We start from the raw sequence: 144,179 nt of genomic DNA, 5'->3' as shown, positions 1-144,179 counted from the left end.
TGAGGCTTGCTCTGCTGCTGTGAACTCGAGAGGCCTCAGCAGCTTTTTCCACTGCCCATTTTCATATAAATAATTCGTTTTTCGATTGTCCTTGAACAGCAAAAGAACTGAATGGTTTTTGGGATTGATTTAATATTAAATGTTCAATCTTGGTGCTCCATGTAAAGCAAGCATTTGAAATGCAATAGGTCTCGCATTTAAGCGAGTTTGAGCTATTGACTTTGTAAATGACAATGCATTTTTATTTATATTTTGGTTTTTTAAACATAAATAAAAGGCATAGTCATTTACAATGCTAATAGCTTAAATTCGCGCAAATGGGAGACCTATTGCATTGTGAATGCTTGTTTCCTTCTGGCACTCTGAGCGCCGCAGAAGGGAAGTAAAACTACAGGTCCCAGAATGCACATGTGTGAGGCAACTATAGAGCTCTAAGTATCTGCTTGATGCCTGCCCACTAAGTCTAGTTAAGCATATTAGTTGCACAGAGAGCCAGTGACAGCACTGTCCACCTTTGGAGCTGAAATCATCTATAACAATTACTCAGTGAGAATTATCATGGCATACTCATCCTCCTGTGTAACCTTTGACCCACAGTGTGTCCGCCTTCCATGACATCTGGCACTGCAAGTGAGAGACCAACTTCCCCTCTCTATTAATTTTTGAACTTCCAAAGACTTTTATTTTGCAGTCATATTTAAGTATTATGTCCCTTGTGGTTCACGCTGAGTCATGGATTAGGAGCATGTGGTCCCAGACCAGTTATCTGATCTGCATAAATAAGCTTTGCCTGAGGCTTTTTGTCCGTAATTTAAAAAGAGAGAAGTCTGACAATACCATCTGCATGTATGTATTAAGCGGGTATATCGCTCCTTGGTTCGGGGCCTGTCCTTTCACCAAAAACACACGATGTAGCATGCAGCCTTTCAATAAAAGAGACAAAAATAAACACACCCAGCCAGCAGTGGTCTGCAGTAGTTCATTTATAGCTGGCAGAATATTTTCAAAGAGCAGAGCAGTGAGTGCTTAATTTGTAACAACATAAGTGCCAGGGCTCTCATCAGGCGTTCACTGCAGCTTGCACCACACATTGCCCTCGCCACGCTGCCAATTTTAGTAACAACACAGCTACTAACCATCACACTACTGCAAGCGCGATAATTTGAACTATTTCAGGCCCCCAAGGCTGTAAAAATGGCTTGGCTGGCAGGTACGCCTGGCTGGTCTGGCTTGTCTGCGTACCGACCAATCACAATGCTGCCAGTGCAGCCTTGAGATTGGCTTAGGGGAGGGAGGCTTCCTGTTCTGTTCCTGTTCCTGTTCCTGTTGCAGGAGAGCTGATCAGGAGCAGAGACGACGCGAGACCTGGGAAGGTAAGTTTATTTTATTTTTAAATTACGCCCCCGCGTGCGAACACCTACGTGACCCCCCACTCGCACATCAGGCCGGCCGCGATTGGATGTTGCATGCAAATTCAAGGGGCCTCACATCTTTCCTTTCGCTCGGGGCCCCAGAAGTTCTAGGACCGGCCCTAAATTAACCCATCCCATGCTTTGGATGGTTTGGAGCTGCCCTCACCCATGGAGGGCTTGTGTGGAGGACGACTCCAAGCTGTCCTCGCACACAAGAAAGGAAATCCTTCTGGTGTTCACACCAGATTGATTTCCTGTTTTTTTTTTTGCCTTGGGAGCTTGGAAAGACCTTCTCCAGCAGCCCGAGGCATTTTTCAATGTAATAATGGTTGGCGTGCATGGCGTGCTGATGCTATTACATTGAAAGTGAAAAAAAGCCAATCAGCTAGTTTCACTTTCACTGCTGCAGTGCTCCGGGGCATATCTCAGCCCCTGAGCACCTGAAGTACATGGTAGGAGTATCACTGGAAAGGGAAGATTCTCCTCTTTCCAATGGTACCTTTTCCTAGTGGATTCATGCTCGGGGATCGACACAGGAGGCGAATCCCCAAGCAATGATCCACTCCACTAGCCACCAGAGAGGTATCTTTAGGTGAGGGGAGTGACCCCTTAGGCAAGGGTTGCTTCTCATTTTTGAGGTTTTATTTTGGCCATTGCCCCCCACCCCCCAGTGTACAGATCGCCCATGTTTTAGGCCAATTTAGCTACCACAGATGTTTTATTTTAGCTAGTGAGGAGAGGCTCCTTGGGCAAGGGCCACTCCCATTTATTGGGGCAGTATTTTTGCCATTTTGTGCACCCCGGTGGCAGATCTGCCATTTTTTAGGCAAATCTGCCCCTAAGGGGTGCAGAAACCCCCTAGCCACCAGGGATTTTTATTTTAGATGTTGGAGAGTGGCCCCAAAATTGGGGGCAGTATTTTGGCTGTTTTCTGACCCACTGTGTGCAGATCAGGCATATTGTTAGTCTGATCTGCCCCCAATGATGGCAAAAAGTTACTAGACACCAGTGATAGATTATTTTAAATGTTGGGGAGCTGCCCCTTGGGCATGGGTCACTCCCCATAATCAGGGCATCATTTTGGCTGCTGTCAGCTCCCTCAGGGGGCAGAGCAACCATATTTTAGGCTGGGGGGCAGAAAACCAGTAGGCACCAGGGATACGTTATTTTAGATGCCAGGTAGCAGCCACTTGGGCAAGGACTGCACACATTATTGGGGGAAGTGTTTTGCCCATTTTCTGCACCTCCCCCCTTTGGGCAGGTCACACATTTTCTAGTCCAATCTGCCCTCGGGGGGGGCAGAAAACCACTAGGCACCAGGGAATAAGTATCTGTGTGTTTGAACTGAAGTTTGACTGGTGGTTTGCATGTACTGGCACTTGCCCCAATGGTGTGTGTAGACTAGAACTTGGCTGGCGGTGTGTGTGGAATGGCGTTTGGCTGCCAGTTTGTATGTGTGTTGTGACCAGCAGCAAGTCATTACACACACACGCTGCCACCAATGTGCCAGTCCACAGACTTGACAAACTTTCAGGCGGTGTGATTGTTGTGTCTGAACTGGCATTTGGCTGGTGGTGTGTTGGTGTCTGATAACCAATATGTGTATTGACTTTCTTGAGGTGTGTTTGTCTGTTGTCTGAGGTTTGGGTATATGATGGTGTGATTGATGTGCTAGTCCTGTTGGCGTATGAAGTGAAGGATCTTTGAATGGTGCTGTTTGCAAATGTAAAGAGTTCTTTGTGTTTGGTCAGCAGCTGGCAGTGTGAATGGTTTCCTGTGTCTGATGCATGAAAGGCATGTGATTGGACTTTAAAGTGGTTGGGGCCTTGACGTGACTTTACAGCTCATGAGCAGTAGTCAGTGTTTTTTTAGTCTGATGTTAAAATTATTTTAAATTATTTTTGCAGATTTTTTCATAATGCCATTGGTGAATGAAAATTGTTTTATGAACCATTTACTTACCCTCGTGCCAAATCTAAACAGTATTCCTGTGATTGACTAGAGGATGTATGTGAAAATATGATTTGGTGCTTTTAGCTCAGTGCATACTCTCTCCGTAGTAAACACCATCCGTCCTTTTTTGGGGGGGTTTGGGGGAGTTTTATATAGCGCAAACTTGACCCGAAGGTCTTGGGTATAAAAGCGATTCACACGAGCACCAGTTGCATTACATAAGGACACATTCATTTTTGTTAGGTACAGGGAGATTAAGTGATTTGCCCAGAATCACAGGATGTTGCAAGACCTTGCCGAGACTGGAACCCGGTTCCCCGGATTTGTGGTCGACCGCCCTGGCCGTTAGGCCTTATCCTTTTTCCTGATATGATGATGAGGAAAGTGAGGACTTGGTTACACTCTTTTGCCCACTCATCAGTTCAGCAAGTTGTGTCATCATCTAAGACAAATATCACAAAAACATTGAACCAACTATGCAAAATATGACAAAAATTATTTGGCCCAATATGAGGAGAATAGTAGCGAGCACAAGGAACAAAGAACTTCTGTCAATCTGTCTACAGTAAAAGAAAATGCAATCACACTTTCTAGCAAAGATGATTGACCTAAAATTCATCGGAAGTGTCTAAGATTTCTGTAGTGTTATTACACAAGTGACCATCATATCATCGAATGACCCTAACGTCAGTTGAACTTGTTGTCTGCCTAGTCATCAGGACAAGAAGATAAGCCAGTTGCTTCTCTCTTCAAAAATAGTAGTCTTCTGAACAAGCACTTGTTTGGTAATTTTAGTGGCAATTCAATTTATTAATCTTCACAAGGAGCTCAAATTGTATAGGGTTATGATTGTAAATGATTCTGATATGTTCCATTTGCAAATTGGATAACTGTAGGTAAAGTTACGCCTGTTCTTATTACTGCACAAAAGAATGGATAGGTGCCCAGATATATAACTCCAGCATTTTACAGATTATTAAGGATGAAGCTAAATAAATTATATTTTTTATAAAGCCTTGTGTCTCATTTTAAGGTAATGCTTTACGTCTACTCTGGGTGGCAGATAATTTAGAGGAAGTAAACATTTTAATCATATACTCTATACCTGAACCACCTAGAATAACTGCTGCATGGTCATAATTATATGATAAATGGATTGTTGACAGTGGCAAAGATAATATTGTGTGGGGTATTCAGAAAAAAAATATCCTTGAGTTTTTGTAAGGTACATTAGAAGCAAGTTAGTTGCTAACCATGAGATCATATTTTTGTTGCGCATCAGCCAAACTGTGTGTTGCCACCAAATGAAGCATATGAGCTCAAGTTCTTCTCTTTCAGCTAGAACATTTGAGATTTGAATGTGCCTAGCATGGTATTCATTATTCAGTTAAGTTCCCCAGTCAAAATTAGAGGTTGCGCTCAACCAGCTAGTTCAACTATTAGATTAGTGAATAATGAAGGATCGTTAACATAAGTGGCATAGATGGAACAACATAGATTGACCTAAGATGACATTATTCTTGGGGGGTTCCTAGTTGTAAAATAGTCCACCCCATTACTTCAGGTTTCAATTTCATCAGAGCTAATTCTTTGCTAAAAAAACAGCTACAACCACCACTCATTTGGATGTTTGTGCCAATAAGAATTTCAAAGAGCGGGCCTGCACACCAGTGATAATACAGTTTAATCCTAACTTAAAATAAATTTCTCCTAACTTAAACCTATTTTGTGCGTGCATTCACGTGAAGGGATGTAGCCCTACGTCCCCACTGACATGAAGATAAGAACACTAAGCTGTGGAAAACCACAACCTACGTGAAGCACAGCTAAAGACAAAAATGTGAAATAATTGTGTTTTTTACACTCACACTGGGGTGTGGTATTAGGATTCAGTTTGCACGTGTCTCAGACATTGTTACTGCGTGTTTCATTTGGCATAATAATTCACGATGGTAATACCAGTAGCACGCTCTGTAAAGTGTCTCACAATACATTTTCTCACATCTCTTCCTTTTTTCGAGTTTACCAATTTTTTACGAGTGCAAATCCTATTAGCACATTTTCATTTTGGCATTATGATCAATTTGTTTCTTATCAGACATTCATTTTTGTGTTGTAGCTCTGCACCTAGGACATCAAGAGACAAACCATTGACTAACATCGATTATTTTGCATCCCCTGATGAAGGGTTTAGCATTAACCCGAAATGCATTGGGATTTAGTTTCATTTGTATTTTGTAAATAGGCAATACATTGCTTTAAGCTGTTTTGAGTTATCCAATGAATGATGGTAATGGTTTACTGAAACATTATTTGAATTTTTAGGAGTGCAATTGATTTTGGTTTGAGCTTTTTCAAATAGTGTTTTGAATTAAAAATGATTCTTGTTTATTTCATACAGAAATATAAGTGTTCTGATTCTGTTTTTTAAAGTCTGTTTACATTAAGAGAGGCATTTTTGTCTTTAGCTGTGCTTCACGTAGGTTGTGGTTTTCCACAGCCTAGTGTGCCAATAAGAAGACATAGAAGCTCGTTTAGAGCCTGCAAGATGGCCCACTGGCGCAGAAGGATGCTCACTGCCTTCAGACCACCGCCAAGGCAGCGCTTACTCTGAAGGCAGAAGAGTTGGATGAGGGGGTGCCATTTTGTTTTGGCGTGCTTGCAATCTTATTTTTGTTTTTTCATATTAAACTTCAAAAGGGAGAATTTTGTGTTGAAAAGTGAAAAACAATGACCCTGACATACAGGGATCACGTATTTCCCTGTGTGAGACCACTATGCTTCACAAAATGGTCACTGGCAGGGAAATTTAGTAAGGAAGGGGTTTACCTAAATACGGAGTGATGCCCGTTACTATCACCAGGTGATCCTGTGGAATACAGGTCAACAGGTCACCAAATCAAGGGTTTCAATTGATGAAGCTAGAGAAGACTCAGATGGTGGAAACTCCTAGGTTCTCCCAGGTCTAAATGAGACTGGAGAACCAACAATTTATAGCAATTCGCCAATCCCTCAAACTCTAAATAATGTCCATAATTCATAAAGCCTGCTGAGCTGAAAATGTTAACAAAAAAGATTTGCCTACCCTTCATGTACTTTCAAAGTTTTGCAGTTACTGAAGCAACAATGGTAAACACGTTTCTTCTGTTTATCATAGACATTTATTTGTCATTCCATTCATGCTTTTCATTTTTTTAAAACATATATGCATGTGGAAAAAGAGAGAGTTGCCTTTTCACCTTCCACTCACATACCACAAATAATAAATTGTGTCCATAAAAAACAAGTGATTTTATACAGTGAAAAATTTTTTTGTTAAACAATATGTGACTTATATACAGTGACAAAAAAAGTGTTGATACTTGTCAAAACAAATATGCAAGATGATGATTCCAATCGTGCATATAGCGCTTTTATAACATTAATACATTGTGAACAATAAAGTTTTTTTTAAACAAAATGAAAAGACCAGTTTGTCTATTTGAAACAAGCATAAATCTGTGCGCCTTGTTTTACTACTAGGCTTGTGCCGACACGTTTCGAGTCCGGACAATGAATCGCCAAACTCTCATCAGGGCTTTATTGTTCTGATCTAAAAAATGAAATGTTTTGACAACATTAGAAATGGACCTATCTCTATTTGTGAATAATGCACTGTCTACCGTGATGTCAGAAGGGGTACCTGAATGAGTGGTTTCGTCTTTCAATGTATCTCATAGATTTTTAGGAGCGTTGTGGCCATCCAACAAGAACCTGCAGGAGGACATATTTAAAACATTCTCAGTGTCTCGCTTTATTTTTGGGGACTGGTACTTGTCATGCATACAAGGGAGGAGTACATACCTACAGAGGGTGGGAGTCAGTTAATGCTCCTGAACCTTCGTGAAATCACGATGTAGGTCAAAAAATTGGGGACTTTCTTGAGTGTTTCTGAAATTCAAAACATTTAGGTTTTCAGGTTACATGCTCATATCCAAAGAAAACGCATCAGAGATAAAGCGGAGGGACTACATATCCCACAATCCTTAGGGAAGACATTAGGTCACATGATTGATCACATGACAGTATAGAAACACCAACTTGAGCAAACAATGGTGAAGGAGAAATGGCGTTTGGCAGGAGAGACTGATTATCAGGAAAACGAGCGCATAATTGCGGTGAGTTTTTCAAACATAACACACACAATTAGGAAATGAGCAATGGAACCTTTTACTCAAAATATCGTGCTTATTTTATTGCAGACAGACAGCAATTGAAGCACAATCTATCTGCACAGCAGGGTGTATTTATGCGACCCCCAGCGATACTATGAGGCACTAAAGACTCATTCAGGTACCATTACGTCTTACTCCCATTTTGTGGCGCATTCACAACAATGACTAAGGAATGGGCATGTAACCTGAAAACTTAAATGTTTTGAATTTCAGAAACACTCATGAAAGTCCCCAATTTTTTGACCTACATCGTGATTTCACGAAGGTTCAGGAGCATTAACTGACTTCCACCCTCTGTAGGTATGTACTCCTCCCTTGTATGCATGACAAGTACCAGTCCCCAAAAATAAAGCGAGACACTGAGAATGTTTTAAATATGTCCTCCTGCAGGTTCTTGTTGGATGGCCACAACGCTCCTAAAAATCTATGAGATACATTGAAAGACGAAACCACTCATTCAGGTACCCCTTCTGACATCACGGTAGACAGTGCATTATTCACAAATAGAGATAGGTCCATTTCTAATGTTGTCAAAACATTTAATTTTTTAGATCAGAACAATAAAGCCCTGATGAGAGTTTGGCGATTCATTGTCCGGACTCGAAACGCGTCGGCACAAGCCTAGTAGTAAAACAAGGCGCACAGATTTATGCTTGTTTCAAATAGACAAACTGGTCTTTTCATTTTGTTTAAAAAAAACTTTATTGTTCACAATGTATTAATGTTATAAAAGCGCTATATGCACGATTGGAATCATCATCTTGCATATTTGTTTTGACAAGTATCAACACTTTTTTTGTCACTGTATATAAGTCACATATTGTTTAACAAAAAAAATTTTCACTGTATAAAATCACTTGTTTTTATGGACACAATTTATTATTTGTGGTATGTGAGTGGAAGGTGAAAAGACAACTCTCTCTTTTTCCACATGCATATATGTTTTAAAAAAATGAAAAGCATGAATGGAATGACAAATAAATGTCTATGATAAACAGAAGAAACGTGTTTACCATTGTTGCTTCAGTAACTGCAAAACTTTGAAAGTACATGAAGGGTAGGCAACTCTTTTTTGTTTCAATTTCAATTGGCCCAGCTAACCCTTCTGTCCCATGGGCTCAACTCCCCCCTTGTTTCTAGAGCTGAAAATGTTGGCACATTCCCCAAAGTTTATGTGTGTGTCCTGTAAGTATTCTTTATCTGGCTTTAAGCCATGCACTTCATGGAAAATGTTCTGCTGTTTTCTTCTTAAGTTTGGGCCTTGTACCAAGGCCCAAACCAGGCTACTAGATTTTTTCGACTAATCATTATTTAATTTTAAAGCTGTCACGTTTACTTTAATACAGAGTTTCCATATGTTATTAAATGCCCACCTTGTGTATCTCACAGCCGGCCAAATGTCATTCTCCCCATCCACTCTCCCCTCCCACCCACCAGGGCGACTGACTCCGGAACTAGGGGGCTCACGGTTCGATCCCCGGCACCCGCCGCAGATCAGCCCAGCACCATGTGACTCTAGGCAATAGCTTGCCTAATCTTCCCGACGGCCCCCAGCGCCTTGACATCTTCGGGTAATTGTTTGCGCTTTACAAATACTGGACATTTATATTTACATTTCCACGACAATCCCTCTTTTTTGGGAAATACACTGTATAGAGCTTTCCCATGGATTAAGGAGCTAAGTAAGTTTATTATTCCGGGCCCTTTATTTATAGTTAATGATATAGTATTAATTGGTTTGGAAATAATACGTATATATCTGACAAGCTGTTACAAGAAAATGTCTACAGGTCAACCGTTGGACTTGGCCATTTCTGCAGGGTGATCCCCAAACCTTTTGCCTTTACCCTCCTGTTTTCTGCACCTGTTTTAGTTGGCTTTTAAAACTCTGTGCACTTTACCACTGCTAACCAGTGCAAAAATGCCTCTGCTTGCTTCTTAAAATGTGGTAAAATTGGCTTATACCCAACTGGCATATTTAATTTGCTTGTAAATCCCTAGTAAAGTGGCAATGTCTGAGACAAGGTCCTGTAAATGAAATGCTACTAGTGAGCCTATAACACTGATTGTGCCACATACTTAAGTAGCACTTTAAACATGTCTCAGGCCTATCATTGCAGCCTGTGTGCGCAGTTTTAAACTGCCACTTCGATCTGGCAAAATAAACCTTTTGCAGGCCAAACCTTCCCTTTTTAAATATGTAAGTCACCCTAGGGTAGGCCCTAGACAGCCTAAAGGGTAGTGTGCAGTGTATATAAAAGGTAGGACATGTCCTGATGGTGAAAGTCTCTCAAGTTCGTTTTTCACTCTTCCATAGACTACCGTTGGAGTTAGCTTAGCGTATGTTATATGTGTGATTTCCAAATGGGAATAGGATATCAGTTCATGTTTGGTATCTCTGGAATCAGAATTTAAAATCCTAAGTGATGGTGAAGTCGGATTTTAAATTGTAATTCTGAAAAGGTCACTTTTATAAAGTTGGCATTTTCCTGCCTTAGCCGTTTAGGGTTTGCAATCTGTACCTGGGTCACATGGCTGGGTGTAGCCGACAGTAGAGCTTTGTGTATTCCTACTACACAGCCACACACAATAGGGAGGGCAGCTGTGTCTGGGTGGGCCATCTCTGGAAGGATGGGAGAGAGGAGCTGGGCACAGCCGCACTTACACTTGAATAGGCTGTGTCCTCCCTTCACACACAGTGCTGCACCATGACCTCTTCAGCCTGGAAAAGCACCTCAAGGTCACCCCCCCTCATGACAAAGGGAGCGTCACTGAATGTCTCAGTCCTGGGCACTTCAGTTCTAAGCCCTGAAGTGCCCAGGGCCAAGTGTCAATCACTGAACCCTTGGGGTGGGGTCAGCAGCTCTCACTGACCCCTTGCCACTCTGTGACGTGTAGGGACGGCTGCCTGTAGTGTCTTGCTTCACAATAACGACGCTAAACTAGATCAGTGTCTACAACTATTTATTCACGTCTATGCAGGTCCCTGTCCCTACGCTAACTGCCCCTCCTGTCTGTCCTTGCTCCTCCCGTTCCTGTTCCTCCCTGAACTCCACCCGCTGCTCCACCCCTTGACAGGGCCGGACTGGGAACCGAAACCGGCCCTGGCAAAGTGCTCGGCCGGCCCCCCCTCCCTAGGTTGGGGGTGAGGGGGTGCGACCGCGCACTTTGCCAGGGCCGATTTTGTTACAGGGCCGTTTTAACGACCCTGAAACAAAAACGGCCCCCACCCATGCGGCCGACCGGGGGATTGCCCGGTGCCCTCAACGGCCAGTCCGGGCCTGCCCCTTGACCACTAGACTGCTGTGCACACTATTACATCTCCCCCTTTCTTAACAAAATGAGATTAACTTCAAGCATGTTCATGGTTCCTCAATCAGCCGCACAGGTCTGCGGACAGTCTATTTGGGCCACAGGGATACGTCTCTATGTATGAACTCAGATTCAGTCCGTTCTTCAGACATCAGTGGTGTCGAATCAGTGGTGGGCACGTCTTTTGGTTGATCTTTCTGTTGTCTTAACACGAGTATCCTTGACCGCGGGAGTGCACCTTTGAAAATGCGAGACATTGCATGTGAACCTCTCATTCTCAGATTCCGCAGTTGTCATGGTTCCTTCTTGCTGCGTGACTGCTAATGTCTCAGCTCGGTAGCGGTAGTCTGTCTTCCTGTGTGACACTTGTTTTTCCGAGCATCCGCTTGTAGTTTCGCTTCTTTTATCTTTTCGGTCAGGAGCAGTAATGTCCTTGTGTTCACAATCCTGCGTATCAGACAGTAAGGCATTGCCTGAACTAAGTGTCCTGGATCGGTTCTGGGACTCATTTGCTGACTCTGCTTGTCTTATCCGCTCCCACTCGCGTTTGAGACTGTTGAACTTTTTGACCAGACGGACATGTGCAAACTCTGCTCTCGTCTCCTTTTGTCTTCTTAATGATGATCTAACCTTATCAAGACACTTTGCCTTCCTGACAGAGTGATGAGATAGTCCTTTCCCAAACCAGTGGGTACCGTCCCATATGTCTGTTTTCCTTCTGCAAGCCCTTTGAGTCAACCTTGCAAACCCCAGCAGAGGTGACGGTGTACTACTCAGATCTGGATATAACTGTAGCTGACATGACATGTTGCCTCATGGGGTGATTGAATATTCTAAGTCATCGACATGAGATATGTTGTTTTGGACGGAAGGACCGTTCTCTGATTCTTTTGTGCAATCGGGTGATTGATGCCATGGGCGTTTTCGTAACCTTGGTCTTGTTGACCTGAGTGAGTGTACAGACCTGCCTTCTGAATCGGAGAAGTCTTTTGCTGATTCCTTTTGAGAACGGTCTTTGCTATCTTTGGGACATTCCGTGAGATGCAACTCTCGGAGTGTCTTCTGTGTCATTTCAGTGGAGAAATTGTTGATAACCACGCATTTATTTCTTTTGTTTGATCCCAGGGCATTTTGTCTCTGCCTCTCTCATGTGACGTTAATTGTCTCCTCTCAGTTTCCTCGTTATCATGAGCGTCTTGAATGCATTTGTCTACCCCTTTCCGGTGTTTGAGTGAATCGCCCCATCTTGTGTGGTTTGTTTCTTCTTCTTGCATGTTGGATGCACTAGTGTCTTTGCCAAGGGTGTGATGTATCCCACTACTTGATGTTTCTTCGGACTCGTCTATGAAGGTTGATGAACCGTGGGTTGCTCGGGTATGTTTGCATACCGGTTTCCAGGGTTGACAAGACTGGTCCGGTCTTTTGTAGTTTGTCTTTCTTTCATACTTGTTGAGCAGGCTGTCATTTGTCCCATTAGTGTGGTCCATCCCACTTGACGCTTCTTCAGAATAGTTTGTACCGTTTGTTGAATGACTCCTTGAGGTTGAATAACTCCCTGAGGTTAAATCAGGGAGGCTGTCATAATCCTGGAATATCCCGGTCTTTTGTTTGCCCTCCTCCACTGTCTTTTGTATTGTTGACTCAGGGTATTTCATGTCACTTTGTCTCTCCTGCTGTCTTATCTCTAGTCTGCCTTCGCCCTCCCTCTTTCTGGTTTTGTTTGTCTTTTGGGGTTTATTCACAGACGTGAGAGATATCTCCTTTCTTTTATCTTTGTTTCTTGCATTCGGGTGCATTTCTTTTGATACTTCTCTTGCTTTGAACCGCTCTCCAACTTCGGCCTTCTTGATGATTTCTTTTAGCGAGAACTGCCCTCGAAGGATCTTGCGCTTTGTGTTAGGGCTTGAACAGCCCTCGATTATCCGGAGTCGAATTGCTTCCTCATTTGTGAATGTGTTGAAATGGCAGCATTGTACCAGACTTTGCAACCTTGTAATGAAGTTTGGTAATGATTCTCCTGGTTCCTGCCGTGCTGCATTGAAGATGATGCGTTCATGATCTACGTCCTCCTTTGTGCTGAAATGGGCGCGTAGCGTCTCTTTGAGGTTTCCATATGTCTCTGTGTCTTTTGCTGAAAATGTTCTGATTAAGCCTCGGCCTTCATGGCCCACCAGCTGAAGTAGTAGTAGCAGACGTTTTACATCTCTTCGCTCACCGGTTGTTTCAAGAAAATCATCCAGTGATTCCAGCGACCTGTTCCATTGGGGACCCAAACTCTGACTGTCGGTCTGCGTCACTGGGGGTGGTACTTCAACGCAGGAATTGGACCGCTGTGTTGCTTTTCCCACCGCCATGAGGGTGGAAGAGTTTTAGTCTGTTACTGTCACAGGACTGTTTACTTTGCTTCCCGTCTTATTTGCTGACCCTCTTCGGCCGTGATCCTGTGTCTGGTCGTTTCTTTTTGATTTTGGGAAGGTTCACCGCTCCCGGCTGATTACTGTATTTTGTCCGCCCTTAGTACGACTGTCTCGGTATGCTTCGGTGAGTTAAGCTAGGATTTTCTGAGTTCGAAATGACCGCCACTCAGCTGCACCATGCGTGACTCGTGGCTCAGCGAATTCCCGCTTTCTTTAGTGTCACATGCTAGTTGCAGGTGGTTTGGGGCTCTTCCGCGATGATACGTGGCAAAGTTGACATCTTGTTCTTGCGTCTCTTTCAGGACTAGTGCAGGTTATCCAGTCACTTGGTTGATGAGAGAAGGCTTCCTTGATATTCATTTATTCATGCTTCTGGATCATTTATTTTCTTGGCTTCTTTTACCTTTAATTATTTATCTTCACGTGGTGCTGGATGTTTACTTTGGTACTTGCTTTGGCTCGTGCTTGTTACGTTCGGGATCTGCATTTGCTAGGTGCATTCAGGACTTGCACATGCTTGTGCTCGCTGACTTCGGGACTTGTATTCGTCCGGGCTTGTTTGCATTTGGAGTTTGCATTTGTCTGTGCTTGTTTGTGCTTGGAGCTTGCATTTGCTTATGCTGGTTTACGTCAAGACTTGCATTTGCTCGGGCTTGTTTATACTTGAAGCTTATATTTGCTTGTGCTTGTTTCCAGTGTATCTCTTGCACTCGCCAGTGCTCGTTGTGTCTATTGTCACTTTGTTTCCTTCACTTCGCGCTGTTTGTACTTGTGCTTGTTTGTATTCAGCGTAGTCTTCGCTTGTTTCTGGTATTTGCTTGGGCTCATTGTGCTGTAACTCTTGCATTTGCCAGCGCTTGTTGTGTTTCTCGATGTCTTTGCTAGTGCTTGATGCCCAAAAAAAGTCTGTCTGCCTGACCCTAAAATGGCCGCTCACTGTCTTTAGATAGGGAATGTCTATGGCCGCCTGACTTCAAGATGGCCGCCGCTCTGAGATCTCGTTTTCCGCGAGCTTTGGCTCTTTCTCTATTCTGCAGTAATTCGGCACCTATTCACAGCACTCACCAGGTGCAGGGGCCCTTCCTGGGCACAGAGGCCGCCACCATTCCCACAACTGCAGCGAATGGCACGGGGGTGACTGGGGTGAGCTCCCGATGTCACGTCCTCCCGTCCAATGACTCACGCTTCGGGGGTGAGTTCCTGATTCTTCTGCGCGCGATCGCGCTTGCTCAGCGCTCCACGCAGCTTTCCCAGCCACGGAGCTTCAGGACGCGCAATACCTCCGGCGGGTCAGTCTCCGCCGATCAGCGCTCCGTGCAGCTTTCCCAGCCACGGAGCTTCAGGACACGCAATACCTCCGGCGGCTCAGTCTCCGCCGCGACGCTCCCTCGGGTCGCAGCAGTCGCGATAGCAAATTCCCACTCGCGCCACCGGGGACAGGGTCATGCAGCTTCACGGGATCGGCGCCGAGTGCACTGTGCGCTCGATCCCATCCTCGTCGCCAGCTGTAGTGTCTTGCTTCACAATAACGACGCTAAACTAGAGCAGTGTCTACAACTATTTATTCACATCTGTGCAGGTCCCTGTCCCTACGCTAACTGCCCCTCCTGTCTGTCGTTGCTCCTCCCGTTCCTGTTCCTCCCTTAACTCCACCCGCTGCTCCACCCCTTGACCACTAGACTGCTGCACACACTATTACACTGCCTTCTCTCATTGGCTGACATGGGGTCAGCTAATGAGGGAAGGCAGCAATCCCAACCCATGATTGGATGACAGTGCATGAATAAACCAATGACCGAGTTCAATAAGACCTATAGGGGGAATAAGTGGTTCAGTGAGTGCAATGATGAATTGATGAATGGACATGTGAGTGAATGAGGGAGTACATTGATTTACGAATGGGTGGGTAGGGCAGGTAGGTGACTGGGTGCACGAATGGTTGGATGAGTGAAGGATGAGCAAGTGAATGAATGGATGAATGATCAGATGAGTGTGAGCTTGAACAATAATTAAGTGAATGGCTAAATACACTTTAAGCCTACCGCTACCATGGACAAGTGAATACCTAGGTATCAAGGTACATAATGACCTGACAGTGATATTCAGGTATAACCATAGGAGGGTAACAGATAAGCTGTCAGAGCAAGTCAACAACTGGATAAGGTTTCGATTGTCACTAGCTGTTTTGAAAACGGTTGTCTCCAAGGCTGCTCTATCTTTTCACGAATATACCAATTAACCCATCGCAAGAATTTAAGCAACTTGATGTCGGTAATGATACGGTTTGTTCGGGCCAATAATGGGAAGCCCTGTAGCTTCGATATGAAGCAGAATAAATGCCAGCCCCGGATCTAGATACTTTCTTTAATGCCCTCCAGGCATGCTTTGAATATTTCATTTTTTATATTTTTAAACATGCTCTGTTGAGAATATCTTATAAATAAATTTGAAGATATTAACAGGAATAATATATTATGTAAAAATATGACATGTTAGCCAGTCTGTTAATGTAAGTGTTTAGCAAACATATAAAGAGTTATAAACAGGGTCAACTAATAAAAGAGTGCCTGAAATATAATAATAATGTAGTAGGTCAATAAAGCATACCTGCTCCGCACGTCTGATACCATGAGCTGAGGGAGCTGCCTCGTGTAATGGTAGAAAAGGAGAAGGCATAGCCATGCCCCTTGAGCACTGACATCATGACCACACCGGGGACAGGGTGAACTCATTAAAATGTACAATGAAGGAATGGTAGAGCATAATGCACAAGCAAGGCTTAAAGACTCTCCGTTACTGGACATCTCTTGGAGTCCCCAGTCGCCAGAACCCACGGCTAAAGTAGCTTCTTAAAATGAGATTCATGAGGCTGGGTGACCTCTTTTAATGAAGGGATATTCAGAAGTCTGGAGCAGTGGAGGGAACCCTGGCCCCATTAGATGCATCCTTATGCTACAGAGTCCAAAATAAGCTGAGTGCATTTGGGGTGCTTCCCTGTAGAACCCCACACCACCTCAAATGCTCACAGCCACAATAGAAAAGACAGGCCAACAACATACAATAACCACACAATACAGAGGTGCTGTGGCAATGGTAATAGATGGGGGAGGCGCAGTCAGAAGAGCGTGGGATTCTCAATGGACCACATGTTTCTTTCATATACAGTCAATATCCCTAAAGAACAGACACAGACGTCTACATGTCAGATTCATTCAGTGCATCTAATACAATCCAAAGAGCTTACAAGAAGAAGGACTGTGCCCGGATGTGAGATGTGCTAGATTTTCGCCCTTCAGAGCAGATGTTCTGCATCTATCCTGGGAGTATCCCCCGGTTGCAGACTTAAAATATATAACCGATGTTGAATTGACTCCCTCACAGCCCTTATTAATTTATTTATTTGTTGATTTATCTAGTTATTTATTTATTTATTTGCTTATTTATTTACTTATTTAAGGTATTTATTGATCTGCTGGTACTGTCATATGGCCGAGCATCAGTGGGAGCTAAATCACAGGAAAAGGAAAAAGACATCAAAAGAATAAACCCCATCAAGAAACATACGTTTTCTATCTATTAGAACATAGGTATTGACGAACTAAAGGCAAACACCTCTCAATAAAAAAGATATTATTTTATCAAGAGCCAGGTGTCTCAATATTTTCTAAACTTTATTAAATAAGACTGATCGTGAAGAGAGGGTATCCCCATTCTTTACCTTAGCTACTTGATAATCAAAAGAATGGCCACCTTGAAATGCCTTGACTAGAGGCCTACCCATGTACAAGGAGTACCCTATGTTTACTTTAACGATCGGGAGGAAGGGCATAAGACAACACAATAAGTACTCCAGCTCAATGTGTTACTTCTATACTCGCACATCACCTCACGGTCTGCCTCAAACAATATATCAGATTCATTCATCTGCATTTATTTTAACATAATTTCTTCAATAGTTTATTGTTATTTAATAGATACTTCAATAGCAAAACTGTTCTTCCCAACAGTCATTACCCAAAATTGTACAATTATTAGCAATGATTGTCATTAAGACACATTAACATATTATCAAAAAACACAATGTAAAAAACAACCTTATTCCGAACTCCACTCATTCACACTCATACATATAACTGGTTAAAAAACACAATAGGCCCCGGGAATCATCAACAATCCAAAAGTACAGTGTTTGTCTGCTAAATCTATTCAGTAGTCAAAGAGATCCCCTCAACAGAATTGTGTTTTTAGGACTGTAAACAATGAAATAATTCAGTGTATTTCAAATTGAGAAATTGTTTTTGTATATGTTTTGTTGGATGCATTTTTGATTTATTAGATGTTGTTACCTTGGATGTTAATGCAATGTTCCATGTGAATTTGAAAAATAATGTGCTGATTGAGTAAGATTGTATATGTATTCTTTTACTGACATTTTCTGGAGCATAGTAGCATCTAAAAATATATGAACAATAGGTATAAATAAATGTACTTGACCAGATTTAATGTAATTGTTTATTTGGTCGCTGTGAAAATCATATTATAAGTAGTGCGAGAAGGAGGCATCTTTGTGTGTGTCTTGATACTATAAACGGTCCAGCCCTCTCTCACCCCCTCCAAGGACCTAACTCCTTTTGTGCGACTTTTAGAAAGTTGGAATGTTTTTCCGTAAGCCATTCGATGCCTTTTGCCTGTCTCTCAATATACATCTGGGGTGGGAGACAGCTGGGCTTTGTGCATTGCCCCTAGAGAGCCACACACAAAGGGTTCCGAGGTGTGACTGATGGGCCATCCACATCCTGATGGGTCATCCTGGGCAGGATAGGAGGCAGGAGCTGACACTTATACCCAAATAGGCTGTGTCCTGTTACCACACAAAGGAGTGCATACCCCCCCTCTAGGGAGTCAGGAGGCAGGGAAGTAACAATGTTCACTTCAAATGCATCTCTTTGAAGTCTCTCTCACTTCTAAAAAACAAAAGTGCATAAGTACTGAACCTCAGAGACCACCACTTCAGTACACTTCAGTACCTGTGGATACTCTGCCAGGAAGAACGACTGCTGTTGTGCTAAAATGACTTTCACTCTGGTGGACTAGTCCTCTGCTGGACTCCTGCTCTGCTGTGCTGACCTGCTGCCCTCCTTGCCTTGGAGTAAGAAGGACTGGACCTGCATCTCACCAAGTCAGAACCAGAGTAACTCCAAGGGCTTGCTGGCTTGCTTTCTGTTTTGAGGTTTCAGGGACATCAAAGACGTCCAACTCACCCTGCAAGTGCACCTGGACTCTGTCATCTGCTAATCTTGCCCTGAAAAGTGGTACCAACCCAGTCCTGGACCCTTGTAAGTAGGGATAAAGTGCTGCTCCAGCAAAAATCCATGCACTGAGGCTGTTGCGCGGTTCAAAACCAGCACATCTCCATCAACAGACATGCATCACCACGGCTGCGAGGATCGAGTACATCGCTTCACCGGCGCTGGGAAACCCTTGTTGGGTAGCTGTGCGCCATACAAATGTAAAAAATAAATAAATAAATAAAATTCACCGACTGTACGGCTCATCGCCTCCATTTTCAATGCATCTTCGACTTTGCATGCCTCAGAACCAACACATCGTCTTCTTCGTGTGGTTTGACGACGACGCATCACCTTCATCCTAAGGATCATTAGCGATGCATTGTCTCCACGGCTCCTCGCATCTTGTCCTCAACATTGACACAAATAAGGTACTTTGCAGTGGCCCAAGACTGGTCCCTGTATCTGACCCACACTCCATCGTGGTCTGCCTGAACACCTGGTCTAGCGCAACCAGATTTCCCAAGTTGGCGCTTTATGCTTTTAAGTACAACATTTTAGTTTGTTCTTTAAAAAGTCATAATTCTGGTTATACTTATTGGATTTTTGTAGTTTTATTCTTGCTTTGTTCATTACACTAAGCTCTAGTTTTCGAACCAGGTGTGGCATCTGTTTGTGTGGTGTTTTCACTGTTTTACTATTTGAAGTTTATCACAAATACTTTACACATTGCCACTAAAGTTAAGCCTCACTGTTCTGTGCCATGCTACTAGAGTGTAGGCACAGGTTAAATTAGGGCATGTTTCTGACTTACCCTGACTAATATTGCGATTCCTGCTTGGACAGGGTACATATATCAGCCAACCAGAAACCCAATTTTTAACACAGAGGGTAAAAGAAAACAGGGTCAATGGAAGGATAGATACAACATAATAGCAGGCATAGAAGACCCCTGCTCTCCAGACTGAGGGCCTGATTTAGATCTTAGCAGGCGGGTTACTCTGTCACAATGGGAGACAGATATATTCTGCCGAAATATAAATCCCAAAGGATATACTGGGATTTATATTTCGGTACGTAGGATATCCATCCCCATTGTGATCTAAATCAGACCCTAAATATTAACATCCACTTATCAAACCATTCATCCACCCTTACATCCATTCACCAGTCTATCCATCCAACTGAGTATTTAATTGTCAAGCTGCATTAGCTTTGATATTTCTATGATTAGGCTTGCTAAAGGAACTTTTGGGTCCATCTCCTACTTGCGTTCGCCCAAAGTTTGCACCCACACTTTCAACTCATAGCGTCACCCACATAAATTCGCCCATAACAACTCACATCATTCACCTCATTAAGCATTGTCACTCACATTCACCCAGAAATTTACATTAACCTAATCCCTCCCAGTAACTCACCAAGTCACATTCACTGGGCCGGCCATCCGTGCAGCCCTACACAAAAAAAGTTACTCTCTTTGCCTATGCATGCTACTATAGAGATCAAAGAGGAAAATCGTGTAGAGAATACTTCAGTTAAAACCCTGAGTTTTATTCTTACTTGAAAAACAATACGCTATGCTGGGAAGAAATTTTCTCATAACACAGAGTGTTGCTTTTTGGGACAGTATATCCATTGAAAAGTGGGAGGGAAGTATGTCCCAAAAGGCCGTTCTGCTGGTGAAGGTTCAAGCCTTCATTAAAGTGGAGGAAAGAAGTACGACCTTCGCAAATGGTTGCACTCATTCCCTCTGGAAAAAGGAAGCCGGGGCTCGTTGGAAATTAAACAGAGAGCATGAAGTAACACTGACATATTCTAGACACATTCTTACGAAGACTTCACTGGGAGTCTGGGAAAAAAATGAAACGAAATCATTTCGAAACATTCCAAAGTATATTGTGCACGATCCAGCCTTGGCACAGCTCCACATTTGTCGCCCTACTAAAGAATGGGAATGTTTTATTGAGGGTGTGTCTTTGCTCCACAAATAGCCGGTATATTAGGGGTATGGCAGCACAATGGCACAAGTAAGATGTCTATGTAACTTTACAAGACTTTTAAAAATACTCTGCTTGTTGCCTATACGTACGGGTTTTCTATTCATAATAGTGTTGTCCCTTCTTTCAATTAAGTTCTCTTTTAGACAGAACCATGTTTGATTCTGGCGTAAGAGCACTGCCTGGAACACTTTGTTAAGGTCAAAACGGGTTTAATAATCAGTGGACTCTTGGGATGCAGCATCGAGAAGACGCATACTCTATCAATAGATTTTCAGAGAAAGTGGAGTACATATGTTGGTGAATTTGGATTGACCACAAGTCGATTCAGGATACTCAATCGAGATACTGGGATAAAGTTGCAATCAACCGTTTATACATAATATAATTGTCAATCAAGTAGAGGGAATATATTAGCACTTTTCTCATTAAGGCACACTTCTTTTTACCTTTGATACCTTACTTAAGTTTAAATAATGTCACATATATTAGCATCAAAATAACTAGGTATGAGGATCATATATTTTGAAACAGCCAGAAACAGAAGTAGTCTAAGTAGTATAATGAAATGGAGGTAAAACATCTACAAGTTTTGGGATTGAGGTTTCAATGATTTGAAGCATGCGAAAAGGCAAACCTAACATCACAAATGAAAAATAATTTAGTAAGTGCTTTGAAGAAAAATGGGAGTAAAACAGAGTTTTGTAAAGGAAAGATGAGAGCCAGAAAATAAAACAAAAAGAAAAATAATCTGCGGATTGTCTGCTAGATGTGTGATCTTCCTCTCACTCTGATACAGAACACCAACTCCTGAGGATTTAGTCCTCTTCCCCACATAAAGTACACAAAGAGATCTCAGTATTAGGACTGATCCAGCTATGGGCTAAAACTAGTCCACCATCAACAACTCTGGGTGATACTTCCTACCAGGTTATCAGCTCTCACCCCATCTCTCTGCCCATGCCTTTGTATTCAGTCTCATCTTCTAGTGCCTTTATTTGTCAGTTCCATATAAAAGTTTGAAGTAATTTTATGTGGCCAAGGAGCTATCCCTGGACTGTGGCATCAGAAAATACAATTCCTCTATCCGTCATGGTCAGCTGTATTCTTCTGCTTTATGGTCTTCTCACTAGCTCTCAGCTCCCCATCTGGATACCCTTGGAGTTCCAATCCCCAGTAACTGCTATTCCGACTCCACCCAGCTTTATCTTCTATTTGGTACTCCTTCTGCCTCTGAACTCATCCCACTTAGCTTCTCATCGCTTGCTTCCAGTGCCGTAGCTGGGAGGGGCAGGCGGCAGTCCACTCTTTCTGGGATGGCGGAGGTGAGCAAGTCATCTGTCGACTACCACCATCCTGAGAACAAGTCGTCTGTCGACTGCCAGACTTTTCCTCTCAAAAAGTTAGAGCCGGCATTATGGACTGACTGGTGCACATGGCAGAACAATGTAACAATCGCTCACTTGTGAACCGGTAGCCAATGAAGGGAAATGAGGCAAGCAGACACAGAGGCTTTGTTGGGTAAATTAAAGATTATACAGACTGTCATATTTTGAATATTTAGCAAACATGTAAAAAGATTGTCAGCTTAGCCGACATGGCATGACCAACTATATTTAGTCAGTCATGTCACGTTATGCCATAATCAAGCTGACTGCTGATAAGTACATGGGTAATTGCCATGCAACACTGGATGAGTATCCAGTTGAAAATCCTGCCCAGGGGACGCAGGAGTATGAAGCAATTACCACGCACTGCATATACCTGATCTTTCATGGAGTTCAAGTTCAAGTTCAGAAATTTGTATAGCGCACTACTCACCCAGAGGGTCTCAAGGCGCTTGGGGGAGGGTGGGTGCAATTACTGATCGAATAGCCAGGTTTTTAGCTGCTTTCTAAAGGAGAGGTGGTTCTGTGTAAGGCGTAGGTGAGTGGGGAGAGAATTCCAGGTTTTGGCCGCTAAGTAGGAGAAAGATCTTCCTCCCATGGTGGATCTATTGATGCGCGGAATTGCCACGAGGGCTTGACTGGATGAACGTAGTTGGCGGGTGGGTGTGTAGAAGGACAGTCGTTTGTTGAGGCATTCGGGTCCTAGGTCGTAGAGGGCCTTGTGTGCGTGGGTGAGGAGACGGAACGTTACTCTCTTGTTGACTGGAAGCCAATGGAGATCTTTCAGGTGACCGGAAATGTGGGCTTGACGGGGGATGTCGAGTATGAGTCTGGCTGAGGCGTTTTGGATGCGTTGTAGTTTTTTCTGTAGTTTGGCTGTGGTTCCGGCGTAAAGGGTGTTTGCATAATCTAGTCGGCTAGTGACTAATGCGTGGGTGACTGTTTTTCTTGTTTCGGTGGGGATCCAGCAGAAGATTTTTTGAGCATGCGTAGGATGTTGAAGCATGATGATGTAACGGCGTTGACTTGTCTGGTCATCGAGAGGGAAGAGTCTAGGATGAAGCCCAGGTTCCGTGCGTGATCTGTAGGTATGGGTGCTGTACCTAAAGCCGGTGGCCACCAAGAGTTGTCCCAAGCCGAGGGGGATGATCCTAAGATGAGGACTTCCGTTTTGTCTGAGTTTAGTTTTAAGCGGCTGTTCTTCATCCATTTGGCTACTTCTTTCATTCCTTCGTGTAGATTGGTTTTGGCGGTGTTGGGGTCTTTGGTGAGGGAGAGGATTAGCTGGGTGTCGTCAGCGTATGAGATGATGTTGAGGTCGTGTTGGCGTGCGATGGTTGCGAGGGGACTCATGTACACGTTGAAGAGGGTTGGACTGAGTGATGATCCCTGTGGTACGCTGCAGATGACTTCGGTGGCCTCAGATTTGAATGGGGGGAGGCGGACTCTTTGTGTTCTTCCGGCGAGGAACGAGATGATCCAGTCCAAGGTTTTTCCTTGTATTCCGACGTTGTTGAGGCGTTGTATGAGGGTGTTATGACAGACTGTGTCGAAGGCGGCGGAGAGGTCAAGTAGGATGAGGGCAACTGATTCTCCGTTGTCCAGTAGCGTTCGGATGTCATCCGTAGCAGCGATGAGGGCGGTTTCGATGCTATGTTTGGCTCGAAAGCCGTTTTGTGAGGGGTCGAGTGAGTTGTTGGATTCAAGGAAGGCGGCGAGCTGGCTATTGACGGCTTTCTCGATGACTTTGGCCGGAAAGGGAAGGAGTGAGATGGGGCGGCAGTTCTTGAGTTCAGAGAGGTCCGCTGTGGGTTTCTTCAGCAGGGCGCTGAGTTCGGCATGTTTCCAGCTTTCTGGGAAGGTAGCGGAGTTGAGGGAGCAGTTGATGACATCGTGGAGGTGTGGTGCGATGATGGAGTTAGCTTTGTTGAAGATGTGGCGTGGGGTCAGTTGGTGAACCTGAGTGGATGGAGTTCATCAGACGGATGGTGTCTTCAGTAGTGATTGGGTTCCAGGCGCAGAGGTTGTGAGGGTGCTGTTTTGGATCGGAGGTGGGAGGAGTGGGTTGTTCTTCGGGTAGGTTTCCAAAGCTGTTATGAATGTCGATGATTTTGTTGTGGAAGAAAGAGGATAGAGAGTCGCAGAGGTCTTGGGAGGGAGTGATGTCGTTGGTGCCGGCGGTGGGGTTGGTAAATTCTTTGACGATGTTGAATAGTTCCTTGCTGTTTTGGGCGTTGTTGTCGAGTCGATCTTTGAATGCTGATTTCTTGGTGGATCTGATCAGTTGGTGGTGTTTGCGGGTGGCGTCCTTGAAGGTGGTCAGGTTGAGAGTGGTTGTGTTTTTTCTCCAGGTTTTCTCGAGGGTGCGGCATAACTTCTTGGATTTCTTAAGGTCATCGTTGAACCAGGGGGCCTTTTTGTTACCTTGTTTGATCTGGTGGTTTTTCAAGGGTGCTAGTTCGTCAGCGCTGTGGGTGATCCATTGTGTGAGTTCGGTGGCAGCTTGGTTTGGGTCCGATGAAATGGTGGGGGGGTTTTGGTTAAGCGATGTGAAGAGTTGGTCGGTGGTGATTTTGTTCCAGTTCCTTCGAGGAATAGGTTGTGGTGGGATGTGGGTCGTGGTCTTTTTGTAGCTGAAGTGAACGCATCTGTGGTCTGTCCAATGGAGAGCTGTGGTGTGATTGAAGGAGATGTGTTTGCTGGAGGTGAAGATAGGGTCAAGCGTGTGTCTGGCGAGGTGGGTGGGGGTGTCAACAAGTTGTTTGAGTCCGAGATTGGCCAGGTTGTCCAGAAGGGTGGTGGTGTTGTTGTCGTATTACTTTTCCAGGTGGAAGTTGAGGTCTCCCAGTAGAATGTAGTTCTCGGAGGGGAGGGCGTGTGGGCTGATGAAGTCAGTGATGTCTTCACTGAATTGTGTGCGGGGTCCTGGGGGTCTGTAGATGAGGGTGCCTCTAAGTGTGGTCATGGGGTTGGTGTGGATCTGGAAGTGAAGGTGTTCGGCGGTTGCGAGGTTGTCGTCGGAGCTGGTCATGATTCGGATGTTGTTCTTGTGGATGATGGCGATGCCTCCTCCTGTTTGGTTGGAGCGGTCCTTTCGGATGATCTTGTAGCCGTCCGGGATGGCTGTGGCGATGTCGGGCGCTCATGAGGCGTTCATCCAGGTTTCTGTAAGGAAGGCGACGTCCGGTGAAGTAGTGTCGAGTAGGTCCCAGAGTTCAGTGGCATGTTTGTGGATCGATCGGGTGTTCAGCAGGATACAATTCAGGTGGTTAGAGACGGAGTTTTGTTTGGAGGGGGAGGAGTTGGCATGGGTACAGATGCAGGCGAACTTGCAGGAGTGGCAGGCGAATGGTCCATGGGTGTGTCCTGGGGTAGCTACGCAGCATTGTGGGGAGCGTCCGGGGTTGAGAGCAAGGAGAGAAGCGGCGTCATATGTTAAGTGAGTGGAGTGGGTTTTGCGAGGGCCAGGGGGTCTGGCGCTGGGCGCGGTCCAGGCGCGGACGGGTGCAGACGGGCTTACCTTTGGCGCACCTTCGGCGCACATGGGGCGCGACCGCTGCGCGCCAACGCTGCGCGTAAATGCATCTGTCATATATGGATGGTGGAGGGGGCGGGGGCGAGGGAGGGTCAGCTGGGAGGCGGGATCGGGGAGGAGACACGGGCCAGGAGTGGACACAACAACAAGAAAATGGCTGCTGAAACTGAAAGCGAAACGGGGCACAGCCGAGGACCGGCAATGAATGAAATAGCAGGCTACGGCAATTTAATTCACAACAATGCAGCGCTAACGTGCAAAATACAGATCAGCAGGTACAATTTCAATTTTAAATAATCAAGGATACTCAGACACCAGGTGTCATTCCCAAACAGAATAACCTCTGTTTGATCTCCATTAGGCTTAAGGCAATGATCCTTCAACCAGTAAGCAACTGCCATAAGGTATCCTACCAGTTTACCTCGGGTTGTTTCACTATTGTCGGCTATGGACACAATTAACTGTGTATCAGTAGCATACAATGTCATTTCGAGCCCCAGGCTCCGAAATCTGTGATAAAGATGTCATATAGACTTGATTGAAGAGAGTTGGACTCAAGGAAAAGCCCTGGTGGACACCTCAGATGACAGACACAGGATTTGACCTGAAAGGTGGTAGATGGGTGGACTGAGAGCCGCTGGAAAGGAAGGAACTGAACCTCTTAAGAGTGGCTCTGTCCAATCTCATCCAGTTGTTCGGCATTGAGGGATAGAATCTGCAGAGAGACCTTGGAAGATGTGGGCAGCTGATTTGCCTTTCTCTACCGTGAGCATGATATCGAGAGTCACCACCATCAGTATTGTTTAAGTGCTGTTATTTGTTCAGAAGCCAATTTAAGATATGTCCAACAGTTTGACCTCTTCAAAATATTATATCAGGTGGATATTTATCAGGCTGTCAAGGACCAAATAGGAAAGGCGAGAAGGGAAATTGGTCGAACGTTGGCCATATTTCCAGTATCGGCTCCAGCTTTCTTTATCAATGGAAGCACAAAACAGGGTTTTTTTCCAATTCATAGGGTACTATGCTGTAATCAGAGAGCCATTAAAAAGTCTTGTTAAGTACAGACGCAGTAGGGAAGTGAAGCCATGTATATATATATACACATACACATATGCATACATACAACCATACATACATACATGCATACTATTAGAAATGGGGTTTCTGGTTGGCTAGGGTATGCACCTAAGCAGACCCCACCAAGCTAGTCAGGGTAAGTAAGTTACAGATGTAAGATAACCCCTGCTCATCCCCTTAGTAGCTTGGCACAGAGCAGTCAGGCTTATCCCAGAGGCAATGTGTAAAGTATGTGTACACACACACATACAATCGTACGGTGAAAACACCACAAAAGCACTCCACACCAGTTTAGAAAATAGCCAATATTTAACTGAATAAAACAAGAGCAGAATGACAAAAATCCAACATACACAAATCAAGATATCACTTGTTAAAGATTAAATCAAGTATAGCTCTTAAAAATGAAAAATAGCTCCAACCGGGACTATTTGGTTGCGGTCAACCTCGACAATTCCACAAAGTCATTACAACCTCAATGAGGCGAGGGCCGGTTAGGGAGTCGGGTAGACCACAGTACAATACCTTGGGAGTATTGTGAAAAACAAAGACGATGCAAAATGCAGGAGAGGTGAGGCGTTGCAGAATCCGGTACAGTGTGGGTTCCTTAATGTTGCAGGGGAGGAAAGGAGTTGGTTCCTTACTGCCGGGCAGTAGGGATGATGCTGGGTCGCATGTGTGGTGCCTCAGTTCCTTACTGTGGAGCAGCGTTGAAGAGGTGTCGACAGTCATGCCATGAGGATTCAGTTTCCTTGGCGTTGTTGTCGTACCAAGCCACAGGCATCTGAGAGGTGCCCCATGAAGTTCGATGGTGCCTTGCTCAAGACTTATGTAGTGGCTGAGTTTTGGAGGCACTGTGGCATTGTCAGAGCCTGCGGTGTAAGTCAGGTTGGTGCATTGTGCCAGACCACAGCTCCAGTGAAGGAAGCGGCACAGCATCAGAGATGTAGACAGGTGCCAGTTCTGAAGTCAATCAGTGTCTTTGCCTTTGTTTCTTTTTAGCAGCATCCCAAATTCACTTTAAAGGGCCCAGGAACTGGAATTGGCACCACTTGGCAAGTATGACTCCTCAGCAGAGGGGCCCAGGGGAAGGTGTTGATGGTCCTAGGACTTCTTAACAGGAGGCAAGCTAAGCTCAAGTACTTGGAGAACCTTGGAAGCAAGCTCTAAAAAGCAAAGTCCAGTCCTTTTACTCCCAGGACAGAAGACGCAAGCAGCAGGCCAACACAAAAAAGTAAACAGTCCCTCCTGACAGCTATCCAACTCTTTTTCATGGCAGAATGTCCTCATCCAGAAGTGTTATTAGTATATGTTGTCAGAGGTCCAGTACTTATACCCATTTCAGCCTTTGAAGTAGGCAAACCTCAAAGGAAAGTCTATGTAGTGCACAAGACCCTGCCTTTCCCTGCCTTGGCTCCAGACACACTACGGAGGGTGGAGACTTCTTTGTGTGAGGACAGGCCCAGCCCTATTCAGAAGTTAGTGTCAACTCCTCCCACCACTGTAGCTCAGAAAGGCCAATCAGCCTGGTGATGGGCATCAGAATATGCAGGGCACACCTCAGCTCCCTTTGTGTGACTATCTGGAGTGAATGCACAAACAGCCCAACTGTCATCCTGAGCAAGATGTGTATTCAGAGATAGGCAGAGGCACAGAATGGTTAAAGTAAGAAAATGTCAACTTTCTAAAAGTAATAAATCATGTAATGTAGCAGCTGCGGTGCACTCAATTTAGTGCTAATTTAATTATAACGAAGTACTCAAGAATGAATCACTATTTGTGTGCTCACTTTGAGGTGGTTCTACCCTGCCACCAATTCTGAAAGAAGAGTTAAACTAGGGCCTGACTGTCCTAGACAAAGTGTGCACTACCTGATGACACTCAACCTAGAGCGTGTTTCACATTATACAGCAATTTTAATACAATGTTAAAAGCTTCTGAAAAGTAATCAATGTAAACACAGATCAAAAAACCAATACGTCCAAAAAATCAAAAATGAAGTGTTGATTCCATCTAATGTGGTTCAATACTTCTTTTATTCAAAAGCACGATTCATGAATGATATACGGCTTCAGTGTACGTTGTGCTGTCTTAATAGACTTGAGGATAACAGTTCCCAATGCATTTCGGGTGTGTCATACACCCTTCTTCAGGGGAAATCTACAACAAACATATGCACAATGAATTAACAAATATGACATCTCGTCTAGAAATAATACTCATTAGCCTCTAAATATCCGGAAGGAATAAACCAAGTAAATGATAAGACCTGAAACAAAAGCTGGTTTTGGAGAGACCCAGTAACCGGTATAACCAACCATGTGGAGTTAATAGAGGAATCCTTCTTAGTGAATACAGAGAGAAAAGTAAAGAAAAAATTAACTACGCCACCTTTTCAGTGAACCTAATAACAGTCGTCGCTGGTATAGATAGTGTTAACTCATACAGAACTAGTTGTAATAGATGCCACTTATTTTTTGTGTTTACTAACTATAGTGAAATAGCCTATACCTTCACGCGTCTCGAAGTTTCAGCCGTAGCTCTCAGATTACTAGCAATATTGGAGTTGAACAAATGCTGTGCCTCTCAAAATAAAATCCTGTATAGGATCTAAAATGCAAAGGACCCATGGATGAGGTGTGTTTCATTAAATAATAAATAAGAAGAATTACCTGTCATCTGCTCAAACCTCACCTGCCATTCAGATAACAACTGTCTATAACAGACAGTGTTTCGATCCACAGCTACACGACCAAAGAGGAAACTCCTCTGCTCACCCTACCCAGAGATAAAGACAAAATAAATAATGCTCAGCATTGTGGTCATATGTCCCTTAATCCACGCTTATCCCCAGACACCACTATGGCCCTGATGAGGGCATCTCTCTTAACAGCCAGAGATTCGGCTTATCAGTGTTCGAGAGGTAATCAAGTAGGAATCAGTCCCTAGTCTTGCCTGCACAAAAAGAATGAAAGCAGTTTTTAAAAAACGGTTACCCCCAGCAAAATGCCGGCTCTAACTCTCGCGTATAATGGCTGACTTACTACGTGTGGATCGTGAAACGTCTGTAACCAAGCCTCTTACACCGCGCTCGCCAAAGTACGAGGGTGCCTGCTGCTCTGCTAATCTTTATACTGTCCCGCCATGAAACTCGCGGGTGACGTCAAAAGGAACTGCAAACTTAAAAACAGGACTCAGGCGTCTGTGAAGAGCAAAGTGACCTGGCGGCCATGTTGACCTGACTGTTCAAAGTGTAAAAACCTATGTGGCATCTAATTGGAATCAAACCTGAATAATAGTAAAAGGAAGGTTCTCAACATGTGAAACAGGAGCCCAGATATAGGTGTCCTATGGAATACGGTAGAGGTTATCAGAAGCGATCGAGTACACCAAATTAATGTTATCTCCCGCATAAGTAAAGTACCATGAACTCAAAACACTACTCGAAACACCACATATCCTCATATTACCTGTTCTAACATGAGAGTTAATACATACTGGTTAACCATTATTGCATTCCCCATAGTCTGGTACACAGTATATGGTTCTAAGAGTATGGCTACCTAAACACAAAAATTTGCACAATACAATTTCGAACTGCTTCCAATGAATGGTTGATAACTATCGCCTGTACACTAACAACCTGCTAGATATTGATGTACTAACATCCATAAACATATACAGCATTTGTGAAGTAGTGGCTGTTGGTAAAACCCTATCAATCATTCATAATCCTTTAACAATGTATGCATACAATAAACACAAGTTCTGATATACATTGAATTGCAAATCAAGTTCATCTCAAGTACAACAGTTATTACACAAGTACATTGTGTCGGTATAAGACCCCAAATCTAAATACATATTGCGCATACATGTAACAGTGCAGTTCTCTGGTTGCTGATGCTTCTAATTTTCATATGCAATAATGCATTGCTCGCTCTGTATTCACCAAGAAGGATTCCTCTATTAACTCCATTACCGGTTTCTTCCGGATATTTAGAGGCTAAAGAGTATTATTTCTAGATGAGATGTCATAGAGGTCGCTCCCTCGCTCTCTGCCTAACCTACCTACGCCTTGAGCCTTGCTGACCTCATCGCCTGCCTGCCCTGATACAGCGCTGCCTGCCCTGATACAGCGCTGCCTGCCCTGACACAGCGCTGCCTGCCCTGATACAGCACATAGCGCCTGGTATCGTTAGGATCTCATATTAATTATTAATCATTGGCCGTGCATAGCGGCGATTTTTAAAACAGCCTAAAAGTGTTTCTGTGTATTCTGTGCAACTTTACCTCTGCTCGCACTCCGGCTGTGCCCCGGTTTCGATTTCGGCCATTTGGTTGTGGTGTTTACTTGTGGCCCGTGTCTCCTCCCCGCTCCCGCCTCCCTGCCGACCCTCCCACCCACTGGTAGAGTAAACTCCCCGTCCTCTCTCTCTCTGTGACCGTCTGGACCTGCTCCATAGAGGTCGCTCCCTCGCTCTCTGCCTAACCTACCTACGCCTTGAGCCTTGCTGACCTCATCGCCTGCCTGCCCTGATACAGCGCTGCCTGCCCTGATACAGCGCTGCCTGCCCTGACACAGCGCTGCCTGCCCTGATACAGCGCCTGAACTGCACATAGCGCCTGGTATCGTTAGGATCTCATATTAATTATTAATCATTGGCCTTGCATAGCGGCGATTTTTAAAACAGCCTAAAAGTGTTTCTGTGTATTCTGTGCAACTTTACCTCTGCTCGCACTCCGGCTGTGCCCCGGTTTCGATTTCGGCCATTTGGTTGTGGTGTTTACTTGTGGCCCGTGTCTCCTCCCCGCTCCCGCCTCCCTGCCGACCCTCCCACGCTCCGCCCCCCTCCACTCTCCATTTATGACAGATGTACCAACGCGCAGCGTCCACGCGCTACGGCCACGCCGAAAGTGCGCCAAAGGTAAGCCCGTCTACGCCCGTCCGCGCCTGGACCGCGCCCAGTGCCAAACCCCCTGCTCCCCGCATCACCCACCCCTCCCGCTTTACATATGACGCCTCCACCCTCTTAGCACTTAACCCCGGCCGACTCCCTAACTGCGCCCAAGCAGCACCTGGACACACCCATGGACCCTTCACCTGCCACCCCTGTAAATTCACCTGCATCAAGTCCCACACCAAACCCACGAACACCAAACAGAGACCCGACACCAACCACCTTAAATGCATCCTTCTCAACACACGGTCGGTTCACAAACACGCCATCGACCTTTGGAATCTACTAGACACCTCTTCTCCGGACATCGCCTTCCTAACAGAAACCTGGATGAATGCCTCTTCTGCTCCAGACATCACCATAGCCATCCCGGACGGCTACAAGATCATCCGTAAGGACCGCCCCATCCAAACAGGAGGAGGCATCGCCATCGTCCACAAGAACACCATACGCGTCTCAATTAGCTCAGAAGACAACCTCGCGATCGCCGAACACCTTCACTTCCAAATCCACACCGACCCCAAGACCACACTCAGAGGCACCCTCCTCTACAGGCCACCAGGACCCCGTACAAAATTCAGCGACATCATCACTGACTTCATCACCCCACACGCCCTCCCCTCGGAAGAATAGATTCTACTGGGAGACCTCAATTTCCATCTGGAAAAGAGCAACGACAGCAACACTGCCACCCTTCTGGACAATCTCGCCAGTCTCGGACTCAAACAACTTGTCAACATCCCCACTCATCGCGCAGGACACACACTCGACCCTATCTTCACTTCCAGCAAGCACATCTCCTTCACTCACACCACACCCCTCCACTGGACGGACCACAGTTGCGTCCACTTCACCTACAACAAGACCACGATCCACAACCACCCTCAACCAACTTTGCGAAGAAATTGGAACAAAATCACCATCGACCAGATCTCCTCATCGCTTCTTCAAAAACCACCTGCCTATTCAACGAACCCTAACCAAGCCGCTATCAACCTCACACAATGGCTAACCCAAACCGCCGATAAACTAGCACCCCTGAAAAAACATCAAATCAAGCAAGGAAGCAAGAACGCCCCCTGGTTCAACGATGACCTCAAGAAATCTAAGAAGCTATGTCGCTCCCTTGAAAAAACTTGGAAAAAAGACCCAAACAATATCACCCAAACCGCCTTCAAAAACGCCACCCGCAAGCACCACCAACTAATCCGAACAGCCAAGAAATCAGCACTCAAAGACCGACTAGACAACAACACTCGCAACAGCAAGGAACTTTTCAACATCATCAAAGAATTCTCCAACCCCACCGCCAGCTCAAACGACATCACCCCATCTCAAGTCCTCTGCGACTCCCTCGCCTCATTCTTCCATGACAAAATCGCCGACATTCACAACAGCTTTGACAACCAACCTGTAAACCAGTTCACCTCACTCACCTCCAAACTTGTACCTCCTCCGAACTACCTTCTCGACTGGAACCTAATCACCACAGAAGGCACCATTCACCTGATGAACTCCATCCACTCAGGATCCCCGACAGACCCATGCCCCCATCACATCTTCAACAAAGCAAACTCCGTTATCGCACCCCATCTCCGAGACGTCATCAACTGCTCCTTCAACTCCGCCACATTCCCAGAAAGCTGGAAACACGCCGAACTCAGCGCCCTTCTGAAGAAACCTACAGCTGACCCCTCCGAACTCAAAAACTACCGCCCCATCTCGCTCCTCCCATTTCCTGCCAAAGTCATTGAGAAAGCCGTCAACAATCAACTCGCCGCCTTCCTCGAAACCAACAAATCACTCGACTCCTCACAGTCTGGCTTCCGAGCCAAACACAGCACCGAAACCGCCCTCATCGCAGCAACAGATGACATTCGAACACTTCTGGACAACGGAGACACAGTCGCCCTCATCCTCCTTGACCTCTCTGCAGCCTTCGACACAGTCTGCCATAGCACCCTGATACAACGCCTTAGAAACATCGGAATTCAAGGAAAAGCATTGGACTGGATCATCTCGTTCCTCGCTGGAAGAACTCAGAGAGTCCGCCTCCCCCCTTTCAAGTCAAAGGCCTCCGAAGTCATCTGCGGCGTCCCGCAAGGATCATCACTCAGCCCCACCCTCTTCAACGTCTACATGAGCCCCCTCGCAACCATCGCACGGAAACACAACCTCAACATCATCTCCTACGCTGATGACACTCAGCTGATCCTCTCACTCACCAAAGACCCAACCACCGCCAAAACCAACCTACATGAAGGGATGAAAGAAGTAGCCGAGTGGATGAAGCACAGCAGTCTGAAACTGAACTCGGACAAAACGGAAGTCCTCATCCTAGGTACTTCCCCTTCCGCATGGGACGACTCTTGGTGGCCAACGGCCCTAGGAACAGCCCCCATACCGACGGACCACGCACGGAACCTGGGCTTCATCCTGGACTCCTCACTCTCGATGACCAGACAAGTCAACGCCGTCTCATCATCATGCTTCAATATCCTACGCATGCTCAAAAAAACATTTCGATGGATCCCCACCGAAACAAGAAAAACGGTCACCCACGCTCTGATTACTAGCCGTCTAGACTACGGAAACACCCTTTACGCCGGTACCACCGCAAAAGTGCAGAAAAAACTCCAACGCATCCAAAATGCTTCAGCCAGACTCATACTAGACATCCCCCGCAAAGACCACATCTCCGGTCACCTGAAAGACCTGCACTGGCTCCCCGTCAACAAAAGGATAACTTTCCGTCTCCTCACCCACGCACACAAAGCCCTCTACGAACTCGGACCGGATTGCCTCAACACGCGCCTTTCCTTCTACACCCCCACCCGCCAGCTGCGTTCGTCCAACCAAGCCCTCGCTGCCATCCCACGCATCCACAAAGCCACCATGGGGGGAAGATCCTTCTCCTACTTAGCAGCCAAAACCTGGAATTCCCTTCCCACCCACCTCCGCCTCACTCAAAACCACCTAGCCTTCAGAAAACAGCTTAAAACCTGGATATTCGATAAGTAAACCCCCCCCCCCCTCCTCAAGCGCCTTGAGACCCTCTGGGTATGTAGTGCGCTATATAAATTGTGACTTGACTTGACTTGATTCATTGTGCATATGTTTGTTGTCTATTTGCTCTGAAGAAGGGTGTATGACACACCCGAAATGCATTGGGAACTGTTATCTTCAAGCCTAATAAGACAACACAACGTACCCTGAAGCTGTATATCATTCATGAATTGTGCTTTTGAATAAAATAAGCATTGAACCACATTGGATGGAATCAGCACTTCATTTTTAATTTTTTGGATGTATTGTTTTTTTGATCTGTGTTTGCATGGATTACTTTTCAGAAGCTTTTAACATTGTATTACAATTGCTGTATAATGTGAAAAACACTCTAGGTTGAGATTCATCAGGTAGTGCACATTTTATCTAGGACAGTCAGGCCCCAGTTTAACTCAACTTTCTAAAAGTTGCATTTTCAGTCCTGCAAATTGAAAATAAACTTCACTAAAATATGTATTTTTAAATTGGGAGTCCAGAGACACCAAACTCAAATTTTCTATCTGCTCCAAATTGGTAGATACACTTGGAAGATGTTACAAAGCAGTTCCAATGCTAACCTATCTGAGAGATAGGCCTTGCTGTAGTGAAAAACGAAATAGGTTTTTCACCCCAGGACATGTAAACACAACAATAGATGCTCTACTTTTTAAATACACTGAACCATGCCCATGGGGCTACATTGGGCCTATTTTGTGGGTGCCTCGCATGTAATAAAAGGGAAGGTTTGGGCCTGGCAATTGGGTGCACATGCCAGTTTAAAACTGCACACACAGCCACTGCAGTTGCAGGTTTGAGACATGTTTGCAAGGCTACTCATGTGTGTGACACAATCAGTGCTGCAGGACCACTAGTTGTGTTTGATTTGCAGGCCCTGGGCACACAGAGTACACTATAATGGGGACTTATTAGCAAATCAAACATCTCAATCATGTAGAAACCAATTACCATTAATTTTAGGGCGAGAGCATATGCACTTTAGCATCGACTAGCAGTGGTAAAGTGCTCAGAGTCCTAAAGCCAACAAAAAGAAGGTCAGAAAAATATAGGAGGAAGGTAAAAGGTTTGGGGAGAACCCTGCAAAATGGGCCAGATCCAACACATACATAGTGGTTTAGAAACTCTCCTGACTTTCAGAGCAGAGCTTGTTCGTAAAATTACTAGCACATTCATGTGGACCGCTAATCCTGTCTGCTTATAACCAGTGAGAGCCACGTCTTAAAATGAATGTAGTCCTCTATAAATGCACCAAATCTATACATACACTCATATGAGACATGGTAGATGGTCTGATGGCATATGTAAAGTTGTTGCAAGGGAAGAGAATATGAATGGGGTTGTAGATCACAAGACTGCATTACTACATTAAATAAATTGAAGTATTAGAGGGTTCTATAGATAAAATCATTGTGGATAACTGCAGATTTTATAGGATATGAGTGGGCATTTTAAAAGGGTTTGGTTGTGCTTGCTTGGTCTTCTAGGTGGAGTGTAGGAGCTAAATGCATCTCTGTGAAGGTGCGCCAAACACAGTAATAGTTCAAAAAGGATGTTGCAGTGAAATAAATATACTTGTGCGTGTGGAATATGAATGCAAAACTAGAATTGGGAGTCTTGATGGGTGTGTTTGGGCTATGATTGTTGTGAGGAGGAATTAATTATTGAGAATCAGAGTAGGATAGTCAGATTGAATTTATATTTGAGGAGCTTTGTAAGAGGGTGGGAATCCATGCAAGGATGTAGGTCTATGCTATTGGAGATTGAACGGGATAAGCAACATGAAATGTGTACATATAATCCTAGGCCTTACTATAGTGACTTGATGTGCAGGGTGCCAGGAATTATTTCGCCTTCCCCAGGGCTCAGGGTATTCCCGGAGCATCTTGCTCAACCTGCCCACATGCACAGTCTGCCTGAGAGGAAGCCCTTCGGATTGCTCTGCCAAGCAAAGGGCAGATGAACTGCTATCACCAAGTCAGAGAAGGCAGGTCCCACTAACATCCCTCTTCTACGGGTGACCATAGGGAAACCAGACATCAAGTTTTGCACACCACTCTTACATGAGTGTTTGACATGTGGCTAGCATGGGTGGAGGCAGGCATACCGGCATGGAGTTTTGGTGGAAGGAGACTGCAGCCTCTTTACAACAAAGATTACATAAATTTCCAAATGTATATAAACTGCGGACCCTGTATTCAAACAAAACCAGATTTGTATGAAATGGGTGCATAGGTTTGACTCCTTAAAGAATTAAAAGTTTCATTTATAGTGTTTTTCCAGAATTGCATTTTTTAATATGTATCATACAAATGAGCTAATTAAACGCATTAGTTGTTGTGAGTCCATCAACTGCATATTTAGGCCATCCTTAACAACATAATTTCAACAAAAGAGCGAACATGTCCCTCTAAAGATTGAAGCTCCATTCAGAACCTACACTCTTACAAACATTCCCCAGTTTCAAACTTCAGATCTTTTGGTGAATCAGGCCCTTTATCCGTTTTCCTCTCAGAGCCTTTTTGTGATGAATTCCTTATTCAAAAAAGAAACATTTGTTCAGTTCACGGGGATTCTTTCTGCGGGGTGAATAATTTTATATGTAAGACTCCCTGGTGATCAGAACCTCTTGGAGCTGCTGTTAATCAGCCTTTTTGACATGGTAACTTGAATCCCACTTCCCATGATGCTTTGTGGGTCTCCCTTCTTTCCCTTTGAACACCCCATGACTTATAAATGCCTTTCTTCCCCCTTATGTGTCTGAAGTTATCCTTCTATTAACTTTAATTGGAAAGGTGCTTTTTATTCTGCCAGAGGAGTCACCCACAGACCTCTTAACTCTCTAGATTTAAAGACATGAAGTAGCAAGAGTTAAATTTTTGATACCACCTCCAATTCCTCCTTTACCACCGTGTCACATTCCACTGTCCCCTCCCTACTGAGAAAAAATGTTGTGGTTGCAGATGCCAGATAACACTTGACCTCAAGACTGTTTTCAAAAATATGTTTTCCATGGATGCCCATGTGGAAGAAAGAGCCTCTGTGAAGAGAGCTCATGGATGGTACAATTAGCATAAATTAGTGTTTATCTGTTGAGAATTGCGGTCTCAGTTTATCTGCAAACACAATGCTGGAAAATACTTTGGTTCAATTCCAAAAATGTCATGAGTAATTGCAAATCGTTTGTGACCCAGCTATGAGACTGGGCTACTGTTTAAATCTCCAGAAACCTGCAGGGCACAACAACGTTACTATTTTAGCAATACTTTTTTGCTTTCTAATTCAACTTCAGAAAACATGATTTTCATTTGTAAGGCCTGCATTTCATTTAGAAAAGTCAAATTTGGTCAGCCCTAAAACATGTGGAAGTACATGCAGCATCGCATGTACGGTATTACAACTGGCTGTCCGACTATGTTGGTGGTAACCGGTAAACACATGATTTACCGCACCAGTCTAAATGAGTGTATTTTAAAACGACAGGTTATCAGGTTGGTGCTGATTTTATATATGCTCGTATGTATATATGTGTGAATAACATGTTTTTGTAACATGCTACACGAAGCCCAGGACTCAAAGACGGCTTACACTATGAGTTCACACTTCATGCAAGATTGGGACTTTAACAATGATGCTGAAAAAAGGTACAAATATTGAGTGTTTTTCTGAAGTTGAGGCAGAAAACTATGCAGTCTGAAGTAATCAATGATTTACAATATTTTTCAGGTGGTAATCTGGTGAGTACACCAGAGGTATGGCCTAGAGGTAAATGATACAATTTCTCCAGAATATTACAGGTCTGATTTATAAAGTTTATTTCCAAAACCAAGTCAGATTGTTTCTCCTGAGAAATGTGTAATTTACCTCTACGTGAGTTACGCTTAATTTTGCAAAGGTATAGAAAGTTCAGCAGGTGTAATACGAGCCGGCAACGTACACGTCTGTACTGTTTAGCCTAACATCCACCTTTGTACATTTGCAGGTAACTCTCATCGAAGTGGACAGAAAATCCCAGGCAACTGTTGTGAACACCGGCAGCCCATGTGTAACTAAACAAGACTTCACATAAAAGTCTACATGCATTTCATGGAAAGTAAGGTAGATCTGAAAGAACCAGGTCAAATGCTGCTGACAGAGTGGGAAGAGTACCAATTACCACAGCTATCACAGTGTTTATTGTAGGAACAAGATATATAATAGAGAAATATTACAACGTTGAAAGGAAATGGATTTCCTAACTCTAAAGAGGTGTATATTAGGCAATGCGTAAAACATGCGCACAGATGTTTAGTGTGTTCGACTGGTGAATATCACAGACATATGTCTGTTTCTTATGGTATATGGTATTCCGAAGATTTGCCTCTTGAGTAGAACAACTTTGTGGATAATCTAAAATAGTTGCAAAATGTACACCTGGTATAGATTAAAATTAGCTTCGGAATTCGGGCTCTCATAGCCTGATTCTCAAAGGTAAACTACACTTTTTACTAGCAGTAAATTTACGAGTTTCAGTAGTCACATGCTCAGAGTGAAAACTTTCCACAAAAGTGTAAGCTACATGCTTACACCACAAGAGTAATGGAATTGGCTTACTCTTGTGTATGTAAGTAATGTCCCTCCCGAAAACTCTTACTGACAGATTACATTTCGTAACTCTGTTCTAAAGTTTTGACAGTGTCAAGTCTAATGGAAGAAATAGAAACTGTACTAGTGTCACTGTGTCAATATTATACTCCAAAATAAATACTGAAAAAAAATATAATTTTGATGGGACATCAAATCAAAACTAATTAGTTATTTAAAGAGAGGTTTTTTTAGTTCTTGCTAAAAATCCTGCCTGTGTCATAAGCAGATATCTAGTCACCCCCATTTCTCGACACACAAAATTTGGTAGCCCCTCATGTGTACCCACTGCATACTGGGCCCAATTGCAATTGGACAGGACCGACCCCTGGCATAAGAGTACTAAGTATAGTCATAGTGGTGGTAATTCCTAGCACAATGTGGTGTGATGATGCACACGTCTAATACAAGGCTGGCCATACTATAATGGTGGTAGTTATTGGCATACCTCAAAGAAAGGGAGGTTCCCCTGTCATGTATACCAGGGAAGGGGATATTTAGTCGCAGAAAATTGGAAGTCCCTGTCGTAATTGTAGCAGACTAGGATCGCTGAAAGAAACTAGGGGGGGGGGGTTTCTCTGTAGGCTAGTAGGAATGTTACAAAACAAGCTTCATAGCTAAATAAAATCAAGTCACTAAAGTACACAAAAGTAAATGGCACTACTACCAAGATTATAAAAATTATGTGCAAAATTTATTTTTAGCCTCCCAAATGGGTTACATTCTAAAACATAATACAAAACATTTAAAATACCACCTAGAGTGGTAACACAGTATATAAAATACAGTCAAAGTATAAAAAAGTTGACGCGGCGTTTCGGTGCTAATCAGTCTTGACACCTTCATCAGGACATTGAGGACATTTGACTCCGTATCTGTATCTTGGATTGAGAGAGCTTTTCAATTGCTTTCCAACTTGATGTGAGCTTCTCGGATAGTATACACCGTTATTTTTAAAATTCTTGAAGATAGAACATAATGTTTTCTATCTGCACGGAGGAACCACCGTTGTCGATAGGAGTGGCTTCTTTTTAGACAGTTTTTTTTCTTTTGGGTAATCTTTCTTCGTGACCAGCTTTGTCTGAGTTGGATCTATAGGTACGGTTAATTAATCAATCTTCACCGACCATCCGGATATTTTTCGTAAGCAGGAATTTCGCTATCTTATAATTCGAAATCGGCCTCCCTGCTCCTCCGTGCTGTTCCCTTCATTCCGATAAGAAGTGAGGTAGTTATTGGCATACTGTGGAAACTGATGACATGATGGTACCCATTTTATGGCGAAATCCTGAATTAGCGATAATGGTGGTAATTCTTGGCACATTGTTGGCGTCCATTCATACATGCTATTAATTACATGCAACTAAAGGTGTGGATGGTGGGCTACAACAATGGTGGATGGTTGAGGTACAGGTATACTTTGCATAATACTCTCTTGATTGGTAGCTACACCTCAGCCTATGTAAACATGTATGTGAAAGTCCCATGTATGAGTGTTGAATAATTATCAGTTGTCTGAAGTGCACATTGAGGCGATATAGTATGTTTACATCCATGCTCTGTTATTAATTACCATACTTTTTGTGCCTTGTTGAGGATGAATAGTAGGCTTGTATACCTTAAGAATGTATGAGAAGTGACTTAGTTACTAATGATTGTAATTTAGAGAAGGCACATCCACCACTTCATTCGGGGTCAGGGAAATGATGTTTTTTCCGATGACAGACCCCCTCTTTATCTCATTTATAAGGAAACCCCTTCTGACAGACCCAGTAACGGCAGTGGAAGTTTTTCCTGATTGGCTCCAACATGTAAACTATGGCAGGCGGAAAAGATCATAAATATTTTGCATGCCCTGGAAAATTAATTCCGATTGTGTAGCAGACATTTGCTTTGTTTCTTTCATAGGTAACACCCCCAGATTCTCCCCCCCCCCCACACCCCTGCCAACCAGTTCATTGGAATTTCTTTTTCTCATAAAGAAGTGCCATCGGCCCGGCACACCACCATAGCATAGTAGGTGAGTTATCGCAGATTTTTCCCCCTAAGGCCATCACTGCCACAAGGCAAATTACACTTTGTAGAAAAAAGGCCTACCAACGTTAAATGTGGCGGCCCAGCTTGTAGTGTCTGGGAGGGAGGGGGGTTTGCCCCTGCCCCTCAAGTCATAAGGCCTGTCGTGCGCTAAATGCGGCCTTACGTTGCTGATTTTGGGAACAGGAGATAAGGGTTATAAATAAATCATTTGTTGTGCAATTCATCACAAAATCATGTGATTTTGGGCAAATCTTTTAATCTCCTAATGCCTCGAATAGTAAAAATGTGCAATTTCGTGTAAGCTGTGCAGTTCAAAGATGCGTAATGTCTCTAGTGCTGTCCCGATTGCCCATGAACACCAGACCCCATCGCATGCTTGGTTATGCAATCTGATCTCCGTCAGATTAACATGCTACTCTGATGCTTAGTTTGAGCACGTGGTGGCAGGCGGGTCCCACCAGCTCACATTATTAGGGATCAGCACTTACTGTTTCTCATCAGACTTAGACCTAGAGCTAGAGAGAGAGAAACACAAATATGGGAGAGAAGAAGGGAAAGACAGAAAAACAGAGACAAAGGGAGAAAGCAGGAATGAAAATTAACCTGCAAAAATGAGATAGTGGGCTAGCGAGTGTCAGATGGTGAATGAAAGAGGCATGAGGTGGAATCAAGACCAGGATTCTTTGCTATTTGGCACCCCACCATTCGATTATGTAGGCCACGGGTTGCAAAACTTTGGGCCACAGCACTATTTATTTGAGAAGTTAAGCGCTGTCAGACAGTGCTACAATAAAAATGTTCTGCTTAAAGAGCTCTGCTGCTCTTTAGAACAAAGTGGTACTGTTTCTAAAACCTAAAAAAAGTAATACAATACTGACTAGGAATTAAGTCACTGCAAACGCTAAGATAGTTTTATTTCATCCTGCAGCTGCTTGACTCCTTAACGGAAAGGAGAACCTTCAACAAATAATAGTCACATAAACAAATGCTCATTGTGCTACATCCTTTAATTAATGGTTATTGATTTGTTTATTTATTTATTTCTATTGAAATACATTAAAAGGCTTTTTACCGAAAAAATAGCCTTAGGCAGCTCCTACCCAATATAAACTAAGGGGCATATTCACAAGCCCCTATCGCCATCACACCACCACTTTCATTGACGTTGTGATGGCGATACGGGCCTCGCCTTATTCACAAGGCAGTGTTAAGCCACTTAACGTGGCTTAATGCTGCTTTGTTTATCAGACACCCTTTCACGCTGTATTTAGAGTGATAGGGGAGGGTAATGGATGTTGCGGTGGGCTTTCTACACCAACATCCATTGATCTTGATGCTGCCCCCTATTCACAAGGGCAGCGTAAATAGGAGGCTGCGCCAAAATTAAGACCTAGAAAAACCTGGTCTTAAACAGGCGAAACGAGGAGAAATGCTTTCTTTCTCCTTGTTTTTTAGGTCTCGCCTGAGCCAGCGCATGTGCTGCTCTGCGAGACATTTAGTAGGTGGGCTTTTAAAAGTGCTACCACAGGCTAACACCTCTCTCCGCTACTTCCTTGTGAATATCCCCCTAAGTACCCTCCTGGTAAGAACAATCACAATCCTGGGCCTAAGAAAGAGGACTCTGGGAACCTTAGTAGATGCCATCTTGAAAGAGAAAAAAGAGGAGGAAGGTCCAGTCTCTCTGGACCTTCACTACATTTTGCACCCTTTAGATGGGGCAAAATGTAGTGGCATTATTGTGCACTAGACAATCCTTGCGCATAGGCCAGACCTATTGGGGACTTCAACCTACCACTCTCAACAGTCCTCCTGGACGTGAGTATCCACACTCTCCCAACATGACTGGGCTGACACCCACACGTGACAACTCCTACACCGTTATCTACCCTCCCAACCTCAAAAGAACAGCCGCTAAATCCTTTAAACACTCCATCCTGAAAAGGCACCCTGAGACCCTAGCCTCTGACCATCGATCCACCGCGGACAAGGGCCCAATCATCAATGACCTTATCTTCTACTCCAGGAGTACGTCCGTCTGGCTCAACGCACTCCCTAACCTCCTCAACGTACATAATACCATGAACATTCCACACGGCACCAAGCTCATAATCGTACATTCCGCAAACCTGCGTGCTGACCTCACCAATACCCTATCCAAAAACGGCATCATACTGATCCAAGCTCCACCAAAAGACCTAAACAAATTTGCGGACCTCTTCCGTCTCCTTAAAAAACATGTACATGACCCCCCTTCATCCTCGCTCCCTCTGCGCCTTCCCCCTCCAAAACTCCAAGGGAACTTGCCCTCTCTCCAGCCACCCATGACAGGGCTCCCAACACAGACCGACAGAGCCCCCCTACTATGCATCCAGCGCCTACCAAAGCCGACGAGCACTTACCCCCTACCTCCATTCCACATTCCCATCCCTCTCCTACGGATTCTGACACCACCCCCTTGGTCCAACCCTCTAGACAGCCTAGAGCGTCTACATGCCCACCTACACAAGCCATCAGTAGCCTCCCTAAACCCTCTACCTCAAATCCACCCTACCGTGGGGATACTGGAACTCATGACTCTGGTCGTCTTAGCCACACTACTAAGCCTAATCCCTCTACCTCAAATCCACCTAACAGTGGGGAAACTGGAACTCATGACTCTGGTTGTCTTAGCCACACTACTAAGCCTACTGACACCCCCCCTTGGCCCAACCCTCTAAACATCATAGCCGGTCTACCAGGCCACCTACACAAGCCATCAGTAGCCTCTCTAAACCCTCTACTTTAAATTCTCCCTTCCGCGGGGATATTGGAACTCATGACTCTGGTCGTCTTAACCACACTACTAAGCCCACTGCACTCTCCACCAAGTCTGTTCCCTCACCGCCGACCCCCTGCCCGCAAGAGCACCCCTCTTTTAGGGATTTGGACACTCTCCACCGCAAAGCCACAGAATTAACCTTGAGCATCCACAAGTCCTTCACAGACCTCAAAAACCTCCTGCACCTCTCCGAGCTCACTCTCTAGAAGATCAGGCTCTCACAGAACTCTACCCCCCCCCCACATCCTACTCCAAGCCCCTTCTCCACCAATTCCCACTACCCCTGAGACACCTGCGCCCTCACAGGCAGCCCTGCTACCTCGCAGAGGAAGGAATACAGGCCCTCCTCCTATCCAACTACCTCATCGTAATGTTGGACAGGCAATCACAAAAAAGGGGGTGGCATTGCCTGCATCTACTGCTCCAACCTCCTTATCACTGAACTTCTGGCCGAACCTACTGATTCCTGCGAATATCTTGCCGTATCTGTCTGCAACAACACCTCCCTTCAGTGCAGACTGCACATCTTTTACCACCCCCAGGCAAGAATGACACCTTCACAGACTACCTCATGGAAATCATCACAGCCAAGGCCTCTCAGAACGCCAATGACATTTGTATTGGCCACTTCAACTTGCACTGGAACGACCCCAAGGACACGCAGTTCAACGTCATCAGAGACTTCCTGGCTGACCAAGCCCCTATCCAAGCCTGCACCCTCCCTACTCACTCAAAAGGGGCCATTCTAGACTGGATCATCTCCAAGGAATCTGCGGTCAAACTAATTTCCATAGATCCCTGTGACTGGTCTGACCACCACGCTATCACCTTCTGTCTTCCTGGCACTCACAAGACATGGATACCCCAACCGGTGGTCCCCAAAAGATGGATCGGGGACACCAAGAACCTGGATCACGAGAAATTGGTTGCCCGCTGTGCAACTGACCTCCCCCAATATCACCACGGTCAACAACCTCACTAAACATTATTCCACAACGATAGCCAATATAATCTATGACCTTGCCCCACTAAAACTGAAAAGAACACCGATCAAAGACAGGAACCCCTGGTTCAACGGATCCCTTAACAATGAGAGGAGGTCCGTCCGACAAACAGAACGGAACTGGATAAAGCACACTTCCGCAGACCATCTTAAACTTCTCCGTCTGGCCAGAAACGCCCACAACAAAAAAATCATCAATTCTAAAAAGAATTCTTCAGCGCTGAACTGGATAACGCTAATAATAGACCTTGCAAATTATTCGAGTTGGTCAAACACCAATCAAACAAACTTGCTAAATCATCCAAAGAAGCCCCTATTTCTACAATTCCATGCAAGCAATTCTCCTCTTTCTTCTCTGAAAAAATCTCTGCCCTAGGAAAGGAACTCATATCTGCTACCTATTCCCAACCTCTCCGGTTCTTCCTCCCCACTCAGCGCTGCCCTCCCAGACCTCCCCCAAAAACCAAACGTTATGGTCCAACTTCAAAGTCTATGATGAACACTTGATCTCAAAAACTCTTTCCTCCTTAAGCCCCAACAATCACTTCAACCACCCTCTCTCTCAAACTGCCTTGCCTCTGTTTCTCAGGCTATCATCCCTTCTTAGACGACTATAATCAACTCCTCTCTCCTACAGGGATCGATTCCTGACTCTCTCAAAGCCGGCCAGGTGGTCCCCATTCTAAAAAAAACACTTTAGATCCTGCCTCTCCTGACAATTACAGACCTATCTCTAACATCCCTCTCCTAGCTAAAGTGCTGGAAAAATATGTACAAAGAACAGTGAGCAACCCTTGAGGGCTTGGGTGATTAAGTGGAGAGGTGTAGGTGCCTTCAAGGGAGTTTGTTTTAACGACGATTGGTGTTTCAAACTGACTTAATAGGATAAGTTAATGATCCTGCCAGGAAATTAATTCATCAAAATCTGGTCGTTGATTATATAACCACAGCTTATCACAACACATACTCAATACATAAACAACAAACACAAAAGGTGTATAAGAAAAATAGAATTTATGAAGCAGTAAAAAGGTTATTGATTTCATGTACAGATATAGATAATTCAAAATTGATTAGGTCTGCAGGTACAAGGGAGATATGTTATTCAATGACTCTACAGATCCTAAAATCACCTATCCCAAATCTAAGTAAGTTAAACAGAGCAAGGATGAAGCGTTGGTCGACGTTTCGGTCTCCTAGATAACATTTTCTGAGACCATCTTCAGGACTGGTGTCAATTATATACTGTATTAACCATATGTAATCTCAATTCAGATGCTGGAAATCACGGAATTTTAATGCGACCACAAATATCATCTAAGGAAGGAGTAGTGCAGCTGCTCCTAATATCAGAGAAATCCAACACCGTGAATAATTCGGGTTGAATGGCAGCAATTGCAGAAACTGGACACCGGTAATCTATAGATCCGTATTAGACACGCGTTGATTAAAGAATGCGTCACGCTGGTGCCGGGATTAACGGAATAGGAATGAACATTTTAAGATCTCGATCCAAAAAGGTCGGGTGAGGTCATGGAAACCTTCCAGTTTGTGATGTAATTCTCAAGTATCTCTGTGTGGCAGGCAGTGAAAAACCAAGCAACTAACAGGAGGCAGAAGGCTAATACAGACATTCAAGTTTGGACCAAGGCTATCACAATGCTAAACTGCTCTCCTACCATTGTGGACTCTGCTAAATCCCTGGGAATTACCTTAGACGGCAACCTGAACATGCGGGGCCATATCAAGGCGATGGCCAAAACTGCCAGATTTCACCTGAACTACCTACGACACTTAAAACTTTTCCGCTATCCCCCTGATCTAAAATTGGCTATCCGGGCCTTAGTCATCTCTCGACTAGAATATGGTTGCTCCACCCTCGCAGGCCTACCCAAGATCTCTCTGGCACCCTTGAAAGCCTGCCTCAACGCCGTCGCCAGACTTCTAACTGGCTCTAAGAAGTTCGACCACGTCTCGCCCCATCTTAAAGCTCTGAACTGGCTTCCTCTTGAGGCCAGAATCCAATTCAACAATTCAAACTGGCTTGCATCACCCACAAGGCTCTCTATTCTAAGTCCCCTGGTTTTCTTGCACAGAAACTTGTGTTATCCTGAGGAATCAGAAACTCCCGGTCCGCCAGAGCCCTTTTGCTCCAACCTGCACGCTTCAAGAAAAAAAGAACATACAATCGGGCTTTCTCTGGGGCCGCCCCAAGAATATGGAACTCACTCCCACCCGCCATTAGAAGAATACCGTCTCTAGCTCACTTCAAAAAGGAGACCAAAACTTTCCTAATGGGCAAATTCCTCTCCTAAAGCTCACGCTACAATCACCCCCTCAACCTGACTTTACCTATCGTTTACTGCACTATTCCTTGGCTGCCTTCCCCGATGTTACCCACCCTGCACTTCTGAACAATCCTTCAGGGTGATGAGACTACTTTTCTAGTTTATTGCATCGTTTTTGCTCCTATCCCTTATAGTAGTCGGATATTGTGGCTGTTTGATTTACCATATACTATTCTATTTGTTTCCCTATCCCTGGGCTCTCCTCCCCCCTTTGTTCTGTATCCCACCTGATACTACTGTAAAGCGCTCTGATACCCTCACGGGTCTGGTTCGCGCTCTATAAAACACTAAAAAAACAACAACAAAAAACTACTTAATGTGAAGCAACATCTCTTCCTATACCAATAATTACAACTTCAAAAAATAAGTACTCGCGCAAAATTGTTTAGAAATGTAAAACATGTTATTGTTAAATTAAGATTGAGGGCCTTATTTAGAGTGTGACCGGTGCAAGATATCCCCTAAAAAGTGTCCGATGTCGCATCTGTCCTATGTAGAAAGGACAACTTCCTGCGTGCACTCTAGATAGGGAGAAAATAACACTTTACACTTTCTAGCAGATATCGCACACTAGTTAAACTGTAAATAAGGCCCTTAGTAATTTGAATTTGTGAAGAAATTAGGAATTTTATTTTCGATATATTGTGAAAATTGAGAATTAATCTAAACATGTTTTTGCAGTTCACACTGGATTCTAAATTAACAGTGTGCTAAAGAAGTTTTTTGTCCTTTGATGTCCTTTTCGTCACTTTCAATGGGACATCATAAATAATTAGGATGTCTAGCATATGCTACAAACCCATTGTTTGGGGAAACAGATGTTTATTGTTGTTATGGAATTGGTCTACAACTTCTCCATTTATGAATTCTATGTCTGATTCTAATCCTAATTAGGTATCGATTACAATCGACTTTACTAATGACTATACAGACTTGAATGTATTGTGAACAACAGACTTGTAATAATCAGAGGGAGCCAGAATGACCAAAATCTGGCTGTTTTAATACAATATTGGTATGTAAATTGCCCACCACATGAACATGGAACTGGTTAGATCATCACTGGATCTTTTTAATGTATGAGTGCCCAATGGATCTTTGAATTCACGTGTTTGGTTCTGTGCTCCTTTTCATAATAGTGCTTGTTATATTCTTTGTGTCTTTACATGTTAGATTTTGGATTCCAATATTTTGGTATTTATTTTGAATGTATACATACTTGGGTACACCACTATGAGTCTATTGTATACCTAAGTTTGGTATAAGAATTTGGCTTTCTTGACCTCATTAGTCATGTGTATGAATTAGGGATCTAATCGAAATAGCTACATTAGTGGTCATTTCATGAGGTTTTCTTGTGATTTGATGGATTGTGACTTGTTTTTGTTTATTTTATATTAGAATCTTGTAGGTACAGTCTTATGCTTTTATTGTGGTTTGCAACCCTGAAGAAGTTAGCTTGAAGGAAAAGCATTGACTGGGCTCTTTCTGGAATGGAAATAAAAAGGATTGATTGACAACTCTGAGACGCCTCATCTCTTTCTTTCTTCTTTTTTTGACACACGGACTTAATAGCTGTACTCTTCCAACATAGTGCTCCCTGATTTGCTGTCTATGTTTGTATTTCTGCATTGGCAGCCGTATCATTAGCAGCAGATACTGTTCAGGGTTGCGCCTATATGAAATAAGGCACAGAAGTGGATGTGCTGTAGTGTCGTTTGTCTTGCTGCTTTGTATATTGTTTGAATCTAAACATGCTTTACAGCCTGGAGGAAGAGGGGTGAATCCATGAATGTTGACTGTGGTTATGACAGTAACCATTGTGAAAGTCCTGTTGCTTTTTTCACAACGCATATAGCTGATTATACAAAAAGACTGTGTATATTTTTCTGTGCAAAAGTTGAGCAATCAAGAATTTTCAAGAAATCTGTAGATTAAATTGTGATAGAGAGAACTTTGTGATTTTATATTTTAAATTTTTTATATGATTATTTTGTATGGAAAATAACAATGTTTCAAACTTCTAATCAACGTTCGTCTAGACGTTATTGTTGCTTTATAAAGAGATGACACTCCCCACTGAAATCGACAAGTCTTTATTATTGATGTATGATTTTATTTATGTATTTATTTATGTATTCTGTTTATATAGCACTTATATCTCCTCATCATTATTTCAGGGCAATGTGAAAAGTGTTCCTCTTTTTTTGTGAGTAGGAGTCCAACTCATTGTGGGAGCATGATCACAAATTAGTAATTAATCAAAGACTAGGCTGAGTAGTTCCGCTTTTAGACGTTTGTTGGTCCATAGGCATTTTGGGTTCTGACCTCAAGGTTAGATTTACAGCATTAAAGAGCTATGCACCTGAATTCCTTGTGTTGTTTCTTGCATCAGCAAACAATAGAGCTTTTTGGATGGTGTCTTTACGTCTTCATCCCTCCAGTGTTTCAAGAACATTTTGGCTGCCTATTTCTGTAATCATAGCACCCTATTAGTAACTTTTTTGGGATGTCTAGTCGATTGCAGGGTAGTCAAGAAGTTGCACATTTATGCCTCAACCACAACATTGATCTGGAGTGAGAAACAAGCATTGCGTTGAACAGCAGTCCCAAAATAATCGTCCTCATTCTAGCGGAATTTTATCTCCTGATGTCTGTGGCCATTTAAAGGGGATGGAGGTTTGCAGTGTTCCACAAAACACACACATATCAGTTTTGGATCCATTCAAATAGGTCCATTTGTCAGCATTTAATGGCAAACGTGAAATAAGCAATCAGTGACATTGTTCCAGCTGTCCTGCTGACCTCCCACCAGTGCAGTGGATATATGTTTAAGTCAAACAACAGCGAAGAGAGTACACAACGCTGGGGTATATTATAGGACAGTTTCCAAAAAGATGCTGCAATGGACCCAAGTATCACTTATTGGCTCTGGTCATGAAGGAAGGAGTGGAACCAGTTCAGTGCTCCCTGTGAATTCCTCCCCACCCCCACACACCTGGAGTCCACTGAGTAGAAGGTTGTGATCACTTACAACATATGTAGCAAAGAGATAGACTAGTATAAGGACAGATTGCTTCCATCACAGTAAGGATGTATTTCTCTATTTGCCAATGTTGGTTTAGTGATTCTTGATGATCTGAAGACTGTCTGGTGGGTAAGTAAGGCAGTCTTATTCCATGTAAGCTTGTAATTGTTTTATTAACTGTACAGTAACGATTTTACTTAGATATAGCAGGTTGGAGATCAGGCAGATGTTGACTAGGATCTTTGGATCTGCTGTTGATAACTTTAGTAAAAGTGTGATGAAAGCCTGCTTGAGGATTTGGGGATCACACTTTTAAGAAGAGGATCATTAGGCACTGTTATGATGTTCAAGATAAGAGTTTAAAGTCTCCAGAAATTACCTTCAAGTCAGAGTGGTACATGTAAAACCAGGGTGATATAACATCAGTTCCAGGCCAGGAATTGGAAACCAGATTTTGAAGGTCAGACTCATTATATAATGTCAGGATGTCAATGCATTATGTTTGCATGCTGCTGACAGGAGTGCATTAGTGCATTTAGGAGTTCATCACAGCCGCCAAGGGTCCAGGGTGACTTTCTTAATTCCATTGTACTGTGTGGGAGATTACCATGTGCTTCAATATGAATAAGAAATGCAGTCTTCCATAGGCAAATACTGTACTATTTTTGTTGAATTATGGACTGGTGCTATCCACCTTAGGGTCTCTTGGGCTCCCACTCCACTATGTAGGATGTTACAGTGGATGTCAAGCTCTCTGAAAAATATGATTTTCTTAGCAAAAATCCAGACTTGGCAAACCAGGGTCATCATACCTGTACACTGTGTGTGTGTGTTTGTGCATGTGTTTGTGGTTCACATCATGTGCTGCACAATCATGGTGAGTAGGGTCATCAGTAGGCAAAATAAAGCTGCTTCCTAAAATAGGACAAATAAAACCGCTCTTTCTACAAACAAACATATCTATAGCTCAAACAGCAGGGTCATTTGGTTTGTGGTGAACACACTGTAGTGTAGCTCCTATTTTCCCAATAGGCTCTGCGCATTGGAATAGTACCTACAGCAGTAAAGGCCTAGGCCAGACGTTAACTAGGTCTACTACTGTCGATACTAGACTTAATTTTTGGGTTTGCCAGCTAAGCTCAGAGTTCGCTAGAAACTTTCTCGAATGTTCAAGGAAGGATTAACTCCCCTGATTAGACAAGAAGGGATTTAGTTTCTGACAACCATAGAACATGACAACTTTGCTCTCCCCTAATCAAGAGTCAATCTCAAGAGTCGTGTGAGCACAAGGCAATTATTTTACTCAGTCAGTACGTGCATTCTTAGTCTCATCAGAATGTAGAGAAAAGGAAGAGACGGGCGTGTTCAATAAAAGATGTTATTTATTGATCAGTCTCTTTTCTCGTACAAGAGAAATGGATCGATATTATTGCAATACTTATAGTTAAGTAAAGTGCATACATTAAAAGCAATAGTATAAAATAATACTGTAAAAACATTGATATGGTTTCTGAGCCATATGATGTTTAAAATGATTAAAATATATTTACATACACATATACATTTGACTAAACGTACTCAACTGGTGTTTCTAAATACGCCTACCCCGTGTACCTGACCTAAGTCTAATGCGTGGGCGGGAATAGAAAGTTACAGTTTAAGTTAAGTTTGTTTTTGCCAAGTGAATAACTAAAGAATTCTCTAGGAGGGGTTATTCAGTTCTGTACCTGGAATTTAGGATGAATGAGGAATGGTATCTCTTTCTCTGCTCTCGATATTCCAGGCTGCCTGCGAGGGCTGCCCGGAAGCGCCGGTGCTGGGTCTCTCGGCTTGAGATAGCAGCGCGTCTCTCAGCGCGTCAGGAAGGCGGGGCTGTTGCCTGCGGGGTCTGCTTCTGCTCTCTGCTTCGGCAAGTATGGCTGCTCCGTCTTGTCACCACGCGTGTGTTTGCATAGGGCAAGGTCGGCAATATTTATACCTTAAAGGTGCCGGGATTGACGTAAGGATGGACATAGGTACGTCAATAAAGATGTCATACGACTTGCTCGTTAGCACATTCTTTACTAAAGTTCTCTGTGAAATCAAAACAATGGCCGCACGGATTATCCAGGTTGTCATAGGTTTGATTTGTTATGAGAACGTCGTATGCCTTATCAGGGGCTGGAGGAATGTCGCTTGTCTAATTAGATCTCAAGCGTTATGACCTAATCAGATAACACGTTCCTGTGCCGTAGTGTGACTGCGTCAGATAACGGTATCTGCATCATGGGGGATTTCTTGCCTCATGGGCTGACTGTTAGTTAACTAGCTAGGTGGGTTAACCAGAATATGGTCAGGAATAGGGGGATCGATTCAGAACCTATAGAAATACACGACACCCACTCCACGCTAACTATGGTCATATCTACTAATCTATGCATAGTATAACATAGTACAACATACTATAGAGTATAGTGTATACCTTACCACCCCAAAATAAATAAATGCATTTTGAAATTTTCAAATATACTGAAAAATTGCAGTCATATATATAGTATGCACTTAAGCTATGAATTAAATGCAAAAGTAAACATGCATTGTTATGCATTATTGCTTTTTGGTATATGAGAAATACACATGAAATGGCTCTTAATATGGCTATACAGAAAAAAAGTCGAAACCATTTCATCACATAAAATATATTGTGAACATACCAGCGGGCAGCTAAAGTCTATATAAAGTCTATAAAGTATCTAAAAAAAATAGAAATCTTAGTTCTCTAGGAATAGTTTCTTACTTTAAGCAGAAGATCAGTGTCCCGGGGAAAAATATATAGAAAAATATTTTAAGGGCTTGCTGAAAAAAGTTGCTGTCCGTGAACTGGATTGTAATTGTTCATGTGACTTTATTTTTTAAGTTGAAGGCCGGATTCAGGGAACGCCGTGTGCGAGTTTACTCAAAAGTCTCTATTTCTGTTCCGGAGAGAACATCATATCATTCAGGCTTTCGAAAAAACTGTCAACAGCTTCATGGGAAAGTTCCACTAAGTCGGAAATAGGTGTAACCATGCATTCATGCGCATGATTGTCTGCATTGACATTCTGATTTGCATTGCTGACAGAAGGTCGTACCTGTTCGATGCTGCTTTCATCTTGAACTTCACTACTCTTCAATCGCAGTGGTGAAGATTCCAGGAATGCCGTCATCAGAATTGGCAGCCTTTGAGGGCAGCACAGTGCGTGAACCTTGGTAGGAACCAACAGTGTATCTGCATCCACCGGCGCATCCGATTGTAGCGTCAGACAGGTGTCTAACACGCATTCTTCTCCGCATAGCAGACACCTTAGTACAGGTAAAACACACCTTTGCCACATTGGTCGAAATGATAGAAACCAAGTCATGTTTAGGTCTCTAAGCCGGGAAAGTCCCAGGATTTTTGATATCCGGTCCCGGTATCCAATGGCTAGGATCGTTTCTTCCATTGTCGTGAGAGTTTGTTCTGTGACATGGGTTGCCATAACGAAAAATAAGGACTAGGAATAGGATTCCTGCAATTAGTCCCAGGATCAAGGGAAGTCCGCCAAAAATTGAATGGACGAAATCTGGAAAAATACCCAGTATGGCTTTGAATGGTGTTAATGCCATCGAAAATACTGTCTTAAATACCTTTGAGACCCCAGTGGTATCAGAAATATTTAAGATTTCGCTCAGGATTTCCGCGAAATGTACGGGGGAATTGGTTGATAATAATGTATGTATCTCTGCAGTCGTCCTTGCGACTTGTAGATCATACGTTTCTTTAGATGACGTGAGCCTTGTAGGTGTCTGAAGAAGCACTGTTTTCATTCTGCTTAAAGTGTCTATTCGAATAGAAGTAATTTTCAAACTGGGCCATGCCCTCGCCTCCCTGTCTGGAAAGGAGCTGGGGAACAAAGAACGTCCACAGCACTTGACCTTCGCCGTCGTAGTGACGAGATAAGGAGTCCCGGGCATAAGACTACAGCATCTGCGGTCTACAATAAGAATGTAACTCCCATTATAGAGTCTTTGAAAGAATGGTTCTATTTCAGTTGCAGGTGCGCCTTGCTGGTGACATGAAAGGTTGTATGAATTCCCTTCACAGGCTCCGTGCAAACTAATACCGTTACACAGAAGCGTGCCGCTTAGTGACATAGCACAATTGTTGCCACTAAGAAACACTTTCTGTCCTTTGTTACTGACACATGCATGTGAATAGGGCAGGTTCCAAGTTGTTTTAAGGTACCCCTTTCCCAATTTTTCGTACATGCCAGCCTGTATATATTTTTGGCAGTATTGAAACCTGAAGGTTGAGATTGGAATATTTATGATTCCGTGGATTATCCATTCACTGACAGGTCGTTCTGACATTGTCAACGGTAATCTTTCTAGTTTTTCAATGCTCAAGATTTTATAATCAGCACCCTTCTGCGCCATACCGATTTGTCTATCAGTAAGGTTAAAGATTTGGAATAGTGACGTTGTGTTGATTAAACGCCAAGGCACATAGCCTGAACGCAGATTTTGTAACGTCCAGCCAAGCTGTACAATAGAGCGCAATTGTGACTGACCATGTTGTAATAACAGTAAGTCTTGCGATAATATATCGATTGCTGAAGACACAATGCTGTCCAATGAAAATATTCTGGAGGACAGAGTCATTAACCCATTGTCCACTACAGAAAGTGATTTTTCCAAATTGATACGGTCAATTTCCCGTATTCTTTCTGCTGTCTCAATTTGAGTAACCTTCCAGGCCTCATTGTATGCTGCATATACAGAGGCTGCTATAAAACGCTTTTGACGCTGTTTGCGTGGTCCCATTATGAAATCACGCAAGTCAGCACCATCAGTAAGTAAAGTTAGGTGTTGCTTAATTTCAGGCAGTGTGGAAGTTTGTAGACATTGAAGGCATAATTTGCCCACACTGTAGGTTGTTATTATCCCTGGATGATGTCTTTGGGGATATCTAGGGTCTGGCCTGGTCATTTTGAAACCCTGTGTTTTATTCAGGAATCTATCTTGACAGTTATTTGTATCTGTGGGCCAGATCAACCATTGTTTCCAATCAGGATTTGTTCTGTTTTGGTTAAGTATATGGTTTATGTCTATTCCTTCATCTGTATCAGAGTTATTGCTAAACATTGTTGGCTTTGGAATAGACGGGTTATTTAAATCTTTGATTTTGGCTAAGCCAAGACAGGTGGTTTGTTGAACAGTGTCATTTAAAAATATCATTTGTTCTGGGATCATGCAGGCTCTAAACAAAGCTTCTAAACCCTGTACTTGCCATTCTTTTGTGCCCCAAACACTTTTCAAATCAACATTTTTGTCCCAATAATCGAATCCAAAAGTATTCATTTTTTCAAAGAATGAATCAGAATAAATCAATTTTGTGTTGGTTATCATGGTTTTGGTCCCTGTCTTGTTTGACAATTTGTAATAAAATGTTTCAGCATTACTAGTGTTAAAACCTTGAAAGTATGAATATTTGTCATAAACGGTTCTAGAGCTCCCTTTTGGAGGTGTAGCACAATGTTCCCATTGATTACAATTTAAAACATTTCTAGGTTGTGCAGATTTATGCAAGAAATGGTTACCATAGTGGTTATAGCAATACATACTATCATCATTTGTAGAACCTTGCAAATAATCATGTTTTGTAAATTTAGCAGACATTACTAAGTCAGACATCATATTGTTTATACTTTCAAAGTCCCAATCATCAGCAAATGAGTTTGGTTTCGCAAAGTCACTCAAAGAGATCTTAATTTGGTGTGGATATTTCAGGATCTCGACCGGACCATAAATTTCATAGTCAGTGTTGTCCCAGGCTACCCCACCAGGTATTGGAATTGCTGTGAAGTTGGTTGAAGAAAGTTCTGAAGAAAGTTCTCGTTTCTCGACGTGTGAAGATGTGTGTGGTTTGAGGACCAAGTTGATGTTCTGACTTGCTGTGTCCATTTTAGCATATTTTCCCTCAATGAAGCGTCCCAAAGTAAATACCATGATGAGCCAAAGTATGAGGATAAATGCACCAAAACCCACCCAAAATTCAATCCATGGAGAAATCAGATATGTTTCTTTTAGTTGTTTCAAAAGTTCCTTCACTTTGTCTTTAAAGGATTTCGATGATGGCTGTGTCTTTTGTTCGCTGAAGCCTTCAGAGGAATCATCGAAGTTGATGAAGTAACCGGATGCAGTTCTGTCAATTGTTCCAATTGGTTCAGGATTTTTGTTTTTTGCATTTTCACTTGGTACTTCAGTATAGATTGGTGTGTCTCTGCTAAATGTCTTTATTTGGGTTTTCAGAGGTCTAAGTTCTATTGCATTGTTGCATAGTCCTTGTTGTTCTTCTGTAGGCGTTTCGAAAGTGATGAGCCTCTTTGTTAGGACCTCTGTACTGGTAGCAAACCTTGGTGTTCTGCTACTTATTGGGAGTCCACTTGGCCTACTGTTTGTTATTGGCCACATGTTGTGGTTTTACCAGGTCGATTGATACAACTCGGTTCTCCTTTTTTCCAGCAAGTGGCGGTAGTACAACTGATCTTGTCCCGTTGACAGACAAGACAGGAACTGCTTTTCTGTAAGAAGGCCCAAATTCCTTCTTTACCGCGATCTTCTCCCTGACTAGATCCCCGACTTTTGGAATCCAGACAGGTCTTGCTGGGACAGGTGGTGATTCTTCAGTGGTTGTTGGCTGTTGTTTCAACTGTATGTTGCTCAGGTCTTTTCTTGTTTTGTTTAAGTCCTGCAAAATAGCCAAACGGTCTTTGACATCAAAGCTTTTTTCTATTACCACTGAAGTCTGACTATCAAGGTCAGAGATCAACATCCTAGTTCCGAATAATAATTCGTACGGACTGAATCCCTTCAGAGAATTTCTTGGCAAGTTATTTAGACTACGTTGGACACTTATTAGATGTTTGACCCACCCAGCTCCCGAACCTAATACCTTTGCCGTTATAGATTGCTTTATGTCACGGTTTTTTCTTTCAACAATTCCGTTCCCCTCAGGGTGAAATGGACAAGAGTACCGCAATTGCACGCCCATGCTGACCATGGCCTCCTTATAAGCCCGAGAGCTAAAAGCAGGACCATTGTCCGAATGCAGAATGCCAATTGCGTATGTGCCGATAAAGACCCGCAAATCTTTTATAACAGTTCTGGCGTCAGCCGTTCGCTGGGGCCACATCCATATGAATCTCGTGCATGAGTCCACTGCGACCAAGATATATTTATAGTTACCATCCCTTTGTAAGGGACCGCAGTGGTCTAGATAAACACAGGCTAATGGTTTATCCGAGATTAGAAGGGGCGTCTGTGCTGGACGTCTCACAGTTGATACTTTCATTTTTTGACATATTTCACATGCTAGAACATAGTTCCTTGTTTGTCTTCTCATCATTTGTGGCCACCAGTATCTCTGTTTTAATAATGATACTGTGGCTGAGACGCCAGCATGGGTAGAAGCAAGCCCTTCGTGTGCCGCTATTATTAGTCCTAACCTATGTTCCATGTTTGGAATTGCCCTATCCCCCACTCCAGGGATTTGAGCAAAAGGAACATTGTTTGCATCAGTTATGTATGAGTACTTTACTGGAAAGCCTTTAGGGAGTGGTTCTATCGAATCCTTTTCTGAAGCGCTGACAGCTTGTAATATTTCACTGTCTATTTTTGTTTTTGACCGGGTGACGGCAGCTACGGAAGCCGTTTGCACAGCTGCCTTCGCGGCCTCATCAGCCAATGAATTCCCTGCAACGTGAACGCCATCACGTTGATGACTCAGTGTATGTATCACGTGAGTCTTTGGTAGTTCTTTTTGTAAAAGAGCTACTTGTTCCCAGAGCATTTTGTGCTTGATTGTGCCACCTTTCGCATCCTTGAAACCATTTTGAAGCCAGATCTGCAAGTATTCATTGTAAGATTGAACGCAATAATACGAATCGCACACTATGAGTGTGGGGAATTCTCGATCCGTATTTTCAAGCGCCATCTTGAATGCTAGTAGTTCAGCTCGCTGAGCTGTACAATCTCCTAGAGATTGTGTTTTAGTTAGGGTTGGTTTAAATTTCCCTTCGTGCCAACGACCTTTAACAATCGCGCACGCAGCACTGTAAGCTTGTTTACCCCCTACTGCGGGTTGTGCTGATCCGTCTGTATATATTATACAGCCGTATTGGTCTAGAGGCAGAATTTCGGTTGGCAGAGGACATTCGAATTCATATTGTAGAAATTCTTGTGTTTTTAAGTAAGGATCAAATTCGTACACCACGTCTGTTGCAGCAAGAGAGTTAGCCCATTGTATCCATCTCGGATGGAGTGCTTTCGCATTTGGAATGCTTGCCTTTGTTACCGCCTCTAAGGCTGGTATTGGTGTCACGATTATTATTCGTTTACCTTGTGCCAGGGCTCGTTCTTTTGCTATAGCTGTCTGTGTTGCTGTAAGAATTTTTTCCGTTGGGCTAAATTTCATTTCAGCCTTAGTGTACAAGTGTGATTTGAATGCAATTGGTACCTTTTCTCCCTCATTAGAGGTCAGGTATGTGAATCCGCATCTCCCTGGGATGACACGGATCACAAGGTTGCGTGTATTATCACGGGTTTCTAATTTTGTTTTAATTAGCATGTCTGTTTGTAAGGATCTCAAAATTTCTGTGTGTGTTTGAGTCCAACTGGATCTTTTAAAGTCTGGTTTAATTAGATCGTAAAGGGGTTTGACCCTTTCTGCGTAATTTGCAATGTAAGTTCTTCCGAAATTTAGGAAGCCTAGAATTGACTGTAGGTTTTTTAGTGTTTTAGGAGCTTGGATTACGGCACATTTCTCTAGAAAATTGTCTGCCAGGCTTTTGCCTTCACTTGATAACTCATATCCTAAGAATAGGACTGTCAGATGGGCAATTCTGGATTTTTTGAAGTTGAATTTGTAACCCTCTGCAGCGAAACCAAGTATTATGGTGTTCACTCTTTTCAAGTGAGTTTCCAAGTCATCATCTGTTAAGTAAATGTCATCGACATAAGATAATGCTTCATCATCATATTGTTGTAGTAATTCTGTTACTCTCGCTGAGAATACCCCCGGGCTATTCTTGTACCCCTGGGCTAACCGACAGAATTGTTTTTGAGTGCCATTTACTGAGAAAGCTGTTAAATATCTGCTCTCTGTTGCTATGTTTTGACAAAAGAATCCGTTGGAGATGTCCAAGGTTGTTTTGTATTTTTTGCGCACTATGTTATTCATTAGTGCAGCACTGTGTGAGTTTTGCACTGCAAAAGTTTTGCAACATGTGTTAAGGTGTCGGTAATCCAAAACTAGACGATATGAATTGTCTGGTTTGGAGACCGGAAACAAAGGGTTGTTCATTTGTGAGGTGCAAGTTTCAATCACCCCCTGGTATTCTAGCTGATCTAGTATTTCATTTACTTGTTTTTTAGCTTCTTGCTTAATTGGGTACTGCCTTTGTGCAGTTGGTTGTGATTTTAACTGGATTTTGTGAGGAGGAGAATCCTCATCCCATCCTACATGATTTTTATATAAAGCAGGTGCTAAGGCCACTGCCCACTTTCTAGCAAGTGTGTATTTTTTATGAATCGGGATTTGATTCGAGAAGGCAGGCATAATTACTTCTTCGCCATGAGGGCACTCCCTGACAAACTCTGGTGGCCAGTCTTTTTCAGCTAGAAGTATGTCATAACCCTTTGAGAGGTTATCCCAAAATAGTCCCCTTATTTTCCTAGTCTTATCTCCCTCTATACGTAATGTTATCTCGTATATTTTGTGGGGCTTGCTAACTCTGGTATCTGCAGTTTCCACTTGAAGGTATTCATTCGTATCCACTGTCTCCAGATGATCCATAAGGACTTTGCGAGCTATGCTCACCTCTGCTGCGCTGTCTAGCATTGTCTGAGCCCATTCTCCGTTTTTCAGTTGTGTCCTCAGTATTCTCGGCATTGTTAACTACCTTGATAATGGCTACCTTCTTTTTTGGAAATTGTGATTTCTTTTTCAGTTGAGCAGGTTCCTTGTCTTTGGACTTGGCGTGCTCTTCTGATCGTCCTCTTCTTTCCGATTTCTGCGAGGAATTCTGAAAAGATTGAGAGGGACGTGTATCAATGTCTTGATATCTATCAGGTTTTTTAATATTATCCCTATTTCTAAGGTTATATCTATTCCCAGAGGGTTCACTCTGAGGTGACCTTTGTCTCGGGTTTGGAGATTTCTCTCTTCGCCTAGGAGACCTTCCTCTGGACTGGAATTTCTTTTCTTTTGGATTGGATTGTTTGTTCCCATCCCAGTTCTTTTTTGGTGAATTATTATTATTATTAAAAAACATTTTTTCTGGACTTGTAGTCAGTTGCGGTTTTACTGGTATTCCACCTAGACTATCTCTGCCTAGTTCTTCATAGGATTTTTCTATGATTCTGGCAATTTCAGCTGGTTGGTCTGCTATATCTGTCTCTTTTAACCTCTGGCGGATCGCCACGTTTGCTGCTTCACCCTTTATGTTGGCTAGTAATATAGCCGAGACCTGCTTGAAGTCTTTTAGTAATTTCATACCAAGAGTTAAAGCAGGTTCTGGACCGTATTCATCTTGAATTTGTTTTAGCACATCTGGTATTACCGAAATGGATGGAACACCGTGCGTTTTTGTGTAGGTGGAAGCAAAGACTGTACCCCAAGTGTCACAGTCCTCAATGTGTGGTGCGATTCCCATTGGGAGACATATAGTCAGAATCCTGTGTTTTTCCAGCGGGGTGGTGTCAGGAAACACCGCCTCTATTTGGGTAATTTTCTGTGCCAACCAGAATGGTATCTGTTCCCGTTTAGCTGGAACTTTACCTAGGCAGGATTGGATGTTCTGTGGTGTAATTTTATTTGTGTTCCCCTGGTGAGGGGTCAGCTGTGGAAGTTTAATCGCTGGCTGAATTGTTGAAGTCCGCATTACATACTGAACTAATTGTCTGTGAATTTTTAGTAGTTGTTTTAGCTGTATTAACAGCTCTGCTGCAGGCATTCTTTCGATGTCTGGATATGGTGTGTATCCGGCTAAGACCGGCCACGTTGCTCCTGGTCTTCCTAAAGGACCGAGCCTTGTAATGTGATTATTATGTTTTAGGGCGCCATCAAATAAGAGCAAATGCTCTTGGAATTTGAGTGGTACTTCCACCTCCTCGAAAGGAGTGTACTCATTAGGAGGTTCCTCTACTTTGTAATAGTGGAAGTACTTTGTTATAGTATTAGCTGCTGGAAAATGTATCCATGTATAGTATACCTCTGTCTGCCGATATTCGTGTGCCTCGATTACGAATATGACTGTGCCACCTCTAGGTGTCAGTCCATTTTCTATAAGTTTTAAGGTTATAGATCTCCTTTTGGCGACCGGAATGAGTATTATATCCGCGTCTGCTGCTTGCATGGTAGCATCAGCATCTGCTATTTCAGTAGCTAATCTAGTAACCTCTCGTTCTTCATCGCTGTCCATTTTGCTGACAGGATGGTATTATGTTTATTTGCAGATCAGGTTTCTTTATGGAAACAGAGATTAGATGCACAATATTCTGGAACTGTTTTATCCTTCAACGTTGACTAGACCAAGAACCATACATAGGAGTTCCCTCCTGCGAGGTTTTGGAGGATATAATAACCTTTCACCCACTCCAGACGTCTTTGGAGTATTTGGGAAAAGGGGTCTGAGTGAGAAAGCACGACTGAGCTACTCTAAATGTCTTACGTTAGTTTTATCGCCCTTTCCAAACGCGTTGGGCGCCATGTAGTGTAGCTCCTATTTTCCCAATAGGCTCTGCGCATTGGAATAGTACCTACAGCAGTAAAGGCCTAGGCCAGACGTTAACTAGGTCTACTACTGTCGATACTAGACTTAATTTTTGGGTTTGCCAGCTAAGCTCAGAGTTCGCTAGAAACTTTCTCGAATGTTCAAGGAAGGATTAACACCCTGATTAGACAAGAAGGGATTTAGTTTCTGACAACCATAGAACATAACAACTTTGCTCTCCCCTAATCAAGAGTCAATCTCAAGAGTCGTGTGAGCACAAGGCAATTATTTTACTCAGTCAGTACGTGCATTCTTAGTCTCATCAGAATGTAGAGAAAAGGAAGAGACGGGCGTGTTCAATAAAAGATGTTATTTATTGATCAGTCTCTTTTCTCGTACAAGAGAAATGGATCGATATTATTGCAATACTTATAGTTAAGTAAAGTGCATACATTAAAAGCAATAGTATAAAATAATACTGTAAAAACATTGATATGGTTTCTGAGCCATATGATGTTTAAAATGATTAAAATATATTTACATACACATATACATTTGACTAAACGTACTCAACTGGTGTTTCTAAATACGCCTACCCCGTGTACCTGACCTAAGTCTAATGCGTGGGCGGGAATAGAAAGTTACAGTTTAAGTTAAGTTTGTTTTTGCCAAGTGAATAACTAAAGAATTCTCTAGGAGGGGTTATTCAGTTCTGTACCTGGAATTTAGGATGAATGAGGAATGGTATCTCTTTCTCTGCTCTCGATATTCCAGGCTGCCTGCGAGGGCTGCCCGGAAGCGCCGGTGCTGGGTCTCTCGGCTTGAGATAGCAGCGCGTCTCTCAGCGCGTCAGGAAGGCGGGGCTGTTGCCTGCGGGGTCTGCTTCTGCTCTCTGCTTCGGCAAGTATGGCTGCTCCGTCTTGTCACCACGCGTGTGTTTGCATAGGGCAAGGTCGGCAATATTTATACCTTAAAGGTGCCGGGATTGACGTAAGGATGGACATAGGTACGTCAATAAAGATGTCATACGACTTGCTCGTTAGCACATTCTTTACTAAAGTTCTCTGTGAAATCAAAACAATGGCCGCACGGATTATCCAGGTTGTCATAGGTTTGATTTGTTATGAGAACGTCGTATGCCTTATCAGGGGCTGGAGGAATGTCGCTTGTCTAATTAGATCTCAAGCGTTATGACCTAATCAGATAACACGTTCCTGTGCCGTAGTGTGACTGCGTCAGATAACGGTATCTGCATCATGGGGGATTTCATGCCTCATGGGCTGACTGTTAGTTAACTAGCTAGGTGGGTTAACCAGAATATGGTCAGGAATAGGGGGATCGATTCAGAACCTATAGAAATACACGACAACACTTCAATTGCAGTATTACAGTGGGAACAAAGACCACTCTGTAATCCACCCACTGGTATCAAATGCTTGCTGCTTTTGTGGCAGAGTGATAATGGGTTTCTTGCAGGACCATGAAGGTGTTGTGTATCGATTTAGATTCCATATGAATTTCCTGATTGATTCATGCCCTTATATAGGTATATTTCACATTGCCCTTATATAGGCATAGAAATCCAGTGCTTATTTAGGCATAGTCCATTGCTACCAAAATACCGGCATGACTACTTCCATTCATTCAACTACGTCCCGACGAGTTCTTGGAAAACCAGACTCTTAAGCTTTAGGGACTTCCCCTTGCCTGGATATTGATTTCTCCAAGAACTCATTTATTATGCATGAACATCCATTCCTTAGGGGTTCATTCATACCGTTCATATGCCCACCTTTTACGTCGACACTGGCATTCCTAAACACCTTCAAGGTATAAATATACCTTCACTTGCTATGGCAAAGCACGGTGTGGTTCAGTGCAGTTCGACTACCTACTTGCACGACACAGCTCACCACAGCAAGTCCCGCAGGAAGTCATCTCCCAAGCTGACGCAATGACTAGACGCTGTCATCCTCCTGCCGAGAATCCAGCTCCAGTGTTTCTGACTCCCCAGCATCCGAAGCAGAAGCAAATACCTATTACAACTCATGACTGCCGGAAATATAGCCGTTGCCATCAAGGGACTAGTAGACCAATATGAAAACATTGATGGCTTCCTTAGCACGCCCATCAAAAAGTTAAACCCAAGAACTTCTTCATCTCTTCCAGATTTGTGTGAGTCCACCGCGTAGCTCTAGAATGGGGCTTAAGGCTGGCACTGTTGTCCCTCAAAAACTGTTTGGCATACAAATTAGTCTGCTCAACAATATCTTCCAAAAACACATCGTCCATAAACAACTGAAAAAAATGTATCGACAAAAAGTTTTCTGTATTCACTCTACACCCTGGAACACCAGTAAAGTCTGGCAATACCAGCTGCACCATGCCTGGGGCAACCCAGAGGTCAGCACTTTCAACAGGAAGCCTTGCAGCCCCAGGCTACAGCCCAGATGTCTCTTGCCGCACTATACCAATGGGAAGCCTTGCAGCCCCAGGCGGCCGCCCAGATGCCTCTTGCCGCACTATCAGTACATCAATGTCCTCCTCTAACACAGGCCCTTCATCCGCACTAAGAGTAGCTTCATCCGCACTGAAAGTAGCTTCATCATCCGATGATTCCATGTGGAGAGAAAACTCACTGCCTGAATCTTCCCCTCCCTCCTCTGCCTCTGATGCACAGTCAGTCTCTGAACCATGGTCAGAGGAAGGCTAAAAAAGCATACCAACAACCTGTTGGGCAGTAATCCTGCGGCTAGCCATGATCCTTACTAAGAAAGGAGACTGCACAAACAAGCCAATAACAACCAACACTGTGCAAAATATTTAAGGAAAAAAATGTGTGCCTTTGTCACAAAGATCTGTATACTCAAAAACTATAAGATTCACTTGCAAGAGACACCTACACTCACCAGCACCTACTCTGCAGAGAAACAGCAAAAACCAATGATATCCCACTAGAAAGAAAAAAACAAAACTAATTACTCACAAGACAACAAAATACACATTGAGCACAAATGCAAAAAGTTTTTGACACTCAAAAATCAGAATCCAAACATACTGCTATTATTACACCATTTGCAAAAAACACATCCATGACGACAAATGAAACTCATTTACATTGTACAAAAAAAAGTATCTTTCCAAACACATGCAACTACACTAACAGCAGAACCACCAGTAACAAAACCGCAACCAGGAACAGTCTAAAGAGCAAAAGTCTTGAACTAAAACAAAAAGGGAGAAATAAAGCATTACAATTCCAATTCACGAGAAATAAAACAATTAACATTATAACATGCTATGTCACTATCCAAATCGTCAATCGGCCAGATGGACCTTTAAATAGGGCTGAGAAAAATGGGGGGTGATCTTGCCCAAGAGATTGGGTGAGGTTGTCTGCCAGGCCAATCTGTCCCCCAGGTGGGGCAGAAAGCAGCAGACACAAATGTGCCCCCCTTGCAAAAGTAATAAATCCCTGGTGCCTAGTATGGTTTTCTGCCTCTCCCCTCCTGCCTAGAGCAGAAAAAACATTAACCAAATGTTACCCCCAGAAAGGGATGAAAAATGGGCCAATCTGCCCGGAATACACATATAAAATAATCTGCCCCTAGAACCAACCCTTGCACAAGGGGTTGCTTCCATTTAAAAGAAGTCCCTGGTGTCTAGTGGGGGTTTCTGCAGAAAGGCCAAAAAAGGGCCAATCTGCCCCCAGGGGGGCAGGATTCCCATAGTAAAAGAATTGGCCCCCTGGAAGTGACCCTTGCCCAAGGGGTCACTTCCATTACAATGTTATAATTATCCCTGGCTTTAGTGGGCTTCTCTGCCCCCTGGGGCCAGAAACGCCAACAAATTTGGGCGATCGGTCCCGGGGGGGCAGGGGTTAGAAAAGTCTTATAATACATTTGCTGCCTAAGGAAGCAGCCCTTGGCCAAGGGGTCGCTTCCCTAACTAACTAAAGAATCCCTGGTGGCTAGTGGGGGCATTCCTGCAGCATGATCGCGATGCTCTGCGTAATTTCCCAATTCATGCCCTTATATAGGTACATTTCACATTGCCCTTATATAGCCATAGAATCCCAGTCCTTATTTAGGCATTGTCCATGCTAACCAAATACAGGCATGGCTACTTACATCCGTTCATCTATGTCACAACGAGTTCCTGGAAAACCAGAGTCTTAAGCTTTTAGGACTTCCCCTTGCTTGGATATTGATTTCTCCAAGAACGCATTTAATATGCATGAACATCTATTCCTTAGGGGTTCATTCATGACGTTCATTTGCCCGACTTTTACGTCAATACTGGCATTCCTAACCACCTTCAAGGTGTAAATATACCTTCACTTGCTATGGCAAGGCTCAGTGCGGTTCGGCTACCTACTTGCACGACGTGGCTCGCCACAGCAAGTCCCGAAGGAAGTCATCTCCCGAACTGACGCACTGACCAGACGCTGTCATTCTCCATGCCGAGAATCCAGCTCCGGTGCATCTGACTCCCCTAGCGGGGTGTTAGAGAATGGAGTCTCGGGAAAGAGATACCAACCTCTCTCATTCTAAGGTATATATACGCGTCCTATTTGTGCAATAAACTAATCGTTTAAATCTTCAACGCGAGTGCGGCCGCTTCCCTCCCTGGTGGGGGAGGGGGGCTTTTGGAGCAGATATATATATATATATATATATATATATATATATATATATATATATATATATATATATATATATATATATATATATATATATATATATATATATATATATATATATATATATATGTATATATATATATGTATATATATATATATATATATATATATATATATATATATATATATATATATATATATATATATATATATAGAGAGAGAGAGAGAGAGAGAGAGAGAAAGAAACACAAAAAACAAGAAAAGGGGGCAGGGTAGAAACACTCTGAGCCCCTAGGCCTGCTCAGGGGGTCCCTCAAGGACCCCCAGGGCCCAAAAAAGCATTTTTTTTTAATTGGCCGAATTTGCGCTGGGTGCGCCAATCCGACAGAGAAAAATAAACAAATACGAAGTGCGGGCTCCAGCGCTTCATTGGATTGAATCTCGTGGATGGGCCAGGTCTCAGGGGCAGTGAAAAGAATGTGCGGGGGGCCCCAATCCCCCACACTGCCCCGTGGCTTGAATAAAGAGTTGCGGGGGCACGCAGCCCCCCGCAGCTCTGGGGACCACCACCCCCTGGGGCTCATTTTTAAATGTTCGGGGGGCCTCCAAGACCCCCCCAAGCCCTGGGGACCACCATCTCCCGGGGACTTTTATCAAATATTTGCAGGGCACATGGCACCCCCGCAGCCCTGGGGCCGTCACCCACGGGGCTTGTTTTTAAAAAAAAGAATAAACCTGTGTGGGGGGGCTCAAGCCCTCCACACGCCCCGGGGACCGCCACCTCCCCGGGGCAATAACATGCAAATTTGAGGGTCCTCTGCCCTGTGTCTTGATTAAAGAGTTGCGGGGGGCGCACAGCCCCCTAGAGCCCCGGGGACCACCACCTCCCTGGGGCTGTGCATTGGATGGGAGGGGCGCCGCACGGCCCCCCTCCTGGAGCCTGTGATGGCCCTGGGGACCGCCACCCCCCAGGGACAGCTCCTGCAGTGTACCAGGGTGCCCACCCCCGGGACACTGCCGTTTGCTATGGCAGGGTGGGAGCCTCGCAGCTCCGGCCCTGCCATAGTAAACTGTGGTTTGGATTTTGGAAGAGAGAGCAGGAAACCTGCTCTATCTTCAAAAATCCAAACCATATTGCTTTTCAACACGGGGAGCTGCATGTCAGCAGTTCCCCGTGTGGAAAAGCAATGTCGGCTCCCGCAGGAGGTGGGGAGCCGGCTGGGACCGTGGGGGCAATGGGGCTCCCCTCAAGGTCCCCAACGAGAGGTCAGGCCCTGGGAGATGGGGTCCCCGGGGCAAGAAGTGGCCCGGGAGGGCGGCCACGTGGCCCCCACCCCCCATGGGATTTTTTTTTTAAAACACGCAAAGGCCAGCCCCGGGTGATGGGCTCCCCGGGGCCATAAATGAGGAGGGGAACCACTCAGCCCCCCTCCAAATATATTAAAAAGAAAATAAACACTGGCCATGCCCCAGTGGATGGGGTCCCCGGGGCTGAATATGGGGTCAGGCCCTGGGGGATGGGGTTCCCAGGGCCCATAAAATAGGAAAGGAAGGGGGGCCCACACAGCTTCCCTTCTTAACAACAATAAAAAAAGGCCGGCATCGCCAAGGCCCGCCCCCTCCCAGTGACACTCAGCAAACTCGCCCTGTAGCACGTTTTAAGTTGGGGAATTAATTCCCCTTCAATACTAGGGGTCCCTGGGGGCCAACTAGCCCACCAGGGACCTCCAGTAAGCGCCACAGGGCTGTGTTGCAGAGAGGTGGTCCAGGCCATGCCCCTTTTTACACCTCTCTGCAACACAGCTCTCTGGTGTTTACTAGAGGTACCTGGTGGGCTAGTTGGACCCCAGGGACCCTCAGGATTCAAGGGGACTTTATACCTCAACTTAAAACGTGCCACAGAGTGCGTTTGTACAGTGGTGAAGGGAGGGGGCGGGTCCTGAGGTGATATGTGTGCAAACACGCCCTGTGGCACGTTTTAAGTTGGAGAAATAATACTCCTTCAATTCTGAGAGCCCCTGGGGGCCAACTAGCCCACCAGGTACCTCCAGTAAGCGCCACAGGCCTGCATTGCAGAGAGGTGGTCCACGCCATGCCCCTTTTTACACCTCTCTGCGACGCAGCTCTGTGGCGCTTACTGAAGGTACCTGGGGAGCTAGTTGGACCCCAGGGACCCTCAGGATTCAAGGGGACTTGATCCCCCAACTTAAAACATGCCACGGGGCACGTTTCCACAGTGGTGAAGGGAGGGGGTGGGACCTGAGGTGATATGTGTGCAAACACGCCCTGTGGCGCATTTTATGTTGGGTAATTAATTCCCCTTCAATCCTGAGGGCCCCTGGGGGCCAACTAGCCCACAAGGTACCTCCAGTAAGCGCCACAGGCCTGCGTTGCAGAAAGGTGGTCCAGGAAATGCCCCTTTTTACACTTCTCTGCAACGCAGCTCTGTGGCGCTTACTGGAGGTATCTGGACCCCAGGGACCCTCAGGTTTCAACAGGACTTTATCCCTCAAATTAAAACACACCTCTGGCGTGTTTGCACAGTGGTGAAGGGAGGGGGCGGGACCTGAGGTGACATGTGTTCAAACAAGCCCTGTGGCATGTTTTAAGTTGGGGAATTAACTCTCCTTTAATCCTGAGGGCCCCTGGGGGCCAACTAGGACTCCAGGTACCTTCAGTAAGCGGCACTGCGCTGCGTTGCAGAGAGGTGGTCCAGGCCACGCCCCTTTTTACACCTCTATGCAGTGCAGCTCTGTGACGCTTACTGGAGGTACCGGGTGGGCTAGTTGGACCCCAGCGACCCTCAGGATTCAAGGTGACTTAATCCCCCAACTTACAATGAGCCAGGGGGCGTGTGTGCAAAGTGCTGGAGAAAGGGAGTATGGCCTTTGTCTACCTCTCACCAATCCCACTGCGTGGGGCTTACTGGACGTAAAAGGTAGGCTAGTTGCCCCTAAAGGACCCCCAACAGTGAAGGGGACTTCAATCCCCATCCAAGAGCGTGCCAGGGAGTACGTTTGTAGAGTGGTGGGCAAAGTGGGCGTGGCCTGGTATGAGTACTTACCAGTGCTGCTGTGTGGGACTGACTGGAGGTAATAGTTTAGGAAGTTGGCCCCCAAGGATGTCCTTGGGTGCCAACTACCCCTCTTGTTACCTCCAGTAAATCTCACGCAGTGGGATTGCTAAGACGTCTTCAGAGGCCATGGCCCCTTTTCTCTACCACTGTGCAAATTTGCCTCATGGCAGACTACGGGATGGGGATGAAGTCCAATTTAGTCCTGGGGGAGTTCGGGGACCAGAGTCCCTCCTGGTTCCTCCTGTAAGTCCTACGCAGCGGAATTCCTGAGCATTGGTTGAACACCCAGCACCATTTTTCCACCACTCTGCAAATGCGACTACTAGTTAAAGTAGCATATTTCTGCACCTCTGACTTAAAGGCTGTTTTAATCCCCCTGCCCTATTATGTACTAGGCCCTTACAGAGGAGGTCATACTAATAACAGGGGTACGCCAACGCATAGTGTTCCCTAGTGTATGTAGGTGTTTTCACTGCAAACCTAAAATTGAGGGCTATAAGAAGGAGATCAGAAGGTCCAAGGCAGATTACTTTTCTTCCTTAATTTGAATTCCCTCTAATAGCTCCAGAATTTTTTTTAACATTTTGAACAGTCTTACTAGTCCTGACTGTTCTAAGAATGTGATATGTTATGTTATGTTATGTTATGTTATAAGCTGTTTTGTAACGCGCTCAATTACCACCGGAGTATCCTGGCGCGGTATACCGCTGGGGAACCCGTCCTGGCTTTCCCCGTGGGATGGTCCCTACTGGGAGTCCCCAAGGTGAAGCCAGGCATCTCCGGCGTTGATGGGGCCGTTGTGAGGATTAGGCAAGCTAATGCCCAGAGTTGGCGAGTGGGACCCCTGGTTAGAGTAGGCACCGAGGCGAGAATTATCGAGTCCGCTGACCCTGGTCCACAACCCTGCCGCGTCGGGAATTGAACCCTGGTCCCGGGCCGACTCCTGCTTCCTGGTCTGCTGCCTCTAACCAGTGAGCCACACCACTCCACTCCACCATATCCCCCTCTCAAGAACTCTGTGAGAACCTGGCAAGGTTCTTCCATGAGAAAACCAAATTGATTATTGAAGATCTGGAGAGGGGCCATCTGGCAGCAGGGGCTGTAGCCTCTGAGGCTATGAGCACTGACGCTCCCGTGGTGAGTGGTTCAAAGGGTGGGGGTACTAGCCCCGCTTGTTTGGCCGCTAACTATCTATCTGAGTTTGTGCCTCTAGCAGCTGAGGATTTCAGTAGGGTGGCACAGGGTATTTCCGCCGGTTCTCCTCTGGACCCGGTACCACATAAAATTTGGAAGAGTTTGAGGAAGAGCTGTTTCTAACTTTCTGCTTGATTTGTAACCAGTCTCTAGCTAGTGGAGTGGTTCCATCTCAGTGGAAACAAGCACTGGTGACACCTCTACTTAAGAAGCCTTCTCTTGATCCAGAGTGTTCTAAGAACTACAGGCCTATTTCCCTGTTGCCTAAGATTGTGGAACGCGTAGTTAGTAACACTCTTTCTAAGCACCTGGAGCAACATAACTTACTGGAGGAGGTACAGTTTGGATTTCGGCCATCCCACGGTACCGAGACGGCCTTGGTGACCGTTATGGATGAACTTCACAGACGGGCAGACAGGGGTCAGGCAGTGGTGCTGATCCTGCTTAACCTGTCTGTCGCCTTTGATACGGTCAACCATGAGATCCTGCTAAGAAGATTAAGCGAGGTGGGGGTGAGGGGCTGTGCCTTACGATGGTATCAGTCTTTTCTACAGGACAGACAGCAGGTGGTGTCCCTTCCTCCCTTTCAATCTGCCTTCTCCAACGTGTCGCATGGTGTGCCACGGGGCTCAGCAATTAGCCCTATTCTATTTAATATTTATCTGAAACCCCTGATTGCGGTCATCAAAGCATACAGTATTGACATCGTAAATTATGCTGATGACACACAGTTGATTCTCTCCTTTGAGGGAGAGGAGTCGACGTCAGTGGAAGTGTTTCACAATTGCCTTCGGGACACGGCCTGTTGGCTAAAGGACAACTCACTACAATTTAATGCAGGTAAGACTGAGGTGATTTTCTGTTCAGCGAACAGGATACCTCATGTCCCGCCCAGCAATTTTTGGCCCTCTGATGCTTCGACCGCAGTCCGGCCTGTTAAAACGGTCCGTAACCTGGGCATTATGTTTGATAAAAAACTTACTATGGAAGCCCAGGTTACAAAAACGGCTGCTTGTTGTTTTGTGATTATCAGATCTCTGCGGAAAGTCTTTCCTTTGCTGCCCCCTCAGGCGCGTGCGGTAGTGGCAAGTAGCACGATTCTCAGTAGGCTAGACTATTGTAATGCCCTGCTGCTTGACTCTGCGAAGTTCCTTTTGGACAGACTACAGAGGATCCAGTCAGCGGCGGCCAAGTCAGTTCTAGGGCTGCCCAGAAGGTCCTCTTCATCCACGGCCTTGGCAGAATTGCACTGGCTCCCTCTGAGAAAGAGAGTTCAGTTCAAGTCTCTCTGCCTTGTTTTTAAAGCCCTTCATGGGCTTGGTCCTGCGCTCATGCAGAAAAAATTTGAATGGTATGTCCCTATGAGAAGGCTCCACTCCTCATCAGCGTGACTGGTGAAGGTACCGAGGTTTATGAAAGTCAGATCAGGTGGCAGATCTTTTGGTGTGGCAGCGGTCAAACTTTGGAATGCACTCCCGTGGGAGATCAGACAAATTAGGGAGCTCCTCCCGTTTAGAAGGAGTTTGAAAACCCGGTTGTTTCCCAAGACACAGTTCGCCGGCCTATGCTTCCGACACATTCTTTTCCTGTATTATGAGGGGAAACATCCTTTACAACGCAACTTTTACCACGCAGTGCTTTTACGACGCAACTTTTACAACGCAAACCATTACAACGCATTGCGCTGGGGGGCGCTCTAGGATAGGGAATAGGTTTAATGTACTATCCAACACCTTCCCTACCATCCACGGGGACTGGAGTTGGAATAGTAAATTAAACTATTCACTATCCAGCGCCCAAAAGCACTATGCGTTGTAAAGGCATGCGTTGTAAAAACAGCGTTGTAAAGCATGCGATGTAAAAGCATGCGTTGTAATGTCATACATCCATTATGAGTTGCTTAGCGCCAGGATGCCTGCAAGGTGATAGCGCGCTCTATAAGTTAAATAAATAATAAATAATAATAAATTCTAAGTGCCTTTTAGTATAGCACTGACTCTAGGCCTGGTTAGTCAGAGTCAGTTACCACCAGTACCTGTCTAAAAAAGTTGTGGGCACAGGATGATTTTGCAACAATGCCTCTTTCTGCTCCTCTGTTGGTTCTTTCTGCACATGTCTTGCTTCTTCCTGCACTTTTCTTCGTCTTTGTGGACTTCTGTTGCTTCTTTCTGCTTTGCTTTTGCTTCTTTCTGTGCATTTTTTCTTCTTTCTTCACATGTCCTACCTCTATAGGCATAATTAGAAACTAGCATTTAAAAAAGCTTTGAAATTCACCTAAAAACACTAGGTTTCAGGCAAGTTATAGTTAGAAATTAACATTTAAAAAACCTTAGAAATTCACTTAAAAAACACGTTTTAGGGAAAGTTATAGTTAGTTGGACATTTCACTCGTACAAAACCAGAGAAATTCCCTCGTTATAGTTAGTTCAGCTACCTATAACTTGCGCCCCCGCAATGCACTGCTGATGATGTCACATATTTCATCATCATGATGTGGTCAGTGACATCACTGATGACATCATACATGTGATAATTTGATGCACCTTCTCACAACCTAATATAACATTTGAAACACCCACTCTAAATTACAGACAGCCATTCTCAAAACCATAGATACTCCAACACCAATAACTACATACCCACTCACTGATTCTTAGGTTTACACACACATCCACTCACTCAGCCGTAGAGTCACTCATACTTATGGTCACTCAGTACAGGACTATCATATGCACTCATACACCTATATAGACACTCACACACCGCCACTTATCCTTATTGGTACTCACACACCTACTCAGTCCTGCAAATAATTAATCACACTACCTTTTACTCACCTATACAGTCATACACACACCAGCTCACTTACTCATACAAATACTAGCACATTCTTATGCTCTTATACAATCACTGATACAAGCACACACTCATCCATACAGCGACTCTCACAATCACACACTCTCACTTATAGCCATTTATAGACTCCAACACACGTGGATACTTCCTTTCACATATGTAGTTACTCACACATGTACCACTAAGATGTACATTCACTCACTGACACACCCATACACACACTCACCCACCCATACAGTCCATCACAGATGCACTCTTGAAACCATGCACCAAGTGAATCACCCACTCACACATCTATGCACAGAGTCACACACACCCCACCCACACAAACACTCAGGCACCCATACAGATACTCAGACAACCAATCAATAAACCATATAGACACTCATGTAGCTATTCACAAACCCATGCAGCCGCTTACACCAAAAGGCAGACGGATACAGACATTCACATAGTTTAGTCACTAACCCATGCATTCAGCAAGATACGTTTAATCACTCACTTATAGTCAGTCACACACCTACTAAATCATCCATTCAGACACTTATACACCCACTCATTCTTCAATACACCTTTCCCAATATATTTTAAACATATTTGAACTTTACAGAAATACACAGTCACTGGATGATGTCATCAGTGATGTCATTTGAGATGTCATCAGTGATGTCATCAGTGATGTCACTGGCCATGTCATGAGTGATGTAATATGTGACGTTATCAGCAGTGCATTGCGGGGGCGCGAGTTATAGTATGCTGAACTAACTATAACGGGGGGGTTCTCTGGTTTTGTACGAGTGAAATGTCCAACTAACTATAACTTTCCCTAAAACCTATGTTTTTTTTCAGCCCTGTTAGATGAATCTTCATGAAATCTTCTGAGAAACAAGTTCAGCCACCTCGTCTCCCTCCTGGAAAGTTTTGGGGTGATCCATCAAGTGGGGGCCAAGAAACAAGTGGGGTCCCAAAACATCAAATCTCCAAGCATTTTTCATAAGCTTCTTTAAGACAGGTTATAGCAAAAACTGCTAAATTGAATTTCACCAATGTAAATGTAGAAAAGTTTTAAGAATATAGTGAAGAATGACGGTTATTATTTATTGACTACTATGTAACATTTTAATTTTTTTTGTTATTTTCTCTTTTTGTAGAAGGAAAATCGAAAACAGAAGTTGTGAACTAGAAAACTACCATGAGAAGAATAGGAAGTCATATTCACTTTTGAAAAAATAGGAAATAAAGTATTAATTGGAGAACTGAAAATGTTTGTGTTGCATAGGTGACATTTGTGATCTTGCACAAGCTTGTGTAGGTCTACTTGTCTCTGAGGAAATAATGATCTGCTTACATAAGCAGCAAAAAAAAATCCTTGTTAAGACAAGCAGGATTAATGTGTTGTTCAACAATAAATACCGAATCTGTATCCAGTTCAGCATCAGGAACTAACTTTGCCCGAGCTAGCCCTTGTGAACTCAAAATTAAGCATAAGAAACTTTGCAGAGACTTTTTTGCAAGCTGGCATCAACACTACAAAAATGCTACACCAAAGACTCTTTGTCAGGCTGAGGTGGCTGAGGTGGTGCAACCACATTAGGCTTCTCATCGTATTGTGATGAATACATTACATATTAATACAGTTGGTTGTTGTGTTTGTTTTATAGTGATTGTTATAGTTTATTAATGTAGTTGTTGTAGTTTTGCAATGATGTCAAATAGCTTTTTTGTAAATAGAAAAGTTTAAAGTTACTTCCGATTTGTTTTCTTAATAGTTGGTATAGATGTGAATATCATTACAGTATTGGAACCGTTAACTAAAATTAGCAGTTCCATCTTTAAGGAGTGTAGAAGGGCTCCTGTATTTATATATATCTATACCGCACTATGCACATCTTTTATGCTACAGGGACTTGCTAATGGAAAAGCCAGTTATTTGAATATTCAACTATGGTGGCTTGTCATGCAACAGTGAGGTCTCAGTAGAGAGATCAGTCCTTGTCCACACTGCAATATATAGATCTCTCATACAAGAGAGAGGTTTTGGCACAGAGGCCAGTGTATCTTCAAACTCTACTACGAGTTGATATCAGCTGGTGGAGATGTGATAGTGGAGAGGGCAGTTCTTTTGCACATATTTCTCTATATGTATGTTACTCTGGAGAGAGGTTTCATCAGAGAGGTCTCGCCCTGTGTATGCCCTACACCACATGTATTTCTCCATGGGGAAAGGTCTGAGGGAGAGGTGAATGTATCCCCACATACAACTATCTAGATCAAACAAGCAAGACACACTTCTCAACAGAGAGGATACTCCATTTGTACACACTTCTATGGACATTCATTACCAAAACGAGAGGTAGGAGGTGAGAGAGCAGTCTCTATCCACAGTCTACTACACACATGTGTTACTTTGTGGATAGGTCTGAGCTGACAGGGTGGCCGCTCTCCATACCCTAGTCTCTATGCTTGTCATCCAAGACGGAATTCTCAGTATGGTGGTCATTTCTTCCCCACACCCTAGCTGTACATCTCACACCCTTGTAAGAAGTTTAAGCAGCCAGGTAAGCCCTCCTCACACCCTACTATGCACTCCATCATCCAAGAGAGAGATCTCAGCATAGGGGCCAGTCTCTCCACACACCCCACTATGCATACCCATCATCTAAGACAGCAGTGTCAGCAGAGGCCAATTCATCCCCACACCCTACTGTGCTTACCCATTACTGTGGGGAGAGGTTTGAGCACAGATATCAGTGTAGCGGCCAGTAGCCCCCCACATTCCCCTATATATATTTCATCTGAGAGCCCGTCTTGGTGTAGAGCTGGGTATCATCCTTCTTTGGAGGTAATCAGGATTCAGCTGGACTGGAATTCCATCCTTGGGTGACCTCGACAGTGTCAGATAAATGCTTCTCTAACTAAACAAAGTAGTGATGTTGTTTATATAATACCTTTCACCCAGTTTGCTATTCAGAGTCCCAGTCAGGCTGTCATAATTGATTCTATTCTGAAAAAGCTGTAGAAGAGCAAATAACAACAAACATCAATATTTTGTGTAGTGAACTTTTACTTTCGTACAGAATGCTCAAGGCTCTGATTATATGCCTATGAAGCAATGTAAATGTAAGCAAAAATTATTTCAGACACTACTCATACAGGCACGCAAGCGGCTATGTGTCAAATGTCAATGTTCAAGAAAGACACCAACTTTAAAACATGTCCATGTAAAATGGTGGTGTACTCGGCCGGGCCCAATATTACCAAATAAGAGTAGCCCAGGATATTCCCCACACAAAGGTTGGCACCAGGTATAAAAGTTGCACCTTCAGAACCTCTCGTCAGAACACTCATAGACCTGAGTAAGATTCAGAAGAAAGACTTCCCTGCTGTCTGAAGACAGAAGATTGGACCTACTTGCCTTGAACACTGTCTCTCCAGAAGTGACTCCCAGGGTAGATTGCCTGACCTCCTGTTTGAGCTACAGGGACCCAAGAAGCTTCCAGAGGCTCTCCTAGAACTACCTAGTTGACCAAAGCCAACTGGAACTCCCTGTACCTGCCTGAGATGTGCTGCTGGCCTCTCCTGGAGTGAGTCCTGATCTCCAAAAGATGCCCCACAAGTCCTGGAGCCTTGATTGGCATCTGAGTGTACTTGAAGTACAGTAGTTTTGGGCTCCTCACAACCATTAAGGAGCCTCTTTTCACCCAAGAGTCAACTGCCCATGACGACCGCGAAATTGAAGCTCCTGTAGGAATTGTTCTTCACGCCAACAGCAACTGCCCATGACGATCACCGACGTGAAGCTCCAGTGGGAACTGCTCCTCACATTCACAGCAACCACCCATGATGACCAACAACACAAACCTCTAATGTGACCTGCTCTTCATGCCGATAGCCTGCATCAACCGTCAACGCAAATCTCCAGTGACGAATGGCTCCTCGAGGTACAGCAACAACCGTCCATGGTGCCCAACCTGCTCCTTGCGCCTACAATGACCTTCTTGTGGCCCCAGTCAATGCAAACAATAGCTCTTCATCTGGACTTGAGAAGGTAACTCTTCAGTGGGATGAGCCTGGTGCCTGTAAGTATTGAATTGTATTGTATTGTAATTGCATTTGTATTGCGCTTACTACCCCTGATGAGGCGTCAAAGTGCTTTTTCGGCGAGTAGCACACTACTCTGTGACCGATAGAGGATTAGCGTTGAATAAGTATAGTGAAACATGCAAGTACATTTTAAGTGGTGGATATGTTAGTCAGTTATTTGGATTCGGAAGGATAGCAGAAGGATAGAAGAGGAAAGAAGGTTTGTATTTAGATAGCTCTTGTTACCCCTGGTGGGGTGTTGAAGCTCTTTATTTGGCGAGTAGCACACTACTCCGGAAACCCATAAAGGATTAGTGGTGAATTAGCATGGTGAAATATGAAAGTAATTTCAGTGGTGGATATTAGTCAGTTATTTGGAGTGAGAAGGATAGCGGAGGGATAGAAGGACAGAAAGGTTTGCATTCATATAGCGCCTGTTACCCCTGATGGGGTGTTGAAGCGCTTTTCTGGCGAGTAGCAGGCTACTCCGGAACCCATAAAGGATTAGTGTTGAAAATGAGTATAGTGAAATGTGGATATGTTAGTCAGTTATTTGGATTGAGAAGGGTTGGGGAGGGGTAAAAAAGGAAAAAAGGTTTGCATTTATATAGCGCTTGAAACCCTGTTGAGGTGTTGAAACACTTTGTTGGCGAGTAGCACGCTACTCTGGAACCCATAAAGGATTAGTGGTGAATTAGTATAGTGGAATATGGAATTAGAGAAGTGAGCATGCTAGTCTGTTATTTTGATTGAAAAGGATGGCGGAGTGTTAGAAGAGTGAAGGATTTCTATTTTTAGGTCATAGCAGTAGGAGGAGGCTTTTGGATGAGTAAAAAGGGGTTTTGGAGGGGAAGAGTCAGAGGGAAGAGTTTAGAAAGGTTTGTTTTGGGGGATCAGTATAGCAAAAGAGGTGTCAGATGATGCAAGGAGGGGTAGTGTAGGAGAGAGTCAAGAAAGGGTTATTTTGGGGAACATAGTAGTGGTATGGGGTTTTGGATAAATGAGAGAGTGGGTGTAGAGGATATAATGATAGCTGTATAGCGTGAGAGATAGGGTAGTGAATTGGAAAGAGTGGTAGAATGGAGTTTGAGATGAGTCAGAAAGTTGGGCTAGAAGATATATTGAGAGAAGTATAAGCTGAGAAATTGGGTAGTGCATTGGAAATGCTAACTTAGAAGAAAGTGATAAGTATACAGATCCATAACTACATTGAAAGAATATAGATGCATAAAGGAGGTAATTATTTATGCAGATTAAAGATATTGATAGAGGTAGAGGATGAGAAATAGGGTAGTGCGTTGGATATGCTTTTTCAGGAGAAAAGTAATAGAAACACAGATCCAAGTACATGGAGGTACATAGATGCACAATAGATCACGTATGTGACCCACGCTCCATTGTGGTTGGCTTGAACGTATCACTTTCACCCAGTCCTGGGTGACCAGATAACTACAAGTGGCCCTTTGTGCTTTTGGCGCTATTTTCACCTAAACATTTACTGATTGTTTTTTTGTCATTTTGGTGTCCTTTTATTTATTTAATGATGTTACCCTGTTTTTCTAAATTGGTTTGAAATTTAATTGGTGTTATATTTTCACTTTATAACTGTCTGTGTGCTGCATAGATGCTTTACAAATTGCTGCTAAGCCTGCCTGCTTTCTGACAAGTGACCGGAGGGTGCAACACAGGTTTATTTAGTAACTTTTGTGATTCACCCTGACAAGGTTTGAGTTCCCCCTTCTCAAGTAATAACCCAATTTCTTACAGTCGCATTAAAGCCTACATTATGGGCTTTGATACTGCTGGGAAAAAAGTAGCAACAACAAATTGTTTTATTATAGTATGCTTATAGACGATAAAGATTTGAATGTGACAAGTATTGAGGTAATTGAGTATACTTTTTAGATGTAAAATATCCCTCAGACATTGTACTAGGAGCTCTAATTGGGAGGCGGAATGATAAATCCAGTTGGCAGTAGCAATAGTCCTGTATATAGTGCTGAAGCCCACTCTATGTAAAGTTTAAAGAATTGGTGTCAATAGGTCGAGCAGTCATTATGCCATCAAGTCTGACCCATAAAGTAGTCTGTATCTACAAGACGTTGTACTTGAATTGGTATAACATCGGCTCTTAAAGGTTTAAAACACTGAACTTCGAATCAGTTTTCATATTTTTTTCATTAAAATCTGGGGCCAGATGTGCTAACAAATTGTGTAGTCGCAAACACTCTGATACAACTGCAACATAGGTATTTTCTATGTACAAATCCCATTTAAGGAGTAGACTTTTATAGACCCTTAAAATGCGATTGCGAATAGTTACTGATTGGTAAGGCGGTTGTGAGTGCTCCTTCTATTATCCATGGTAACCTATTCGCAACAGAAAAGGGGTTTCTTTGGACAACTTCCCCTTTGTGAATTGGGATAAAAGTTTCAGGGGGAGGAGGCAGTGGTCCACCGCCGACTCTCAAAATCAAAACACCAAAAAAAACAAGCCCGTTTAACTGAGAAAATCGGGCGGCTTTAGAAAAGTTAACTTTTTTTTTTAAAACAGTCACAGACATGGTGATCTGCTGACCCTTGCAGGCCCCCATCGCAGTGATTGTGACAAGTCCGACTAAGTCACAATTTGCGATCTACCTAATTAATATTAAAGACGCAGGTCATAGAAGGACTCAGTTTGATTTTGTGAACAGGCCTATTAGTACATGGTTTGCTTCACAAAATAGGTTTCTGGTAGCAAAGTGCTACTGTTTTTTGCAACCAGCACCTTGGCACGCATATTTTCCCTTTTATTGGTGATCCTCGCTATTCAATACTAGTTCACCTTATATTGGTGGCCCTTTTAAAAAAACTTGGTATTGCCCTCCGCTCCCATTTTTTTTATTTATGTATTTCAATGTTCATTTATGTTCATAAAAAAGCTTACTTGGTGAAGTGATGTTCTGTCTGAGACAGATATTTTTATTTGGATGTAACAGCTTTACTCTGCATCACGTTTGTCGTCCCATCATACGTTTTACGTTGCATTGCACGTTTCATCATGACCATTGTGCGCCAATCCAAGCAATGCGCCCTGACAGAAAACGAGCAGCGCATTCTGGCCGCAACGTGAATATAATAAATGTTAGGGCTCATTCACTGGTCACTAGCCAGGGCAGCGAAGGCACACCCCATATTTGCTCCCTGTAGCTTTTCTGACACAAGGCGATATGCTTTGTGAGGTGTGACAGGCAGCCTCGCTCAGTTGTGGCGGGACCCGAACGCTTGACAAGGAGTACTTTCAAGGTTGAAACAGTAATACAAATGTAACATGCTCCGCTGGGCTTTGATTGTGGACAGAAGCAGAAAGAGCTATTCTTTCTCGTGGATGCCGTATACTGCAGCATTTTTCCAATACTTCCATTTGTTCGTATCAAGCTTGACAGGGCAACAGTTTAAAAGTAGATAAGCATAAAAATAACACACGTGCAAAAGGGGAAAAGCGCATTGCCAACTCAGAGGCTTTGCAAATACCATGTTGAACTTACTAATAGACAAATATGCATGCAATAAATAACTAAATTCTACAAAAGGGATGAGAAATCTCGATGGAGATCAATGGTGAATTGTTGCACAAAAATGCAAGTTCAGTGAAGAAAAAACACACAAGTTACATGTTCAGTTTTCCAATGAGAAACACTATAATAATAATATTATTAATAACAATAACAAACCTTGTTTTTTAATAAAGGTTGTTCTAAAAACTAGTACCTACAACCATACAATATTCAATCAGCATTAAACCATCTATTCAATCATATATATTATTATATTTTTACCACGACCTTCAAAAATCATCAAGCCACCAACTTTGCAGATAGTGGTTGCAGACCAATCAAAAAAATACAAAGAAACTAAGGCTCCTTTTATAACTCTCACTCTACATTTCTTCAGAATGGGAAAAAATACCTTCTCAATAAAGGCAAATACGGGACATGTAAATAGCAAGTGATTCAGGTTATCAGTGACTGCAATCGTACAAGGCAAAAATGTGCAAGTGGTGCCTGATTTCCAATGGGCTATTTTTTTTAATCCTAGCTCTAGCCTTATTTTTAGGTCTCACCTACAGGCAGCTCTTGACTCTCGTTGTTGCAGATTGTTCTGTTGTGTACTATACCATTGCCTGCAGTGATCCCCGATCAGCCCATTGGTTGGCTTTCTTGTCAATCTTATTCAATTGATTTCCTCCCTCTTCCTGTATTTGTCCCTCCCCTAAAACATAGCTTTGTTGCCAATCTTTTGATCGGGTGACTTATGTTAAATATGCTATGTTATGGTAGGTAATGTCTACAGCGCCATACGTGCTTTTTTGACTTAGTGTTAAAGGTCATAATCTTTGTCTTTGAGATGTTTATCATTAGTTGTAATTAAGAAGATGCAAATTCATGCAATCAATTTCACATTGAAGGCTTCATGATGTTTGGCCAAGTACAATCAGATCTTTAGCATATAATAACACATTAAATCATCCAATCACAACACTAAGGAGAGATACAGCATGAGCTGTAAATATCAAATTGAGATTCAAATTAAACAATTGTCACAAATCTCCTCCTTTTGCAAAATAAAGATATTAAAATAAAAAACTAAATAAGGACATCAAGCAAAAACTATACAGACAAAAAATGCTAACTAATCACATGGTTTCCTAGGAATTTTCCTAACTTCGGAGCTTCTTTACAGTAGTTTTTCTGTGTCCATCTTTGAACACTGAATTATGGTTGTTATATGACCTACCATCTCTCATTTCTCTGCTCTCATTTTTTATCATCCCAACATTGTCACTCTAATCATCCATCCTTACTTTGACAATACATGACGTTTCACCATTGTCCATTTCACACATATATGTCCCCTGACTTCAATTTTACGAATAGGTCTCTGAATTTTGCAGAGGGTCGAGTGAGGTGTGACCATATACGCCCAAATTAAATCTGTAATGGCCCCTGCACAATCCACTTTAGACTAACCTCTTAACTGACAGTGCTTTTCCCCCAGTTAGGCCCTTTTTTGGATGTTAGGGGTAGCTTGTACTTAAAACTTCATAACTATTTTCAGAAAATGTTACATGCCAAATTTGTGTCCTTTTTTCCTAACACCCAGTAGATTCTAAAAGGTGGCTAGGGTTTGTAGAATCACCTGGAGGAGATCAAGAAAATCACCGAAATATAGGTAAAGTTTGTTTTTTTGTGAAAAAGTGAGAAGAAAGTGATGTGCAAGAAAGCATGATTTTTCCCTCAAAATGTCATCAATGAAAGGTTTTGATGCCCTGCGCCAAGCTAAACAGGAATTCAATGATTACCTCAGGCAGCTACAGACCCTGACCTGTGAAGTGGATGCATTGAAAGGAATTAATGAGTCTCTGAAGCGCCAGATGCGTGAGCTGGAAGAGAACTTCGGCATCGAAGATGCTAACTACCAAGACACTATCAGCCTCCTTCAGGATGAAATCCAGAACATGAAGGAAGAAATGCCGGGCCACCTGCGCGAGTACCAGGAGCTGCTCAACGTCAAGATGGCCCTGGATATTGAGATCGTGACTTACAGGAAACTCTTGGAGGGGGAGGAGAGCAGGATTACAGAGCCAGTCCACTCCTTCTCTGCCATGAGCATGAGAGAAACCAACCTTGAATCGTGCCCCATTAACTCCCACTCGAAGAGGACACTTCTGATTAAGACTGTTGATACCAGAGATGGCCAGGTTGTGAATGAACGTTCTCACGAACACGATGAGTTAGATTAGAGCCCAGCATGTATTTTCATTGAAGCAGAAAAGACAACCTTCACCAGCAAGACAAAGCTGTCCGCAGTGTCCAAGATGAAGACAAGCTTGCAAGTTCCTTTTGCAGTTAATTCAAGAGCGCAAGATAGTTATGATAGTACTTATGTCTGGTAAGCAGAGGCCTCTTTTGAAAGATAGGAAATGAGTTTACAACAGTGTCTAGTTTACAGAACTGCAATAGCAATATCTTGTGCACGCAATACTGTTTTAAAAAATCCCCTAACTTCTAATAAAGAGCTTTTTCCATACAGTGTATGACACAACTCTCAATGCTTTAATAAAAGTTTCAAAAAGAAAAAAAAAACATTTTTGTAGGAGGTAGTCTTTTTTCTATGTTTTGTAATTTCAGCCTACTTGCAGCTTGTGGTGGAAATATGTGATACCCATGGGTGATACTAGAATGCAATACATTTCTGAAAATGAGTTGAAATTTTGAATTTAGCCAGTAGTCATTTGTATGAATACTTCAAGGTTTTCCCAAAGAAACTAAGGGGGTCATTAGGATGATGGGCGGACTTAGTCCGCCCGCCATCCTATCGGGACTCGGGACCGCCCGCCATAAGGGTGGGGGTCCCGTGGGTGGTATTAGGATGCGGCTGCCACAGTGGCGGCCGCATCCTGCATTTATGCATCGCCCGCCACAATGCCATAAATGCATGTATGCATTTGCATACACATTGCGGCAGGCACCGCGCGGTGCCTACCACATTGTATATGCAAATGCAGGGGGGTACCACAGGTACCCCCTGTGTGCACTCCCCACCCCTCCTTCACTTTGGGGGCTCGCAGGGGGCCCCCAAAGTGAAGACCGCCTGCCTTTCCGTGGCGGCATTGATAGGCACCGCCACCATAGTATTCCTTTTCCGCCCCGGCCGCAAGGCAACCAGGGGGGAAAAGCGGCGGACGAGTGTGGATGTCGGGCGGATTGCCCCCGCCAGCCTGGTGGGGTCTGTCAAGGCCGTCCGAATCCGGTTCCTCAGGGTTGTGTGATGCTCTATGTGGGCCCACCTCTGAATCGACCCAAGTCCGGTTTGCAGTAAGCTCAGACTTTTGGGAGCGATTGAGCGGGGTAAAAAAGAGAGGGGACTGCGGGGGATGGAGACCTGCAAGGGCGACAAAAGCAGACAACAAAGATCAAAACCTGCACACTCCCTTTCCTGACTATATTTTTCCCTGATATGTCTAGGCTAGACTCATACCTGCAAAATAGGAAATAATAACTCCGTGAACCACAAAAGGGAGAAGAGAGAGACTGTATTGCCTGTAATTTCTTCGTCTCTATACTTCTCTAGGATCCAACAAGTTGAACAAATGATAATCGTAACTGATCCAGAACTGTGATTACTGTCAAGCCAGTTAGTTTTGTCCCACTACTTTAGACAGAAAAACCACAGAACATGATGTGCATAAGTTCCATCAAAATACACGAAGGTCTTGAGAGCAAAATGGCCTCCCCAGCAGAAGCAACCCAAAAATAAGTGTGTTATGCTTAATGAACTCTTAGGCATACGTTGAAAAACATATATAGTCTCGAAAGTTATAAGGTAACAAGGGGACAGCGTTCACGGGTGTATACACCTCCCTGCAAGAGACCGGCCGGTCTCAGCCAACAGAGAGATCGCACTACCCAAGCACCACTAGGTGCGCGCTCCTCCTCTGCACGAGTACGCAAGAAAGTAGCGTCTCTGCCAACAGAGGAGAGTCTGCAGCTGTCCCTCACGATACCTGAAATCCAGAAGCACCGACAAGAGTTGGTTCGTTTTCGGTCCTGTACTCCCGGTGAACCCGGAACAGATGTCTCTGCAGAACAGACCAACAGGAAGTCTTACAAGACGAAAACTGGAGGTCCGAAACCAGGAATCACAGTAACAGCGTCCAACGCGTTACCCAAGAACTATCGGCAGCGTTTCCACTGGCTTGCTGTCTTTTGTGCTTCCGTGTACGTCAGAACGACGCATCACATGATACGCCGCCTGCGTCCTACGTGACGAACCCGAGGAACATGGGAAATGTAGTCTTTCCCATGTTTCCCGGCCATATCCCACGCAGCTAGCGTGGCAACCGGCGCGGCTCTAGCGCGGTTCGTGACAGGGGCAATCCGCCCAACATCATAATGGGCCCCTAAGAGTTGAAAACAAAATAATGAAAATGTGTAAGAATAAAAACAGCCATTTATAACAGAATTTCATCTGTAGGTTTTTGCCACAAGGAGCACTTTACAAAAGCAAATTAATATTATGTCCAAAAGGCCTTTCTGGTCGTCAGGTTATATAGGGTTTGTAGGATCTCCAAAAACACATGAAACCCAGATGCAACAAATGAACAGCACCTTACAATTATTTTTTATTGTGTACCAACTAAGGTCAGAACTATATGGTCAGAAACAAATGAAAACTGGGCATGAAAGAAAACTATGCATTTTTTAAATGTACACAAGGTATTGTAAATGGGAACCTTGCATATGTATTACCTATACTATTGGGATTCAGAAGGCATTTTTCGAAATGTCTTCTTTCTTCCACATTGACTTACATTTGGAAGCCATAAATGCAGAGCAAATCCAATTTAAAATAACAAATGTTCTGCCATTCTGTGTTTCCACACGTCTCCAGAGAAAATTGATACCCCACCTGTGTGACTGGGCCTAGTGCCTGGGCCAAAACCCCTGCTACCTTCAAAACGCAACCTGTGACATCATATTTCACCCAGCGAAATCAACACTTTTTTTTACAATGCGGGTAGCTGCAGATGTTGGGCACAGGCTCAGCCACCACCTAGGAAAACCTACCATACCCAGATATTTCTGAAAGCTAAACATCTGGTAGAGTCCAGAGTGGTGTAACATCTGTGGATTGCCTGAGGTTTCCTTACCCAGAAGCCTTTGCAAACCTCAAACTTTGCCTTAAAACACACGTATCTCATATGTCTGTGAAGCAAAGTTCCAGAGTCTGCAAGAATCCACGAATTTCCTATCACCCAGTATTTCAACATGTCTCCCGATAAAAACAGAGGCATATTTGTGAGGGTGGGGCTGGTGTCCACTGCAGGATAGGGTCCAAAATGAAATATAGATCACATTTTTCCACTCAAAACTGACTTTTTTGCAATGTGGGTGACTGTGAAATTTAGGCCCTACCTCAGACGGCACCCAAAGAAACCTATCAAACCTAGACATTTTTGAAAACTAAACCCACAGGGGAGTCAAGGATGGTGTGACTTGCTTAGATCTCATGATATTTTCTTACTCAGAAGCTCTTGCAAACGTTGGCTAAAAACACACATTTTTCTCACATTTCTAAGAGGAAAGGTTTTAGAATCTGTGAGGATCCACAAATTTCCAACCACCCAATATTCCCACACATCACCTGATATAAATGGTACCCCACGTGTGAGGATGGGCCTAGCACCCACAATAGGAAAGAGGCCAAAATGAAACTTGAACACAGCAAACTTTTCCACGCAATACTGACCCTTTAATTTTAATTTGGGGAGCTGTGGAATATGGGCCATTCCTCAATCAGCAGCCAGGTAAACCTACCAAGCCCTGATATTTCTGAAAGCCAGACAACCATGAGAGTCCTGGGTGATGTAATTTACGTTGCACTCACAAGATTTTCTTACCAGAAACAATTACAAACCTCAAACTTTGGCTACAAACACACATTTTCACCACATTTCTGTGAAGTATAGTTCCAGAATCTAGGGTATTCACAAATTTCCTACCACCCAACATTTCCACAAGTTCCCTCAATAAAAATGTTACCTCCTTTGTGTAGGTGGGCCTAGCTCTTGCGATAGGGAAGGGGCTAAAATGCAACATGGGCACAATAAATATTTCCTCTCCAAACCAACTCTTTTATTTTGTAATTTGGGTAGCTGGGGAATTTGGGGACTAGCATGGCTGGCCGAACACAGGTTTCTTACACAGAAGTCCTTGCAAACCTTAAACTTAATCTAAATAAACATACTTTCCTTACATTTCTATAAGGGCAAGTTCCAGAGCCTGTGGGGATCCACAAATTTACTACCATCTGTGTTCCCATGTATCCCAATTTAAACGGTACCCCACTTGTATGGGTGGACCTACTGCCTGAAAGAGAAAAGGCTTCTAAACACATTCTGGAGACATTGCGAACAGCTGCAGTAATTAGGCCTGGGCTCAGCCACCACCTAGGGAAATCCACCAAGCCCAGACATTTCTAAAAACTAGCCACACAGGGTAGTTCAAGATGATGTGCCTCAGGAAGATCTTGTGAGTTTTTCTTACCCTCAATGCCCTGATAGCCTCAAACATTGTCTAATATCTAGCATTTTCCTCGCATTTCTGTTACGCAAACTTAAACTTTCTGAGTCTGGAGTAATCCACAAAATTTCATCCACCCAATATTACCCCATTTATCCTGATAAAAATACCAGCCCGCTTGTATGGCTGGACCTACTGCCCGCAGCAGGAGTGGATCATACCAGGGTCAATGGGAGTCTCCTCACATGGATTCCCATTGACTCTATTTTGATCCCTTCCTATCTCCTGAATTTCTCAGCTTTCAAAGGAGACCTCCCTTTTCGTACATTTCTCTGGGAGCATGGAGAACAGGGTTGTTTTCAGTCCCCTCTGCTCTCCCAGGGAAACCAGAAAGAGGTTCTATGGATGCCAGCCTGCCAATGATGTGATTGCATGAATGGCACGATCATGCAATTGACATGAGAATGGTACCCTCTTGGACCGGAGCGGGTGTCTCCCACTCCGACCAAGGGTAGGGGAACTAGAACAGCACACAGCAGCTGTTGCACCAATGGTTGGTCTGTACATGACTCTATGTCTATAGCACCTGACTGAGAGTGCTATGGGTGGAGGATATGACAATCATTGATCGGCTCGAAAGTGACCACATCCGGTCTGTTGCTCTATGTTTATATCCTGTATTAGGACAGCTCACCATCGAAGGGACAATAGCTATATTGGGGAGGTGGTCCAAGCCAACGACCTAAGGAGACTTAAGTGGGTCCAGGTTAAAGAATCACCAACTCTACTTGACAACATAGCGTCAAGTTTGCAACATGCAATTAGAGAGCTTGAGGGCTGTGCTTCACAGATTGGAGTCCATGATAGCTCAGGGAATACGCATACTGCTTTCTTTACTCACCTACGCACTTTCTTTGAAAAGAAATGGGAAGAAACCTATAGTGCCTGCACAAGTTGAGGGGCAATGGTATAATGACGAATGCCGGATGGTACACAAGGCCTTAGGGAAAGCGATTAAGGGAGGTATTCCACTTAAAGTACGTGAAACAAGAGCACTCTATAATGAAGCACAACTTAAGGCTAAGAAAGCCTGGGAAGACCAAAGATGGCAAGATCTGAGGGTGGCGTGTGCTTCTAAGGACCCTAAGCTGTTTTGGAACACGTACAATTGGCCCACTAGGGGTCAGGCTGAGCGCCCCCAGAATCATGTGTCAGTTACAGCCTGGGTTAATCATTTTAAACCCCAATATTCCGCTACCCCCCTGGAGAAGGAAGTCGAAGTTGTGAATGTGATGTACCAGAGGGAAACCTTTACCCTGAGGGAAGTCGAGACAGCTCTGAGCTCTATCCTACCTGGGAAAGCACCGGGGCCTGATGGCATACCAGACGACACCTTGTTACATGACAAACCTAGTTGGTGCCGATATATCTTTTTGCTTTCCAATGCAATTGCACAAGGGGCATCGATCCCCACTTCTTGGAAAAGCACAGAAATCATCCATGTCTTAAAAAAAGGGGATAAAGATCACCTGGGGAACTATAGGCCAATTAGCCTGATTGACTGCTCCCAGAAACTAGTTGGAAGGATGGTGCTCAATAGACTCCAGGAGTGGATCGAGGAGTTCGGAATCTTGTCACCTTTACAAGCCGGATTCAGAGCAGCCACAAGCACCATCGACCAAGTTTTTCGATTAATTTTAATTTACTGGAAGCTAGTTACATTGAGCAAAGGTAGCCTTTATGCTGCCTTCGTAGAACTTAGGGTGGCATTTGATCTAGTCCCCCGTTGGAAATGATGGCTTTCCTTAAATGGCCTACCTCTGGATCTTTTATCCCTGATCAGTAGACTTCACGAAGATAATAAGGCCCAAATTAGAAGGGGTGGACAGGGGGAAGTCACTAAACCATTTCCAGTGGAACTTGGTGTTAAGCAGGGCTGTGTGATGGCCCCCACGCTGTTCACGCTTTATAATAATGAAATTGCTGATTGTATGAGCAGAATTTCGACCGATGCCCCCATACTTGCTGGTGAAAAGGTACCCATCCTGATGTTTGCTGATGACACGCTGATCCTTTCCAAGACCCCGAGCGGACTAAAGAAAGCTCTTCAAAGTTTTGAAGATTTCTGCTGTGACAGGGGATTGGAGGTCAACGTGTCAAAAACTAAGTTAATGACGTTTAATGCATGCAAGGTAAACACGAGAGGATTTGCGATGAAAGAGGGCCCTCTTGAAACAGTCAACGAGTTCACCTATCTGGGAGTTAACTTCCAAGGTAGTATGAAGTGGGTCCGGCAAATCGACATAGTCCCTCTCAAACTCAGACAGATATCTGGAGCGCTCTGTCAGGAGTACAATCACACCCTTTCCAAGCCTATCAGTCCCGTCCTTGAAATCTATAATCTGAAGGCTGTTAGTTCAGCATTGTATGGTTCAGAGGTGTGGGGCTGTGAGAACCTTGTAGCTCTTACCTCAGCATAGAACAGGTTTCTAAGAAATATAACCAGACTTCCCCAGAGTTCTCCTATGTGTCCATTGATGTTAGATCTAGGTAAGAAACCCATTGCAGCTATAGCCAAATTGCATCCCCTCCTCTATTGGAGGAGATTGTGGACACCTCCTGAACTTGTTGGCTATGCTCAGGGTTTCCAAGATATCATTAAGTCAGACACATTACATCAAATTAAATGGCTCAGGGCAGTCCGACTTCTTTTAGGAGAGTTAGGACTGACTGTATTGTGGACCGATCCTGCAAACTCAATTTTTCCATCTAAATCTTTGTTAAAGGCTAAGTATTGGGAATTATTTCCACTGAATAATGCAAGGCAACATGAGTCTTCTTCCCTTACTAGCCGCTTTATGGACCACAAACTGGTCCCTAGGATGGAATTATATTGGGATACAATCACGAAACCTATGGATCGCAAATTGTACTTCCAGTTCAGGGTGGGGTCCCTCCCTGTAAGATCTTTCACCTTGAAATGGTCACCACATACCCCAGCTTGGTGCCCAGGATGCACTGCCAATAATGAGACAATGGCACATATTCTCTGGGTTTGTGATGTCTATGCTGCCCCACGGCGGGCCTGGCTGTTACCTATCTGTAAGCTTTTGGGTACCAGGGCAGCGGCGGAGGCTGATCGAATTTTGCGCACAGATACATCGCTACCGATTGCACTGGCTATGGCAAAATTCCTAGGCTGGGCTTGGATCTTGAGGGCGCGCCAAATTGCACTTTGTCCTTGATTTGATTTAATTCTTTTTATATTGTACATATATAATGTCGATAAATCCAATGTTTTAACTTTTTAACCGGTGGTTTTATTGATCTTAAATCTGCTCTTTTTTATTGGGTTTTATATGAATTCATGCCAGCTATCTGTTTTAAACTGTATTCCTGATGTATTGCTGGTTGTATATGCTTTTATGATTGTAAAAAATCGAATAAAGCTTTTTGAAACGCTATGGGTGTCGAGGATACGTCCATAACACCAGAGAGGTTAATGGTGCTGTAAATACACTCTGCTAAAACTATGTTACAGTTGCATGCATAGATTTTTTACACCACACTTATTTATGACCTCTTTCATGAAGAGAGACATACATTGAACTCTATTGTCAGTTAAGAGTTACTGGGACCTCCCTCCTTGGCAAACCCTTTTCGAAAAAACTGAATAACCATAAGCACTGGTATCTACTGTGGCAAATGTTTAGAGACCCTCCACATGTGCCTGAAGTGCAGGAGCAAAAGTAATCCTCTGCTTTATTAAATACACAATCTGTTTAAAATAAAAAAAACTAAATCATTCCGTTTTTGAGATTTGAAAAGTTCTTTATAAATTTGGAGTAAAGTACACAAAGCCCAAGTAACATCGATCTCTGTTGATAGGAAAGTGTGCATTAATAATTCCATTCACAATACTCGGTTTAGGTTTGCCCTCCTTCCTGGAAAGAACGTGACTTAAATATCGTATTTCATTAACACCAAATAGGCATTTGTCATGAAATCATGCATTTCTTTTGTGCTAGCAAACACCAAAATGTCATCCTGAAAAATAGCAAAATTGAATGCCTTCTCAAACATTTTGTCATGACATGAATACAGCTGAGGGCAATCCAAATGGCATGCAACAAAATTGGGATGTGCCCAAACGCAATGAAATGATGAGAAGTCACATCACCTCTGGATACTGGTAAGCCGCACGGAAACCCAATTTTGAAATACATTTGGATGTACCTACAGCTACTATCAAGTCTTTCATGTCTCTGAGTGCAAAATTCTCCACACAAATTGCATTGTGTAGGCATTTAAGATGGATGCATAAACACAAATCACCAGATTTCTTTTTAGTTAATACAACTGACGAAAGCCACAATGTGGGAGCCATAAGTTTAATTATACAATCGACCTTGTTTACTTCGAATTCTGTGACCTCTTATTACTAACAATGTGGTACATTCCGTAGTTTGATTTTAATCAGAGTACTACCAACTTTGACCTTGATAGTGTGTATCAAAGCCTTAATCTTCCCCACATTTTCTTGAAAGTCCTAGCTTTCATTTTGTTTTTCAGTCATGATCTGTAACTGAATTAACTAAGGAAGCAGGACATGTTTGTCCTGATCTGATAATCATGTCATCAATGTCTGCTTGATGCCACCATCATAACACATTAATCCCTCTGTGAGGTACGGAAACATTTCCATCAAATGGAATGACTACCCAAAAATATTCTACAAGATCAATTCTGCAACCTTCAAAAGCAGTTGTGATAATATCTGGAGGGAACAACCCTTTTTCAGACCACAATTCTTTATATTTCTCAGTTCATATGATAGTGATCCTTGCTACAGCATCTAGAAGGAATGTGAATATCATCAATATTTATTGGCACATGAGGATCACTTTACAGTTTCTCATTCTGTACACTTCCTATTTCTACATTCTCAACTGAGAGTACTCTCTCATCCACTTTACTACCAATGTCATCCATGTTATATCTAACCCTTTGATCTTGGACCAGTCTCACAGGCACATGCCTACCTCCCCTGCAAACTTTCACAAATGCCCCCTTGTTGTCGCATTGCCAAAAGTCTTGTGCTATAGTCGGGTATTTCTTGAAATTAGAAATATGTGATGTGGATGTCTAAGAAAGCAAATTCTAGGCAAAGTGTGTATTACATTTCTTCTTCTTCAATTAGAATTGAAAGTTTAGTGAAATTGTTATGAGTTTTGCTGAGATGGAAGTGATTTATTGTGAATGTTAATCTTAGCTATGTGTAAATTCAATGCTCTCTGCAACATCCACTGCTTCATTTAGCGATGGGTTTTTGTAAGTCAGAAGACTTTGTTGTATCCTTACTGGGGTTGCACCAGTATAATGGCAATGATCTGATCACGTATTAGCAGTGACACAAAACCTTCGAAATCACAATGTGCTGCTAATACTTTTAAAGCTGTAATATATTAATAGATTGGTGCTAGTACACATGTAAATAATGTGTGGTGGTGAATCACCAAATTTGCCTTTGCCTCAAAATACGATTCAAGTTGCTTGACTGCAACTTGAGACTCACCCAAAATCTCATCATCTGCCAGAGTACATTAGCGTAGATGAGCAAAAACAATTTGCCCATCCACACCCAAGTAGTAATATAAGAGGTTTATTTTATGATCTTTAAACCATCTATATCACTGACATAGGCATTGAAAAATATCAAAACCAGGGACACCATTTCAGTGGTGGTTTACCTGTCTCTTGAAGAAAAGGAATCGCCAGTGCACATTGGAAAAGAAAATTCGACATTGATTCTGAAATATGACACAAAGCAAATTGGAGACTTAGACTTTCAGTAGACTAAATTACTTATACACAAGCAGACAGAAAAATAAAGTAGGATCAGCATCCAGAATAACAGCAAAATGCACTGGCCCTTGTCCAAATGTAAGAAAATGTATCTACAAATAAATTACTGTTGAAATTCAGAATAAAAAGAAAGAAAATAATGTGGTCGCCAGCTTAAAAGCGCAGAATGAAAGTTTTCACCATAAATTCATCTTCTTCTTCGTTGTAATTTTTCAGTTTGATTCTTTTTTAAGTGTGCTAATTCTTTGATACATCCTTTAAACAAAAATGTTGTTCCCATTCTTCTTCCTCTTCTGCTTCTTTTTTTTTGTTGAAGTGTGCCAATTGTATTTAACACATGCTATAAACTGAAGTCATCAACTGTGATAAATCGAAATGATAATCAGTAGGTGGCGCAGTGAACACATAGAAACACCACATGATAATGGATGCTCTAGCTACTATGCATACAACTGTAACATAGTTTTAACAGAGTGTATTTACAGCACCAATAACCTCTCTGGTGTTATGGTCGTGACCTCGACACCCATAGCACTCTCAGTCAGGTGCTATAGACATAGAGTCATGTACAGACCAACCATCGGAGCAACAGCTGCTGTGTGCTGCTCCAGCTCCCCTACCCTTGATCGGAGTGGGAGACACCTGCTCTGGCCCAAGAGGGTACCATTGTCAAATGCATGATCGTGCCATTCATGCAATTACATCATTGGCAGGCTGGCATCCATAAAACCTCTTTCTGGTTTCGCTGGGAGAGCAGAGGGGACTGAAAACAACCCTGTTCTCCATGCTCTCAGAGAAGTGTGCGAAAAGGGAGGCCTCCTTTGAAAGAGTCTAGCACAACAAGGAAGTGACATGATGTGAAGAGGTTTCCGAGAAGGTGGACTTCAGACAAGTAGAGGAGACAGAGATCAGAAGTAGCAATGAACTTGCACGTGAGTCACTGTACAGTTTGAGTTGCCGGAGAGGCTCGAGCCTTCACAGCAGGTTAGCTTATGTGATAGACTAATTAAAAATATTTCCAAATTAGTCCCAATTAAAGTAATGTTTGCCTCCTGCGTACAGCATGATGATCCCTGGGTGCAAAAATACAGTCCGGGTAGCACTGTAGCACAGTAGAGAACAGTTTCATGAATATTTGAATTAGCCCAATCCAAACAGAACATTAAATCGTCCAATGAGAATCAAAGGATAAATACAAAATGAGCTGTTCATTCAAATGGAGATGCAAAGTAAGTTATTGGCACAGTATCACCACAAAAAACAATTAAAATAACAATCGTACACATATGCACCCTTGTTGTAAACCATTAGAAGGAGACATCTTTGCTTGAGAGAACACCCTCCATGTTTAGCTGCACCCAGACCTAATTTTTAGTATGGATAATTTTCACAAAATATAACAAACTTATTAGGATACCTCAATCTTACAGAGCGTTAACAGATCAAGGACCATATTTATCAATGAGTATGTGTCGCCCTTGCACCAAGAAACAGGGTGCAAGAGCGATGCATGAGTTAGATTCATCAAGCCACATATGTCCCCCTCGTATGGCCCAGAGTGGCTTGAAAATTCCAGAGCAACGTAGTGCAAATCACTGCATTGCGTCACTCTGCCCAGCGAGGCATTCCGTGGGTGGTACATGGGAGTTCACATGCAACATTCATAGATTTTGGTGCCTTCCTAGATTTACCATCACTGGTAGACCTGGGAATGCGTCGAATCTGCTACGCATCCAGAAAGGGAGGTGTAACAAGGAGAAATATCTTTATTTCTCCTTGTTTTTTCCTCTTTCCATGTGTGCTGCATCCTGCATACTGCAACACACATTGAAAGAGGACAGTGCCTCAGGGGATTGTTTTGTGCAGGAAGGTGTCCCTTTCCTTCACAGAAACAATTCTGCTTACAAGACAGGCATCCTGGCACCATGGAATGCGCCGTGGTATGGTAATTAGAGTGCATTCCAGCCCATTCCTTGTCATGCAGCACAGGTAGGCAAGGTGGCTTGCTGCATTGCACGATTTGTTTTATGTTCCCTTCTGTATCAAATGGGGCTCGCAAGTCCACAAAGCAAAGAGTACAAAGCCCACTGTGGCATGTAAGTCTTTGCCAGTAACCATAATGTAAAAAATGCAAACACATGCACGAAGGCACTCATCCCACACTGGAATTCTGCCTGATCTAGAGGAACAAGATCATTTTCTGGCACTCATGTATTCAAAGCTTCCAGAAGTAAACACATGAATCTCTTTCCTACACAATCTAACAACATAATTATTCTATAGTAAGCTATCTTGTCGCAACTTCCTTTCTTGAACAGTGGTTTATTTATGCCTCCCTTCCATGCAGGGGCAACTCTCCCCTACCCAATTTTATAATTAAATAATGGAAGAAGTACTGATGGCAATCTAGAGTAACAAGTCTTTACAACTGTGGTAGGCAAGGAGCCCTGCTGGGTGACAGGGATTCTATGATTTTAATACAATTGATACATGTAAATTGAGACATTGCTAGAAACAAGGCTCTGCTAATTCATTGTTGAACAAGTGTTTGGACTTTGGAGCCAAGTTCAAGGCTGGCCTCAGTTCAACATCATGCGATAATGGGGAAATCATGATGGGACAGATTCACACAGGACAGTTGCTGGGGGTGGGGGGGGGGGGGGGTAGCCAAGATGGCGGACGCATATTAGCGCTGCTCCCCGCCTCCATCGTCACCCTCGGCCTCTGATTATGTCTGAAGCGCATCACCACCCCCAACCGAGGCATTGGTGGCGAGAGCAGTGGTTACCCGGGGGTGGCAAGATTTGGAATGTCTGGCGGGGCTCGGGGGCTCGTGGAGCACTGTGGCCTGTGAGAGGCCGGGGCGTGTGCAGCATCTTTGGTGCAGCCAGACAAGTGCTGGAGCAGAGGAATACTCATGCGGCGACACTGCACACAATTACCCAGAAGAAGAAGTGTAGGGAGGCGCAGACGCTCCAGTTGGAGCACCGGATCCTGCAGTTGAAAGGGGCAGATTTACAAGCCCCTTGCGCCACTTTTGCGTCATTTTTAACATGGGAAAAGTGACGTAAGTGTGGCGCAAGGGGCTTGTAAATCTACCCCTTTGGCATGAGCTTTTTCATAGTTTGCTTTTCTGTCTCGTGAATCTCATTTTCGAAAGCTATGAACCCTTCTCTGGGGCTTTGAGAGTCTTGTATATTTGTATAGGAAGCTGAAAAGTAAATTTCGAGAGATGCAAACCAAATCAGGAAGCTTGCTTGCTTAACTTATTTGCATCAGACACGTCTATTACCTTATGACATTTATCTGTTTTTTCCACCAGGAGTACAAACAATTCCACATAAAAAGAATATGAGTAATCCCTCAAATATTGCAGCAAATTATATATAACAACAATTCCAGAGGAGCGATGACCTAGTCAGTAGAATCAAATTAACTAAACCGATGTGTGGTGGTGCCATGAGTGGAGGTAAAGCTGATATTTAAGTAAGTGGTAAGGGAAACCATATCACTCAAAAATGTAAAAGCTCTAAAGCCCCATTAGATCCACGAACATAATATAAATCATTCTCCTCTGGGCTAATTCTGCCAATAAGCACACTATACAGTACACCTTTGAGAAAGACGTAATCTTTGATATTATGAAAAAGGCATTTTTTTTGCCTTTGCAAACTGTGAAAAGAATGGTCACCCACACCAAACATGGAGGCTTCGTTACATAGAAAACTCCAGCTTGACCCCTTGCAGAGGGTCATCCATTTGATTTTGAAAGCTAAGAGGCCACTGGCCTTCTAATCTTTGATCATATTGACACAAAGGAAAAGTATACCGCATCATTTTCAGACACTTTTACTTTTTCAGTGATGTCTACAACTTCACTGACTTGATAACGAGCCTTTCGGATAGGATTTGAACAGCAAGATTAATAATAATACTAACACAAAACACAGGTAGGATTGGTATTAAAGTCCTAGAAACCTGGGTTGCAATTATATATATATATATATATATGTGTGTGTGTGTGTGTATGTGTGTATATGTATATGTGTAGACATATATATCTGTGTGTGCATTTGCATTACTCCCTTGAAGATTAACTGTGAATTTTATCGATATCTTGTATGTATACTCATTTTGAGATTCAATGTTGTTTTTATATTGGGAGTCGTATGTCTGTCTGTCTTAATGTTTTGAAGTGATATTATCCCCTGCATTGATCGTACATGTTTAATGGGGTTCTGCTAGAACTGGGTACATCGTTTGTGTTTACTAATAACGATGTTTAAATTGATAAACAATATGGGGCACTTCAGATTGATAAAGGCATAGTCTCTGCTGAAACACATCTCTCTGGTGGTCCCGTGCCTGCTGCGGCATGACTCAATAAAGAGGATGTAATCCCTTTACTTCGAGTGCTGGCTGCCTTTCTAATGAGTTTAGTTGAGGTTATATATATATATATATATATATATAAATATATGTGTGTGTGCGTGTCTGTATATATATATATATATATATATATATATATATATATATATAAATATGTGTGTGTGTGCGTGTGTATATATATATATATATATATATATATATATATATATATATATATATATATATACTAGCAGCCCGTCCCGACGTTGTCCGGGTATGAATTGCTGCCGGCCAGTAGTATATTGTTTTGTAGGATTTCGTTTTTATAGCATTTCCTATCTGTGACAGTCCTGTGAAACGCTCCGATTCACAGTGCACTGCTGATGCACTTAAGAGTGCGTGTTCAGTAGTGTGTGAACTCGAGTTTCCCTACTTTATTTTTCCTTGCAATATTATATAGCGCGAACTCGAAAACATGGCATGAGCACAATTTACATTACAGAAGAACACATTCATTTGTGGTAGGCACGGGGAGACAAAGCGATTTGCCTGGAATCACAAGATGTTGAGCTGATGCCGAGATTCGAACGTAGCTCCCCAGCCCTAAAGTTTGCAAATCTAGAACTTGTGGCGGGAGGTGTGTCTAAAAGTGTATGTCGGCGCTGGCCATCAATGAGAGAGACCTGTGCATTTTTCAAATCAGTGGTGAAAAAATATGAGTATGTTGCTGGAGATGTGGGCCGCCGTGCCACCAATATACTTACCATTATTACGCAACTTTCTTTCAGCATACCATCACTCCGCATACTTTCATTACGAAAGTACCATGACTCCGCAATGCCATTATAACGCATGGCATTACATTTTATATACATTTACAACAAAATTCGTTGTTAATGCATGAATTGTAAAAGCATGTTTTTTTTTAATGTTTGGATAAGGTAAGTATGGGTATAGTGGTATATGTTTTGGGGTACTGAGGTATATGTTTTGGGGTGTTTGGGTACTTTAAGGGTTCAGATATAGTTTTGGGTTATGGGGTACAGGGGTAGTTTTAGGGTTTAGGGATAGGTATGGGTTTTGGGGTACAGGGTTATTTTTATGGTTCAGGGGTAGGTTTGGGGTTTGGGGTATAGGGGTATTTTTAGGGTTCTGGGGTAGGTTTGGGTTTTGAGGTACAGGGGTATTTTAAGGGTTCAGGGCTAGGTTTGGGTTTTGGGGTACAGGGGTATTTTAGGGTTCAGGGGTAGGTTTGGGTTTTGGGGTACAGGGGTATTCTTAGGGTTCAGGGCTAGGTTTGGGTTTTGGGGTACAGAGGTATTTTTAGGGGTCAGGGGTAGGTTTGGATTTTGAGGTATAGGGGTATTTATAGGGTTCAGGGCTAGGTTTGGGTTTTGGGGTACAGGGGTGTTTTTAGGGTTTAGGGATAGGTTTGGGTTTTGGGGTACAGTGTATATTTATAGGGTTAAGATGGGTTAGTGTTTAAGGGTGTTGGGGTATTTTAAGGAGTAAGGGTGGGTTATGATTATGGGGTACAGGGGTGTTTAAAGGGAGCACGGTGGACACCCGGAGCTGGAATGTACAGAACCTGGGAAGAAAAAACAATGAAATATTGGGCACAACGCTCGCTTTTTTTCCCCGTAATCCCACGCCCCGCACACGCCCACGCCCCCAGCATACGCCCACGGCACACGATATGAGACATGGCATGAAGCGCGGAACGTACCACACGCCCCCAGCATTTGTCACGCCCCCAGCACACGCCCACAGCACAACGCAAACAGGCCCACAAGGGACTACTTTGCTGGCACGGTTCTTTTACCTTTTAAATGTATATGGTGGACGTCTGCATAGCCTATGTCCTTCTGCTGCAACTGCCCTTTCCAACGCTGTATTGGGTGTTGTGATTGGTGCTTTGGTTCCTGAGATTACCCGCCTCAAAGGTTTGGGCTCTCTCTTTATTATATTAGTATAGATATATATATAAATATATGTGTGTGTGTGTGTGTGTGTGTGTGTGTGTGTGTGTGCGTGTGTATATATATATATATATATATATATATATATATATATATATATATATAAATATATATACATACACACACATGAGAAAAAGAGAGTAACTGTGTAATATCAACCTATATTGCATTGACTGGTTCTGGTGACGTTTATAAACTGGGTGGGGCAGAATGGTGTATAAATGTCACCAGAACCCCAAGATGGCAATATAGGATATATTAACTTTATATTCCCTAACCCACTCTCCCAGGAAGGGAACACAACAGTGTTCTGGGTAATGTGGTGCTGGAACACTGCTTTGAAAACGGCTCTGGTGGAGAGGCTTCTCAGGGGTAGTCTAAGGCTCGGGGAGGGGGCTACCTGCCCTATATAAACAACCAGGACATCCACAAAAATTAAAGAAACCCCCTCAAAAAGGGAAAGAATAATAATTTAGCAGCCACAGCCACTCATTTGTTATTCACTGCTCCTGGGAAGGAGCGTCCCAATAAACCCTGCAAGGGCAAATTTACATACATTTGACTTCATGCTGGTGCCCCAATCTGAGCAGGAGTTCACAAGCATACACTCTCTAGGAGTTACATCTGTTCGGTTTGCGGCTGGTTTTTACGACCCAGCAAGTATGATACGTGTCGGGTACGCACCATACGACCCTTTTTCTATGGGAGCTGAAAACAGCCGTAAAAGCAGAGTTCGCGCCGAAACAGGTACAGAACGGCCCCCCGGGTACGGAGTGTACCCCCCATGATCGCAGGGGTATGCACCATACCCCTGCGATCATGGGGTGTACGAGCTGTACCCCCATAGTACGATCAGTATATGAGCCGTACCCCCATTGTACGATCGGTGTACGAGCCGTACCCCATTGTACGATCGGTGTACGAGCCGTACCCCATGTACAATGGGTGTACGAGCTCGTACCCCATGTACGATGGGTGTACGAGCCATACCCCCATTGTACGATGGGGGTACGGCTCTCGTACATCGATCGTACAATGGGGGTACGGCTCGTACACCGATCGTACAATGGGGGTACGGCTCGTACACCCATCGTACAATGGGGGTACGGCTCATACACCGATCGTACAATGGGGGTATGGCTCGTGCACCAATCGTACAATGGGGGTACGGCTTGTACACCGATCGTACAATGGGGGTACGGCTCGTACACCGATCGTACAATGGGGGTACGGCTCGTACACCCATCGTACTATGGGGGTACCGCTCGTACACCGATCGTACAATGGGGTTACGGCTCGTACACTGATCGTACAATGGCGGTACGGCTCGTACACCGATCGTACAATGGGGGTACGGTTCATACACCCCATGATCACAGGGGTACGGTGCGTACCCCTGCGATCATGGGGGGTACGGACTGTACGGTGTGTATGTGTTTGTGTGCTTTTCCGTACGAATCACCCTTACCTGATGTGGACCGTACGAATCGCGTCCTCATACCCCGGTCCGGATCGTACTCGTCGGGTCGTACGGCATTTGTACGAGTCGTATGGTATGTGTACGAGTCGTACGGTTCACGGTTTCAGCCTAGCAATACGTACGGATCGCGAGGATTCAGACGGATTCACGGAATACGGATCGTACTTCGCGACTTGCGACGGACGGGTACGATTCGTACGGAGAGGGCTCCGGATACAAATTGTACGGACGTTTTTTTTCCCGAATCGGAATCAACCCCAAAGTGTACACATACAAATACCAACACTCCATACAATAGACTGAAATTATAATAAAACAATCACATTTCCAATTTTCAAACTTTAATTTCCCCTATTGTGGCCTAATTACTTTAGAATAGTTTCCATATAGACATAGTTGCTGTTTATCCCATTATTGCTTGTGCACCACTACAAGATGGCGGTTTTGAACATAGGGGCCGATTAGGATGGCGGACGGACCTGAGTCCGTCCGCCACCCCCGAGGTGGAGGGACCGTCCGCAGGGGCAGCGGCGGTCCCTCCGGTGCAATTAGGATGTGACCGCCACCCTGGCGGTCACATCCCGTATCTTTAACTTTGCGGCGGGTGCTGCTTGAAGCAGCACCCGCCGCACGGTTAAAAATGCATGTGTTGCAGTTACATGCACAAAGCGGCAGGCACCGCACGGTGCCTGCCGCTTTGTGCATGCAACTGCAGGGGGGTACCAGAGGTACCCCCCATGTGCACCCCCACCCCCCCTTCACTCTGGGGGCCCCTGCTGGCCCACAGATGCAAAGGACCACATGCTTTTCCACAGCGGAAAAACCGCCACGGAAAAGCATGTCTGAACACGCATACTAATATGGCTGGCAGTGTCTGATAGACACCGCCACCGTATTAGAGCTTTTCCGCCACGGTCGGAAGGCGACCGTGGCGGAAAAGCGGCGGACGGTCTTTCCGTCCGCCGATGACCCCCCAGCCATTCTAATCTGGTGGGGGGTCTTTGAAGGCACCGCAGCGGTGAATCCGCATCCTCCGGGCCGGCGGTGGCTTCCGCCAGCCCGGAGGATGCGGATTCACCGTAATCCTAATCGGCCCCATAGTTAGTACTAGGCACGGTCTGTTCTCCTTTTTTCAGCCCAAAATATACATAGACGCTCAGCGTTATCTAGGAGAAGGATTTAAACTGGGGGTATGGCTCTCTTTTGCTACCATCCCAGTCAGAAAAAAGTTTGTCTATCTCTCTCTCTCTCTCTTTTTTCACATCCTGGTTTGGAAAAAGTAAAAAAATTTTTACAGGATTATGCTTGTTTTTCCCTTTGCATGGCCTTTCAAGATGGCGGATAATCCTCCAGCCCTTTATATAGGTGGCGCAAGATGGCACCCACTTGTATTTTACCTTCAGACTGGACACCTCCGACGTGACACATTGGTTACTTCTGTGAGGCTCCTGTCTGGTATGTGATCCTTTCTAAAGGTAGTGGCACCATACAGGTTGAGGAGGAGCAGCGCCCTTCTTGATGTAACACAGGAGATGTTACATAAGTAAATGATGAGAGATGCATTGATCTTTTCCCTTTTCCATAGATGCAGTTTTGGTATACAGGACAGCTGATTAGTATCCCTGCTTTGGGGCCCATTAGGATGTCGGGCGGATTGCCCCCACCAGGCTGGCGGTTGCCACCGCCAGCCTGGAGGGGGCAATCCGCCCGACATCCTTCCCTGAATTCCCCCCGCCATATTAGTATGGCGGGGGGGACCACAGCGGAAGAAAACCCCGCCCGCCGCTTTTCCACCCCGGTCGCCTTGCGGCCGGGGCAGAAAATGTTGAATATGGAGGCGGTGTCTATGAGACACCGCCAGCCATATTACAATGGCAAGAGTGCAATGCCTTTCCGTGGCGGCAATGCCGCCAAGGAAGGGCAGGCGGTCTTCACTCTGGGGGCCCCGTGCGGGCCCCAAGAGTGAAGGTGAGTGGGGGGGTGCACACGGGGGGGTACCTGTGGTACCCCCCTTCATTTTCATTTCCAAAGCGGCAGACACAACGCAGTGCCTGCCGCTTTGGAAATGAAAATGCTGTGATGTATTGTCAGCATTGTGGCGGGCGGTGCAGAGAGCACCGCCCGCCACAATGCTGAGAATACAGGATGTGCCCGCCACTGTGGCGGGCACATCCTAATGGCACCCCCGGACCCTGCCCTTAAGGCGGGTGGTCCCGTTTTCCGATAGGGTGGCGGGCAGGCAAAGCCCGCCCGCCATCCTAATGGACCCCTTTGTGTTTAAATTCTCTGTACCGATTGGCTTGAATCTTTTGCAGGCAGAGCAGTCAAGTGCATTTTTCATATATTTCTGGTGGGGTTCACAAGGAATGATTTCACTCTCCCTCACATGTATGGGGTCTTGTGTGTAGACAACTTCCACAGAGGGCATGTGAGGGTTGCGGCCAGCACATTCTAGCGCATTTTGAAAGTCTTTCTCCTATTTTTACGTGTGACTCACTAGGACAACTATACTTTCACTCAAATGCATGAGGATTTCAATGTTGGTGCAAGGAAATTAATTGTTAAAGCTCTTTCAGTTCTTCATTACCTTGGGTGAACATGGTTTTGGAAGCCTGTTCCTCTTGTATGTGTTCAAACCAATGACCAGGTTTTTATTTTTTACCAATTCCCTCCATAGTTTTGTTTTTGGTCATGCAGTCAAGTTTTTTACCGACTCATGCTGTGTGTTATAAGTTCTTTGGTTTCTCTTAATTTTTAGATGTTTTTCCCCCATCATTTGATGGATTGAATTATTGAGTTTGACACGCTTTTGTTTATCCACCCTCCTTTTTCCCCTTTATACATATATTCAGTCAGATGCTGATTAGCAATCATTTATTGTCAAATTGTATATATTAATTTTGTATAGTGTTTTTATCACCTGAAATTGTGTATATATATATATATATATATCAATAAAAAGAAAGTAATGAGTAAAAGAATTTGAGAAATAACATTAACAATGAGGATTAATGTTTGCACAACCATTCTCAGGAATTGAGATTTCAGAACAGGGGAATAGAAATAATTTGGTTAATACGATGAGTCTTAATTTATTTTTGAATTAGTTTACTTTCCCTTGAGGACCCTTTTTGAAAATGATATGTTTCCCCTAGAAAGTGTAAGCTTATGTATTCTTAGATTAAGTTTTTCTTCTATACCTCTCACCTGATGAAATGCCTATTGACCATCCTGGCAATTAAGGCATGAAACATGCTGGGCCCACCATATCTTTCACATGTTAGTTTTCACTGTGTCATAGGACCATTATCCTCTACTCTCCTGGTTCCCTTAGACTCTTTTATTTCACTCTTTTCATCGCCCTTTTTTTTACCCCTCACATGCCCTCATCTAACGGCGTCTACAGATCAAAAGATCTCCACTAAAGAGCCCCCAGGCCCGTCAAGCATTGCAGCACCAGCTTGACAAGGAGCGCTTTAAATTGAAGCATGACACCCTACAAGGTGTGTGGGCAGTAAACAACGTTTACCACAAATTTTTTACAACGCGGTACCTTTACCACGCGGCCGTTACAACGCAAGTTGTTACCACGACTTGCGCTGGAGGGCGCTGTGGGATAAGGAATTTTATAAATTTATATTCCAACACCTTCCCTAGTATCCACGGGGACTGGTGTTGGAATATAAAATTATAAAAATCCTAAATCCGCGCCCTCCAACGCAAGTCGTGGTAACGACTTGCGTTGTAGCGGCCGCGTGGTAAAGGTATGCGTTGTTACAACCTGCGTTGTAACAACGTACATCCGTGTGGGCACGCTATGATCTGATCATTCGGATCCCTCGCAATCCTCATGGTCGGGCTATTGGTTCCATTCTTATTAGGGTTAGGTTATCCCTCAAGAGTTGCAACTCATGTGTAAACAGGTCTTTGTTTTGCTTGTTGATGGTCCCCGGGACTCCACTGACCCGCTCTGCCAGCAATCTGATTTCAAATACTCACCACCGGGCTCTGCATTTCCACATCTGAGCAACTTGATGTCAGACTGCTGCACCCATCTATTTGAAAATGAGAGTGAGCGATGAGCAGCAGAACAAGTCAGCTGACTTCACCAGTCAACTTGGGCGCCATATTGGAGTGTGAGTCAGGACCTGAGACACAGTACTGATTATTATACCACTGACAACTATCGCACAATTAAATTTAAAGAAAGGTATACACTGTGTAGAATCTGCTTAACTTGACATGGAAGAAACCATCAGGTTCCAAATTAAGAGTAAGGTTCAGTGTTAGGAATTATTTTTCTGTGTGGCAGATCCCATCGCTATCAAAGACTAGCCATACTAACACAGCTCTGAGGCATAAAACGGGGAACATTTACATACTCATCTGAGGACTTTACCCATCTGGGCATGTTTGAAATGTACCCACTGGTAGGCAGACAAAATATCGATTTTTTAATATCGACCTACGATAATATCGATGTTTTAATATCGAAGGGACAGAATATAGAAGGTAAGTAATATCGATTTTTTTAATATTGAAGGGACAGAATATCGAAGGTAAGTAATATCGATTTTGTTAATATCGATGTAAGAAATATCGATGTTACTAATATTGATGTTAGTAATATCGATGTTACTAATATCGATTTTTATATGATTTTTATGTATATTGTTATGTATTTAATATGTATTTTATTATTTTTTAATGTCATTTAAGTAGATTTTGTATTTTAGTACCGTAGCGGGTTGTTAGTTTATAGGGGAATAGGATGGGAAGTAATTTCATTATACTAAATGAATTATTCATTTTTAGGAATTATATATTTTTTTAATTAATTGGTCATTAATTTGTATTAATTAGTAATAAATTGTAATTAATTGATTAATTGATAATTATGTTCTGTAGTGCGTTGTGGGTTTACAGGGGAATAGGTTGGGAAGTAATTTAATTATACTAAATTATTTATACATTTTTAAGAATTATAAATTAATTTTAATTAATTGGTAATTAATTTCTATTATTTGGTAAAAAACATTAATTAATTGATTAATTGATAATTATGTTGTGTAGCGGGTTATGAGTTTATAGGGGAATAGGGTGGGAAGTAATTTAAATGTAATTGAGTAATACTATATTTTCAATAATTGTTTTTGCTAATTATATTATTGTTAATTAATTGTTAATTGGTAATTAATTTGTATTAATTGATTAATTGATAATTATGTTAGGTGTATTATTTTATTATTGACGTTTGTTGTGCATGTATAGGGGAATAGTGTGTAAAGTAATTGATATGTAATTAAGTAGTTATTAAATTTATAGTTGTGTAATTTATTTATGTTTTGAATCATTATGTATTGGTCTTTGTAAATAGTTTAGATTTATATAATAATTTATTAAATATTTTTAAATATTAATTTATATATAAGTATGTTATTTTTAACTTCTACGCTATACAACACTTTCCCTACTGTTGCATTCTCTGTTGTTGGAATAGTAATTTTTACCCGTACGCTATCCAAAACTTTCCCTACTGTTGCACTCTCTGGAGTTTGAACAGTAATTTTTACCACTACGCTATCCAACACTTTCCCTACTGTTGCACTCTCTGGAGTGGGAATAGTAATTTTTACCCCTACGCTATCCAACATTTTCCTTACTGTTGTTTTTTTTGGAGTTGTAATAGTATTTTATTCCCTCTATTATTTAATATTTTTTGTATTGTTTTAGTTAATGTAGTATTTGATTAATTTTAAAAATATTAAAAGTATTTTTTTTAATTTGTTTTGCATAATTATTTAATTTGTATTTATGTCATTATTTGATGTGTATAGATGAATTTGTAATTTATAATATTTATAATTATTTATACGTTATTAAAATAATTATTACAATTGATTATTAAGTATCTATACTACATATTATATGTATATGTTTAATTATTTTTTTATAAAATGTTATGTATTACTTATTAATTTTAAATATTATAAAATATTTATAAATGTTTATTATATTTTAAAGTATTATTTACCTTATTTTTATTTATTTTTTAAATTTAAAAAAACAATATTTTTTTAAAAACGATATTTTTGACATTGATATTTTTTCTCGATATTTTTGTACTTACCATGTTGTAGATAGGATGTCGATATTGTTGACATCGATATTTTTGCTCCGATATTTTTGTAGGTCGATATTTTGTCTTCCTATATTTTGTCAAACATTCGTACCCACTCATGCATGTATGTATTCTAAGCATTTCAAATGTATAGTACCAGAATATCAAGTAGTAAATTTCATGCAACTGCAATATCATAGCACAACTTTAGATGGCCAAAATATTAGCAAGGACATGGGGAAGTGGATGTTTACTTAGATAATGCAACATCTATGTATACCTTGACAACATATATTTATATATTCAAAGTATGTAGATGTGGAGTTAAGAGCCATACAAATATCTGTATCTATGTATATACATATTTTGCTGATATTTTGCTTTCAACATTTTTACTATTATATTTTTGAAGATAAATATTCTTACATTCGACAGACATTCAACCTTTTCAAAAGTGGAATTATACAAGCCTAAAGGGGAACATACTGGCCACAGCTGCTTCTCAGGGGGTTCTTGTCCAAAGCCTATAAACAGTTTGCCGGATATATATGCCCTTCTCAGAGTAGGGCTAGGGTCTCATAATGTACATGTTCTCAAAATTCTGCTAGTGCACAGCCTGTCCTAAACAATGGCCATTGGAAAATATAAGGCTCTGTGATGTTATAGCAATGAGACATAGATCCGGTCCTTGTAGTTATTTCTACTACAGCCAGTGATTCTAAGATCTCTACAATTTGTGGTGCCTGCTTTATGGTTTCAACATACCTTTAAACTTTCAGCACACCCACAACACAACGCTCACTATAAAAACAGGTTCCTGCAACATAAGAACTCAGTTAATTAAATATATAAACCTTTAAAATGCTGTACTGTCCTCCTTTGTCTTGGGCCTACAGTGCTGTATGGGCATGTCTATTTTAATATACATACCTGTATAAACATTGGATAAGATACCGGCAGTCCTGTATATCTGTGGCACCTACCCTACTGAAAAGAGAACACAATGTTTATTTAAGCCCTCACCAGTAGGAGCTGAAAAAAATGAGGTGGATCCAATGCACCAAGGTCTCTGAGCTTTGTGTATGACTGTGCAAAGATAGTTAATAATAGATCATTATTGAAATGTTTAAAAGATGAGGAGAATTGTGTGTTTGTTTAAGCATGCTCTATAGATCATTTGTATCATCAGTTGGACAACCATTTGTATAAATCAGTTGGTTGCCGAACGAAAAACCTGGGAAACTATCTATATAAACACACTTTTATACTGAGTGTGAATTCTGAGTTGTACAGGTCTCTTGCTAACTCACAGAGTGATGACCACAGAGTGATCAATCATTCAAATCAGGTTTCATGTAAAGCACAACTACTCACTCATTAGGGTGTCAAGGCAGTGGGGGGGTCTGCAGTTCAGTCGAAGAGCCAGGTCTTGAGGTCCTTTTTTAATTGAGGCAGTGACTGTGGTTGCCTGAGGTGTAGAGGAAGGGAGTTTGAGGTCTTCACAGCAAGGTAGGAGAAGGATCTTCCTCTGGTCAAAGTCTTGCTGGGTGTGTGGGATGTTGGCCAGAGCCAGGTGGGAGGAGCGATGATGTCGGGTGGGTATGTAAAAGGAGATGCAGTGATTGAGGTATGCAGGTCCGGTGTTGTGGAGAGCTTTGTAGGCATGCTTGAGGACCGTGGAGGTGATTCTTTTGTTGATGAGGAGCAAGTTAAGGTCTCTCAGGTGACTGGTGATGTGGCTGAGACAAGGGATGTTCAGGAATGGTCTTGCAGAGGCGGTCTGGATGTTCTGAAGTCTCTTTAGAAGTTTTTGGGTGGTGCTGGCATAAAGTATGTTTCTACGATCAAGTCTACTGCTCATGAGTGCATGGGTACAATTTCCTGGATTCAGTAGGGATCCACTGGAAGATCTTCTGAAGTAGGTGGACGAGACAACATTGATTTGGGAGCTCATTGAGAGTGAGGAGTCTAAGATGATGCAGAGGTTTCGTACGTGGTCCGTGGGTGGGGGGGTTCCGAGCGCTGTGGAACACCAGGAGTTGTTCCCGGTGGAGGGGGTGTAGTCTTCGATGAACACTTTGGTCTTGTCTGAGTTGAGTTTGAGGGAGCTGTTCTTCATCCAGTTGGCAACTGCCTTCATCCCATTGTGGAAGTTGCTCTTGGTGGTTGGGGGCTCATCAGGGAGAGGGAGTAGAATCAGCTGAGTGTCATCAACGTAGGAGGCGATGTTGAGTTTGTGGCTTCTGACAATGACTGCAAGTGGGGCCATGTAGATGTTGAAGAGGGTGGGGCTCAGGGCGGAGCGCTGAGGCTCTCCGTTGCTGATCTCTCTGGATTCTTAGTAGAACGATGGAAGTCTGACTCTCTGTGTTCGGCGGATGAGGAAGGAGTGGATCCATTCTAGGGTGTTGTCATGGATGCCGGCACCATGGATACTTGCACAGAGGGTGTGGTGGGAGACGGTGTTGAAGTTGGCCGAGACGTCCAGGAGGATGAGGGCGGCAGTTTCGCCTCAGTCAAGGAGGGTGCGGATGCCATCCATAACGGCCAGGAGTGCGGTCTCTGTGCTGTGGTTGCTTCTGAAGCCCGACTGGGAGAGGTCCGTGATGTGGTTCATTTAGATGAACTCGGAGAGTTGGGCGTTGATGGCTTTCTCAATGACTTTCGCTGGAAAGGGGAGCAGAGAGATGGGTTTGTAGTTCTTGAGGTTTGTCAGGTCAGCAGAGGGTTTCTTCAGCATGGGGTTGATCTCTGTGTGTTACCAGTCTTCAGGGAAGGTGGCAGACTTGATGGAGCAGTTGATGGTGCAGCAGAGTTCGGGGGCAATTGAGGTAAAAGTGGGGTGGGGTGCTGGCGAATCCCATGGCGGCCTCAGTTGCAGGTAAGAGCGGGGAGTTGGTGGCGATTCCAGGGGTGGCCGCAGATAAGAGCAGGGAGGCCGCCACCCCCAAAACTCATGCCGCCTGGGGCAGACTGCCATTGCTATGACACTGTCAGGAGTTGATGCTCTTCATGATCATGAGGGTGTCGTCAGAGGTGAGGGTGGTCCAGTTGGGCAGGGTCTGCTGGGGTCTGGAGCCTTTTGGTGCAGTGGTGTTGGTGAGTCTTGGGTTGTGAAGCTATTGTAGATCTCCTTGATCTTGCAGTGGAAGAAGGTGGAAAGGTTGTTGCAGATGTCTTTGGAGTGGGGGATGTCTGCTGTCTCTTTGCTGGGTTTGGCGAGTTCTTTGACCACAGTGAAGAGTTCTTTGCTGTTTTGTGCATTGGCTTTGATGCGTTCTTATATGGCTGTTTTCTGTGTTGTTCTGATGAGGTGGTGGTGTGCGGTGACGGCAGTTTTGAAGGCTGTGTGGTCTGTCAAGATCTTGATGCTTCTCCATCTTTTCCACAGAAGTCTGCAGGTGTGCCATGAGTCTTGGAGTGTAAGATTGAACCAGATGGCTTTCTTGGAAGTCTGCTTGATTGAGGGCTTCCTGAGGGGAGCCAGACTGTTGGTACAGTTGGATATCCATAGGTGTAGGTTATGTGCTGAAGCGTTGGCATTCATGGATGGTGGTGGGGTTTTGCTGAGGGAGGTAGCGAGCTGGGCTTCTGTGACCTTGTTCCAGCTTCTGCAAGGATAGCGGTGGGCATGGAGGTGTACAGTGGGTTTGGTGAAGAAGTGGACGCAATGGTGCTGGATCCAATGTAGCTCGGAGGAGTGGCTGATGGAGATGTTGGGGTTGACCGTACTTAGTGGGTTAGAAAGGTGACCAGTTGTTTGAGTGTGATGGTGGTGAGGTGACCAGTTGTTTGAGTCCGATGGTGGTGAGGTTCATCAGCAGTCAGGTGTTGAGGTCATGGAGGTTATCCAGGTGGAAATTAAGTTCACCGAGGAGGGTGTAGTCCATGGAGGTTAGGGTGTGATGTGTGATGAAGTTGACTATAGATTCGCTAAAAGGGTCCGGGAGGTTGTAGACGAGGGTACCGCAGAGGGTGGTGTTCCGGCGGTCTACACCTGGGAGTGGAGGTGCTCCATGTTGGTCGAGTGGTCGTCTGAACTAGTTTTGAGGTGGAGGGTGCTTTTCTGTACTATGGCGATGCATCCTCCTGGTCAGATGGTGCAGTCCTTGGGATGATTTTGTAGCCATCAAGGATGGCGATGGTGATGTCTGGGTTGAGGTTGGATTCATCCAGGTTTTCGTGAAGAAGGCGATGTCAGGGGAAATGGAGTCAAGGAGGTCCCAGATCTCCATGGCATGCTTATGGAGGGAGTGAGTGTTGAGCAGGATGCAACTGAGCCGATCTGTCCAGTTCTTGTAGGTCATATGGTTGGTGGGTCTGGTGTGCAGAGGCAGGCAAAGGTGCAGTTCTATTTGTGGCAGGTGAATGGGCCCTGGGTGTCATTCGGCAATGCAAGGTGGCAGACGGTAGAACATTCAGTGTAGAACCAGGGGATGCAGGAAACACCCAAGTCCACAGCTTCCTCCAAGTATGTTAAAAAATGGGAGACCACACCACTGGGAGTGAAGAAACACAGGTTTATTAATCTTACACAGGAATCTCTAGAGATGGAAAAGTGTCTGTGACCCACTGAAGGTAGGTAATGGGTGACTGTTCAATTTGCAAGGAGCACGCCGCAAATTGGACGTGGACACCCCCTTTGCAGAGAAGGAATGCAGAAAGTTCATATAGCTTGGGGGATGGTGATACGGATCACCTTCCCTTTGTCACGGAGCTTGATGCTGGAACGGGGCAGTCTAAGCCTTAGGCAAATCACCTACCTCTTGCCGTGTAGTTTGAACTGGAATGGAACCCCCGGGCGAGGTCATCTACCATCTCAACATTCCTGGAACATTTTAGCATGGGTGCGGGGAAAAGATCAGCTCGAGTGCAGGTTAGCCTGTACATAGTGAGTGGGACAGAGATTAAATGGACGCTGTAGTTACAAAGATGGTGGGGCACATGGCAACTTAGCAGATTCAGGTTTCATAGTCCCTCCTTTTGCCATGGGCAACACCTCAGGCAATATCGATCCGCATAAGCTCATCTATAGCTTGTTGATACAGTATTTTACTATCTTTGTGGCAGCGTGGTAGGTGGTGTACATCCGATAGCACAGATAGAACAGAGTGCGGGGACACAGTGGATGCACAGACAGCAGAAGAACAGGAGAGCCAGCGGAATCAGTAAGATTGTTATCATTTTCCAACCCCAGGAGACGAGCAGTTGCCAGAATCCAGAGCTCCAAGACCAGGGAGTTTCAGTTTCTTGATGGATTTTGGAAGCAATTCGGCGAAGCTTGGAGATAGCATCATATACTGTCGGTGACGAATCAGGAATATACACCCAACAGCTTGCGCCGATGATGCGGACCATACCATTTTGGAGGGCAACCATGCGGGTGGCATCAGGTTCGGCAAAGTAGTTGGTCAGTACTCCTGCAGTCACATTAATTGTTGCTTCAAGGACTCTGGTTAGTCTTCTGATTTGGAGGCTGTTGGACATAGGACCCCTGTACAGCAACAGTCCTTTCAGAGCATCATAGAACTGTTGACCTGTGGTGTCTGTCTGGTCCACATCTGGCAGTTGTCTTCTTTGGCGGTGGTACATATTTTCTCTGTTGAAAGCGGGTGGTAAGAGGAAAGCAATGTAGCATGTACCACTCCAGTTGGGAGGTAACCACATGTAAGCTTTGTTTCCACACACAAAATGCAAATGTAGGAATGCGGAGATATGTGGTGAAATTGTCATAAGTCATTGTAGTATTGCATAGACTGACTCCGACAGGTGTTTTTCCTCGGCCTTGCAGACATAATGTACCAGGGCGTGGCGGGACAGAAATGGCAACTGTTTTAGCTCAAATGGTAACAAAAGTGTAACCCCATGTACCTCGCATAGGGGTGGACATGATGGTACGCATTGGTGCTGAGTCAGAGGCATTACAGATGGTATTGTTGTGGGCATGGAATGTCCAAAGAAAGGGATGGAATGTGGTAAGGTTGCCAGCGTCGCTACGTGAGGGAAAGATGTTTGTCAGGTTGTACATCAGAGTGCAAGTATAGGCAGACGAGGCAGGGAACACTAGGAACTGTACAGTGTGTTGAGTTGCATGAGGTAGAATTCCACAAACATAACAGTCAGTTGCACCCGCAACTTGATTAAACTGGTGCAGCATTTGGATGAAAGTATTATTACTGAATTTAGAATGTCTGTTGAAGTGGGATTCAGAAAAGGGGGTGGTGATGAACAGAGTGCCTGAATTAAGCAGACCACTCTTACCCAGTCCAAAGATCAGGGCTTGATCCATCACCGTTTTTTAGCTCACTGCACCATCCCAGCTCAGAACTTGGCTATATGCAAATTAGTCTGTTCCTGTCCCAGTGCATGATGGGAACAGGGCAAACCAAACTACCAAGCCAATTCTTATACTGGGAAGGAAAGAAGCTTCCGGGGACCGGTTTCTGCCATTTCAGGCGTCGTCAGCCCGGCTTGATTGAATCCTGATGGTGCAATGAGCAAGGGACTCACATCTGAGTATACCCTTCCACGCATATGGTGGACAAAATGATTCAGAAAAGGGGGTGGTGATGAACAGAGTGCCTGAATTAAGCAGACCACTCTTACCCAGTCCAAAGATCAGGGCTTGATCCATCACCGTTTTTTAGCTCACTGCACCATCCCAGCTCAGAACTTGGCTATATGCAAATTAGTCTGTTCCTGTCCCAGTGCATGATGGGAACAGGGCAAACCAAACTACCAAGCCAATTCTTATACTGGGAAGGAAACAAGCTTCCGGGGACCGGTTTCTGCCATTTCAGGCGTCGTCAGCCCGGCTTGATTGAATCCTGATGGTGCAATGAGCAAGGGACTCACATCTGAGTATACCCTTCCACGCATATGGTGGACAAAATGATTCAGAAAAGGGGGTGGTGATGAACAGAGTGCCTGAATTAAGCAGACCACTCTTACCCAGTCCAAAGATCAGGGCTTGATCCATCACCGTTTTTTAGTTCACTGCACCATCCCAGCTCAGAACTTGGCTATATGCAAATTAGTCTGTTCCTGTCCCAGTGCATGATGGGAACAGGGCAAACCAAACTACCAAGCCAATTCTTATACTGGGAAGGAAACAAGCTTCCGGGGACCGGTTTCTGCCATTTCAGGCGTCGTCAGCCCGGCTTGATTGAATCCTGATGGTGCAATGAGCAAGGGACTCACATCTGAGTATACCCTTCCACGCATATGGTGGACAAAATGATTCAGAAAAGGGGGTGGTGATGAACAGAGTGCCTGAATTAAGCAGACCACTCTTACCCAGTCCAAAGATCAGGGCTTGATCCATCACCGTTTTTTAGCTCACTGCACCATCCCAGCTCAGAACTTGGCTATATGCAAATTAGTCTGTTCCTGTCCCAGTGCATGATGGGAACAGGGCAAACCAAACTACCAAGCCAATTCTTATACTGGGAAGGAAACAAGCTTCCGGGGACCGGTTTCTGCCATTTCAGGCGTCGTCAGCCCGGCTTGATTGAATCCTGATGGTGCAATGAGCAAGGGACTCACATCTGAGTATACCCTTCCACGCATATGGTGGACAAAATGATTCAGAAAAGGGGGTGGTGATGAACAGAGTGCCTGAATTAAGCAGACCACTCTTACCCAGTCCAAAGATCAGGGCTTGATCCATCACCGTTTTTTAGCTCACTGCACCATCCCAGCTCAGAACTTGGCTATATGCAAATTAGTCTGTTCCTGTCCCAGTGCATGATGGGAACAGGGCAAACCAAACTACCAAGCCAATTCTTATACTGGGAAGGAAACAAGCTTCCGGGGACCGGTTTCTGCCATTTCAGGCGTCGTCAGCCCGGCTAAAAAACGGTGATGGATCAAGCCCTGATCTTTGGACTGGGTAAGAGTGGTCTGCTTAATTCAGACACTCTGTTCATCACCACCCCCTTTTCTGAATCATTTTGTCCACCATAAGCGTGGAAGGGTATACTCAGACATGAGTCCCTTGCTCACTGCTCCATCAGGATTCAAGCAAGCCGGGCCGACGATGCCTGAAATGGCAGAAACCGGTCCCCGGAAGCTTGTCTCCTTTGTGGTGAAGAATTGGCTTGGTAGTTTGGTCTGCCCTGTTCCCATGATGCACTGGGCCAGGGACAGACTAATTTGCATATAGCCAGGATCTGAGCTGGGATGGGGCAGTGAGCTAAATAACGGTGATGGATCACGCCCTGATCTTTGGACTGGGTAAGAGTGGTCTGCTTAATTCAGACACTCTGTTCATCACCACCCCCTTTTCTGAATCATTTTGTCCACCATAAGCGTGGAAGGGTATACTCAGACATGAGTCCCTTGCTCACTGCTCCATCAGGATTCAAGCAAGCCGGGCCGACGATGCCTGAAATGGCAGAAACCGGTCCCCGGAAGCTTGTCTCCTTTGTGGTGAAGAATTGGCTTGGTAGTTTGGTCTGCCCTGTTCCCATGATGCACTGGGCCAGGGACAGACTAATTTGCATATAGCCAGGTTCTGAGCTGGGATGGGGCAGTGAGCTAAATAACGGTGATGGATCAAGCCCTGATCTTTGGACTGGGTAAGAGTGGTCTGCTTAATTCAGACACTCTGTTCATCACCACCCCCTTTTCTGAATCATGTTGAAGTGGGAATCAGGTCACGGAACATACGAATGTTCAGGAACTTCAGATGGTTGTGGGGTGTGAGGCAGGACAGTGTGATGGGCTGGAGCTGTTTCTTCAATAATCCAGAACACTACACTGAACAGAACAGCTAACGTAGTCAGGACAATCAGTACTATTGTCTGGGAACTGTAAACTCTCATTCTAGCTTTCTTCAGTGTGGGGGTAGTACCACGGGTGCATGTGGCCTCTGGATTTATACAGTTCCTGTGTCGTTGACTGTTTTCTTCATCGCGAGGAACATTGGCAGACCAGGATGATGGCCCTTGTTGGTAATCATTGTTCAAGGGGGTGCGTAGTCTTTAGTACTCATGAATAGGACTGACCGTGACATATCCAGGTTTTGGGGACATTGGTCCCACGTTATAGTAACCTCCAGCCATGACAGCTCTACAAGCGTCCCGAGAGTACTGCAATGTCCCTAATAGCAGCCGATAGTTAATGCTTCACTGACCAATATTTTCCCCGGTAACCCACTACTAGAGGTAACCAGGACCCTCAGTCAGGTTTTACTACCGCCCTGCAGCAATGGACAATGGAGTGCTAACGGCCCTTGGAGCTGGGCTGGTTGTTCAGCTTAGCCTTGGATCGGAGGTAGTATCCGTCTGTTCCCTCGTCACAAAGTTCTATTTCAGGTTCAGAATCTGAGTCACAGTCTATTGGTCTGTTGTGGGTCAGAACTTCTTTGTGTACTTTCAAGTTGTCTTCAGTTATGGGATCCACATTTCTGCAGTGGGAGGCATGCGCCCAGGATTTCTTTCCCTCTACTCGCAAGGCCGTTCTGGTCCCCAGCAGCACATGCAAGGGACCTTTCCAGCGGGGCTGCAGAGACTGGGTGCGTGTAAAGTTCTTCACCAGGACGAAGTCTCCAGGTTTGATATCATGGCCAGGGCCCTGAGATCTGTCTGTGACGGAGGCCAGGACCTGTTCATGGAGTAAAGACATTGTTTTAGTGAGTTCATACAGATAATCAGTCAACACTTCCTGGGGAAGGTCAGTCAGGGACCTCAGAGATGGGGCATTCCAAATATTCATAGGTCTCGTAGGGCGTAAGGTGTGACTTAGAATGTGGGACTGATAGTATAGACAGCAGAGCTAGAGGTAGGGCATTTACCCAATTCAATCCTGTCTCAGTTGTTATCTTAGCTAATTTCTCCTTCAGGATTCCATCATAACATTCCACTAATCCTGCTGCCTGGGGGTGAAATGCAGCGTGGAATTTTTGTTTGACCCCCAGTCCCTCTAAGATATGTTTGGCTGTCTGGCTGATAAAATGTGATCCTCGATCACTTTGCATCAATCTACAAAGGCCATACCGGGGAAAGAATTTCTTCAGGAGTACTTTAGCTGTAATAATGGCAGTATTATCCTTGGTGGGGTATGCCTCCACCCATTTACTGAATGCAAAGACCACCAGCAAGACATACTTGTAGCTGTTAACTCTGTTCATTTAGATATAATCCATCTGAAGGACTTGAAAAGGGGCAGAGGGCAGTGCAAATCCTGCTTTCGGAACCTTTGTTCCCTTTCCCACATTGTATCTTAAACAGGTCAGACAGTGCTTGACAAATCGCTCGGCCAGGGATCTCAATTTGTAATGGTCCCATACTTTCTTGAGCATAGTATACATGGCTTGGGACCCAATGTGTGCAGGTAAGTGTGTCGTTGTACGTAAGGGAATAACGTATGCTGTTGGTCGTTTCCACCTAAGAGTATCCTGAGATCTCCAACATCCCTCCTCATCTAACATACCATCTGTTTTCCACTGTTCTTTTTCTTCTATGGCCGCGGATTCTTGTATGTCAATAATCCGTTGTCTGGCATCATGCCATTTCTCAGCTTGTGATTTTAGGACGTACATTGGTGCAGGTATTATTTGTACGGCTGTGTTCCTGGCTGTGCTGTCGGCCAGAGCATTCCCCTGTCCTACTTCTTCAATAACTTTCTTGTGTGCTGCGCATTTGATCACCGCTAACCTAGCAGGGAGAGTGATGGCTTCCAAAAGGGCATTAACCAATTCACTATGTTGTATAGGCGTCCCATGGGAAGTGAGAACCCCTTTTTCTTTCCATAGTAGTACAAACTTGTGTACTACCCCAAAGGCATACTGACTGTCGATGTAGATGTTTACAGTCATGCCTGTACTGAGGATGCAAGCGCGCGTAAGAGCTGTTATCTCTGCCGGTTGGGCTGATTTCTGTAATATTCGGGCAGTCTCAACTACTCTAAGTGCTGTGGTGACAGAATAGGCTGCAGATGTGGTGTCATTCGGGAGTTTCAGGCAAGAACCGTCTACCCACAGGTGGCCTTCTGTATCTGGTAAGGCTGTTTCTTTAAGGTCCACCCTTCCCTTGGTTTCTGCTTCTGTTTGGAATACGCAATCATGATGGGGTGGCTGAGTGAGGGGGTCGGTATCAGGTAGGGGTAAGAGCATAGTGGGGTTCATAGTGGTACAGCGTTGAATAGTTATGTGCCCATTTTACAGGGTGAGTTCGTATCCATACAGTCGGACACTAGTAAGGTGTTGGGTTTTGGTTTTATTCAACAGAATATCAACGGCATGTGGTACCAGAACTGTTAATGGGGACCCTAGAACTATACCCTCTGTCTGACACACTGCCAGAGCAGCCGCTGCTACAGCGCGCAGACAGGTAGGCAAAGCTCGGGCAACTGGATCCCAAACAGCAGAAAAATAGGCACAGGGTTGTTTGTGTGTGCCATGCATTTGACAGAGAAGTGAGAGGGCACAACCTGACCGTGAAAAAAGAGAAAAAATGGCTTTTGATAATTAGGTGTACCTAAGACTGGGGCTGAACACAGACCCTGTCGTAGGGTCATGAATGCTTCCGCATGCTGTGCTGTCCAGGGAATAGGATCAGAAACATCTTTAGTCATCAGGGAAAGAAGTGGACTTTCTGTATAGCCCTGAGCGGCGTGACAGAATCTATACGATCTGTTCATTAGGGTGAAGCCAAAAAGAAAACGTGAGTCTTCATGAATGGGGATGGAAAATAATGTGTTTTTCAAATCGATCACTGTAAAGGCTTTAGCTGTCGCTGGAATCATGGTGAGTATAGTAGTTATGTCTGAAACTACCGGAAATTGTGGTACTACTATCTTATTAATGGCCCACAAGTGAATCACAAATCTGTACACCTTTTGGTGTGTAGCCGATCGTTTTAATACTGGCAAAATGGGGCTGTTGCAGGCATTGGATGGAACCTGTTCCACCCCGCCAGCCTGAATGAGGTCTGTCACAATTGTTTGTAGTGCGAGCTCTACCTCTTTAGATATTTTATACTGTGGTAATCTAGGCAAGTGTGCACCTTCCATGACAGTGATGTGAACTGGTGGCATCTGGATAGTACCAACATCAGTATCAGAAGTTGCCCATAAGGTGTTTGGGATGGTAGCTAAATCTTCCTGAATGTCGGTAAGTTGGAGTAGTTGTACAGACAGTTGGCACGGGGAAACATTGTCATACCGAATTACTCTAACATTATCTGGGGAACATCTGATAGTAGCACAGTAATGTTTTAACAGATCGAATCCCATGAGATTCTCAGGACAATCTGGTGATAGCAAGAATGTTGCAGAAGTGTCAGCACCGTTGATAGAGAATGGCGTAGGTTTGGAAAGGGGGTTCACAGCGGGCTTACCATCGAATCCAGTCGATGTAATTAGTTTGCCGGGTGAAGGAGCCCTCGGAATCAGTGGGGTGGTCAAGGTGCTGCAGAATGCTCCTGTATCCACAAGGAAACATCCTTTAGCGCCAGCCACCAATGCTGTAACATAGGGTCCTTGTTGATCTACAGGTACCTCCATTGGTACCTTCCCCCATCCTTGACCTCCCTAGGCTGACCAATATACTGGGCTCATCTCAGTATGGTCATCGGCATAATCCTGAAGGGTAGCCTGGCGTTCTGAATTATTATCAAACCTGTTGCCCCTATATTTATATTGGGGTCGGGAGGGCGTGTTGAACTGTCGCAGTTGCATTTTGCCTGTGGCAATGTTATCAACTAATATCGGGCAACCCTTCTTCTAATGTCCCTGTTTCTTGCAATAGGCACAAATATCAGTGGACTGGGGACCAGATCGATATGATTGCTGATTCTGTACTGGAGTGTTTTGTGTTTTTGGGGTGAACCTGGCATTTTGCTGACTGACATTATTTGTGTCGCGAGGGCGATTACGGGTGCCTAACTGGCTAAGAAACACTTGTACTTTTGATTTCTTCTTTTTAGTCTCCTTTTCTTCTTCTGCGTTTTTGTACTGAGGCTCGTAATATTGTGCCATTGTCAATATAGTGGCGGGCGTTGCCGCTGGCCAGCTACTTTCACTGGCCATAAGCCTGTTCCCTATTGCTGGTAAGAGCTCTTTAACAAAAGTCTGAATAAGCAGGTGGCGACCAGTTTCAGTCGCGACATCCTGACCACTGAAATCAGTATATGCCTTTCCTAGTCTAGTAAAATAATCAGAGACTGATTCATCAGTATTCTGTTTGCAAGCATTGAGAAAGGCCCAATCTACCTTTCTCTATGGAGCAAGAGTTTTTAGTTTGGCTAACAGTCTTTTCGGCAGTGCTAATATATCTTCATGTGGGTACGTTTGCCGAGATGAACGCGTGCGAAGATGTCCAACCTGAATCTTTTGCAGACGCGTTGTTATACCATTCCCTTCGTGAATCCTGAAAAAAGTTGGGGCCCCAATTCCCGGAGGAGCCGGGCACTCTGGACGCCCTTCAGAATTTGCTTTCACGGCCCTCCCCCAAAAAGCTGGTATCGCGACTGTATAACTGTATGCAGGAGCAGGCCCCGCTGACAGTGGCCACGGCCAAACAGGCTTGGGCCGCAGACCTGGCTGACCCTTTCACAGATGACGTATGGGAATACTGCTGTAGGCAACTCACGGCACTGTCTCCGAACTATCGGCTGCGGCTCATCCACTTCAAGTTTCTGCACAGATATTATCGCACACCGACACTGTTACATCGCATGGGCATCCGCGCGGACGCCTCCTGCTGGAAATGTGGAGGGGAAGATGCGTCCTTTCTTCACGTAGCATGGAGCTGCCCTAAACTGGACGCTTACTGGTCGGAGGTCTTTACAGCCATTAATCAAATCATACATAGACATGACACACCGACACCGCTCCTGGGTTTGCTGGGCTACGTTCAGGATACTGTACCCTGCGACAGAAAATTACATGCGCTACTCCTTCTCTATGCTAAGAGACAGATCGCACTACATTGGGGTAGGAAGGCTCTTCCCTCGTTCGAAGGGTGGATTAGGGATGTGACATATGGTCATGCTCAACTGACGCACTACTGGGAGACATTGCCTACCGCTTCCAGACCTACTGATATCTGGGACCCGTTCATACAATGGGCTAGAGAGCGGGCGGGCTCAGACACCTCGGGGGGGTCGCCTGATGCGGGTGTTTCGGATGATATGGGCTGAATGTGTTCATTATGAGGTGGAGTGATTGCTGCTCAGAGCACCTGCGCTGATGCGGACCTGCCCTGCACTGACACGCGCTCTGGACCTGCTGCCCCATTGTTCCTGCATGTGCCATTGGCCCTGCCCCCGCTGTCTCTATTTCGGCCTCAAAACTAGGTAGATGGCCCCACTCAGCATCCTCCCCCTCCCCCCCCCCCCCCCATCCCCCCTTCTCCCACCCCCTCCGCCTACACGTAACAATGTGGAGGTCTCCGCGCCCCCACTCTATACGTGACTTGCCTTGTGCTCATGGTGATCCGGCACAGGTCTGCGCAGACCCATGAATGGATGGTATGTCGGGTAGTTGTCTTTGTGTACTGGCACCGAAGTTTGTTGTTTTCGTTTTTTGTTTGTCAGTGAGATACATTGGGAGAAAACAGTGCTGTTAGACGTGTGCTTTCCACCTGCCGCAGCAGCGGGTTACTGACCGCTGCTAGTTCTGTGGCGGCTTAGTTGATTTCTGAATCATCTGCGCGTCTACATCGCTGGGAGAAAAGTAAGACCACTTAAGCGCTGAAATTGCACTGCTCACATTCCAGTGTTTGCTGGATTTTGTATATATATGGAGGTGCTGATCCTGGACAGGTCCTGGAACCCGTGCTGTTTCACTGCCTCTTGTGCCTTGTACACCTGATTGCGGCCTGCCTCCGGGTTGTTGGCGTGACGCAGTGTAATTCTTCTGTCTCTTTATTGCAGAATATATGTCTTACAATAAAAAAACAAAAAAAAAAAATATATATCTTCATGTGGCTTTTCACCAGGTTTTCTCTCTTTTTCCCTTCTTTCCAGGTTTTCCCATGTACCATGGAAAGCTGCCTGATCGTTAACATATCTGAGCGGTTTCCAAAGCTCAGCTGGCAATATAAGGCCAAAACATTAAGTGATATCACTTAGGGTCAAGGTATAAGTGTTCAGTATCTGCTGGACACTCTCATAGAATCCCGTAGGATTCTTTCTGATGTGAGGTATATCTTTTCGTAACTGTAACATCTCAGCCTTTGTCCAAGGAGTATATACAAATATAAACATTAATCTGGAACAGGCACTCGGGCTGTCTGGGTTAGTCAGGACTGTTCCAGTACCCCGCGGAGGGACATAGATGGGGGCAGCCTCTTTGACAGGCATCTGAACAATACTCTATGTCTGACTATTGGAATGCTGAGTACTTTTTATCATTGCTAGTAATGCATCTCTGTCATTTTCTGTAGATTCACCATCGTGCAAGCGCCTATATATTTTCCGGAAATCAATCAGTACTTCCACCCTTTGGTCCTCCTCTTTGGCCATAAGGTGGTAAGCCATTCTTTCTAAAAAAAATAGCTTTTTCTTGTCGAATGTACCTGGCCCTCTGCTGCGTTGTGGATGTCTGAAGGGGAGGCACAGTCTGTAATTAGTTTGCAAGCTATGCGATCTATTTTTTTTCTTTTCCTCGTCCGTGAGTCTAAGAGAATGTGAGCTTTTATACTCGCCCGGGTCGGAATCATAACTGCTGTCTGAATCTCTAACCTCATTTCAGGAGTCCCTTTATGTCATATTTCTTCACAATTTTAGGAATACCTACAGGGGCAAGGGTTTCAGTCTCTGGGTCAGGTACCTCCACCTGAGCCGGTGGGGTTGGGGCATCAGAAATGGGAGCGTTCTGGGAAGGTGCTGGCTGCGGCTGTATCAATTGCTGTGTCTCATGATAAGCGGGAGGTCTAAAAAGCAACATAGCTTCATCTTGGTCAATTTTTGGGGGCAGTAAGGGGTGCTGTCCTGTTGTGTTGAGTCGGTGTTCCCTATCATATCCTTCTATATTTCTCTCTATTTCTTGCCCTCTAAGGGCTGCCATTTCCTGTTGAGCAGTTTTTCTGAGTATCTTATTCTCTTAGCTTGAGCTCTTCTCATTCTTTCATTAATTTCTTTCCGCCATAGACCAAAGGAATCAAACATACTCATTCACACCTTCGTTCTATGCAGCTGCTCTTCCAAATATGTAAGTTTAGGTACCTCAAAATAACCGAATTCTGGCCACTGTAACTCAGCATTATTTTTTGTGTATTTCCGCCATAATTTAGTATAAATTACACCGGAAAAAACATATTTTATGTACATCTCTTTATTAGGGGTCCCCTCTGGAGGGGTGGCTGACTTTCTTCTAACACATCCTGACTTTTCGAGCAAAAACAACAGAGTTTACAAAACTTACTAAAAACAGGCATGTTCACTGTTAGAACTGGGGGTCTCTAGTTGGCAGAGGTAGGTACCACTGTCCAAATAGGAACCCTTGCTTCTAGTCAGGGTAAGGAGGAAACCCTCTGATATAACCCCTGCTCACCCCCTTGGTAGCTTGGCACGAGCAGTCAAGGCTTATCAAAGGCAATGTGTAAAGTATTTGTATGAACACTCACAGTAACACAGTGAAAACACCACAAACTGACTCCACAACAGTTTAGAAAAATAAAGGTATTTAATCTAAACTACACAAGACCAAAACAACAAAAATCCAAAATACACAGTTCAAGAATATGGTTTCAAAAGAGTTCTTAAAGTTGCGATAAAATAATCCACAGTTGCATGAAAATGTCATGGTTGTGTCACGCTTAGCCAACAGTACCTTTAAATGCGACAAAGTTCTAAAACAGAAGCTGGTGCGGTAGAAAACAAGCGATGCGTCACTCCTAAGACCCTGGGAAAGCGATGCGACAACCCTGCTGGATGTAGCGGGCGTGTTGCGGTGACTCCGGTCTGTATGGGGAGGGATGCGATACCTTGTATGGATTCCGGTGCGGAGGTTCCGTAGTGAAGAAGCTCGCAAAGGCATGATGCGATGATCTTTGGGGCTGCGACGATCTCTGGGGTGAAGATGCGCGGTCCAGTGGCGATCTTCCTCTTGCAGCTCCTCGATGCGATGGCTCTGCGACGATGTTCGCAGCGACGTGATGTGGTCCGCAAGCGGTGCGATGATCTCACCCAGGCTCTGCAATGATACTAGCAGCAACGGTATTCTTCCCGTACCGGACTGGTGCGTCCCGCAAACGAAGGATGCGACAACTCTGGCAGCGGCAACAGGCGCTGCGACGATCTCGCCCTTCGTAGCGGCGGGAATTTCCTCACACTGACGGGGATGCGCTCCGCAAGCGAGCGAAGCGATGAAACTTGCAGACAGTCTTTAAAATCTTGGTTCCAGCTTCCAACACAGGTACACCTTCCAGAGGCACCACAACTGGCCCAAGCACTCTAGGAAGGACATAACTCTCTCAGCAGAGTTCAGGGCAGCTGGGAGGAAAGTCCTTTTGTTCCTGGGACTTCTTACAGGGAGCCAGTTTTGAGATTCCTTCAAGCAAGGGGACACAGCACAAAGCAAAGTCCTTCCCCTCTCCTTGGCAGCAAAGCAACAGCAGGTCAGTCCAGCAGAGCAACAGCAGGACAGTCTTTCCTTCTTCAGTTTCAGCTTTCTCCTTGGCAGAAGTTCCTTCTTGATTCCAGGATGATCTAATCTCCTGTAGTCAGGGGTCTGTACTTATACCCCTATAAGTCTTTGATCCCTTTGTGCAGGAGAGCTCTGAGCCCGGTCTGAACCAGTTCTGGGTGTTCCTTGAGCACTTTGTTTTCCTGACCTCTCCTTTCCTTTCAGGGGAGAGGGACAGGGTCGTCAGCCGCCCAGCAGGAGGTGGAGCCAGCATTGTGGAAGGCAGGCACAGCCCTATTCAGGCCCAGGTGCTATCCCCTCCCACCACTCAAGATGCAGATGCAGCCATTCAGCCTTGGGCTGACTCAGCCAGCCTAATGGGGGCACCCAGCCTCTGTCACTCTCAAACCAGACAGTCAATTCACAAACAGGCCAAGGCACACAGAAAGGTCAGACAAGATGTGTCATTCAGTTCTGAGTTCAGGGATACCAGACTTTTATGTCCTATCTTGCTCCTATGGGAAGATATGCTGGGTAGCCACTGTAGCCAGCATTCCCCGTGATAGCCTATGGGGCAAGATAGCCTTACAATAGTGAAAAACGAAAATGACTGTAATTCACTACCAGAGAATGTCACCTGCACAGGTACATGCTCTACCTTTCACCTACACTGCACCCTGCCCAAGAGGGTACCTTGGGCCTTCCATAGGGGTGACCAATGTGTACAGAAAGGGAAGGGATAGGCCTGGACAGTGGGGACACTAACCAGGAGGACATGGCAGTTCACAGACTGCACACAGGCACTGCGGTGGCAGGCCTGAGACACCATTTTAGGGCTACTCATGTGGGTGGCACAATCAGTGCTGCAGGCCTACTAGCAACATTTGTATCACCAGCCCTGGCACACTTGGTGCACTTTACTAGGGACTTCTAGGGGATACAAATATGCCAATCATGGATAACCAATTATATTCACAATTTACACAGGGAGCACTTGCACTTTGACGCTGAACAGCAGTGGCAAAGTGCCCAAAGCATCTAAACCAGCAAAAACTAAATCCAGCACAGCATCAAAAATACAGGAGTAGAGGCAAAAAGATAGGGGGAAACCACGCCAAGGATGCCAGGTCTAACATTCACTGTACTTAAATAATATTTCTCTCAGAAACCAGACAGTTCCCAATCAGGAACACATTACCTGTGCTTCGCTCTTTGCAAAGATCGAATCAAAAACCATAAAACAGAAAAACAGACAACAGACACATGCATGCATAACTGAATCAGTATATATATAGGAATTCTTTTTATGTCGCTTAAATCGACCCTACCAGAATACCCAGTGTGTTTCTCCACTCCCGGGTGCTTCTCCTCCTTATTTTTCAGACAGGCTAGATGGACCAGCAGGGATTCCAGTCCGGACTGTGGCCATTATAGTCAAGGACACCGTCAAGGGAAGAAAGTCCAGGCAACGTTGGTTGCGGAGACTCCAGTCTGCTTTCCGCAGGTGCACTCCTCAGTTACCGATCTTCCTTTCCTCTCTGGGTCATTAAGCTGAGACCACAGAGTCTCTGATGGAACCCCGCATTGATACGGCAATTGTAGAACCGGGGGGTCTTAGAAGTAGACCACCCAGCGGTGCAGGAAACACCCAAGTCCACAGCTTCCTCCAAGCATGTTAAAAAATGGGAGACCACACCACTGGGAGTGAAGAAACACAGGTTTATTAATCTTACACAGGAATATCTAGAGATGGAAAAGTGTTCGTGACCCACTGAAGGTAGGTAATGGGAGACTGTTCAATTTGCAAGGAGCACGCAGCATCCTTTATAGGATGCGGACACTCCCTTCGCAGAGAAGAAATGCAGAAAGTTCATATAGCTTGCGGGATGGAGATACAGGTCACCTGCCCTTTGTCACGGAGCTTGATGCTGGAACGGGGCAGTCTAAGCCTTAGGCAAATCACCTGCCTCTTGCCGTGTATTTTGAACAGGAATGGAACCCCCGGGCGAGGTCATCTGCCATCTCAACATTCCTGGAACATTTAAGCATGGGTGCGGGGAAAAGGTCAGCTCGAGTGCAGGTCGACCTGTACGTGGTCAGTGGGACAGAGGTGAAATGGACGCTGTAGTTACGAAGATGGTGGGACACATGGCAACTTAGCAGATTCAGGTTTCACAGAACCAGGGTCCATGGTGCTGAGTGCAGTCCAGCTGTGGACAGGAGCAGACGTGCTCGCCTTTGGCACGCCCGCTGCGCTGCCCATTGGCGGCTGCCATTAAGTAGTGTTGGGGAGGAGGGCTGGAGAGCTGGACAGCTGGGAGGCAGGAGGCAAGGAGCGGTGCTGAAGGGGGCGGGCCATGGGGACAAGCAGCAGCAAGGGCATGAAGCAGATGCACAGATTTAGAGGAAAATAGAGCAAAATAGTAAAAAGGAAACTAGAAAAAGCACAAGAAGGCAAAAGGCAAAAAAGCAGAAATGGGAGGAAAAAGGCAAAAAAAGGAGAAACAGGAGAAAACAGGAAAGCAGAGCTACTCACCACTGGACCACCAGGGATAGGGCGAAGGCGGGTGCCTGCGGGTGGAGGAAGGCCTCGAGCACGGGGCTTGGAAGTGCAAGGGGCTACGGCTACCAGCTGGAGCAGTGAAAGGGAGCAACGCACTGACACAGTGATGACCACAGAGATTTTATAAGGAAATCTCTGAAGCACATTTGCTGTGTGTATGATCTGATAGCAGAAGCCCATTCAGTCAATGTATCAAAAGCAAGAGAAACCTATTGACAGGGTTCAGTGTCAAGCTTCATACATCACAGAGGAGCACCTTGATAGGGGCACACCTTATGCACCGAAGTCAAAAAGACATGAAGCCATTGAAGCACTGGATGGTGGATGAATGGGGCTCGGCCAAATAACTGTTACTTGCCATGCAGAGTCACACACACACACACACACACACACTCACACTCTACTATTCCATGCGGGACCTGCGCAGAGACAGAAGCACATCCAGGAAACAGAAATAGTGACAGTATAAAAAACAGACACATTATAACCTAGGTGTTCGGCAATACCAGTTATCGTGGTGTCCAATGATACCAGTGTCCTACTGCTACTTGTGTTGTAATACCTAAGGCTTTGTTAAACAAATCAATGGAAGTGGCTTCATCATTAGGAGAGGCGCCTCTATCGATGAATGTATTTCCACCCATCTTGTACGAAACGTTGCACCAAATAAGTACCCCTACCTTGTTAGTGAAAGTCCAGGATTGTGGGAGAGGATGACGGCCTTTGCAGCCTCCACGTCAGCTTGTTAGGTGCACTACTTGATTGTTAGGAAAGAAGCAAGCAAGCATCCTTTGCAAACTCAGCCTCTGTAGCCCAGAATGTGTGATCAGGTTCTGGACGCTGGGGTTCAGTCTTAGCAACCTTTTGGCGTTTACACCCAAGTACTCCTGGACTGTAGTGATCTCATGTAACCTCTGCAATATCAGGTCGAATCACATTTTCCTCTTAGCACAGTCTTATGCAACACTCACGGACCCATGACATAATGTTAAAATCTCAAATGAGTAAGGAAGAAAACCATAACAATGAAAATAAAACCCAGAAATAACCACGACATTTTAAATAAGGGAAACATATTCAGTCTCATTTTAATATAGGAAACGTGAAAATTCGTGATAATAAATTAAACGAATGAAACATAAGACTATACATCAAAAAGCCATGATAAGATTTATTGTTTTAAGAATGATAAGGAAACAAGTTTAAAACCCATTTCAATATAACATTAAAATGAAATTTTAAAAATATTTACATCTTTTGGAGCAATAAATGAAAAAGTCAGACAAAGCAGAATAAGGCAACAATGTTGATAATTTTCTTTAAAAAAATGCTTCTTGGGTTGAGAGGAAGGCAGTCAGGAGGTGTGAGAGCTTTGGAGAGAGGGTTGTCGACAGTGTATGCGGATTGACCTCCCAATAAATGATCCTTTTGTAAAACATGGTTGGAGGAAAGGAAGTTCCTCAGTGGAGATGGGGAGGAGGAGAAAAAAAGAAGAAAAATAGAATATTATATTTTTTAAGGTGAAGGTGATCTTTATTATAGGTATCGGATTATTCGAAATGTTATATTATTCTAAATATTTGTTGCAGTCTTTTCTAAATTTTCGGGTCGCTTAACAGTTTTCTAGACCATTACATTCTTTACTTTACCTCTATGGGGCATATTGGCAGCCATGTTTAGTTGGTATGGAGTTGTAAACTCCATCGATATTGCATTGTCTAGCCAGGGAGCAGGTTTCCCAAAAGCCAGGCCTTAGATTCGAGCTTGGACCAGCCACAGTATGGCAGCCTGGAGTAGGGAGGAAGATTCTTCAAAACAGCAGCAGTCCCCATCATGGCAGAACCACATTGAAGAAATATTGTGATGCCATTAAAGGAATGTAATGCTTTCTTACTATTGCTCTCGCTCAGATGTAGTATATCTATTCACCCCTCGCCCCATCTGGCCTCCCACCATCCCGAAAATAGTTCCTAGTACTTTATTTCTACACTTACCCGGTTCCTACCAACTGTGCATGTTGAACATCTGCTAATGGCATATAATGTTTTCTAGCCAATGCCTGGTTCATCCACAGTCGTCGCTCTAGTTCTATTTCTTGCTCTTAATATTCATTTTCTACCCTTAATTCATGCAAAATGTGATCTATACATAGATTCACCCTTCTGCAGCCCTCCCACGCATCCTCCCCTGATTGGCTACAGAAATTTTACTGCCCCCACCCTTCCCCCACCTATCCCCTCACTCTCTTTCGGCTTGTAACCCCGCGTTGTAATACTTAAATGTGCATGTTTGAAACGCGTTCCATGCCTCTGCTTCCTGCCCTTCCTCTGCTCTCCATCCCACAATTTACATTCCTTCTGTCTGGGTCTCCCGGCTGTGCCCTCCATCTATGCACAGTGGGGAATTTTTATTATTTATAACTTTTGACACCTCTGTATTGGGAACAGATGCCCCGTCCTACTCATCGCGGCGCTTTTACAAACATTCACAATAAGTGAAGCCATACTGGAGTTACACTAAGTGCTCTTTCTCATAACAAACCATTCATGCATCCCGATGAAAAGCGGGAGTTGCGTTCCTTTGTATAATTCCTTAAATTGCTTTGCAGAACCATGCCTCGAAGCCCAGTGACACACTTTAGACACAATTGCGCTCTTCCGCCAGGCCTACTCGCTTATAAAAAGACAAACACTGGCATTGTTTTTGTGTATCTGTAAAGTGATTTCATATGCTGGGTACAATCGCTCACTTATCTATTCTTTACAAACCCCTTTCACTCCTTGGCACAGTGAACCAATCTGGGATCAGCTTTAGATGCTTAAGAAGGGTAAATGTAAACTACACTCAAAAGTATGCCAGAGGGAAAATATCCTTTTCCCGCAAATCCTGTCCCCATTCATTCTACTCAACAGTCATCCCCACAGATGAACTGATACCGATGCAGCTAGGCAATCTCTTAAATTCTTGGGCTTCTCTTTAGCCTTCTCTTTTTGCAGCGCGTGTGTGACAAGGTCAACCTGCTAGCGCCAATCCAATGAACTATCACCTTTCATTAACAAACCAAAAACACAGGTTAAGTAAAAAAGCTAAAAACAAAAATATCCAGTGCTACAGCTTAAGCCAGTGAGAAATGTCAATTATGCCAAAGTAATCTACGTTATTTAGTGAATTTCACTTTATGCTTGAGTTAGACCTGGCATCCTTGGTGTGGTTTTCCCCCAACTTTTTGCCTTCACCCCTCCTGTTTTTCTGACTTCGTTTTTGCTGGATTTTGGACTCTGCACACTTTACCACTGCCAACCAGTTCTAAAGTGTTTCTGCTCGCTCCTTAAAACATGGTAGAATTGGCTTAAAGCCAGTTGCTACATTAAATTTACATGTAAGACCCAAGTAAAATGGTACTGTCTGTACCAAGAACCTGCTAATTAAATGCTTCCAGTTGGCCTGCAGCACTGATTGTGCCACCCACTTAAGTAGGCTTTTGATTGCAGTTTTAAACTGCAAATTCGACCTGGCAAAATAAACATTTTAGAAAAAATAATGAGAGAGAAAGGGTATGCTGCATGGGAATATTCCTGGTACCCTTAATCGATATCGCCAAACACTAGGAGGAGTACACCCTGGAGGCACCTCAATGCCCCCGTAGTAAAGAAAGAGGTGCACTGAAAGGACAGATTAGACCTTTGTTAGAAGACCCCTCACTCACCAACCAAGTCGGTGATCCCACCCGGATAGCCGAATGGCATCCGGGTGTGCTGCGACACCTGATTACAGTGGAGCGTTTTTTTCTCCATTTTTGTGTGTAAGTGAATGAAAAAAGTGGTTTGAAAATTGGCCAGTTTTAACTCTCTATGGAAAAAACTCTTTAATATGGAGCAACTGGGCAATGTTAAAATTTTGTGGGATACCATACGAGGTTAGATTGGCCTGAGGTATCAAAAGGTGAAGTGGAAAATTAAAGTGGTCTACATGTTTCAACCTTGTGGAGGACTCTCCAGGTTTTCGTCAGGAACAGTGGTGGTAACCAGGGCGGTCTTCATGCGCTAAGGTGTACCCTACCCATGGTTACTGTGAAAACCCCACCTAGTACTCACAGTGGATATGTGTCCTTTCTTTGATTCTAGAAAGGAAAAGCCTGGGAAGACAAAAAAACAACATACGCAGAGCATCATCAATTTTTTTACATGGCATTATTAAAGTGCTCCTCTTGTTCAACATCCAGTGCTCGAAGATGAGGAGAAACATTGGATGTATCAGATGACTCCCAAACCGGTCATACTTAATGTACCACTTTAAATATGTGGCACTATAGGACTAAAGAAAAGTCCAACAAGATATCGTACAGGGCTGGAATCTGCCCGTGATCAAATATTACAGCCCACTCAAACTGAAGTGTGTGCGTGTGCACTCTCACAAAATTAAATGGGGTGTACATATCCAGAAACGAGCAGAAAGCAGATGTTACACTTGTCAATCATCAAATACAAACTGACTGTTTAAATTGCTTTTTCATGGGTGTCTACGCTCTCACCCGACTAAGTAAGGGCGTATATAAAACTCATAAGAGAGCATACTAAGTAGATGCTTTGTGAAACACAAGCGAGACACATACAGGTGCGGAAAACAATGGGGAAGGCGGGGGTGCGAGGCTTACGAGCGGCGCTAGATGTGGAGAAGCGTGGCTCAATGGTTAGAGCGGTACAAAAGGGGGTGGTGATGGATGGAGCATCCGAACAAATCAAACACACACACCCAGTCAAAAGATCTGGGTTTGATCCATCACCGTTCTTTAGCCCACTCTGCCACCCCAGTTCAGACATGGCTATATGCAAATCAGTCTGACCCTGTGCCTCATGGGAACAGTCCAGCCCGAACTGCCAAGCCATGCCTTCCCTGGACCGGAAACAAGCTTCCGAGGACCGGTTTCTGGCATTCCAGCCGTCTTCAGCCCGGCTTGCTTGAATCCAGTGGCAAAGTGAGCAAGGGACTCACGTCTGAGCATACCCTGCCACACTTATGGTGGCCAAAGCGGTACAAAAGGGGGTGGTGATGGACGGAGCATCCGAACCTATCAAACACTCACACCCAGTCAAAATCAAATCAAATTCAAACAACTTTATTTCGATTCCAGACAGGAGTCATAAAAGTATACATGCATAATAAAAAATTTAACAACATTCACAGTTGATATCTATAGTTAAAACAAGATATATTAAAAAGCATTAGTCCGGTAGGAAGAGAATCATTACTTGGCTCATTTCATTGACAGGAAAAATTCCCCTTAACTAATATCCTATTCCCTTTTTATATTTAATATCGGTTTCTAATCACGAGGGCCGATCTAATAAAATTCAGCACTGCATTGCAAATGGGAAGGGTTGACAAAGATAGTAAGTGCTCATAACACTCTCTGTAACAACGGGATCCAAAAGAGACCAACACTGGTCTAATAAATCTGCTTCTGGGAACTTTATACAAAGCACAAAAAAGGGTTAGATGCACAGTAGTCTGAGTAACTATATTATTACAGGGACATGGCGGTAGGTTCTTACACCACCCACCCTGTTTTGGGAAAGCAAAAAGAAAATGTAACGTATTAAGACGGAAACGTGTTAAATAAAAACGCCATTGTGTGTGAATAATGTAGGTTTGGTAAAGGGGCCTATGAAGTTTACCCCTTACATACATTGCATGCTTGCTACGAATTAGAGTGCCCAGAGTATTGCGGAAGGCGCTTTTGGTCTTTGTTTTTGAATCCTTGCCGATTAGCTCAGGGTAATCGAAAATATAACTTAAACCAATCTTATAAAAGTTATCCTTTACATATTGAAGCCAAGGTATCTCCCTAGTGTGGTCCAGCTTGAGGCAATCCTGTAAAATTCCATGGGTCAATTTTAACTCTTCAGATTGCCAGACTTTAATCCAAAGCAATAAGGGGGCCAGATGTATAATATCACTGAGAAACTCCGTGCCCACCTCCGCATGGCAAAAGGTGTTTGAAGTGCCTGCCGGAACTGCTAGGAGACGCTTAATAAATTTATTTTCCTGCAGCTGCAGTGTTTCACAATTGTGTGTCACCCACACGCCAGCACCATAAGTTGCTACCGAGACACATTTGGCGTTATATAGAGCTAATAATGTGGGTATTAGTTTTTGACCTAGCTTACTCGCAAAGCGGAAAAGGCCCTCTGCTATATTTGATACTTTTTGGGCCCGCAATGCAATTAATGGTTCCCAATTCAATTTTTTGTTAAAAAGGTTTCCCAAATAGTTAAAATTGTCCACTTTCAGTATGATGCAGTCCTTAACCCTATAGGTTCGTGTTTTTGCATTTTTAGGACCGCAGGTCATAGCAAAAGATTTAGTAAAATTAACTTTTAAATCCAAATCCCCCATAAAGAAATCAAAAGCATCCAGACAAAGCTGCATGCCATTTGCAGTGAGAGTCATTAAAACCGTGTCATCCGCATATGACAGCATAGGAATCCTTCTATCATTTGCCTTTGGGAAAACAGCCCCACAGTGCAACAAAAATGTTTCCATGCCGTTCGTGTAAACCAAAAACAAAAAGGGAGCTAAAATGCATCCTTGCCGAACACCCTCAGTGGACGGGATAGGATTCGTTTTTTCCCCCCCAGGGCCATAACGCACACTTACTGTAGTTGCAGCATGTAGTCTACGGAGCAGGGATACCAATTGCTCCTCAAACCCCATCGACCCCATCATATGCCACAGCTTGTCCCTACATACGGTGTCAAAGGCACTGGATAAGTCCATGAATGCCAAATGGATGGAACTATATTTTGCACCCATGTACTTACCCATAATTAGTGCTAAATTCAGGCACTGCTCAGTGGTTCCCCTACCCGTCTAAATCCATATTGGGAGTCAACAATGATGCCAACTGAATCTGCCCAAGTTTCATGGCGCGCCAAAATAACTCTGCCCATTAATTTACAGGTTGCATCAATTAAAGAGATCGGCCTGTAACAGCACGGATCTGATTTTTTACCCTTCTTAAAAATTGGTACCACTACTGCATCTTTCCAGGATCTGGGAATGACCCCCCAACTATAGCTCTAAAGACATTTAATAAGAGAGGTACCCATACGTCCATATTGCATTTAAAGAAATCTAGCGGTACCACATCAGGGCCAGGCGCTTTTAAGGCAGAACCCCTAGTCAGAGCCATCTTCACCTCAGAAAGAGTGAGAGACGCCCCTAACTCTTTAGCTGATTCACTATCAAAATCCTCTATTCCCTGTAAGGTTCCTAGGGACACATCTTTTGGATTAAAAATTTTACTGTAATGGGCAACCCATTCATCTTCTGGTATTTGTACCTGCATTAACTCGCTATCCTCGGTTTTTAAAAATGGTTGATTTATTACTTTCCAAAACAGGGTATTATCCCTCATGTCTACTGCTTTCTCCAAATCTTCCCAAGCCTTCGCTTTTAACTCCTTTTTTCGTCTGTTTAGTGCCGCATTGTACTTTTTCCTGGCCGCTCTAACCAAGTCTCTGTCAAGTGGCACTTTTCGTAAGGCTTTTGCTAGGCTGGTTTGGGAGGCCGAACATTCTGCATCAAACCATTTAAAACCCTTCCCTTTGCTTCTACCTGCCTTCTTCACTAGGTGTGTAGCTACATTACCCAGGAGAGTTTCAAAATTCTTAATAATACAGTCAGGGTCAGTCTCGGGGTTCAAACACAATTCTATCACTCCGATGTTTTCCTTAAAAATATCCGACTCTAGTTTGTCCACATTTACTTTATCCCATCTTAGCGTGACCCCCTGGTTTTTGTTATATTTTATTTGATGATCAGTATGATCAATATGCCGATTTTTTCTGGGGGCAGGGACAAAGCTCACAATTAAGGGATTATGGTCACTAGCCGGGTTTGCCTCAACCTTAAAATCAGTCACCAAATCCACATAACCCATAGATACAATAATAAAATCAATTGTACTGACTCGATCCCCTAGCCCCTGAAATGTTGGAATACATGTTTTAGTTGAGAAACTAGACATGTCCAGAATGCATAAGTCATTATTAACAATAATACTATTTAAAGCATTCCCTTGACTTGAGTGAGTAAAGTGGGCCAAAGGCTGATCACTATGATCAAACAACCCACATGCATTTGATCCACTGAACTTGCAGAGGGTACAATTGAAATCACCCAACCAAATAATAAAAGTGGGAAAACTGTATTTGTTAGTTTAACAATCTCCTCCTGTAACATTTCCATAACAAACGTTTCGTGGTGATTAAACACATTATAATACCAATTTATCAAAAGGACAGGAGGAAAGAATATACCACTAACCATAAGCAATTGATACCAGGTGGATTCGGCTAATTGTTTCACCTGTATTTGGTTCATTTTTACAGAAATGGCAGAAAGGAGTCCCCCCTTTGCCCTCCCTGACTGCGAGGGTTCTGCCTGAACGTTCCATGATTGGAAACCATCAAAACTTGCTATACCAGTGCACCACGTTTCCTGTAGACATACCAAATCAAAAGATTCAATAAATTTCAACCATGCAGGGTCTTGTAATCTCCGTGATAGACCCGCTATATTCCAGGGAATCAGACGAACACTTTTGTTTTCTACCCGTTTGTACACCTTCCCTGGTATAGACATTTTCCCCAATGGGATTTGGTTGCCCTCCCTCAAAACTACAGGGTTACTGGCATTCCAGTCGTCTTCAGCACGGCTTGTTTGAATCCAGTGACTAAGTGAGCAAGGGACTCACGTCTGAGCATACCCTGCCACACTTATGGTTGCCAAAGCGGTACAAAAGGGGGTGGTGATGGACGGAGCATCCGAACCAATCAAACACTCACACCCAGTCAAAAGATCTGGGTTTGATCCATCACCGTTCTTTAGCCCACTCTGCCACCCCAGTTCAGACATGGCTATATGCAAATCAGTCTGAACCTGTGCCTCATGGGAACAGTCCAGCCCGAACTGCCAAGCCATGCCTTCCCTGGACCGGAAACAAGCTTCCGAGGACCAGTTTCTGGCATTCCAGCCGTCTTCAGCCCGGCTTGCTTGAATCCAGTGGCAAAGTGAGCAAGGGACTCACGTCTGAGCATACCCTGCCACACTTATGGTGGCCAAAGCGGTACAAAAGGGGGTGTTGATGGACGGAGCATCCGAACCAATCAAACTCTCACACCCAGCCAAAAGATCTGGGTTTGATCCATCACCGTTCTTTAGCCCACTCTGCCACCCCAGTTCAGACATGGCTATATGCAAATCAGTCTGACCCTGTGCCTCATGGGAACAGTCCAGCCCGAACTGCCAAGCCATGCCTTCCCTGGACCGGAAACAAGCTTCCGAGGACCGGTTTCTGGCATTCCAGCCGTCTTCAGCCCGGCATGCTTGAATCCAGTGGCTAAGTGAACAAGGGACTCACGTCTGAGCTTACCCTGCCACACTTATGGTGGCCAAAGTGGTACAAAAGGGGGTGGTGATGGACGGAGCATCCGAACCAATCAAACACTCACACCCAGTCAAACGATCTGGGTTTTATCCATCACCGTTCTTTAGCCCACTCTGCCACCCCAGTTCAGACATGGCTATATGCAAATCAGTCTGACCCTGTGTCTCATGGGAACAGTCCAGCCCGTACTGCCAAGCCATGCCTTCCCTGGACCGGAAACAAGCTTCCGAGGACCGGTTTCTGGCATTACAGCGGTCTTCAGCCCGGCTTGCTTGAATCCAGTGGCAAAGTGAGCAAGGGACTCACGTCTGAGCATACCCTGCCACACTTATGGTGGCCAAAGCGGTTCAAAAGGGGGTGGTGATGGACGGAGAATCCGAACCAATCAAACACTCACCCCCAGTCAAAAGATCTGGGTTTGATCCATCACCGTTCTTTAGCCCACTCTGCCACCCCAGTTCAGACATGGCTTTATGCAAATCAGTTTGACCCTGTTCCTCATGGGAACAGTCCAGCCCGAACTGCCAAGCCATGCCTTCCCTGGACCGGAAACAAGCTTCCGAGGACCGGTTTCTGGCATTCCAGCCGTCTTCAGCCCGGCTTGCTTGAATCCAGTGGCAAAGTGAGCAAGGGACTCACGTCTGAGCATACCCTGCCACACTTATGGTGGCCAAAGAGGTACAAAAGGGGGTGGTGATGGACGGAGCATCCGAACCAAACCAACACTAACACCCAGTCAAAAGATCTGGGTTTGATCCATCACCGTTCTTTAGCCCACTCTGCCACCCCAGTTCAGACATGGCTATATGCAAATCTGTCTGACCCTGTGCCTCATGGGAACAGTCCAGCCCGAACTGCCAAGCCATGCCTTCCCTGGACCGGAAACAAGCTTCCGAGGACCGGTTTCTGGCATTCCAGCCGTCTTCAGCCCGGCTTGCTTGAATCCAGTGGCAAAGTGAGCAAGGGACTCACGTCTGAGCATACCCTGCCACACTTATGGTGGCCAAAGCGGTACAAAAGGGGGTGGTGATGGACGGAGCATCCGAACCAATCAAACACTCACACCCAGTCAAAAGATCTGGGTTTGATCCATCACCGTTCTTTAGCCCACTCTGCCACCCTAGTTCAGACATGGCTATATGCAAATCAATCTGACCCTGTGCCTCATGGGAACAGTCCAGCCCAAACTGCCAAGCCATGCCTTCCCTGGACCGGAAACAAGCTTCCGAGGACCAGTTTCTGGCATTCCAGCCGTCTTCAGCCCGGCTTGCTTGAATCCAGTGGCAAAGTGAGCAAGGGACTCACGTCTGAGCATACCCTGCCACACTTATGGTGGCCAAAGCGGTACAAAAGGGGGTGTTGATGAAGCATCCGAACCAATCAAACACTCACACCCAGTCAAAAGATCTGGGTTTGATCCATCACCGTTCTTTAGCCCATTCTGCCACCCCAGTTCAGACATGGCTATATGCAAATCAGTCTGACCATGTGCCTCATGGGAACAGTCCAGCCCGAACTGCCAAGCCATGCCTTCCCTGGACCGGAAACAAGCTTCCGAGGACCAGTTTCTGGCATTCCAGCCGTCTTCAGCCCGGCTTGCTTGAATCCAGTGGCAAAGTGAGCAAGGGACTCACGTCTGAGCATACCATGCCACACCTATGGTGGCCAAAGCGGTACAAAAGGGGGTGGTGATGGACGGAGCATCCAAACCAATCAAACATTCACACCCAGTCAAAAGATCTGGGTTTGATCCATAACCGTTCTTTAGCCCACTCTGCCACCCCAGTTCAGACATGGCTATATGCAAATCAGTCTGACCCTGTGCCTCATGGGAACAGTCCAGCCCGAACTGCCAAGCCATGCCTTCCCTGGACCGGAAACAAGCTTCCGAGGACCGGTTTCTGGCATTCCAGCCGTCTTCAGCCCGGCTTGCTTGAATCCAGTGGCAAAGTGAGCAAGGGACTCACGTCTGATGGACGGAGCATCCGAACCAATCAAACACTCACACCCAGTCAAAAGATCTGGGTTTTATCCATCACTGTTCTTTAGCCCACTCTGCCACCCCAGGCCGCCATAAATGTATATCCAACATTGTTCTTTCTCGAATAAGCGTTGTTGTAATCTATCCCCTGTTTTTATTTGCTCTATGATGGTCCACCTCATATCATTAGTTGTGTGGTTCATCAGGAGAAAGTGTTCGGTGAGTTTTGTCATTGATTTTTTACACCTGATCGTACTGCGATGTTCACAGATTATTTAATTTTTCTACCGGTCTTTCCCACGTATTGGAGGTTACAAGGGCACATGATCCTGTAGATAACATTGGTACTGTTGCAATTGGTGTGTGCTCGTAGAGTCCACACTTTCCCGGGTTCCAGTGCCAATGTAGTAGTAAGTAAGCTTTATTCGATTTTTTAGATAAAATCATAAAAGCAGTTCAAGAACATTTATATATACAGAACAATTAAAAAGTATCATAAACATGATTGATACAACGTAGGTGCTTACTTTATCATTTAGAAAAAGTTCATTGAGGGAGACAAAGAAATAAAAACACCCAATTTTTTACGGGCAATACAATAACCACAAAAAGCGATGTGCCAACAAATAAATACATTTTTAACACAGAGTTTTTCTATACCTTATTACCGTTTTTAGGAAACATGACACGGCGTAAATGACATGCTCATCTTCTAGCTGTAACATTTTTACGTAAGCTGGTCTACAATTTCGTAGCCCCCATCGTTTAAGAAGAGGCTTCAAAAATTGTTGTCTGGGATAAGAGTATAGTTTACAGAAAAACATAATATGTATATTCGATTGCACCGAGATATTATCACATGGGCAAATTATTTTACTATTAGACCAATCATTGGTTTTAGGTAGAGTAACCATACGAAAGAAAATGCCCAGGCGGAGACGGGACAGCAGCATTCGGAGATATGGACTATGTACCACAACCAGGTAAGTTTGCAAACCCTCGTTAGGTGTAATTTCCTGGTAATTTAAAACCGTGTGTCTTGATTTTACATAAATCCATCTAGCAGTCTCTAGATGGGTGATGATCATTTTTTTTAAAGCTGCTCTTGGGATGCCCTCCAGGATTCTGGGGTTATCAAAATACTCTGGGTGACCCAAATCAATAAACATAGATCTCACATATGATAACCATCTAAAATTAACCGCCCCGTCTAGCGCCAGACAATCCTCGATAAGGTCTCTATTGAACTTAGCTTCATGTGTGACCCACACTTTATGCCAGAGCAGGATAGGGGACATCTTAATGAAATCATCGAGATGTTTAACTCCTACCTCAATATGTGACATAAACGTGGAGGTACTTTTAGCCACTCCCAATAGGTAACAAATAAATTGATTTTCACAACCCTGTAGGGAGTGGTCTTTCTCGATGCCCCATATGCCCGCACCATAGGTGGCTGTTGAAACGCATTTAGCCCGATAGATCCGGATCAGCTCCTTGATTGGCTTGCCGCCAGTTCTATCAGAAAAAATGCGCAAGGCTCCTATTGTGCGGCTATAAGCCAGCTTTCTAGCAGCTATCGCAGCTTGCCAGCGGCACCGTCTTTCAAACAATACTCCTAAATAACAGAATTTGTCTGTGGTTGCGATTTTCTGTTTGTCCAAAAAGACGGTGCAAGGGGCTCTATTGAGCTTTCGGGTACATGGCATTGTAAATGTTTTAGAGATGTTAACTCTGAGACCCCTGTCTCTCATATAGTGTGCAAAATTGGTTACCGCCCTTTGTAGACCAACTTGGGTCTGGGACACGATGGCCGCATCGTCGGCATATAATAACATAGGCACTGGTAAGCCTTTGGCAGTTGGATAGTCATTTGGTAGGATCGAAAGATGCTGTCCAATTGAGTTGATATAATATGTAAAAAGCCGCGGAGCCAAAATGCAGCCTTGTCTCACCCCTCTAGTAATTGAGAATTTCTCTGTGCATTCCCCCTGTTTACCAAACCTTACTTTTGCCCCTGCATCTTTATAGAGCTCCTTGATAAAAATGATGATGCGGTTATCAATGCCCAGTTCACCCAGTGTTACCCACAACAGTGGATGGTCAACACAGTCAAAAGCGGAGCTTAAATCGATAAAAGTTATAAAAAGTGCTCCGCTCTTGACATGGGTATACCTAGAAATAAGGAGGGACAGGTTTAGACACTGTTCGATTGTCCCTATTCCCTTTCTAAACCCATACTGTAAGTGGGAAACAACGTTGTGATCTTCCTCCCATAGTTGTATTCTCTTTAAAATAATTCTTCCTGCCACTTTCATTAAGCCATCCAATAGGGATATCGGCCTGTAGCAGGAGGGGTCATCCCTGTTACCCTTTTTAAATATAGGGACCACGATGGCATCCGTCCAGGTTTCAATAAATCCACATTTGTTTCCCTTATTTAAAACATTTGTAAGCAGGGGAGCCCAGAAATCCGGCTCTGCTTTGTAGACATCCACCGGCATACAATCTGGTCCTGCAGCTTTGCCTGGAGCACTTTCCCTTATTGCATCATGAACTTCCTCCACAGTAAAGACTAGATCTATAGGAAATGAATGAGTAGAGGAAGGACATACTCCTATTGGTGTTTTTTCGCCCCTGTTCATTGCATGATTATACAATTGTTTAAAATGGGTTAACCATTTTTCGCCAGTTATAGCTAAATCAATTATGTTATCACTGTCCCTTGGCTGGTATAAAGATTTTACCGCCCTCCAGAAGAGAGAACTATTCCTCTGCCTGGAGGCCACCATTAGTGAATCCCATGCTTCCTTTTTCAAGATCAGCTTTCTTTCTTTAATAGCTGATTTATATCGTCTCCTATTCTCACATATTAAGGGTGAATTTTTCGGTTTTAAGGACAAGGCTATTTTTAGGTCTTTCAAAGCCTTAGTACACTTTCCGTCGAACCACCCTTCGGGCTTTGTGAAATTTCTTTTAGGCACTCGAACCAGCATGTTTTTAATGTGACGCTGGATGTTTGAAAAGGCGGACATAACGTTCTTAGGAGCGCCATGTTCCTCCAAACAAACAGCTGCATCAACAGCACATTGGGTAAGCAGATTCTGTAGGAATACCTTGGGCACAATTTTATCCCATTTAACAACGTATCCGTTGGTTCTAGTTAAATTGATCTTGTATGGGTAAGTACGTACAGTCCCCTTTTTACCATGGCGCCCTATGACTTTTACTCCGATTATCAGTGGATAGTGGTCGCTAGATAGATCCTTTCCAACTTCCCAAGAAGTAATAAACCCTGGGTTGGCAGGGGTGATTAAAGCAAAGTCAATTGTTGAATTACAACCTCTGCCATTAAAGGTTGGCTCAAAGGGGACTGATGGTGAACAAATCTGATTAACAAATGAAAAGTCAAAATTAAAAACGATACCGTTAAGAAGGGACCCCATCTTGGTGTGAGAAAAATGTGTTGGACCCTCCTCCCCATGGTCTGACAAACCACACAGATCTGTTTCGGTTAGTGGGCAAATAGTACAATTGAAATCCCCTACCCATACAATCCTTTTTGCCCCTACAAGGTCATCAGCAAAACGAGTAATACAACTCATCATTTATGCCATAGTGGGCTCAATTTCGCTATTAGTCATATTATTATAAAAATTCACTAATACAATATTCACATTGAGTCCCCATGTAAATGATAATAGCTGGAAGTGCTGACTGGAAAAAAATGTATGTACCTTGACATCAGCAGTTGTTGAAACATAAATACAAAGACCACCCTTGTTATGTCCCTGTGCTGATAATAAAGCCGGGGAGTGGAAGGTCTGATAACCTAACAGATGTGCTTCTTCTAGAAGCCAGGTTTCTTGGAAGCAGAGTATAGCGTGTTTTCGAATAAGATCTATCCAAGACTTATGGGCAGTTTTGCTTCCGAGGCCCGCCACATTCCAGGAAAGCAGAGAATGAAATTTATTGCTAGAATTTCCTCGGTTACAGGCCGCTTTCTCATAAGGGCATGAAACGTGTGGGAGAAGTGTATGTGGTATAGCCACTACTGTCATGGGAGAGTCAGGGCTACAGTCAATTGAGGGTAACTGAGGGTGGTATGAAGCTGACTTACGATCTATGGTAGATCTTGGTGGACCATCCCCAACTATATTACGAACCCGTTGGTCCTTGGGCGGACTGGATGAATCAGATTGGTCTATAATACAACCACTCATCAGGTACCTGTCGTGGGGCTCTTTCATTGTGCATGTCACATTAAGTCATTCATTCTCATCCAATCGAGAGAAAGGATGGAATAAATTAGACAGAGGTATATGCCAAGTATCCTTGGGATTATAAGTCTGAGAATGATCCCTCGGATTGTCAGCATAGAAGTTGTTATTATAAGCCAGTGGATGGTTTGGATATAGCGGTGGAAGAGAAAGATCAGAATTCCTATTATAAAGATCATAGGCCGCCGGGTTCATAAAGGAATCTGGCCTATGTGGTGCGTGGGGTTCATTACTCTTAAAAGGATAGGGAATGGGCATGGGTTGGAAAAAGGGAGGGTCGTTTCCATTATGATACCTTTGAGCTCGGTTCAAGATTAAGGTAGATCTATGTGAACCTTCTGGTCTCCAGTT

This window comes from Lissotriton helveticus, chromosome 4_1 (genome assembly GCF_964261635.1).
Source record: "Lissotriton helveticus chromosome 4_1, aLisHel1.1, whole genome shotgun sequence".
Lineage (NCBI taxonomy): Eukaryota > Metazoa > Chordata > Amphibia > Caudata > Salamandridae > Lissotriton > Lissotriton helveticus.
This window is presented reverse-complemented; position numbering follows the sequence as displayed.